General features: G+C 41.9%; 2 protein-coding genes across 3 annotated transcripts; both read right to left on the reverse strand.

The window, feature by feature from the left end:
- Positions 1 to 18769: 18769 nt before the first annotated feature.
- LOC131247297 (uncharacterized) lies at positions 18770 to 20128 on the reverse strand. The gene is made up of 2 exons (XM_058247675.1): positions 19870 to 20128; positions 18770 to 19656 (listed from the first exon to the last, which is right to left on the reverse strand). The coding sequence occupies exons 1-2, from the start codon at positions 20126 to 20128 to the stop codon at positions 18770 to 18772; spliced, it is 1146 nt and encodes a 381-aa protein (XP_058103658.1).
- A 5541-nt stretch (positions 20129 to 25669) lies between these two features.
- LOC131251245 (histone deacetylase 9) lies at positions 25670 to 107455 on the reverse strand. Of its 2 annotated transcripts, none has more exons than XM_058251861.1 (14): positions 107258 to 107452; positions 84737 to 84849; positions 84486 to 84603; positions 64372 to 64446; positions 64078 to 64297; positions 63917 to 63980; positions 55746 to 55838; positions 55530 to 55638; positions 55298 to 55347; positions 54740 to 54830; positions 41603 to 41673; positions 41253 to 41351; positions 26184 to 26250; positions 25670 to 26025 (listed from the first exon to the last, which is right to left on the reverse strand). In XM_058251861.1, exons 1-14 carry the CDS (start codon positions 107292 to 107294, stop codon positions 25937 to 25939), a joined length of 1296 nt encoding a protein of 431 aa, XP_058107844.1. In that variant the 5' UTR covers positions 107295 to 107452; the 3' UTR covers positions 25670 to 25936. The 2 variants fall into 2 exon arrangements, 1 of the variants encoding a protein (XP_058107844.1); XR_009173686.1 differs by having other exon boundaries at positions 25955 to 26025; positions 41190 to 41351; positions 107258 to 107455.
- Between the last annotated feature and the right edge of the window lie 36724 nt (positions 107456 to 144179).

Genomic DNA, 144179 nt, shown 5'->3' on the forward strand with positions numbered 1-144179 from the left:
ATTCCTGACTTGAGACGGGAGGTTCTCGAGTCAGCGCATAATTTCACGCTTGCGATGCATCCCGGTAGCACGAAGATGTATCAAGATATGAGAAGATCCTATTGGTGGGACAATATGAAGGTTCACATTGCTGAGTTTGTATCTCGTTGTCTCACGTGCCAGCAGGTCAAGGCAGAGCATCGCCGACCTCCTGGACTGCTTCAGTCCATGCCCATAGCAGAATGGAAATGGAACTTCATCTCTATGGATTTTATTTCAGGGCTACCGAGAACGAAGAGGGGACATGACTCCATTTGGGTGATCGTCGACCGATTGACGAAGTCGGCTCATTTCTTACCGATCAGAGTCATAAATTCTGCAGACGAGTTGGCTAGGTTGTACATCAAGGAGATTGTACATCTGCACGGAGTTCCCTTGGAGATTGTGTCTGACAGAGACACGCGATTCACATCTATCTTCTGGACTCGTATCCAAGAAGCGATGGGTGTGAAATTGAAATTCAGCACCGCGTTTCTTCCGCAGACAGACGGGCAGACGGAACGTGTGAATCAGATTCTGGAGGACATGTTGCGAGCTTGTGTTTTGGATTTCAAGGACAGTTAGGATGATTGTCTCCTTTATGCAGAGTTCGCGTATAACAACAGTTTCCAGGCGAGTATCGGTATGGCTCCCTATGAGGCATTGTATGGTCGCCCGTGTAGAGCACCGCATTGCTGGGCAGAAGTTGGCGAGCGTAGTTTGATTGGCCCAGAGTTGGTGCAGGTGACTTCAGAGAAAGTTGACATTATTCGACGTCGACTTCTGACAGCCCAGAGCAGGCAGAAGAGTTACGGTGATACAAGGCGGCGACCGCTTAAGTTTGAGGTTGGAGACCATGTATTTCTTAAGGTTCTCCTATGAAGGGAGTTCTGTGGTTCGGTAAGAAGGGAAAGCTCATGTCGAGATTTATTGGTCCATTTCAAATACTGGATCGAGTGGGAGCGATAGCATACCGCCTTGCTTTGCACACGCCACTTGCGGGCGTGCATAACGTATTTCATGTTTCTATGCTGAAGAAGTACGTTCCTGATCCTTCGCATATTATCAGTTGGGAGTAGGTGCAGTTGAGCGAGGATGCCACCTATGTACTGCGACCGACACGTATCCTAGACAGGAAGGAGCAGGTATTGCGTAACAAGGTCATCCCTCTTGTGAAAATATTGTGGACGCATCATAGTGAAGAAGAGGCTACTTGGGAGACTGAAGCTGAGGTCAGAAAGAGTTACCCTCAGATCCTTGAGGAGTATGAGAAGGTACGAATTTCGAGGATGAAATTTTTCTTTATGGGGGTAATTTGTAATGACCTGAAAATTTTTGTGCAAAGACCCGTGTACTACCTCAAATTCTTTAGAAGTTTAATGTGGGTTATTTAGCGTTAAACTCGATTGCTTGTGAAATTAGCGTCAATCACTTTAAATTTGATCTGCAGGACTCAAAACCTGTAGAATCGTTAGCGCTATGTTGCCCTGAAACCTAGGATTCAACGCTATATCCAATTGCTCTCGGGAGTACTTGGAAACTTTGTATCGGACCTGGACCGCGCATCAAAAGTCCGATAGCGATGATCTTAAACATTTATGATCTCTTAGTTGGGCTTGACCATCACCTTAAAAATCAAGTCCAGATGATGTCCTAAGTCGATTTGCTTGAGTCTGGAGTAAAGAGTGTAAGAAAGTTGAGAAATTAAATATAAATTTGTGAAATCTGAGTCGTATCGCTTGCGCACCGATTCTAAGCTTTCTGACCGTTGGATTCTAATCCAATTTCACCCTCGGATCAGGGAAGATGGCCTTGGCATGTCATACTGCCGGTGGACCTGATCGAGTTTCAGTGACTGTTGACTTGAGATTGGTCCGCCACGGCTGATCTGTAAATCTGATCGGTACGAAAACTCAGCCTGACCTAGATCCATGGTCAGTGAGCTTAAGTCCGATCGCACGTGGAAAAGGAACCACCGGAAGTGCTCCGTTGGATCAAAATAGACCCAATTTGGTTATAACCTAAGTATACCTTGGCCCTGGGGCTATTTTCATCAATGTTAGGAAAATATAAAGACCTTAAAACCCTCACTCTCTATTCCATACGAATTTTCTAACCCTAGCTAAGAAAGAGAGAGGAAAAGAGAGAGAAAGTGAGAGAGAAGTTGGCGAATCATCTTGAGATTCTTCCTTGTTACTCTGCATCCCTAAACCGTCACTTCTGAATCGTTATTCCGGCGATTCTAAGTTCATTCTTGGGTAAGTCAATCAAACCCTAGTCTGTTTTAGAGCTTAGAATAGTCTAAGTGTTGATGTAGTTCATTTCTATTCATGCCTTAGGTTATCTAGTCGCCGTTGACGAAGACTTATCGTCTGAATCAGATCTGTACGCTTTTTCTGGTTTAAGGTGCGGACTATATTCATATAGGTTATGGTTTTCAAGGCTTTCAATGTTGGTTAATGATTTATTATTATTGTGGATGAAATTTCACATGCCAAATGCGATGTTTATATTGCATTCCTGATATATATGAACTATATTGAGAATTGTGTATTCCTTGTATATGTAAAAAGTATCGTATACGTATGAAATACGAATATGTGTTTGCCATGATTAATTGTCGTGTATTTGTGCTAGTTGTATGTGCGTCAACTCCTTCGGAAAAAAAATTGTCCAAATGTGTGTTATCACCGACATACGTCATGTATGTTGGAATATGTAGTCTAAGTGTTTGTAGAAATGTCTGAATGATCTAGCATGTAATATATTATTCTGTTTACGGGCGTTGAGAAGAGATTCTCAACTCTCCTATTGGTGTGTATGATTTCCTACATGCAATTTACATTCTTTGTTGTTTAACTTCAAGTACTACTTATGTGTAAATCCATGTTAAGTTGATATTCATCAAATGCTTCCATATTGTATGATTAGAATTGTTGTTCCATTACGGTTCTAAATTGTTAATATGAATATCTGTTATAATTGAATATGTTTGGGACTATAAAATAGTCTAGGGAATCGGTAACAGACCTTGAGTTCGTGGCCGAGGTTGTTTTCACCACGTAGGACGTGTTTGACAAACCCGAGTCGTATTAGGGTTGTCGGCAGTGGTTTGGCCACACAGAGTGTTTGCGCACTCTATGTCGTTCAATTCAACGTGCGCTCGTGCTAGTCGAGTTCGTCAAGTAACCCGATTGTCCCAGTGGTTGTGCACCATGTATGGACGCTATTGTTTGAATCTAGGGTACCAAACTTACCGATGCAATTCCGTTAACCATTGTACCTTGATCCGCTAAGACTCATGAGCCGGGCATGGTGGTATGGGACACCGTGGTCGAGCTATCGGCCTACGCTGGGGTGACGAGCCTCCCCATAGTGACCAGTGAGCACACCAGACTCGTGAGCCGATTATGGTGGTATGGGACACTATATTCGTGCTGTCGGCCTACATTGATTGGTGACGAGCCCTTTGTAGTGACCTCAAGCATACCTTGATACTGCATTGAGGCGACGAGCCTTAGCGTAGTAACTAAGGTATGATAAACATGCATTGATTGGTGATGAGCCCTTTGCAGCGACCTAGAACCATATGATCGCATGAGACTGTCTAGGACTGACGACCCTAGAATGGATCACTATACGGGAGTTGATATGAGGAAGGTACCTTAGCTTCCCAATCCTGCTGTATGAAAAGGACTAATAACAACTTGGTAATCATGTTCATGCACCACATTGCATGTGCGTTGGCGTCGTTAGTACTGCGGGAGGTTGTCATGCGCACCGTAAGATGAAGACGCTGAGGGAGTGCAGGCGAGGGCATGCATCATTTCTATATACATCCTTGCATTAACAAGAGTAATTAGGATGTGTTTTGATTGTATTGCCTTATCATTACTTCTTGATTGATTTGATATCATGTTAACTTTTACTGTATAGTTCCACTGAGTTGATCACTCACTCCCACATTCTGGGATGGTGTTTCAACACCAACTAGACTCTGTCTTAGATGCAGATGATGACGCGACCCCTGAGGCAGAGCAGGAGTATGAGGATGATGAGGACGCGTTTTCTTTGATGCAGTTCTCAGGAAGGTTCATGTGAGCCGCGTCTTGACCTACGGGGATACAGGGTTTATTTTGTAATGGTTTATTTCATTTGATACTTGCATTTTGAGACACACATGAATGTAATTATGACCCGGCAAAGTATACATATTACAGGGACTTGCACATGTACACACATATTTCTATAAGTCTTCTGCTTGCGTCTTTCACTTATCCCTGGATTATGTTTATAGTTTGGCTTAATCTATTTCATGTTTTATGCACTCATACAGACAACATACATCCATCATTAAATATGTTACATAAGTGATGTTTTGAAACTCGGGAGCTGAGTTATGCTCGACCCCCGAATTTCAGGGCTTTACAATTCTCTACTACCTTAATGATGTGTATGATTTCCTCCATGTAACTTATATTCTTTGTCTGTTTTACTTAGGGATTGCATATGTGTGAATTCATGTTTAAGTTGAAATCCATCAAATGCTCACATGCTTATATGATTGGAATATGTGATCAATTATTGCTCTGATTATCTTATAAGATCATTTGTTATAATTGAATATGCTTGGGACTACGGTATAGTCCAGGCAATCGATAACAAGCACTGAATAGGTGGCTGAGGTTGTTTCGCCATAGAGGACATGTTCGATGAATCCGAGCCGTACTTGGATTGTTGGCAGTGGTTAGGCCACACGGAGTGCTTACGCACTTCATGTCGATCAACTCAACGTGCGCTCATACTAGTCGAGCTCGTTAAGTAACCCGATTGACCCGATGTATGTTCACCATGTATGGACGCTACTGCTTGAATCTAAGGTACCAAACTCACCAGTGAAAACCCCTTTAACCTTGGTACCTCGATCCGCTAAGACTCCTGAGCCGGGCATGGTGGTATGGGACACCGTGGTCGAGCTGTCGGCCTACGCTGGGGTGATGAGCCTCCCCATAATGTCCAGTGAGCAACACAGCCTCGTGAGCCGAATACGGTGGTATGGGACACTATATTTGAGCTGTCAACCTACACTAATAAGGTGACAAGCCCTTTATAGTGACCTCGAGTATATGCTAAGACTGCATAGAGGCGACGAGCCTTTTCGTAGCGACAAGAGTACAAACTAGGCCTACACTGATAAGGTGACGAGCCCTTTGTAACGACTTAGAACCGTAACATCGTATGAGATTTACTAGGACTGACGACCCTAGAATGGATCATCGTTTGCGAATTGATATAAGGGAGGTACCTTAACTTCCCAATCCTGCTGTATGAAAAGGATTAATAAGAACTTGGTAATCATACTCATGCACCGCATTGCAGTTTGGCGATGTGTAGAGAGCACGAGGAAGTGACTGACATTCACGACCGTTATATGAAGATCGCTGAGGGAGTGCAGGCGAGGGCATGCATCATGTATACATACCATTCCTGCATTAATTAGAGTACTTAGGGATGTTCGATTGTATTACTTATCTTTACTGCTTGACTGAATTGATAACATGTTAACCTTTACTTTATTATTCCACTAAGTTGATCACTCACTCCCATGTTACAGGATGATGTTTTAAACATCAACCAGACTCTGTCTTAGTTGCAGATGGAGACCCGACTGGCGAGGCAGAGCTAGATTTCGAAGACGAGAAAGATGCTTTCTCGTATATGCAGTATTCAGGCGGGTTCATATAAACCGTTCTGATCGACGGGGCTTCAGAGTTACACTTGTAGAGGACTCTCACATTTTTGACATTTTGTAACTTAAAACAGTATTTGTAATATTTCACCTGGGAGGTGTTTATACTCTGGAGATGTACCATGACTCATATGTTTTATATCCATCTATTACAGTCTTCCGCTTACGTAATTTAACTGTCTCTAGAGTATGATATGCTGTTTTGGTATGATCCCACTCATGTTTAATGCACTAATATGGACAACATTAATCATCATTTTCTATGTTGCATAAGTGATGCGTTGGAACTCGGGAGTTGGACTTCTACTCAACCCCTGATTTTCAGGGCGTTACAACCATGCATCGTGTGTGTCCCAACATTGCTATGGACCATCCATCATATGGAGCCACTTGGTGTGGATAGTCCATGTGGGGCCACATTTTGATGTGGGCAATCCATTAGGTCCCACCTTTGTTGTGGATTGTTCATAATGTGGGGACCAACCTTCAATATAGGTCGTTCATCGTATGGACCCCCAATTAATGAGCAACTTAGTCCTGCGCATATTTAAACTCTCTCATCAATCACTTTAAACAAGCCAAGTAGCATTGTAAACAAAATCTAGAGACTACTACTCAAATCTCTGTTTAAAACCTGTAAAATGATGTGTAACTATTCTTACTAAAGGAACTCATCAACAAAATAAAAGTATGTAAATGTGAAGACTGTGATGATGCACAAATTTCTTCTAAGTGGTGTTAGATTTTGTTGATGCAAAAATCTAGTTCACCCTTGCCGAGCTCTGAGTACTCGCACCGAGCCCTATAAGCCTGCACAGGAAAAGGACAAAGGAGACCCTGGCTAGAGCAGGGGACCCTCCGATGCCAAAGTCAAGCTAGGAATCTAGGTCTAAGTAGTGTAGCTTGGGCTTAGGGTGTGAGATATTACGTACTTGCTCCTCTGTATGAGTCCCATATTTATATCTTTTTGTTCGACTGATCTCTTCTGACAATCTCGGCATGATCTCCTCCCCTAGGCGAAGAACATGCGCCCACTGATATCGTCAGTTACCCTACAAACGTGGAGTAACGGCTAATCTTATTATGCATTATGGGGTTAAATCAAGATGAGCTCAGATGGTCCGAGCCCATGCATAACAGCCATGGGTCGGTGGTCTGAGCCCATGCATAGCAGCCACGGGTCGGTGGTCCATATTGTCGTCATTGCTCCTTTCGGAGTATTTGATACATCTACTCATTTGGTCGAGCAAATCGCTCAGATTAGCTGTCACGCCCCAAACTCAGAAACCGGGCTCACAAAATTTTCGATTGCCAAATCCGGTGCCTACAGCTTCTGTAATACCCCATTCTCGGCTCCCAAAGTCTATACACCAAATTCCGATCCTGGGATCCTATAAGGAGAATTTTCCAATGTACATTTATCTCGTAAGAAGCATAACCACAAGTATACCCAAATTACAAGAGCAACATCATCACCACATATCCATTAATATAATCATTTGAGTATAATGCTGAAATGGAAATACAATATAAAGATATCAAAGAAAACTCCAAAAGCTCCACAGCATGCTCCTGCCTCAGATCGGCTGCATCCTAACATCACCTGCACGCATCTATCGTGCATAAGCTTATAGAAAGCTTAAAGGGTAGTGAAAGTGTGTGCGCAAGTAAGTGCCAAGCACACAAATACAACGCCATAAATTATACAATATCAGAATAAGAATGAAATACTGACAAGATCATGAATCAAACGATATCAGAGTAATCGGAAATATACTGGTAAGTCCATGAATGCTATCATTCGTACCAAGGCTATGTAATGCAAGGCATGAATGCTAACGGCCATATCAAGGCTATGTAATGCAAAACATAATAAGACGATAATAGATGCCGAGGATATATGCAATATGCAAATCCTAACAAGTCCGTCTAAGCCATATAAGTGCAGAAACGTAGCAATCCAAAATGTCATATGCCGTGGATGACATGCAGCATGCGATGCGAATAAAATGACCAAGCTGGAGTGAAGTCGGGATGATAGTACGTAGTATCGCAAGCTATGGGGTCCATCACAAGGGAATTCTATCCAAACCAATCCCATACCTACATTTGGATAGTCAAACATAATATGGTAAACTCCTGATCTCAGGTTAGTCGCACGCCCCAACCGAAGGTACACGTAATAAATAGTTACGCACCACCAGCCCGAGTAGATAGTGAATGGATGAATGAATGAGTATGCAGCTCCTGCTCAATAACTTGCTAGCACATTAGCCTGCCAACCATTGGTAGCTCGTCCAGGCCTCAACCCCGCCCACATCACACCTGCCCACATTAACGTCTGCCCACATGCGCCCACCCACATGTGCAACAGTGATAGGGTGTCATAATATCATGTCAGTCCTCATATCAAGTCCACATACCGATATTGTTCCTCTTTGGGGAATCATCGGGGTCTATTACACTCTACACTGGCTGTCGCCTCCCTAGCCGCACAGCCCAGCGAGTGAAAGAGACCACACTATCCGCCTGACCAATAGTCTGCCAATACCTACCCAGCTCATCGATAGCGGACTCATTTGTGAACTGGTCAAACTCAGCCTAGCTTACAGCCCCCTCACTTGGGCGGATAAAGCCACACCCCCTCCCAACCAACCACGATACAGTGGGAGACACGGTCTACTGGTATTCGGCACTCAGGCACTCATGTTCCACTCGGTCTAGACGTTGGGGTATCTCCTAGCCTCGGAGGTTCCAGGACTTTCACCCAAGGACATCCTAAGTGCCCACAGTGCTAGAACCAAGTATTTTCGGTGTTCCATTTGGCCATCCACGATATGCCTGTGGAGGTCATGGCCCTGATGTCGCTAGGGCGTACAATGATCATGTCACACATATGAGATGCATGAGTCACACCGTCCAGTCATGCAGCAATCCTGCGTGTATCGCGCGCTCATCTGGGTAACTCCTATCAGTGAGTCCCATGAATAGTCTGCCTAATGGCATATGCTATGATCAGTCACTACTCATATCAAGCATACATATGATGCGTGTGGGCATGAATCATGGAGTTACACTAAGCATGTTATAAAGTGATGAACTATCCTCACAAGGAAGATAGGCCTAGATGGCCTACATATAACAAGTATGGGCCTATCAATGGGCCCTAGGGAGAGTTATAATGCGGACATTTAACCAACATTATTCTTACAATATGGACGTCAAACCATCATTGCTCCCAAGGCACGGCCTGCCATAAACATCATTACATAAACCATGGTGGAATTATACATCGCAATGGACCTTATATACATCCCATTGGGTCTTGACCCATGGGCCTCAAATACATCAAATGGGCCGCATCACATGGGCCTCATATATATCAAGGTGGGTCTCAACAACGGGCCTCATACATCACATCAGGCCTAATCAAATGGGCTGAAGCAATGGGCCGAATCAAATGGACCAAGTTGAATGGGCCAAATTGAATGGGCCGAGTTGAATGGGCCGAGTTGGATGGGTTGAATCACATTTCATCTATTTATAGAGATCAATATAAAGTATTATGTAAAAACATGAGTCATATCAAGAGATCATCTGGACCATACCATATCTAACCGTTGTGATAATGATTCCCACGGTTAAATTCTAGTGGGCCCCGCCATAGGGTTTATTTCCCATCCAACCTATTCATAAGGTCACAAAGACCTGGATTTAGAGGAAAAACAAATATCATATATGTCCAAACTTGGAAGCCCAAGGGATTTAATGGTGGACATTCAAACCCATTATTTTCTGAAATGTGGTCCACCTGATCCTAGATCTGTCTTATTTTTAGTCTCAGGCCTTAAAATTATCTTTCAAAATGGTTGGACGTTTGGATGTAACACATGCATCAACAGCCCCATATAGATGGACGGCATAAATAAAGCACATATCTCAAGGTGGGGGCCACATTGATGGAATGTGTGGAATACATACATCAATGGGTCCCACGTGGGGCCCACCATAACGTTTGTTTTCCATCCAATATGTTAATAAGGTCACACCATCCAAAAGAAATAATAAATAAATAAATGTTATATTTATCCAAAACATCTGGACTCCAAGGGAGTTCAATGGCAGACGTTCAATCCCTCACTGTCTGCAACATGGTCCACCTGACTCCACATGTGGCTGATCCTTAGGGTGGCCCACAGCCAGGAGGGGGGCCACCAAATGCACGACGTTGATGTCTGCACACATCACAGTGGGACCCACGGCTAGGACTCACTATCCCTGTCCACTTCCTTCCTCAGCACAGCAGCAGCGCCTACTACACCTCTTTTTTTGAAAAACTAATTTTTAAGGTTTTTCCTAGGTGGGGTCCGTATCAGTAAAATCCAACCCAACCATTTGTCTCTATGGCCCAAGACAGACTCATCAAGCCCAATATTTGACATATTTTGGTGTACAGAAACATCAGGGTGGATTTCAACGGTAAAAATACTGTTTTCTATGCTATGGCCCGCTAGAAAGTCAGATTAGCCTCATTTTTCAGCTCAACGCCTAAAATGAGCTGAGGAATGGGATAGACGGCGTGGATTAAATCCATACATCAAGGTGGGGCCTGTATGAGTGGCTCACCCAAAAGTTTGGAATCAAACTGATATATATATTTTATAATTATTTTTTTTCTCTATTGTTGTTAGTACACCCACTGCCTGTTCACGCCTCAAGGTGGGGCCTGTATGAGTGGCTCACCCAAAAGTTTGGAATCAAACTGATATATATATTTTATAATTATTTTTTTTCTCTATTGTTGTTAGTACACCCACTGCCTGTTCACGCCTACAGAACAAGTCTAGCATCCTTGGACGCTAAACGGATGGTGTGTATATACCATTCATCAAGGTGGGTCCCACGTGTGAGGACCACGGTTTGTGGGTCCCACGTGGACATGGTCCACTTGATTTGGATCAATTTGATACTTGTATTTTCCATCACCAAAGGGTAGGGCCCACATGGTTTGGACGGTCATGGGGTCCATTTGATGGATGGTCTAGATATCACATACACTCATCATGTGGACCACAAAATAAAGGGAGGAGAGAGACAGAGAGAGAGAGAGAGAGAAAGGGACACGTGATGATGGAGGGCTCCGCCACTATGAGCCCTCCCTTACAATCAATCATACATCAAGTGGGTCCCAATACATGTGGGCCCACCAAATCAAAAATCAATGGTGGAGATTCCTTCTCCACCAAAACGGAAGGTCTAGATGACCTCTATCCATGTAAGGAAAATAAACATCATGATGGGTTCCATGGAGAATGGCCCCATCATGGAATAATCATGAGAATCAAGGTGGGCCATCGGCCACACCTAGGGTCCAAAGTGAGATCCATACCATCAATGGGTAGGCCTCACTTGGCCTTTCATAAAAAAAAATAATCTAGGCCTATAGAAGCACCCACCATTCGATCTTCTTGGTCCAATGGAACGCCGAGCTCCTTGTGTCTCACTTTGATGGAAGGTGATGAGAGAAGAAGGGCTAGGATGAAAGATTTTGGGGTGGGAAGTGGGCCACACACAACCTCTTTTCTCTCTTTTGGAAGTGCTTGGATGTGCACTATTTTTGGCTCCTTTGTTGCTTGAAAAATGTGAAGAGAAAGAGAGAGAGAGAGAAGGGATGGTTGTAAGAGAGGTGATGGATGTGAGGTGATAGTGTACTTGACATGTATGGGTGTGTAAGAGAGAGGGTGAGAGAGAGTTGACTTTGGAGTTGCTCTTGTACTTGATGTGAGGTGATTGATTGATTATTGATTGATGGGGCATGTTGTAAAGATTCTCTTGGGATTACAAACGCGCGGTGTTTTTGTCAAATTGAACGCGGGTCCACATCTCCTTGCCAGGGTATCGGATCAGAATGCAAGACGCGACATTGGAACCACGATGACGGTGTGGTCGCAATGATACAAGTCTTGGATTGAACCGACTTAGATCTATGGGATACGACTTAGGGTCGCGCGTAAACATCGATTATAGGTCGCGGATTACCAGAATTTGACAGGAAGGATCGCGGGAGTCGATGGAACAGTACGGACTAGGATACGGGCCTTACATTAGCTAAGTACCGATGTGGTTATTCTGGGTCGGCCTCGTTCGTAGTCAATTCAGATTTTCCCATAACAAAAGCCCCCTACTCCTTTGAGTTCGAGCTCGCTTGGACTCAGGGAGTAAATCACTCAGGAGGTGGACCGCCACTCCCTCCATGATGACAGGTCGACAAGGCAAAAATGAACAACCATAATCACTGCTCTCCGCTATCAAGGTGTTGTACTACGGCGGCAGCCTTTTGGGAACGAGCTTATGATTGACAAGCACGTGGCGACGGTTGGGGATCGAATCATTTGGACGAGTAGGGCGCTGTCAGGTGGTCATTGAGAGGTGAAGGGTCGTCTGCGCTTTGAATGTCATTCAGTGCTGGCGGCGAATGGCTCGGAGGGTGTTAGTTCGGACAAATGATTCACTGTCATGTATGCAGCAGGGCTCGGCGTCACGCCGTTTCAGCTTCAGATATAGCTATCTGTAATGATTATAACCAACTGACTAATGCCATAAAGATCGCTCTCTGCTTCCCTTTGAATCCCCTCGCATTTCATTTCCTCAGAGAGTTTACGTTGCCAGCCATCCTCCGGAGAGCAACTTCCTGTGAGTCCCTCTCAAGCCTTTCTCAATTTCCTTCAGTCTAGCTATTTCGAACGATTCAGACGAAGTTCAAGTAGTCTGAGCAATCGGACATGAGTCTGAGCCGGAGAGTCCGAACTTCGAGTGCGGGGGCTCGGAAGGTCCCTTTGAGGTGATATCCCTCTGACCTCTTGCAAAGAAGACTACGGGTCTAAAAGCAAGGGGACGCGTCAAAGGATCAAAGAGAATACCTCGAGATCTAGCTAGAAGCGCCATGGACGGGCCTTTGGGAGGCTGGTCCGAGGTGGTCGTCCCCAGGGGCTCAGTCTTGGTTGAGTCCCAAATAGCTCAAATCCGTGTCGAGTACCAGATCCCCACCTCAATGCACATCAGAGCTCCTTCCCCCCTGGACGCTCTAGGAGATCCAGCCAATGGAGATGTAGTTATCTTCATCTGCGCCCTCCAGTGTAAGCTTCAGTTTTCAATTCATCCTTTCGTACGCGTGATGACCGCACATTTAAGGCTGGCACCGGGTCAGCTCGTCCCTAATGCCTGGCGAATCCTGCTCTCTTCGTACATCATCTGGCGTCATCTCAAGAACCAGGATTTGATGCTGGACAAATTTCTGTCTTTGTACCAAGCCAAGGATGACTCGTTTGAGTCGTGCTCGTACTTCTCAACAAGGAGCCAATGTACCCTAGGCCTCGTTGCTAGGCTCCCTTCTTCCAATAAGGATTGGAAGGGTAAATAGTTCTAGGCCTCAAGAGAGTGGGAAGCACCTACATTTGAGCTCGACAATCTGCAGGTCAGAGTGCCTACCAAGTTTTTCAACCCATGTTGAATCTTTTAAGATTCGTGCTACATTTTAGATTTCTGGTCTATTCTTTTGTTCTAATCTTTGTCTTTTATTTGTAGATTATCCAAAAGATCCTCCGAAACTATCTCCTTTCATCCAAGCCCAAGTTGTCAGGGCCCGGGTGCTTAAAGAAGAGTAGCGCGTTCGGCATAGCATCATCAGTTCGACAACCTTCTTCAATCTGGATTTTGCATATTCAAGCCCTTCTCCACTACCCTGGGTAAGTATCGCAGTTTTTTTTAAATACAACTTTAGTTTTCCCTGTAGACACACTTATGAGTCGAACCTCTTTAATCAGATATGGTCAAAGCCTTTGGTTTTAAGAGGAAGAGGGCACCGCACCCCCCTCTTAGTGTGATGATGACTTCGGAGCCTCGTGTGAAAGTCACAGCAAAGAAGAAGAAAACTACTCTTGCAGCTGAGCCTGCCGCAGTTCCCGCTCCAGCCCCCGAGGCTCCTCCAACTGCCCCACACCTCCCACCCGGGATTGAGAGGGAAGTGGTCGGAGAGAATGCTGCTGCGAGTCTCTCCTTTAATAGGGACATCTTAGACGAGCCCACAGGCATCAACCTCACAGCTACTAAGGCAAATTTTTTTGCCGACAGAATAGACATTTTGGTCGGAGGTGCTACCGTGCGCGAGGCCGAGCCTCCAGCTTGAGCTGCTAGTGGTGTCGGGGGAGCGGCTGATCCGGCTCCTCCCTCAGGATCGGAGGTCCTTCCGCTTGGCTATCATATGTCTCTCCTGGCCGACTGGGCAGCAAAGCACGTGCCTGAGACGTCGATCGCCAATACTCTCACCCGCCTTCCCGAGTCCTTTGTCAATGACTATGCCTCGGTCTGTTATATGGTAAGCTTTCAACTTTACTTTACTTGCTGGCTCTGATTGTCATTTTGTATTTTCTAACCCCTTTGTTTCTCAGGCATTGCCTATGTTTCTCTTGATTCGAGAGAGACTAAAGGCAATGACTAAGATCGAGGGGGAGAAGGCGAAATATGAGGGGCTCCTAATGACCTCGGCCGAGGAACAGGAGAAGTTGAAAGGCCTGGTAGGAGAAGGTCAATTAAGGGAGCTGATGCTCCAAGGGGAGGTCAACGGATTTCAATCTCACTTAGATTCGGCTAAGTCCAAACTGACAAGCACAAAAGCTTGTCTTGAACGGGTGGAGGAGGACAATGCGCAAGTGGTGGCTGCAGTGGGGCAATCCAGACGTGACGCTACCAAGGCCCTAGCTGTGCAACGTGTCGAGCTTGAAGCCTTGGCTGACTCACGAGCTGTTGCGGCCGTTGAGGAGTTCAAGTCTTCGGCGGAGAGGTCTGCCGAGATAGACAGAATATACTACTATGCCTATAATGCCTGTTTGGGCAATGTTAAGGACTCTATCCAGACCTCGACCTTGATGCTCTGGCTACCGAGGAGGCTGAAGATGCTCCCACTGCTGCTGAGGCCAATGAAGTTCCTAACATTTAACCTCCCAACTCTGCTACCAATCCTCCCCCTCGGATTGGCTGATTTCACTTCTTTTTATAACTACACACTATAGTGCGTTTGCACTTTATACCTGTTAACTTTACTTTTTGGTTAATGATGCCATTTGTTGATTATAGATTGCATTTGTGGGGGTTTATCGAATGACAAGATGACCTTTTCTATAAGGGTCAGCTCGTCAAAGGATCTCATTTCTGCATGTGAGAAATGGTCCCTCGTAGCATGCTTAGTTGACGAGGCGATCATCTTTTAGGTGATCGGCTCGCCATCGGGATGTTCTTCCTCGAGGGAAGTCCTATGTAGACTGACTTCATGTAGAAAACAACATCTTTTATTCAAAATGTTGTCATAACAAGCGGCCCGACCCTTACATCTTTACACTTATTAGATCTTCAAATGCTTGGTGTTATAGGGATGCGGCAATGGTCATCCTTCCAAATCCTCTAGGCAATAAGATCCTAGTTTGGCCGAGCCAGCTACTCAGTAGGGTCCCTCCCAGTTCAGGCCTAGGGACCCCATTCCAGGTTCCGTTGTATTCTGAAACACGCGGTGAAGGACAAGATCTCCTCATTGGAATCACCTCGTTTTAATGCTGGAATTGTAGAAACGAGTGACCTGCTAGTGCCGAGCCATTACTTGTAGTCTAGCAGTGTCCCGTAGTTCTTCGAAGAAGTCGAGGCTTGTCGCAATCTACTCGATATTCTGATCATCTTGATAGGTCCGTACCCAAGCAGTGGGGAGTCCTATCTCAACTGGGACAACGGCCTCGGAGCTGTATGAGAGAGAGAATGGGGTCTCTCCTGTAGTTGATCAAGCCGTGGTTTTGTATGCCCACAGAACGAACGGCAGTTCCTCGGCCCAATTGCCCATAGCCTTCTCCAGCTTTGTCTTGAGATGATTCTTAATGATTTTATTCATAACTTCCACTTAGCCATTGGACTGATGATGATGAGGTGACGAGTAGGCGTTGACGATGCCGAGCCTTTGGCACATACCCCTAAATCTGTCGTTATCGAACTGCTTCCCGTTGTCGGTCACAATGGTATGCGGGATGTTGAACTGACAAATGACGTTCTTCCACATGAAATCCGTTATCTTATTCTTGGTGAACTTTGTCATAAGCTCAGCCTCTACCCATTTGGTGAAATAATTCACCACTATAATCGCATATTTAGTTTGTCATTTGCCCTGAGGCAGGGGCCCAATGATGTCAATCCCCCATTGAGTAAACGGCCATGGTCCGCTCATAGGGTCAGCTCCTCCCCCGGTTGCCTCGGGATAGTAGCAAATCTCTAGCACTTATTGCATCTTTGGACGAAATCATTGGAATCCTCTTAAATCGTTGGCCAAAAGTATCCCTAACGGATAATCTTCTGAGCTAAGGCTTGGCTGTCGGAGTAATTCCCACAAATTCCTTTATGCGTCTCTCGGATTACATACTCTGCCTCATCGGGTCATAGACATATTAGGTACGGCTGAGAATATCCTTTTTTATACAAAGTATCTCCTATGATTATGTATCGCGCTGCTCTGACTCTCAGATGTTTAGCTTCCAGCTTATCTTGGGGAACCTCGTTGTTTGTGAGATATCTGACTATACGGTCTATCCAACTCGTAGTCGTTTGTACCGGGTTGATGGTCTCTTGGTCGGCTTGATCGATGCTCGGCTTATCCAGGAACTCCACAGAGACAATCCTCGGGATATTCCATTCAGTTGCCGAGGCCAGCTTTGTAAGGGCTTCGGCCTAGGAATTTTCAGCTCTCGGTATTTGACTCACAACGCATTCCTTGAATTTCCCCATGATCTTTCGTGCCTCGCCTAAGTATGCTATCATCCTAGCTTCCTTTGCCTCATACTCTGTTGACACCTGATTTACAACAAGTTGGGAATCGCACCGGACACCGATGAACTGGACTCCTAGGGTAAAGCTAACCTGAGCCCAGTTATCAGTGCCTCATATTCTGTTTCGTTGTTCAATGCTTTGAAGCCAAGCCTTATCGCGTACTGAATGATTGTCGCATCGGGCGCGACCAAAACGATCCCCGCTCCTCGTTTTGAGTTGGATAACCCGTCCACGAATAGGGTCCATCTATTAGTCCCTATCTCCACCCCGGCATTCTCAGGGGGTGAAGGAACTAGGGGACGGCAGGGTTGTCGCTGAGCCTGTAGGTGTCTCTAGATTGTCTCCTCTAAGTTCGCAATTCCGAGTGGTAAATTTTGCTATAAAATCAGCCACTGCTTAACCCTTGATTATAGTCTTCGATCGATACTGTATGTCAAATTCCCTGAGCTCAACAACCCACTTGTTCAGGCGTCTGGATACTTCAGGCTTCTGGAGTACCTGTCGAAGTGGTGAATCCGTGATGATGATGATGAAATGTGCTTAGAAGTATGGTCGTAGCCGTCGTGCAGAGATGACCAAGCTCAAACCTAGCTTCTCCATACTCAGGTACCTCGTCTCTGCTAGAACCAGTGCCTTGCTGGTATATATAATAAATAAGATGTTGTTTTCCCCCAACTTCTCTGATAAGAGCTGAGCTAACGGCTGACGCAAAGACTGCCAAATAAAGGAACAAGGGCTCTCCTTCCTTAGGCTTGGACAGTAATGGTGGCGACCCTAAATATTGCTTCAACTGCTAGAAGGCCTGTTCGTAGTTTGAAGTCCATTCTACTTTCTTGTGACCCTTTAATTGTTGGAAGAAGGGGAGGTAATTATCCATGGCTCTGGAGATGAAACAGCTGAGTGCAGCAACCCTTCTGGCGGGATCTCCTTCACTGTCTGAGGCGAGCTCATATCAAGGAGGGCCATGATCTTATCAGGGTTTGCTTCGATGTCTCTTTAACTAACTTGAAAACCAAGGAATTTACTTGATCCCATGCCAAAAACACACTTGGCTGGATTTAATTTCATACGATACCTCCGGAGAATGGAGAAGGTTTCTCCGAGGTCTGATATATGGTCGGATGCTCTGATGCTTTTAACGAGCATGTCATCGACATAGACCTCCATGGTTCGGCCAATCTGTCGGGCAAACATCTGGTTTACTAATCTCTGATATGTCGCACCAGCATTCTTTAGGCCGAAGGGCATGACTTGGTAACAGTAAAGCCCCTTATCTGTGACGAACGTCGTCTTTTGTCTATCCGGAGGATGCATCGCTATTTGATTGTAGCCAGAGTATGCATCCATGAAAGTGAGAAGCTCATGCCCAGCTATACTGTCGACCAGTTGGTCAATCCTGAGGAGAGAAAAATTGTCCTTGGGGCAAGCTTTGTTCAGGTCTGAGTAATCCATGCAGACCCGCCATTTCTCATAGCCTTCTTCACGAGCACCACGTTTGCGATCCAATCTGGGTAGTGAACTTCTTCGATGAAACCAGTGCCGAGGAGTTTAGAGACCTCGTCGGTGATTGCAACATACCTCTCAGGCTCGAAGGCTCTTCTCTCTGTTTGATTGGATTATACTCTAGTTCCATGTTCAGCTTGTAAACCATCACCTTAAGAGGGATACCTGGCATATCATGATGAGACCAGGCGAAGACATCTCTATGCTGCTTTAGAAAGTTGAGCATTAATGTCCGCTGACTGTCGGATAGCGACAATCCGAGATGAACTGTCTTGGAGGGATCCATGTCATCGAGTGGGAGTGCCACAAGGTCCTTTATGGAAGAACTTTCTGAGGCAACTTCTCTGGGGTCGAGCATGTTGACTATAAGGGCTTGTTTTTCTACGCCCTTCCTAACTGCCACAGAGTAGCAGCGTCGCACCTCCCGCTAATCTCCTCGATGGTATCTAATTCCTCCCACCACAAGGAATTTCATCATCAAGTGATATGTAGACACCACTACTCTCATGGAGTTGAGGGAAGGTCGTCCAAGGATGACATTGTATGCCAAGGACATGTTTACTACTAGGAAGTCGACCAACAGGGTGACCTGGTTCTGACCTTCTCCAGCTGTGATTGAGAGGGAGATAGCTCCCTCCGAGATCACCTTATCACCAGCAAAGCCGTGTAATGGGGTCCAAATGGGTCGGAGGCCTGACCTATTGATCCCCATCTTGTCAAATGCTTCAAAATACAAGATGTCGGCCGAGCTTCCTGTATCAACCAAAATTCGATACACTTTCGATTGGCTACGGTCATTGTGACTACTAGTGCATCATCATGGGGGTGCTGGATCCCTCGCGCGTCATCCTCTGTGAATGTCAGGCTGCATGGGCTCATCCGAGGTTCTTTGCTCAACCTGTCAACAAGATGGATATAATGCTTGAGGTTAGTGCTCCGAGCGTGGGCTTTTCGAGCCTGGTTCGAATCCCCACCTCCTGATGGCCCCCCATATATTGTCTGAATATTTACGGCATCATTCGCTGCTCGGCTCGACGATTCATTCTTCCGGGGTTGTTTCTCTTCCTTCACATACTGTCGCAGATGTCCTTTGTGAATAAGAGTTTCAATCTCTTCTTTTAGGTTGACACAATCGTTGGTGTTGTGCCCATGATCGCGGTGAAAGCAACAGTATCTGCGCTTGTCTAGTTGGCCTGCTTTCGTCTTCAGGCAGCTTGGCCAATAAAGCAGCCTCTTGTCCCAAATATCTAATAGGATCTGCTCTGAAGACGTGTTGAGGGGAGTATATGAGTTAAATTTTCTTTCTAGTCTCCTACTCGGCCTCCGATCACGGGAGATACTTTCTTCCGACTTCCTTTTGTTTGCTTGTGATGGGGCTTTATCTTTCCGCTTCTTTTCTTTGGATGAATATTCCGAGCCTTGGTTATTCTTTCGCGATCTGAAGAATTCTTCAGCGTTCGAATACTTTTGAGCCTGACTTATGAGTTCTCCAAGCGTGGTTGGCAAATTCTTTGTTGGCGGATTCTTCCCTATCGAGAAGAGGAACCTCCCATCTTAGAGTCCAATGATCATTGCGGTCAGAGCCATCTTGTCAAAATAATCATCGACCTGTAAAGCCTCCTCGTTGAAACGAGAAACGTAGTCTTTTAATGATTCTCCGCTCTTCTACTTGAGGGTGAGTAGGTGAATTGACGGCTTTTGAGTCTTCTTCCCGACAATGAACTGCATCAAGAAAGCTCTACTGAGCTCGACGAATGTGCTGATTGACTTTGGCTTGAGCTGTTGGTACCAGCTTCTCATATCCCCAGTGAGGGTTATGGAGAATGCTCTGCACATCATCGCCTCCAATGCCAACTGGAACCGCATCCAGGAGCGATAAGATTCCATGTGCTCTGTCAGGTCCCCAGAATTCCAATATTGAATGATGGGGGGCATCCTGAACCTCGGAGGCATTGCTACACCCATGATCTCACTATTGAACGGAGGCTCGGTCTCCTCCATCATTGCTTCTACTGCAGTTAGGGTTTGTGTCTGGTGATCTCACTGCAGGCTCTTAATTTGGTTTCAGAGTTCGTCAAGCTGAGCTTCCCAAGGGTCTCTATTCTCAGCGATAGTTTCACTAGGAACCTCGGCCTCAGGCGTTCTACCCCTTCTCCTCCTTTCAACTCATGGCGGAGGTCAGTTGGAGCTAACGCCAAGGTCTCAAACACGTACGTCAGTGCCCGAGTTACCGCATTTTATACGTGATTCGGAGCCCGAGTTAATATAATCTGGGATGCTCCTGCCTGTGAAATTACAAGAACGGATCACTCTGCCACCACTGGAGGGACCTCCCCTTGATCGGGTGGTGGCTGTTGTCTTGTCATTTACTGCTGCTTCATTTGGTTGATCTCGTTGACCAATGCCTACACTTGGTTCTGTAATGTGTTGTACTTGCCTCCTCGGCTCTGAGTTCGTTGAGACGGTCCTATTGGAGCCGATTCAGCATGAAGTATTGAAGATGAGCGTCGTTGTCCAGTGGGCTCGGGTTCCGCCACTGCTACTGAAAGTGCTTTCTTCTTTCCCTTAACCATTTCTAGTAAAGTTACTAAGACTCTTTGTTTCGTTTCCCATAGACGACGCCAAAATGTTGATACAAAATCTGGTTCACCCTTGCCAAGCTCCGAGTACTCGCGCCGAGCCCTGTAAGCCTGCACGGGAGAAGGATAAAGGAGAACCTAGCTAGAGCAGGGGACCCACCGATGCCAAAGTCAGGCTAGGAATCTGGGTCTAAGTAATGTAGCTTGGTCTTAAGGTGTGAGATATTGCGTACCTACTCCTCTATACGAGTTTCATATTTATACCTTTTAGTTTGACTGACCTCTTTCGGCAATCTCGGCACGATCTCCTCCCCTAATCGGAGAACATGCAGCCACTGATATCGTCAATTACCCTACTAACGTGGAGTAACGGCCGATCTTATCGTGCATTATAGGGTTAAATCGAGAGGAGCTCGGATGGTTCGAGCCCATGCATAACAGCTATGGGTCAGTGGTCTGAGCCCATGCATAGCAGTCATGGGTTAGTGGTCCATATTGTCGCCATTGCTCTTTTCGGAGTATTTGATACATCTACTCGTTTGGCCAAGCAAACCTCAGAAGATCACTCGGATTAGCTAAGTACCGATGTGGCTGTTCTGGGTCAGCCTCGCTCATAGTCAATCCAGATTTTCCCATAATAGTTATAATTCACACTATAAATCTAATGAAGCTCAGCGTGGATGGAGGATGCCCTCAGATCGAGAGTTCTTAATCCTTCAATCGATGTCCCTCAATTAAATAGTTGAGGGGAAGTTAGATGTTTAAGAAAAGAAAAAAGTGCCAGATGGAGGTGCAGGTAATGTTAGGTGTGAAAAAATAAAATAAAAATTTAGACACTTTCTTTAAGTTGATGGCAGTAGTAGAGAAGTATGGATGGCTATTGGGTATGTTTGTAGTTGTGTAGAAGACTAGAGGCTGGATGTTTGGGCTCACAAGGTTGGTGTCTACTATTTGTATGGATTTACGGGTGGTTTGTCTTATTACTATATGTTGTGTGATATAAGGTTGTTAGGAGGGTGGATTGTAAAAGTCAGGGGTGTACCAGGGAGGTATGTCTATAGAGTCGGGGTTCGGGCCCCCTTTTGTTTTATATCTTGGTGTGGCTTCACGTCCCTCTCTATTTGATCTCCGAATTATTGGGGGCCTTGCACAAAACCTTAGGATCTAGCCTCCCAAAACAAACCAGAATTATGGGATAATAAAACAATGAAATAAATCAAAGCATAAACCACACCACAGAAGAGATTTTTACGTGGAAAACCCTCAAAGAGGTAAAACCCACAGACCTCGTCCAGATCAACAATCCACTATGAAGTAGAACGTTACAACCTTCTTTACTCACGCGGAAGTGGATAAACAATAAGAGAATAAAAAAATGGAGAGATCTCACCGATTACGAGGACATAGAAGCGCTGAGATATAGCAGATCACCTCTACGAGTATAACTTCCCTTCCACAAGCTTCCTCTCTCTCTCTTTCTCTCTTTCACACCTTTGATAGCCCTAAACCCTTTAACAAACCCTTGTAAAGCTTTAGAAAACCCTCTTAAAAAACCCTAGGGACCCCTATTTATAGTTTAGGTAACTCTTTTTCGCACCTCTTACAAAACCGCCTCAGATTTCTGTAGTCCGCACAAGATCCGGACTCAAATCTGCATAAGCTGGACTAGTCGAGCAGAGTCCCCGACTAGTCGAGCATTGTTCACTCGACTGGTCGAGCCGGCCCTCAACTGGTCGAGCACTGTTCACTCGACTGGTCGAGCACTATTCACTGAGCTCGCTGGACTTTGAGTCAAGTGACCCTCGACTGGTCAAGCACTATTCACTCGACCGGTTGAGCAGTCCGCTCGACTGGTCGATCGGCATGGTGAAACACTCCAATTTTCAACCGCATGCACTATCTCTCCTCTGAACTGAGGAGGAAAACCCCATCACGAATGTGGTTGGTTTTTGGATTCAGAGCCGGAGGTTGGGCTGAGTGCAGTCCCATTTGAGATGATGAGTAGGGATGTCATTATGGTGTGAGAATAGCAAGTAGGGTTGGAGCATGGACCACCAAGGCCATTTGATTCTGGATACTGTTGTCAATTGTAGATCCTTGTTTATCTTACTTCCATGTCATTTGCAGCAGTTGTATATTTGTTGGTTTTTTTGGCATCTATTAGATTCACCCTATATATTTTCTTTTTTCTTTTGCGTTGTCAAATGATGTTAATGGACAAGTGAGGCATGTGGTTTTTTTGTAGTGCCCATTTGAAATATTGTACAGATTTTGCTATATCAACAAATTTTAGGTGGTGTGATCCCACCTTTTCTTAAAATTAATAAATAAATAGTTAAGGAAAATAAATATAGCAATAGCATGCCGAAAAGGCTAAAGATTGGATGGTTAGGAACTTTCCGTTGAGTCAGGTTCCAATAGAATGAGAACTTTTAAAAGTGTAGATATATTACAAATGAGAACGAATATTCGTCCTAGATAAGAAATCACTATTTTCATTCAATATTGGCTGGAAAGCATGAATGAACGGAACATAAATGTTATATGTGAATAACAAAAAATAAAATAAAATCAAAGTATGAACTTTATGTGGGCTCCACCATGATGTATTTCTTATATCCACATTGTCCGTCCATTTTTTTCATATCATTTTAAGATATAAGCCTGAAAATAAGGCAGATCTAAAGCTTAAGTGGACCACACGTTAAAAGTTGTGTTGTGTAGTACACAATCTATTCAAGAGAGTGAAAATTGAGATGTTTTGTGAACTGGTGTCATTGGCAATGAGGTGGACCAGTGAGAAGCAACCAGAAATGCCCTGTGCCTTAACATAGACAATCCGCTCTCAATTAAATTCAAGGGCACAAGAAACTCTTGGCCCTCAACACTGACGAAGATATGCAATTGTTTTAAAAACGGTGCGACTAATGGTGTTGCCTTATAGGAGATGGATGGGTCAACAGCATTAGGTCCTTACTCTTGCCTGGTTGGTAGACTCACAAGAATTTCAACACCAAGTCAAGGGTTCGAGTACCCATATGTTCGAGAACAGGTGAATGACCAACTTGTTCATAAGATCATGCAAACATGGATGATGTGAGAACACAAGTATCAGCTTGTTCTAGAACTTATGTGGCCTCAATAAGTTTTCAACAGTAGGCATTCTAAAGACAAAAATCACAGTGTGCCCCATAGAGTTTACTCAACATGTTTAAGCGTTAATCAGTAGGCAATCCATGTTTGCAGGAGCTTCGTGTGAAAAGGTGGGGCCAACATGATCTTTGTGAGAAATCCACCCGTCTATCAGTAGTGCTTACGGCTGAAATCTCCCTTGGTCTGCCATGATTATTATTATTATTTTATTTTATTTTTATGCCACCTATACCGTTCATAAGCTCAATCCTATTGGGATGAACCGGAAATACAAAATTTTAAGCCTGATCCAAAACTTCTATGACCCCACAATTGTTTCAACGGTCAAAGTTCAATCCTCACTGCTTTCTGTCGTGCAACCCACTTGAGTTTTGGATCTGCCCAAAAAACAGATGAACGGGGTGAATTTCTCACAAACATCATGGTAGACCCCACCCAACTTCTCCTAAATGGTTCCTGCAAAAGGCTTTGGCAGGCAACGCGCCCCAATTTCGTGCCCTCTCGTGCATCGATTATGAAGAAAATTGTGCGTGTGTAAAAAAATAATAATAATAATAAAATATTTTTTAAAAAAATAAAAAATTATGAAGAAAATTAGAAAGCCGGCTGGGTTTGAATTGTGCTAAGGCTACAAAAGAGCATCTCATTTGAGCTCTTAGCATGCTTCTCCTAGCCTGTCAAGAGCCCTCAGAGAGCTTAACAATAAATGTAGGAGCACCATAACTTACAGCGCTGTGAGAGCACTAGAGCACCCATCGTGTTTTAAAAACCACTTCGTTTCTTATATTTTGTCTCTCATGTTCTTTTTTTTTTCTTTTTTTTTTGAGAAAGGTAGGAGCCAACCACCTATAACTTTGCCTAGACCATTTAAAACCAGGATGGATTCACATGGCTTGGATATCACGCTTGCTTTCTAACTTGGAATTAAAATAGAATGAGAAATAAATATACACAACTGGGATGCCGAATTTCAAAGTGCATGTGCCAACCTGTTTCTTTAGTAAATACTGGAATCCGAGATCTGAATATTGTTTGTAGGAGTAGACCTTAAGGAAATTTACCAACATTTATCCACCACACCTGCATAGTTGTACACAATCCATCCGACCGTTCAAATCACTGACCAGTTGCAGATGTAGCATATTCAAAAGCTACATTGAGCAGATGATGATATGCACTTGATCTCTCACTTGCAATTTGAATAACTCACTATTTTTCTTTTAACCATCCATTTGGCAACCATTACTTGGATGACACCATTAGGTCCAACTCTTAAATCTCTAAACTTTGTGGCATGGGCATAAGCAGCCCTGTAGACGCATGTAGGCTTAGGAAAGCTCCTAAATCTAAATACCAAGGGCTTGTTTGGGAGTGCCACTTAAAAAATGAGTTCCTTGATTGACCAATCGTAATTGTATTAGTTATCATATTTAGTAATGCAACTTGGGTTCAGATCAACCTGAATCCGATTGATCCAGCCTGAGTTCAGGTCAGGTTGTCAAGTCCTTGGGATGGGTTCAGGTTGCTCAATTTGAATTCGGGTGGAGCAAATTCAGGTCAGGTTAGGTCGGGTTGGGAATGGTCACATGTATTTGGGTTGGGTTGGGTTGAGCATAGAGGACTAGTTGGATTCAAGTTGGGTACCTCAGGTTGGAATCTGGGTCGGGTAGGTCGGGTTGCAGGTTGGGTCTTCCTGTGGTTTGGGTTGCGCTCGGGTTGACCTCAACCCAACCCAACCTGCCTAAGTTGCATCCTCAATCATATTTCTTTTTGGTGATTGAAAATAAATCTTGATAACTAACAACAATGATATCTAAGATATAAATTACAATTAACTAAAATGAGATTAACTCTCTTTTAGACAGGCCTTAGTTAAATGTAGTTTTTACAGAATGCAGAAATTGTCGCCTCAACATTAAAAGATTTGCAAAAAGAAAAAGTAATGATCAGAAATATTTACAGCTGAATGTTTAATCTGAGAAATTATCACCTAGAAATTGAAAATCAAAAGCTAACATCAATGGCTGCAATCAGCTCTACACCCAAAAAAAAAAAACTGGTGTGTAAAGGTTTAGCTTTACACTGCATCATCCATATTGTGATCATTGTCATTGTCACCTTCATAATATTCATCGTCTCTCTGGACTTGCTTATCTTGTGTGTGCTCTGTAATAAACATGTTTTTACACAGGATGTAAGAAAGATAGTTCATGTTGGACAATCTATTACACAAACAGAATAAGAGTTCACTTGTACAGTTGTATGCAGTAAAAGAGAAAACGAAGAGGATCATCAAGGTGCATGGCTCTCGAAGTTTTACTTACGGTCCACTCGTTCATCAGGATTCTGCTCATCTTCGTCAAAATCAGGAATATAGAAGTCGGGAGGAACCTGCCACAAAAACCATAAAATATTTTGTTTTGAGAAATGTGAATTATTTATTTATTTATTTATTTTTATTTTATTTTATTTTTTAGTAACCTTGGAGGATCCTACACCCCAGGCATGGTAAGCAAAGTGGGCTCGAAACCCTGGATCATTCCCACGAATGAATGCCTCTACTGGTTCAGCTAACGACCTAGAGACTAATGATGTGGTTTATCGCATAGTTCTAAAACTCTGATTCATCATCATCATCATCTGAGCCTTATCCTAATTAACCGGGGTCAGCTACATGAATCCTGTTATGCCATTCCCTTCTATCAAGGGCCATACCTTCAGTTAGACCATAGGTCATCAAGTCTTCTCTTACTACTCCATCCAGGTCCTTTTGGGCCTTCCCCTGCCCTTTTGAGAGCCTTCAACTTGTACCCACTCCTGACCAGTGTAGTTTTTGGTCTCCATTGAACATGATCAAACCATCCAAGTCTACTTTCCCTCATCTTATTACCTATTGGTGCCACTCCTAAGTTCCCTAGAACACATTCATTTCTAATTCTATCCTTCCTCAGCTGGCCACTCATCCATCTCAACATCCTCATTTCAGCTAAACTCATCCCATGAACATGTTGTTCCTTAGCTGCCCAACATTTTGTCCCATGAACCATGGCTGGTCCTATGGCTATCCTACAAGATTTCCCTTTCAGTTTGAGTGGTACACAACAATATAAAACTACAAATTCACATTTCCATTTCTTCCACCCTGCTTGAATTCCATGGGCAACATCCTTCTCAATCTCTCCATTCTCATGAATTATCAGCCTCAGATAGCAAAAGTGGTCATTTTGCTAAACTTCTTAGTCAACTATCTTAACTAATTCCTTGTTCCCACTACTATTGTTACTAAAATTGCACTGCATATGATCTATTTCAGTCTGACTAATTTTAAATCCTTTGGATTCTAAAGCACCCCTCCGCAGATCCAGCTTTGTGTTTACACCCTCCGTTGGCTTGTCAATCAAAACTATGTCATCTGCAGACTGCAAACAACATACACCATGGGGTCTCTTCCTACAAATGCCTTGTTGACTCATCCATAACCAATGCAATAAGGAATGGACTCAATGCCAACCCCTGGCGCAAGCCTACGGTTATTGAGAACTCACTTATCCCTCTACTAGTGGCAAGAAATTCAAAAAACAGTTATATACCTAATGGTAACTGTGGGAACCATTACATGTTACGAAGTCGTAATGGCTGCCACCAAAAAAAAAAAAAAAAATTGGCCTGTAATGGCCGTTACAGGGGCGATACAAATTTTTTTCAAAACAAAAAAGGTCATAACGGCCGTCACAGCCCGTATCACAACGGCCCTCACATTTGTTGCAGCTCCCTCATACATATCCTTAATCATGTCAATATATCCTCTTGAAACTCAGTTTTTTGACAACACCCACCAGATTTAACTCGCCAGGGATTATCGTATGCTTTTTCAAGTCAATAAAGACCATATGGAGATCCTTCTCTCCCTATATTTCTCGATCAATTGTCTAAGCAGGAAAATAACTTCATGGTAGACTTCCTCGGCATGAAACCAAATTGATTTTCTAATATATTCAGCTCATGCCTTAGTCTTTGCTCTATCACTCTCCCAAAGTTCTATAGTATGGCCCATAAGTTTCATCCCACGATAATTAGTGCAACTCTGCATGTCTCCTTTATTCTTATAAATAGGCACCACTATACTATTCCTTCATTCTTCGCCATTTTCATTGAACTTTGTCAACCAACATGGAGTGGCAGAAAAAAAAAAAAAAAAAAAACGCATTGGGAGGCAGAATCTCAAAAGCAGCGGTCGACCTGAAGGCTAAAGCGTTAGTGGTCCAAGGGGGTGATGCCAGATCAAAGGAGATTCAGAGCTCTGGGTTTAGGGAGGAGATAGAGAAGGACAAAGGGGTTGGATGGTCCAAGGGAGGAAGCCTGAGTCGAAGAAGAAAGGTTCGTGGGTGGCGAATGAGTTAACAGAGCTTCCAACACTATTCGTGGTGGGCTTTCTAGACAATTCGCTTCCAATCAACTTTGAAAGAGTTTTTGGAAGGGCAAGGAAGGTTGATGGAAGTGGTCATCCCCAGAGAGAGACACGACCGATCACCGGGGTTTCGCGTTTGTCCGAATGTGATTGGAGGAAGAGCGTTGTGAAGCTCTTAGATGGTAAGAAGTTTGGAGGCCGAAAATTAGGTGTTCAAAAGGCTCGGTTTGGTCCAGAGAAGAAGAACAAAGCACGAGCCGGTTGGGTAAATATGTACCACTAACACGCTCTCCTTCACAGTCCAATCAACCGTCGACGTGTTGAAAGGCAGAGGTGGTAGATTATCAGGGAGAGGTAGAGGTAGTCGTGGTGGGAGAGGAGAGCATATGCGTACTCATTGTGGCCTAATAAATCATACGGTGGACTTCTGCTGGGATCTTCATGAAAAACCCTTGAGGACTAAAAGTTCTTATAGTTGAGGATGCTTCTTCATATGGTAGATCCACTACTCTTACTTTGTCTAGTCCCAATGGTGATCAGATCAGTGTTTCACTATCACGAGAGGAATATGCATGTTTTCCTTCTTCTAGTGGCTCTCCATCCAACAATGTTGCATCCACCTCTACAGCCTCTTTTGCTCAATCAGGTAAAGCATGCCTATTGTCATCTTCCTCCCCATCTTGGATCATCGAGGCATCCAACCATATCTCTGGTAATCACAGTTTCTTTTCTTCCTTTAATTATGCTTCATCAAATACGTCGGTTGCTTTAACTAATAGTACGTCGTTTAATGTCATTGGTGTTGGTACTAAATCTAATGCATCAGTGCTTCCGTAGTCAGTTCTGTATGCACCCAATTTTCATTTTAGTCATTTTATTTGTAAGTTAACAAGGTCTTTGAATTGTTGTCCCCTTCTTTCCTTCTTATTGCGTGTTTCATGCCCTCAAAACAGGTAGGACGATTGGTGGAAGTCATGAGGGGCATGGTTTGTACTTCTTGGAGAAGGAACCAGTAGGTGTAGCAGTACTTCTTGCAAATTCGGCAATTCAATGGCATCATCTCCTTAGACATCCTTCTCTTCAGAATCTACAGATTCTCATTCCATCCCTTCCCAAGGTGTCCAAGTTGGAGTGCGAAGCATGCAAGCTAACTAGCTAAGTAAACATCACAAAGTCCACTTCAATTCAAAATGTGATGTTTCTTTTAAATTAGTCCATAGTGATGTGTGGGGACCAGTTTGAGTTCTTAATTTGTTAGGTTTTAGGTACTTTGTTATCTTTATTAATGATTATTCTAGAATGACATGGTTATATCTAATAAAACATAGATCTGAAGTCTTTAATGGATTTTTGAATTTTCATAGTGTAATAAAGAATCAATTTGGTACGAAATTGTGCATGTTAAGGTCAGATAATGCCTTTGAATTTGTTTCTCGAGATTTTCAAACATACTTGCAAAGTCGGGGCATCATTCATCATACTTTTTTTGCTTACACACCGCAATAAAATGGGGTGGTTGAGCGCAAGAATAGACATCCGGTGAACGTTACTCGAGCCTTATTGTTAGAAATGAATGTTCCATAGTTTTATTGGTGGGGTGATGCAGTTCTAACTACATGTTATTTGATCAATAGGATGTCTTCATCAGTTTTAGATGGCAAAAGTCCGTTTTAGTTGTTATTTCCTAATCAACCAGTATTTTTTTTCCTCCCAAAGTGTTTGCTTGCACCTACTTTGTTCATATATTTGGGTCAGGTCGAGATAAACTTTAGCCTCATTTTTTTTTATTTTTTTTAGGGGGGGGGGGGGGGGGGTGGGGGTGTTAGCTTGTTAGTACACCCCACTGTCAGTAAACACTCCACTGTTAGCCACCCCCACTAGGGAATCGATACCAAGACCTCAATGTTGAAACGAGGTATCTTCACTCAATCTACCACTTGAGCTATGGACTAAGGTGTAACTTTCGCCTCATTCTATCAAGTGTATTTTCTGCGACATTACAAAAAAAGTGCACATAATAGGGGTTTCCTTTGTATGGGGTCCTAATATATGCGCTTTCCAACTGCACCGATGCAAGTATATTCAAAGTCCATTCATAAAATTTATAAACGTAAGAAGACATGTATGAAAACATAAGCAATACATTCAAAAGCAAAATAAGTATCACAAGATCAGGTTACATACATGTTTAATTTTGTGTTTGCATGTAAAGATTGCAACTAATTTGCGAGAAATTAAGAAATTTTGATTTTTCTTAATTTTCCGCAACTTGACCCATCTCTCCCAAATCTCGAAATCGAAGTTCCAAATCCACGATTTTTCATGGAAAACATGAATAATCATAAATTTGTAACCATTTGACATTGGTTTAACATGATTTACAAAAAAAAAAAAATCGAAAATGCTCATTGGATCGAATAGGTGGGATATATCGGCACTACTTGTGCGTTTTGTATCGTACAGGTGGGATAACAAGATATATCGTGGGATATATCGGCTGATATCGTCGATATTTAAAACACTGGTTGCACCAAAAGTTATTGCCCATTTTCCTCTCAATTGGCAAGAGTTGTAATTCTCTTTTTGTAAATCTTTTCGTTTGTATTTTGTATTCCTTGGTTGCGGCCTAAGTCGATTAAATGTCAATGCTCCAAAAAAAAAAAAAAAACTGTGTCAACCAAAATAACCCAATATCTCCCATACACTTCCTAACGTCTATTGTACCATCTCATCCAACAACCTTTCCTATTTTCATCTTTCTCAGAGTTCCTTTCGCTTCAGAAATTGTAATCCTACAAAAGTATCCACGGCCTTTGACATCATTTAAGCTTATAATTCCTTGTATCCATATGCTCTCAGAGTGGTTGTCATTTAAAAAGTTGTAAAAATAGCCTCATTGCCTTTCATTGATCTCATTGACCTTTACTAGTACCTTCTGGTCATCACCCTTGATGCATCTAACATTATCTAGGTCCCTACTCATCCTCTCTCATTCTAACAAATTTGAAGACATCTTTCTCGTCTCCACTCTATTGTTAAGATCCTCATAAGCCTTAAGTTTAGCGTCACTACTTTCTTAGCAATCTTTTTAGCATTTCTATGTTATTCAAGATTTTCATCGTTTCTATTCCCTTGCAAGGATTTAAAACATGAAAGATTCTCATTAATAGCTTTTTGTACATGACTCGTGACTGGCTTTTCCCTCTAGATACTCCTAAAAACATCTACGACTGAATAATTGTCATGAAATCGGTCAAGTCAATTAGACTAAAATGAGATTTTGAAGCTTGCTCATGAATATGATTGACCGGTTCACGAATTGACAAGACTCCAATCACTAGTTGACTTGGCCAATTCAACATGACTCATGATGACTTTGAACTAAGTGGCACGCATGGTCAACTAGTTTATTCAATAGAAGTGCAAACAAGTAGGTGAATTTATTTTTATTTTTTCTTTTATTTTGAAGATCAAGGGAAAAAAAAAAAAACTTCACTAAGAAAAACACAAAATAAACTAGTGAGTCCCCCCCTACGCACGTACGCACAGAGGAGGGCCCCACCGTTGATCTGGCTCGATGACGACATCCAGGGAGGGCCTCCTTGTTAGAAGACGGAGTTTTGGTTCAAAAGATTGGGCCCAATAGTTAAGTAAAGCCCATCATGAGATCTCATGATCGTGGCCCACTAGTCGGATTAAGTTCATAATTTAGGTTTTGCTTATTTATATTATTTAGAACATCATAAACGCTTTAGATTTCTTTGATTGGTTTTTATTTTAGTTTACTTCATCGCCAAGTAATAGGTTGCGCACATGGCGTGAGTTTTGGAGTATAGGGTTTTCTTATAAATAGGCACCTCTTGTAGTTCTTTGGATTCATTAAAGTTGAATAAAAATTCCTGCAAGTTTTTTTCAACTCTTTGAGTTTCTGAATTGTGAAAAAATTCAAGTGGGTGCGAAGCCATCCCTTCATCGAAAGGCTAACTACCATGGTGCGAAGCCACATCTATCCAATCCGCCCCTATCGCCTATCATCCATACTTCTACAATCATCCTCGCTTCGAATCCGCCAATTTTTGCAGCAATTCTTCTCCCTAGAGCTAGTTTTTAGAATCTGGCCCTGCAGGAAGGCAAAAACTTCAGCGGAGCACCACGCACGGACCGCATCTCGAATCGAGCTGAAAATCAAGGGTTTTGGAGTCCTCCCGTAGCCGACCAGACCATAAGAGTCGGTTCGGGGAATCGGGCCACACTTGTACGTGCGGACAGGCTCTTGCGCACGTGCGCCAAGCCCTGGCCCGCTACCCACACGCACGGACTATCCTAGGTTCATATTTCCTCCTTATTTTTCCCATTTTCATACCTATTTTCATTAAACCTTAACCCTAGATTGCATTACCCTTAATTTATTTGCCCTTTTTCTTCGTCATAGGGTTCCTTGAGTTGAAATTAGTGAATCCCTTAGATTATGGACTGATTACTGTGCATGTGTGGATGATTATTTCTTATCTTTGAGTATCGTTTGGTTCATAATTTTTATTGATCCAGCCCTAACGTGTGTAGGCCTAGACCCGCATGGATTCCCCCTAATTGAATGTTTGGACTTTCATGTGGGATATGGAATTTGTGTAATTGTTTCTAAACTAACGTGATCTTAAGCCTGAAATCTCGCACACCATATTTGAATTTCATGTCCTGTATCAAATTTGGTATCAGAACTTAGGATTCTTATAGGGGAATACATTACATGTTGGGGTTAGTTTGTTCGAGTCCTCCATGCATCCAGTTCATCACATATAGTTGTTAGAAGTCCGCAGTCCCTGATATTAGTTGCTGAAATTTCCATTAGCAGGAAGTTAGCAATTCACATTGCTGTAACTTTCTGTTATTCCCTTACTTCGACAACTATGTTGCTGGATTTTAGTAGCACTGCATAGTTTCCCTCATATAGAATCTCATAGGATCATTTAGTCCTATTTAGTTGAATATAGTCGTCATAGAAAGTCCTTAGGTAGAGTTAGCAAGTGTATGCCCACACGTATGGGTCACGGTTTTGATGTGCACCCTACACTAAACATGAAGCAACTACTAGAGTCATTAAACAAACTTGATGGGGACATAACATGCACACGCGCACGCACGCCGCCTCCTACGCACGTACACATGGAGGAGGGCCCCACCATCGATCTGGCTTGATGACGATGTCCAGGGAGGGCCTCCTAGTTAGAAGACGGAGTTTTGGTTCAAAAGAGAGAGTCCGATAGTTAAGTAAAGCCCATCATGGGATCTCATGATCGTGGCCCACTAATCGGATTAAGTTCATATTTTAGGTTTTGCTTATTTATATTATTTAGAACTTCAGGAACGTTTTAGATTTCTTTGATTGGTTTTTATTTTAGTTTACTCCATCGCCAAGTAATAAGTTGCACACATGGCGTGAGTTTTGGAGTATAGGGTTTTCTTATAAATAGGAACCCCTTGTAGTTCTTTAGATTCATTGAAGTTGAATAAAAATTCCTGCGTGTTTTTCTGCTCTCTGAGTTTCTAAATTATGGAAAAATTCAAGTGGGTGCGAAGCCCTCCCTTTTCAAAGGGCTAAATACCGTGGTGCGAAGCCACATCTATCCCTATCCACCCCTACCATCTTTCATCCACATATCTCACCTTCTACAGCCATCCTCGCTTCGATTCCATCAGTTTTGCAGCGGATCCTCTCCCTACAGCCAGCATCCAGAATCTGGCCCTACAGGAGGGCTAAAACTTCGGCAGAGCACCGTGCACAGCCCATAGCTCGGATCGCCCTGAAACTTTGGGGGTTTGGTGCCCACCCCTGGCCAACCAGGGCCAAGGAATCGATTTCCAGGCGGCCAAGCTAGTGCGCACGTGCGCCAGGCGCTGGCCCACCATCCGCTCGCGGGAATTGTCTCATTGTTCAGGTTTTCTCTTATTTTCCCATTTTCATATCTATTTTCATAAACCAAGGTATCCCGTATCGGTATCGGTTGGCGTAACGGTGCCCTCCAAAACCGATACGGATACGGGGGCGTAACGGCCCGTAACGGTGTAAATTTTTTTTGCCAAAAAAATATGAAAAAATATGGATTAAATCCAGAATATTCTAAGCATTCCAAATATGCATTCATTTATAAATTGGAACATGTTTATGGTGGTGTAACGGTCCACTCTTTAGTGAGAAGTTGTATCGGACTGTCTGATTAATTTTTGAACCAGGTAACCTGAATTTGACTACAAAATTCATATATTTAATTTTCTAAATATCTAATTTATATATACTTAACAATTTAATATCTTTCTCCCAATAGTTCTTTAAAAAAAATGAAATTAAATTCAGGTAGATGGCGTTGCCAATTTCGAGCTAACTTGGAGGACCAATCTATGCCCCAAATTAGCCTCAAATTCATGCAATTTATTGCTATTATCCCACTTATGTATTGGTGGACATTTATTGGATAGTGAATCATGAAAAAAAAAAAAACAAAACAAAACAAAAGGCCCTATTTTTAAAAATAAAAGTCCACAAAATAACAATTAAAACTATTCAAATAACTTGATTTTGGCATTGTGAGTTAGCAATTGCACTTCATAATTTAATTGGTAAATTTTAAGTTAATATATGTCTCGTGTACAATTTTTTAAGGGCCCGAATTAGGCGGGACTCGGATTGTGCTAGTTTTTTGGGCCCCACCCGTGATGAATGTGTTATATCTAAACCGTCCATTCATTTGATGAGATCGTCTCAAGGCTTGATACCAAAAATAATACAAATCTAATTATCAAGTGGACCACACTGCAAAAAGCAGTGGGGGATTGAACGTCTACCATTGAAACCTTTTTTGGGATCACAGAACTTTTGGATCAATACGAAATTTGTTTTTCCTCTTCATTCAGGTCTTTTTGACCTTATGAACAGATTTGATGGAAAATAAATGTTAAGGTGGGCCTACGAAATGTTTAACGGTGAAAATCATCATCTCCGCTGCTATTTTTGGTGTGTCCAGACGATCTTTGGATACGATTCATTTTTTGGGTAATGCTCTAAAATGATATTTAAAAATAGATGAACGGTGTAGACATAATAAATACATCACTATGGAGCCCATATAACTTTGATCTCCTTTGAACCGTTCGTACAACTCGGAGCTCGAGGAGTGTCAGCGCTCGTCTCAGCGTGACACGTACCTACACCAGCTTAGGTACACCTGCAACCAAAAAAAAAAGAGGACAGAGGGAAACCGAAAAGAAAAAAGAGGGAAAGAAGAGAAGAAAAGAAAAAAGAGGGAAAGAGGGAAAGAACAGAGAGAGAGAGAGAGAGAGAGAGAGAGAGAAGAAGAAGAAAACGGCGCAGCCGCAGCAGGGCCGCAGCTGTCCAAGAAGAGGAAGAAGAAGAAGAAGAAGAAGAAGAAAGAGAAGAAGAAAGGTAAGTTTTTTTCTTCTTTTTTTTCCTTTTTTTTTTCAAGGCCCGTAACAGCCGTTACGGGTCCGTAACGGCCGTTATGGCCCGTAACGGCCCCGTAACGGCCGTTACGGTTACAATATCGGCCCATCGCCCGTTACGCCCCCGTATCGCGTAACGGGCCCCACCGTTACCGTTACGTATCGGCCGTTACGGCCGATACATAACCTATTTGGGATACCTTGTCATAAACCCTAACCCTAGATTGCATTACCCTTAATTTATTTGCCATTTTTCTTCACCTTAGGGTTCCTTGAGTTGAAATTAGTAAATCCCTTGGATTAGGAACGGATTACTGTGCATGTGTGGATGATTATTTCTTATCTTTGAGTATTGTTTGGTTCATAATTTTTATTGATCCAGCCATAACATGTGTAGGCTTGGACCCGCATGAATTCCCCTTAATTGAATGTTTCGACTTTCATGTGGGATATGGAATTTGTGTAATTTTTTCTGAACTAACATGATCTTAAGCCTAAAATCTCGCACATCATATTTGAATTTCATGTCCTGCATCAAATTTGGTATCAGAGCCTAGGGTTCTTATAGGGGAATACATTACATGTTTAGGGTTAGTTTGTTTGAGTCCTTCATGCATCCAGTTCATCACATACAGTTGTTAGAAGACCGTAGTCCCTGATATTAGTTGCTGAAATTTCTGTTAGCAGTAAGTTAGCAATTCATATTGTTGTAACTTTTTGTTATTCCCTTATTTTGACAACTATGTTGCTGGATTTTAGTAGCACTGCGTAGTTTCCCTCATATAGAGTCTCATAGGATCATTTAGTCCTATTTAGTTGCATATAGTCGTCATAGAAAGTCCTTAGGTGGAGTTAGCAAGTGTATGCCCACACGTACAGGGCATGGTTTTGGCTTGCACCCTACACTAAACATGGAGCAACTATTGGAATCATTAAACAAACTGTCCCAGATCGAGTCTTTGGGTAAGCGCTGGGAACGACATATAGACCAACGCTTTGATCAATTTGATGTGCGCATTACCCAACTAAAGGCCTCCGCCGGGACAAATCCCACCATTGGGTGGATGTCCAATCTCAAGCAGGTGGCCAGGAGGATAGATCAGTGAATGGAGTTGACCAAAGAATCAGTTATGGGCGTGCACCCGTGCACCCACCCCATGAGGGACATCAAGACCACTCTTTTGAGGAGTACGACATGTGCGGCCTTGTGGCTGGAGAGAGTGCACCAGAGGCTAGTGTAGAGTTACCCACTGAGGCCATTCCGGTAGTGGATGAGTTTCATGATGTCTTTCCTGATAATATACCGGATGAGTCTCTCCCTAGGAGGGATATAGAGCACACCAGAACATGGGACACCGTAATACCAACAGCCGAGTTCGCGTTTATTAGTTCTGTCGATAGGTCCACAGGTCTCAGTCCTTATGAAGTCGTTACTGGTTCTGTGAGAAACCTATTGATCTTGTCCCTATGTCACTATCTCATAGGCCATCAGAGCCTGCAGAGTCTTTTACGCATCATATTCATTCATGGAATCAAGAAATCAGGCAAACAATCACTACTAGTAATGAACATTACAAATTTTCTGCAGACCAGCATTAATGTTTTAAGGAATTCAATGTAAGGGACTGTGATGATCCACATCAGGCCCGAGCGGTATCCTGCGGGGGCCATTCGTAAGTTACACACGCATAGCGCTGGACCTTTCAAAATTATAAAACGAAACGGTCTCAATGCATATGTGGCAAATCTTCCACCCTCCATGGGAATTAGTTCCACATTCAATGTGGAGGATCTAGTTGCATTTTAAGGAGCCATTGATGCATTGTCCAGCCTTTTGCCTAACCATCCTAATTCCCCAGACCTTTCCCTTGATCCATGGCCTCCTCCCAACCCTTCTTCCCAGCCTATACGTCCCATACCTACCCATCCCAACCCATTTTCCCAGCTTCTACCTCCTATACCTACTCTTCCCAACCTTTCTTCCCAGCCTCCACCTCTCATACCTAGCCTTCACATACCTAGAGAGGAGATAGAGGATACCCTGGACCATCAGATAGTTTCAACGTTGGACGGCGGATTTCAGACGTACCTGGTTAAAAGGAAGTCACACCTAGCTTCAAACAGCACGTGGCTCACCGAGGAGGAGCTTTAGAGACTTGATCCTGACATCCTGGAGCGGTTCAGGAGTTTTAATTTGCCAGTGACAAAATCTTGCAGCCGGGGAGAATTGATGGGGACAACACGCGCACCCACGCCGCCCCCTACGCACGTACGCACAGAGGAGGGCCTCACCGTCGATCTGGCTCAATGACGACGTCCAAGGAGGGCCTCCTGGTTAGAAGACGTAGTTCAAAAGAGTGGGCCCGATGGTCAAATAAAGCCCATTATGGAATCTCATGATCGTGGCCCACTAGTCGGATTAAGTTCATATTTTAGGTTTTGATTATTTATATTATTTAGAACATCATGAATGCTTTAGATTTCTTTGATTGGTTTTTATTTTAGTTTACTTCATCGCCAAATAATAGGTTGCGCACATGGCGCGAGTTTTGGGATATAGGGTTTTCTTATAAATAGGCACCTCTTGTAATTCTTTGGATATATTGAAGTTGAATAAAAATTCCTGCGTGTTTTTCTGCTCTCTGAGTTTCTGAGTTGTGGAAAAATTTAAGTGGGTGCGAAGCCCTCCCTTTTCGAAGGGCTAACTACCATGGTGCGAAGCCACATCTATCCCCATCCACCCCTACCCTCTTCCATCCATATATCTCAATTACAGCCATCCTTGCCTCGATTCCATCAGTTTTGCAACGGATCGTCTCCCTACAGCCAGCTTCCAGAATCTGGCCCCGCAAGAGGGCTGAAATTTCGGCAAAGCACCACGCACAGCCCGTAGCTCGAATCACTCTGAAACTTTGGGGGTTTAGAGCCCACCCCTGGCCGACCAGGGCCAAGCAATCGATTTCTGGGTTTGGGACCCGCTCGCACATGCGGCCAGGCTAGTGCGCACGTGCGTCAGGCCCTGGCTCACTATCCGCTCGCGGGAATTGTCTCCTGGTTCAGGTTTTCTCTTATTTTCCCCTTTTCATACCTATTTTCATAAACCTTAACCCTGGATTGCATTACCCTTAATTTATTTGCCTTTTTTTTCACCCTAGGGTTCCTTGAGTTGAAATTAGTGAATCCCTTGGATTAGGGACTAATTACTGTGCATGTGTGGATGATTATTTCTTATCTTTAAGTATCGTTTGGTTCATAATTTTTAGTGATCCAACCCTAACATGTGTAGGCCTGGACCCGCATGGAGTCCCCTCAATTAAATATTTGGACTTTCATGTGGGATATGGAATTTGTGTAATTGTTTCTGAACGAACGTGATCTTAAGCCTGAAATCTCGCACATCATATTTGAATTTCATGTCCTGCACAACCTTTCTTGGGGAAGCAAAGGTCTCCAACTAGCTTACAGGCTATGCCTTTTCAACTATTTTATATATTTTGCCTAAAGATGGCTATCTTAAATATTTATAACTATTTTTTTAAGTGATAAAATTTATTAAAAGCCAGAAGGCCAAAAACTATACAAAGACTAAAGCCGAAGCCCAAGGGAAAAGAAAACAAAAATTAACAATCCCACTCCAAAACAAGGAGAAAATCCCTTCTGAAAACTTCCGAAGGAGGCTTGATCTAATTTTGAAAAGATCGATTGTTCCTTTCTTCCCACAAGGCCCACAGACCAGCCAATAAGGCTAGCCAGCCTCCACCTTTTCCTTTTTTTCCTGAATTCACCTCCATGCCATGCAAGGAGGCATTTGACAGTTCTCGGCATCACCCAAGGAACTTTAAAGGCATAAAAAAAAAGACATTCCAACACAGATTTGGTGAAGGAGCAATGAATGAAGAAATGGTCTTCCAACTCTGCTCCTTAAATCGACAAAATGCAAATGTTGGGGAGGATCATTGATCTCTTCCAAAGATAGTCGATTGTAAGGACTCTATTCCTCCCCACCAACCAAGCAAAGGGCCCAACCTTTGAAGGTCGGGCACGAATCCAATGTGACGACAGCACTCGAATGACAAGGCTCGAGCAATCATATCATACAAAGAACAGACCCCTGACTTTGCCTTGTTCCACACCAACTCATCTTCCTCCTCTCCTGGCAACAGACGCACACCTTGCATCTGGGCCAAAAGCCGAGAAAATTCCTCCACTTCCTCATTGTTGAAGTTCCTCCTCCATGAGGGGGACCAAACAACATCCTCGCCCGATGCGGAGAAACAATGGGCAAACAAGATGTCTACATCCATGGAAAGTCTAACAAGCCTAGGAAACTCCACCCTAAGTTGGTTCTCGCCAAGCCACACATCATATCTTATCGAAAGCGAATCAAGTAACTGACTCGATCAAGTCTTTGAGTCAAACCAACCTAGCTGGACATAATAAAGTCTAAGTATTTGGGTTTTTGAACTATGAATCACCCACATCTCCCCTCAGTTATCTAACCATCACACCTGTTTGAATGCACTGAAGATTACAGGTGGTAGAAATTGTGCATCCGCAGTCAATATAGCGGGCCTTTTTACATTCCTGAAACTTGGATTGTGGATTGCACTAAATGCTTGCTGGAGAGGACGCCCCAAACTGTGATTCTCATTCCCAACAACAGGCCATCACATAAGCCTGTTCACATTTTCAGGTGCATCAAAACTGGCCCATACTTGACAATCATCTCAGCGTTTCCACTCTGCGGACCAATTTTCTCAGAGCTGAGCAAAATTTGTGTACAGAAAAGAGTTGCATTCACTGAAGACTGTGTATCCGATAGCATAATATTGTATATAACCTCTAGGGGCATCGATGGACTATGCCTGCATCAGCATGAGCCCAAACCACGCGAGCAGGGCAACTTTTCTAGGCCTGAGCCCATATCAAATAAAAGTTCAGCACGCCTGAGCTCAGCCATAGATGCAGTTTCAATATCCATAATAATGTTTTGCAACAAACATACATACCACTAACATGCACTATTATCATGGTGGCCTGGGCCAGGCCCAGCTCAACATTACCCAACAAACTAATGACTTAGATCCAAGCCCTGACACCTATTGAGGCAAGAACTTCTACACCTGACCCAACCAACAGAACCATGGTATCCCAAAACAATTATGTAACGGTAATGGTGGTAACCATTATGCATTACAGGGCTGGCCATTATGGAAAAATGGACCCTCACCGCCTTGTTACGGCTGTAGCGGCACAGCCGTTCTGGCCCGTATCATAACAGTAATGGCGATAGCCATTACGGCCACCATTACCTTCATGGAATAACTTGAACAGAACCCATCCCTTGATAAGCCAGGCCTGTATGGCCAGTGGGCCGGCTTGACATGAAGGGCATGGTTAAAATACAGTTGAAGGATGTTTCAGAGGTTTCACATAATGGCACAAACGAATACATATCAATGATTACCAATTATAACACTGGGACACTTGAAATCCTTCCTTTCCAATCAAAAGGCCTTAGCTAACTTACCTCCTGCATCTGTACACTAGGGGCATGTTGGATACACCGTAAGCTTTCCAGGACTTGCATTTTGATTGTGCCAAGGTATGACTTGCTATTCAGATTCTCCTGCACCATTAATGAAAATGCAGAGCTGAAGAGATTAGAAGAAAGTGAACGTACAAGCTCTATCGGATCAATGTTCAAAAACCCGATGATCGACTTTGGAACTCAGCCAACTAATCTCAATACAGCCAGGCCCCTCGTGCCTGGTTTAAATTGATGAACAAAATGCATTTTTCCAAGTTGAGCCCTAGTTTCTTGAACATTGATTAATAAATGATAGCAAAATGAGTTCAAAAAAACAAAAAACTGCCTACTATATTGCCATTCTGAATCTTCAAGGAAAATTCTGGGGCAAAATATTTAATATACTCATTATCTGGAATTTCTGCAAGAAAAGGATAAGGAAAAACATAAACTGAATGTGCAGATTTAATTAGCTGAAGCTTAACAGTATTCATTGCAGCAAAACGTACAGGCAACAAAAGCATTGAAGAAATGAATTGGAGCATGTCTTTCAGTGGTGAAAGGACATTATTCAATCTTCATGAGACAAATTGCAGATTAGTTGCATAAAAAGGGGACCGGATTTGGAGAGGCATGCAAGTGATGGTTTTCAACAAAGTCAGGAAGCAGGAGGGCTAACTACACTTATCAAATATTACTATTAGAGGAACAAGGAATCATTACTTACCACAGGTTGCATGCGAAATCAGTTCACATGCCATGACATGCGTGTATGATATCCATGGAGCCACATGTAAGTTGAACCCTAACAAGAAGATCAACTGAGCACAAAATCAGGCTTGTCCACTCATCATGCAGGCCACATGTGCACACTGAATCAGAATGCCAGGAGGTCAGATTCAAATCATCCACTGCTGTCAACATGGTGATGGGTGGACTCCTGATTTTTGAGCCAGGTGATCTTCATGTAGCTCTCTCTGACCTCAATGTTGAAACACACCCTGCTCATTCCTCATAATATAACTTGAAACATGCATATTTATATTAATATATTAATATAAATGTGAAACTTTAGGGCATGTTTGCTTTTGTGGTGAATTAACACCTTGCTTTTTATGCTTCCTGGGGAAGTTTAGAATTGGCCTAGTGTTTCTTGGGGAACGATTAAAGTTTATTTGTTTGGTCGTTACAGCTGGCATATTTGTTTATTCTTGGGAAAAGTCTAAAATTTTGTTTTATTTCCCCAAGTTTTCCTTCCCTAGTTAAAAGGCACGCAAGTTTTTTTGAGGATAAGCTAGGGAATGGAATTTCTAGTTAATGTATGACCAATCATTAAGTGCAAAACCAAACTTATCTTTTATAAAACCTAAGGAATTGCTAAGCCAAGAAATAATTTTTTTATAAATAAATTTAAAAAATGCTAAGCCAAGAAATAATTTTTTTATAAATAAATAAATTAAAAAAAAAAAAAAAAAAAAAAACAAACAAACAAACAAACAAACAAGAAACAAAGAACAAAAAATGATTTTTTTTTTTAAATCAAACTCCCAAATCCCAATTAGTGTTGTCAAGGAGATTCGCCTAGGTGTGCGATGGGCTTGGTCACCTGGGCAATTTCAAGTGTATTAACCACCACCTTGGCCAAAATAGAGCTTGCCAAACAAGCCTTTGATACAGATAATCTGAACCAATTTGGATGCTTTAATAGGCGGACAATGAAATAGATACCTAGTTGCATAGAGGGAAAAGTGACAATAGTCCCCTAGTTCCTTCTACACAGAGGCATCTACACTCCATTCAGACCTTTATACGAAAAGCACTGAGCTATAGGTATTTCCAGGTTCGGGACACAGAAGCTAGCCTTGGGAAATCGTTTAGCAATCTCCTACTTCCCAACCATACATCTACCCAAAATCTTACCATTCTTCCATCTCTCACTAAAAAGCCCTCCACTTCTTTAAATCTCCCTTCCATGCCCACAATCGCCTTCCACAACCCCATAGCCCTATACGAAGATCACTTTTTTGTCCACCAGCCCAATTCCTCAAACCCATATTTTCTACTATTACTTCCCTCTACAAGCTGTCCTCTTCCAAGCCAAACCTCCAAAGTCATTTTCTGATAAGCATCTAGTTCATAATTTCCAACTTCCATATACCCGTCGCCCCTTCCTTTGTCGAATTGCACACATCATTCCACTTCATGAGATGGAATTTACTCCTCTGCTCCTTGCCATAGGAAATTACTCCTCAATCTTTCCAGTTTCTTTAGAACTCCCAAAGGGAATTTACACAGAGATGAGAAATATAGTGGGCAATTCAGAAGAGCCGCTTTAATTAGAGTTATCCAATCCCCCAAGGACAAGTGTCGACGCTTCGAAGATGACACTTTTCTTTCAAACTTCTCAATTACTTGATTGCATAGATGCTTGGCGGGTTTCCCTATGTATGGCGGCAGCCCCAAATACGTGGATGAAAACAACCAAGAGTTGCATCCAAATACCCCTGCTAGATTCTTGACCTCCTTGGGTAAACCTATACCGATCCGGGTTGATCTGGGTCCACAACCCAAGGGTCGGCCCATTAAGCCCAAGCCCAATAATCGGCCCATCAATAAGGAGGCCCAAGCCTCCTATATAGGTAGCTAGCTTATTTAGATAATTAGCTAGCAAAATCAATCAACTAGCTATGAATAATCCATTAGTCAACATTTTTAATGCATTATTATCTCTTTTCCATATTTGCAACAAGTTATTGTGAAGGGGATATCTGAGCACCATTCAAAGGATACCAGAGGATAAGGAGAGCTTTAGCTCCAATTCCAGCATCTCTATGGTTGGATGATCATTATATGTAGGGGTGCACATTTAACCGGTAGAACCGTAGAACCGGACCGGAACCGACCAAACGGTCCGATTTGGTCCGGTTCTAGAGTGCACCGGTTCCGGTTCCGGTTCCAAAAATCAAAGAACCGGTGACAACGGTTCGGTTCTCGGTTTGGGGGTATGTAGAACCGAACCGAACCGTGAACCGATCCGTAGAACCAAACCGTGGATCCGATCTGTAGAACCGAACCGTGGAACCGAACCTTGAACCGAACCGATGTATTTTTGCATATCTTATAATTATTTTTTCTAGAATAATTATTTTCATAAATGTATTTTTGAACACCTTATACAACATCTAAACCATTCATCAAATGGACCACAACATGGATGGACATGGGCTTGCAATTGGGTTGGATTATAAAAAGCCAAGAACCGTGGAACCGATTCGGAACCGAACCGGTTTTAACGGTTCGGTTCCGGTTCGGTTCTAGGGTGCCAACGGTTCGGTTCCGGTTCCAAATTTCCTAGAACCGTTAGGAACGGTTCGGTTCCGGTTTCACCCCAAAACCGGACCAAACCGAACCGTGTGCACCCCTAATTATATGGGGCCTGGATAGAGTACGTAGCCATATTGAAAGACCCCACATGCATGTTCACATGCATGCACATGCATCTTCAAAGACCCCATACTGGGAAGAGGCATGTGGGGTGCATATAAGAGCTTACTGGATGCATCTAGACCGTTGGATTGAGTGGACGCTTTCATCGGACCGTTGGATTTTGAGAATTGGATCATCCGGACAGTTGATCATTGGGCCATATTGGCCATAGACATCATGAGACATTAGGTTGGTTATTTCCTTAGTTATTTTATTTATTTTGTGAGTTTTTTCTGTTTTAGTTGATTCAGGGAATAATTTGGATATTTTAGAATCATAAGGGTGTTTTTGTAAAAATACCCCAATTAGTTTATAAAGGGGTGTGCGTAACCTTGGAGCATTATTAAGCATTGAATGAAATTTCTCTCTCTCTTTTGCTTTTGAGCAACAAAAAACCTCCTGTGATTAGAGTTGGTGTGAAGCCATGGAGTGATTCCAATTCTCTCTCTTGTTCTCTTCTTTCAAGGTACTCTCTCTCTCTCTCTCTCTCTCTCTCTCTCTCTCTCTCTCTCTCTCTCTCTCTCTATATATATATATATATATATATATATATATATATTATATATATATATATATATATATATATATATTTCTCTCTTCTTTTATTTTCCTTTTGTCTTCCTCAAAACCACACCCCGATCAAGCCCTAATCCATCCAAACCTCAACCCAATCAAGCCCTAACCCATACAACCCCAACTAAACCTACCCAAGCCCATGTCCGTATAGACACGTGTACGGTTGTCTGTATGAACAACCCCCTTGTTCTGTGGCCCTCTTGCTACATCCCCGTCATTCCTCTCTATTCCTTATCCTTTACTGTCAATCCTAAACCTCAAAAACCTAATTCTCACAACCCTAGATCCTCAATTCCTAAACCTAAATCCCCAATTCCCAAAATCTAAAACCCTAAACCTAGTTTAGCCAAAGCCCTATAACCAAGTGAGTTCCTTTGAATTAGGAATAATCCCTATGCAAGATACAAGTTCTACCTTCCATAAGTCCTAATCGACTCATATTTTGTTAGATTGGCATTGCGGGATTATTAACGGCTTTGAATTGGAACATGTCTTGTTACTTGGATTCCTTAACTTTGTGATAGAGTAGTTTTAATGTGTTTTGATTGCTTTAATTAATCCGTTATTTAATTTCAGCACGTCATTCTAAGTTAGACCATCCATCCTACATCATATTTGTTGTCAATGACAGTATGTGTTTTCCTTATATGTATGTTTCAAAAGCTTATATACAGGCCTGGGATGAGTAGTAGGAAGGCACCATTGAATTGAATTAAATTTCTGGAATTGTTCTCTTCTATTTGTTTGAGTTCTCGTGCTTAGATTGGGCGGATCCTTCCCATCAATCGGTTGCGCCAGTTTGGTATCAGAGTAGGTTCCAACAACTAGGTTGAAGTCCTGGATCAACAACAATCTCGTTATTATTGTTTCCAAGTTTTTTAATCATAAAATTCTGCATCTTTTCTTTTATTTTCTTCATTACATCCATCCTCCTACCCCATTCACCTTTTTTTATTTTCTTTTGACAAAGCCCAAAAGTCCAATTGACAGGGAGTGTAAAAATTTTGGCAGCCCTCTACCTCTATATTCTAGCCCATTAAAACCCTTAAAATTAGCCCCATCCCAACCCATAAAACCCCAAAAAATCAGTCGCATCCCAACCCATTAAAACCCCCCAAAATCAGCCATTTTCCAACCTATTAAAACCTCAAAATCAGCCCTATTCCAGCCCATTTATGCTCTCAAAATCAGCCCCACTCCAGCCCATTAAAACCCCAAAAAATCAGCCACGTTCCAGCCCATTAAAATCCCCAAAAATTAGCCATGTACCAACCCATTAAACCTCAAAATCAGCCCTATTCCAGCCCATTAAACCCCCCAAAATTATCTCCCTTCCAAGTTCCAACCCATTCAAACATATTAAAACCCCAACATAATACATATTCCAGTCCATTAAAACCCCAACATCAACCCCATTCCAACCCATAAAACCCCCTAAAATTAGCCTCATTCCAGCCCATTAAAAGCCCAAAAAAATCAGCCATATTCTATTCTAAATCCAGCCTTATTTCAATCCATTAAAGCCTAGAATCTCAGTTCATTAACAATATTCTGTTCTTAAAATTATTTTTAAAAAAACAAAAAACAAAAACAAAACAAAAACAAAAACAAAAACAAAACAAAACAAAAAACAAAAAAAAAAAAAACTGCCGTATATTCTGTCCATTACTTTACCGGTGTCAACCCCTTATACGATGCCTACCCATAGTGGTCACAAACGAGGGAGGCTTTCCGATCAACAACGAGACAATTGCACTAGTCCTTGAGAGTCTGTTTATGACTTCATACAATGGCTCTTTGTAGAACGAGCACATGACGCCTCGATAGAGACACCCAAAAAAGACAATATCACCAAGAAAGTACAAGTTGAAGTTCTAGACTTCATGGGTCGTCTTGATGTGCAAGCTTTTGTCAACTGGATTATAAATTATAATGCTTGAAGATTATTTTGCATGGTATGACATGGACGATGTCTAGCGAGTGGCCTTTGTCAATCTGAAGGGCCCAGCAAGAATCTGGTGGCAAAGCATTGACGACAACAATCTCATCATGGGTCGTCCTGCTATCACCAGGTGGGCTGACATAAGGGAGAAGCTAGAAAGTAAATAATTGCCTTCCGATTACATGGATACTCTTCTCCAAGGGGTCCTTGCACTCAAGCAGGGAACTTTACCGGTGGATGACTACACCTAAAAGTTCGATGAGCTTTATGTCCATTGCAAGCTTGCAGAGAAAGACCGAATAACAGCTAATAGCTATCGGGCAGGGTTATGCCAAGAGATCCAACGTGAGATGGTCATGTATGATTTTGAGTCGGTTAATGATGTTTGTCGGAACGCTCGACGAGTTGAACAACAGCTGCAGTAGCTCTCCGACGCTTTGGTTCTCCAGTTGGGGAACCTTTTGTGAGAAAGGGTTCAAATACACATCTCAATTGAACTCCACCACAAGGCTACCGACCACCTCCCCACCCTTTTCAGCCACACCCACAGATGCAGACTTCTCTTATAAGGCAACCTCAACCTTTACAACACCTTCTGCCACATAATTCATACCAAAAGCAACCAACGGCGCAAGGACAACACTAGGGGCAAGGTCTTAATTTTAATCCTTCCCTCAGAAGAGAAGGGTGAGGTGTTGACTATGGCCGTTGTGGATAGATATGGCACTTTTTTAATGAGTGCCCGCGAGCCAGGAACCTCCATTGTAGGAAGACCCCTACTACCCGGACGGTCATGAGTATTACAATGAGCACATCGAGATAAAACAACCCTACGTAGAACTTGCATCGCAGCTAAAGGACCTTCATGCTGAAACTACGGTTGAAGCTGGGGATGAAGGCCCTACTCTTATCATACGCCGCCTGCTTACCACCACCGAGGAAGAGGAAGACTGGCAACAAACCATTGTTTTCCATACACAGGTAAAATCTTGGGGCGGGTTACGTAACATGGTCATCGATTGCGGCAGTGCAATGAACATCGTATCTCAAGAGATGATTGATAAGTTTAAGTTGCCGACTGAAAGGCATCCATAACCATATAAGGTTTGTGTGGGTCGACGACACTACCATCCCCGTGATTCAAAGGTGTTTGGTATCATTTAAAATCAAGATATATGAGAATGATATTTGATGTGACATAATTCCGATGAATGTCACCCACATCCTTCTTGGTTGACCTTGGCTCTTTGATCAAGAGGCACAAAGCGATGGTGAAGCTAACACGCATACTTTCCTCTAGCAAGGTCATTGTATCCTTCTTTGATCGTTGCAACCTACAGCTCTTCCTTCATTTATGCCCTCATTGTCGACATTGATTGCTCTTTCAAACTCCCATGTTCTCACCCTACGGAAGTTTGAATAAGAGAGCAAGGAGAAATGCGTAATATTCACTCTAATCACAAAATAGGTGCAGAAGCCTGTTATTGACCAAGATGGGCCTATTCATGATGAAGTCAAATTTATACTGCATGATTTCCAAGATTTGGTCCCCGATGATCTACCTAAGGAGTTGCCTCCGCTACGAGATATTCAGCACACTATAGATTTGGTTCCCAGAGCATCCTTGCCCAACTAACCAGCATACCGGATGAGTCCCGCCAACACGCCGACTTGAAGCGTCAAGTTGCCATTTTCTTAAAAAGGGCTACACCTAAGAGAGCCTAAGCCCATGTGCGGTGCCAGCCCTCCTTACTCCCAAGAAGTATGGAAGTTGGCGCATGTGTATAGACAGTCGAGCTATTAATAAAATCACAATGAACTATTGTTTCCCCATTCCTCAGCTCTATGATATGTTGGACTTGATGCCAAGTACTAACGTCTTCTCCAAGATTGATCTTCGTAGTGGATATAATGCAAGGGCATTTTCACACCAGGCTCGAGTGGGGTAGCTTGTGGGATGCCGGGACACTCTGGGTGGGCGGCCCGTGTGAGGCGGGTGGCTCATGAGAGGCGGGCCGGACCCGTGTGATTCGGATGGCTCGTGTGAGGCGGTACCCATGTGATTTGGGGCCCACGAGGGGGGTTCGGCCAAGGTCCTAACCCATGAGATGTGGGGCCTAGGCTATGAGATAAAAGGATTGATTCACCATGCTCTAACACTTCGAGCTTTTAGAGCAAGTGGTTAATTGTCCTGCATCAGGATACCAACAGATTCGCATCCAACCTGGTGACGAATGGAAGACGGCAATTAAAACGAAGGGCGACCTCTATGAGTGGCTAATTATGTCATTCGGTCTCACAAACATGGCTAGCACTTTCATGCGCGTCATGACCCAGTTGTTGCACCCTTTTATTGGCTATCTACATTAAGTTAAGAAGGAGCACCTTAATCACCCAAGTTGTATCTTTAGAGTCCTTCATGGCAAGCGCTTTTACATCAACTTTAAAAAGTGTACCTTCATGAATACATCAGTAGTCTTCTTAGGATACATTGTCTCATCACAAGGTGTAGAGGTGGACCCCGCCAAGGTGAAACCCTTGTTGATTAGCCGACACCTACCACTATCTTTGAAGTTTGCAATTTCCATGGCCTCACCACATTTTACAAACATTTTGTGTAAAACTTCAACAACATCATGGCTCCGATTATTGATTGCGTGAAACAAAAAGAGTTTCGATGGACAAGTGCAACAACAAAAGCGTTTGATAGGATCAAACGTAAGATGATCGAAGCTCTAGTTTTGCACCTTCCAAACTTTGAGACGGTATTTGAGGTGAGTTGTGATGCTTCTAACATCAGCATCGGTTTTTTCTCAGTTAGGAGGACCATCCAATAACTTTCTTCAGCGAAAAGTTCGTTGATGCGAAGCAGTGATACTCCACTTATGACTTGGAGTTTTATGTTGTTGTTCAAACTTTACAGCATTGGCGTCACTATTTGGTTGGCAAGGAGTCTGTCCTATATTCTGATCATGAAGCACTCAAGTACCTAAACTCTCAACGGAAGATAAGTGCTTGTTGTGTCAAGTGGAGCGCTTACATTCAGGAGTTTTCTTTTGTAATTCGTCACAAAGCTAGCAAGGACAATTAGGTTGTTGATGCATTAAGTCATCGCGCGCATCTATTGTCATCGATGGCAGCCATTGTTCCGAAATTCGAAGAGATACGAGTGAGTATGTTGATGACAAGAATTTCAAACGCATTTAGACAGGCATTCTTAGTGGAGAGCTTGCAAGACACCCACATTTCAACATTCATGATAGCTACTTGTTCCGAGAAACACAACTTTGTCTACCCAATACATCCATTGGCAAGTATGTTGTGAGGAAGTTACACAACGGTGGGTGTAGTGGTCACTTGGGCCACAATAAGAACCTATCCCTCGATGGAGATAGATACTTCTAGCCTCGTCAAAATCAGATGTCGCAAAGATCTACCAATTATGTGGGTTTTGCCAGTTGGCTAAGGGTCAAAAGAAAATTCGTGAATTGTATCAACCAGTGTCAATCCCACATGCTCCGTGGAAAGATCTCAGCATGGGCTTCATCCTAGGTTTGTCAAAGACTGCTCAGAAAGTTAATTTATTATTTATGGTGGTTGATCGATTTTCAAAGATTGTGCATTTCATACCATGCTCAAATACAGTAGACGCTCTCCAGATTTCTTAATCATTCTTTAGAGAGGTTCGTCTTCATGGGCTTCCAAAGGCAATTATGTCTAATAATGATACTAAGTTCATGAGTTATTTCTAGAAAACTCTCTGGGTGGCAACGAAAACCAAGCTTCATTTCTCTAATGCCTACAACCCTCAAACCGATGGTCAAACAGAAGTGGTCAACTGTAAATTGAGCAAGTTACTATGCTATGCGACCTAGTAATACACATGGTTGAATTTGCTTAAAATAACTCAGTCAATGGGTCCATAAGGATGTCACCTTTTGAAGCAGTAACTGGTATATGACCACATCTTCCAGTCAATTTGGTTTCTCTACCGTAAAGTCGAGACCAAGCAAAGAAGCTAATGACTTCATCCATTATATGCAGCAAGTGCATGACGAAGTTCGATGCAATATTACCGCAAATAATGAAAGTTATAAGCAACATGCAAATATACGTCGTTGCTTTGTTGAATTCGCAAAAGGCGACATGGTTATGGCCCATATTCGTCCTAAACGGTTACCTCCCGAAACCTCGAAGAAGCTCCATCCTCACAATGCGGGACCGTTCGTAATCATAAAGAAGATATCAATGCTTATGTTTTATATCTCCCACCAGATTTACCTATCAATCCTACTTTCAATGTAGAAGATCTTTCAATTTATCATGGGCACCATACTGACGATGGTATCGAAGAAGAAGCCATCACACTTCCGACCGTTTTGCCACTTACAAACATGATCATTGATGTTCTCGATGACCAAATCGTCTTCACACTCTGAGGTGGTTATCAGAAGTTTCTTGTTCGTTGGCAAGGACGACCTCTCTTTGATGCTACATGCATCACAGCCGCATACTTATAGCGTCTGAATCCTGACCTCTATGAGCAATATCAAGCCATTTACTTGCCGAAGTCGAGTTCTTTCGAGGGGGGGAGGACTGATGCCGGTTGATCTGGGCCCACGACCCATGGGCCAAGCCCATTAAACCCAGCCCATCAATAAGGTGGCTCAAGCCTCCTATTTAGGTAGCTAGCTTATTTAGGTGATTAGCTAGCAAAATCAATCAGCTAGCTATAAATAATCCATTAGTCAAACATTCTTAATGCATTCTTATCTCTTTTCCATATTTGTAATAAGTCATTGGTTACCAATGACATTATGTGTTTTCCTTGTATGTACAATTTCAAAAGCTAATATAAGGGCCTAGGAAGAGTAGGAAGGCACCTTTGAATTGAATCAAATTTCTGGAATTGTTCTCTTCTATTTGTTGAAGTTCTCATGCTTAGATTGAAGGTGCTTACACCTGGGCGGATCCTTCCCATTAGCCAGAAGCCGCCGTATACCCAGCATTTCACATTTATGAGCATTCACCTTTAAACCCAAAACTACTTCGAAGCAAGAAAGGATTTCCCGGAGATTGTCCACTTAGGACACCTCTAAGTCACAAAACAAGGTGTCATCCACAAACTGAAGATGAGATGCTTGTAAATCTCCCTTGTCCACCTTGAACCCACTTATTAGGCCCACTGTAACCACTCTCCAACATTCTTCTTAGAGCCTCTTCCACCATAACGAACAATAAAAGGCGATAACAAATCCTGTACCTAAGACTTGTGTTGTCAAATCCTACAATCTATGATCTACGATATATAATTTGAATCGAATCTTAAGCAAAACGATTTGAATCCCACCTTGCATTCCTTTTTTATGAATCCTGCGATTTTTACAATTCAAATCCCGATTTACAATTTAAATTATACTTGTTCTCTTCTATTTTAAGCTTCACTTGGATCTCATTTTATGTTTGCAAATTGGTGGGGGCTTTAAGAATCATTTGGTAAATTATTTTACTTGTTCTTTATAAGAGATTAAATGATATCTCTTTAATGTTAAATCATGGACTTTTTTTTATGATTTCTTCCTTCGTAACTGGTCAAAACACCAAATTGATGTCTAACTTATCTAGAATGTTTTTATGGATGGTTACAATCAAGTTGACTTATATGTATTGTGAAATGATGCTTAGAAATCAAAATATCTTTTTTCGTCGGTCTATAGTATTAAATGTTGCTTTTCCAACGTGATTCTACATTCAAGAAAGGTGACAATAACATAAATTATTAAAGGATCCTTGTGTGTTTTTTAGGGGAAATTTCTTAAAAGACAAAATAAAGGAAAGAAAAGAATCCTTTAACACTTCATGCCAAGGTATTGCTTGGTGCATATTGATTGCAAAAGGATGATTGATGAGTTTTAATTTTTTACTAATTTATTTATATTTTTCATATTTTTTAAATTTTTTAAGAAAAATATTTTTTTTCAAAATCTTAAGATTTACAATACGATTTGCTATTCAATACGATTCAAACCTATTATGATTTGCAATACAATAACGATTTTGACAGATTTTAACAAAATTGCCTGAGACCTCTAGTAGTTTAGTTGATTTGAAGAAACCTTTCTGTGACCCATTGACCAAGATCAAGAACTTTGTTGATCTAATGCAAACTTGAATCCATCTTCACCATCTATTCCCGCATCTAATTCATTCCAGCATGTAGTCTATAAATCCCCACTCGACGTAATCATACGCCTTTTCCAAATCTAGCTTGCACACGACTCCGCTTTTACCTTCCTTGTGCCTGGAATCAATACACTTGTGGGCAACCAATGCACCATCCAATATTTGTCTAACCTACAAAGGGAGGGGATTAGGTGAGACCTCAGATCCACCAAGGTGGTTGGGACCCCTAACTGTGGGGCTCACAATGATGTGTGTGCCTTAAATCCACACAGTCCAACTATTTTAAAAGCTCGTTTTAGGGCATGATCCCAAAAATGAAACCGACTCAAATCTTAGGTGGACCACACCACAAGAAACAATAGTGATTGAATCCCCACCATTAAAAACTTCATGGATTCCACCGGAATGTTTATTTTCCATCCAACTTGTTGATAAGGTCACAAACACCTAGATGAAGAGACCACACAAATATCATATTGATCCAAAGTTTTTATGGCCCACAAGAAGTATTTAATGGTCAATCACCATTGTTTCCTGTACTATGGTCCATCTGGGATTCGAAACTGCTTCATTTTTTGAATCATGCCCTAAAATGAGCTTCCAATACGGATCGGCAGCATGGATGTAGTCACATACATCACAGTGGACCCCACAATTAGGGGTCCCACCCACCTCGATGGATCTGGGGTTTCACCTAATCCGATCCCCCTACAAAGGCACCTTGAACCTTAGATATGACCTTTCTAAGAGCTGCTCTAAACGACGTGGGTAACACTGCGGCTAGCACTTAGTATGGTACCCCTATAAAACTTTTCGGTCTGAAATTCCTTAAACTGTCTGCGCCCTCCTTGTTGGGAATCAATGCGATGAACGATACTCCAAACTCCACCGAGTCTACTACTATCGAAAAACTCCTGAATAAAAGCCACAACATCGCCTTCACTAATCCGCAGAAAACTTAGAAGAATGCCAACGGAAAACCATCTGGTCCTGGAGCCTTTTCCCTCCCCAGTTTGTCCACTACTGCCTTAACTTTGCCTTCTAAGAGCGGCCTCTCCTTCTAAGACCAGCCTCTCAAGAGAAGCTGCTCATCTGAGATAGCACTACTTCAAATGTTTTGAACATATTTGCTAAAAGAGCTTTACATTAAACCCTTTGATGCGGGTAATCAGAACCAATCACAATGCTTCTACATACAAATTCAGTAGACTATCACTCTACACACATCAAGCTACTTTGGAGATTAATAAAGTAACAAACACAGCTTCAAAAAAAATGTCTTAAAGATTTGTTAACATACCATTTGGAAGCTCTGTATCTAAAAGAACTCCAGTTTCAACAGTCCAGCAACGAGCTACATTCTCTTTCGTGTATCCTCCACCTCCAGTAACCTGCAAGGCAGAGATATACTTAGTATGCTCGATGGTTGACATTGACAAATGAGGTGTTATCATACAATGATAGGGCTGAAAGTTTCCACAGTATTGCTAGTGTTTTTAGTTCGTAGAGGTGAGCGCCATAGTTCAGTAATCTGAACTGTCGAGGGCCCAGGGTTCATCAACCAAAACTGTTGAATATATGTATCCAAGCCCACGCACCAAAAATACCCTTAATAGGTGCCAAGACTGTTAAGAAAGAAAATACAGCAACAGCTCACATTCAACTCTATTAAAGCTCAAATATTTCATAGGTAGGACTTTAGAATCTTCCGATCTGGGAAATTTTTGGAGCATGGGCCATCCAAGGTGACCCACTTATACACACTGGAAACTCAAACAGTACGGTATTAAACTCTCAGCCCACGCATTATAAAATAAAACTTCATGAAAGGCACAGAAATATTTGTATCACAATTTACCAATAGGGGCAAATTAAATTTCTTCACAAATCTGACACATTCAGCATGACCTGTTCGAGATGTAAAAAGTGAAATGCTGAGTAAACATATCGATCAAAGTACAGATAATATTGACTAGTACAATACCAATTCAACACCTCCCAACACAATATTTAAGCATATTTCATGCTCTCAAGGCATCCTGAAAGAAACAATAACAATAAGAGAGATTCAATTACAAGGAGACCAGCACCATCAATGGAGAGGTTGAAGCAGCCCAAGCGATCCCCTGCAAGTGAATCAGCCCCACATTGAAGAACAATAGCACCTGGAAGATACGTTTCGACAACCTTGGCAATAATCTACACAGATGAAATACTGTAAGACAAGTCTACCATCAACACAATAGAGTATGGTACATCATGACAAGGTACAGACATCAAATTCAGATGTACAATTCACAACTCACTGTTTTAAAAAGCCGAGTAAAACTAGTGTCATCTATTCCATCCTTAAGTGGGACATTTATGGCATAATACTTCCCTTCTCTTTCTCCTGTTTCCTTCAAAAAAAAAAAAAAGTCTAGTTGAGGCTCTCTCTCAATTTCTAAATATTAGCATCACCCAAATAAAGGATTGAACTGCAACACAAGCATGAATGTTTGCAAACTAATAGGTCGAAGATCATAAAACAAATTTTAATCGAAAAGAAAAGAAGTAGAAAAGCAAAAAACCAAAAAACAGATTATGTTATATTCACTCGGCATTTAGAAAGAAACATCATTTTAAGGAGTCCAAATATTCCTAAACAGCTCTACATAGAACAGAAAGCGAAAAAAAATCTAACAACATGAGCATGCAACCTGAAGCAGGTAGCTTAGAGACCATCTTGAAGCATGAATTATCTGGTCAAGCTATCTCAGTAACTCTGACAAGGTTCCTCTGCCCTCATTGCCAGAGGCCCATGGCTCATTGAGTATGTGGTTAAACAAATTATACCATCCCTTTATATCTGAGTTGCACTAATAGTGCAACAAGAAAAACAACACGTCGCAAGATTTGTTTAACAAAAAGAAAGGCACAAAGAAACACTTTAGAACAAATTTTATGGAAATTGGATGGGTGTATGGACATGGAAAAAATGCATCCACTCCAAACGAAACAAGGTAAAATCACTGCATCCTTTCTCTATCTTCAACAGCTACATCGTAGAACAGCAAGTTACAGTTGCCCCAGAAGGCCTGAACTTCATAATAGAATACATCAAATGTGGAAGTACGAAAAATTCTCTCCCGTTGTTCATATAATAGACACACAGGAGACCCTACAGTCATCATGTTAGAACACGCACAATATCAATATAATCAGATTGATAAGGGTGTGGTAATAAATAAATAAATAACTATTTTCCACAGCAAACATGATTCCAGAAACAACATATGGATATGGTACTTTCAGTTCAAGGATATAAAGGAAGCTTTCAGACTTTTTTACGTTGAATGAATATAGCTGAATGAGCATTGGAAAAATAATCAGAGTATCAATTTTCTCATCATCATAGCCTTGTCTCATCGATTTCAGGAACAGCCTTATCAATCTTGGTTCACCAATCTCAAGATTCAAAATAGAACTCATATGATTTTCTTGGAAAAGGTTTAAAGACCGGCTGCCAAGCTGAAATCAGACCCCCTTTACCTGGGCTTCATACCAGCTGGCGTGTCGCCACCAGACAAAGTGCATACACTAACTAAAAATAAAGCAAAAGGTCCATCTTCATTACGTCTCCCGTTCTTTATAGATTATGGTGCCCATACAAATCGGTATGATCTTCATGAAGTACAAATAGATCACCATTCATCACATCATCACCACCACCATCATCATCTTCGCCTTTCTCCTAGTCAATGATTTTTGTATCGATATCACACCATGTATCGGACACACCCATAGGATACGAAATATCGTGGGAAACATCAGGAAATATCGCATAATGTATCAGTCTGAGGGAAAGATTGGGGAAATTTCAGAAAAATGGTGGAATTTTTCAGTGGAACTTTAGAAGATGTTAAAACACACATGATCACACACTTAGAAATCAAAACATTGAAACACTATAAACGACACTTTTCCATTGTTTAGGGAACAAAACTATGCGTTGCCATCCATAATTGATGCAATAATATCCGTAAAATGAGCTCATATCATTCAAATGTCATAAAATACAAGCAATAAAACAAATAATTCCCCAAAAACTAGAGAAAAATATATACAGACACCTCGGTCTCATATCCACATGGAGTTACCCTAATTGAGATTGTCTATTATGTTTGGCAAAATATTAGATTAAGCATCAAGGACAAACTTTCTGTTTGCCTGTGTCAAGAGGGTACATGTAATCACCAACACCCTTCTTAATCAATTGCATTTTCAGCATTGCAATGTAGCAAAGGGAGGGAAATTTGCGAGTGAGATAAATTGAGGGGAAAAAATATGCATCCCAATTATAGATTCACCACTCCTGCTTAATTGCCACAATTAGAGAAAAAAAATCCAATCATGAACTCTTGGTCCTGCATGGCATTGTCAGATATCGTGGGAAATATTGCAGATATAGCAGGAAATATCGCAGATATCATATATATCACGATATATCATCATGTATTGACAATGTTATAAACAACACGTGGGACTGCAATCATACACCCATCTTTTGTATCAGTAAAATGCAATATACAAAACCTCAGCCGATATCACCGATACCTTGAACCCTGTCCCTAGTATTTTGGAGTTGGCTTTTGAATGGTAGATTGGCAAAAGTTTTATGAAACTCCTACCAAAAATCAATCTTTTCTCTTTTACTCTGACCTTAAACCGGCCTTTTCAGAGGACCAGACGCTTACGTTGAGATTTAAGACCACTTACATGCCAACACTGCCAGTCCCACCCTTCACTGACTCCCAACGCAACTATAATGATGGGGACATCACTCGCACACGCGCGCGCACGCCACCCCCTACGCACGTATGCCAGAAGAAGGATGACCCCACCATCGATCTAGATCGATGACGATGTTCAGGGAGGGCCTCCCAGTTAGGAGACGAAGTTTTGACTCAAAAGAGTGGGCCCGACAATCAAGAAAAGCCCACCATGGGATCTCATGATCGTAGCCCACTAGTCGAATTGATCTCATATTTTAGGTTTTGCTTATTGTTATTATTTAGAACATCATGAACGCTTTAGATTTCTTTGTTTGGTTTTTATTTTAGTTTACTTCATCGCCGAGTAATAGGTTGCGCACATGGCGCGAGTTTTTGGGTATAGGGTTTTCCTATAAATAGGCACCCCTTGTAGTTCTTTTGATTCATTGAAGATTAATAAAAATTCTATGTTTTCCTACTCTCTGAGTTGTGAAGCCTAATTGGGTGCAAAGCCCTCCCTTCTTCGAAGGGTTAACTACCGTGGTGCGAAGCCACATCTATCCCGCCTCCATCCATCGTCATCTCTATTACTCGTCTTATACCATCCATCCTTTCTAAATCCCATAATCATCTGCACTACAAATTTGTCCCTTATTGCATCAAATTTCCTCTCTTCAATAGATTTGCAGAATCTGGCCCTACAGGAGGGCTGAAACTTCGACGGAGCACCATGCCCAGGCCGTAGCTCGGATCGACATGAAATTTGGAGGTTTTAAAGCCCAAGCCTAGCCGACCAACTCCATGGAGACAATTTTTGGGTACATGGGCCCCATACACGTGCGGCCGATCACCAGCACACATGCGTCAGGTCCCACTCGTGGTCCGCACATGACAGTTATCTTTTGGTTCAAGGTTCCCTCTCATTTACTCTCTCGTATTTGTTTTTTCATAAATCGTAACCCTAGATGGTCCTAAATCCCCAAATTCTATCCCTATTCTCACCCTAGGATTTCCTGAATTGAAATTGGTAAATCCCTTGGATTAGGGTTTGATTACTATGCATGTGTGGATGATTATTTCTTATCTTTGAGCATCGTTTGGTTCATAAATTTTATTGATCTAGGCCTACCATGTGTAGGCCTGGACCCACATAGATTCTCCTTAATTGAATGTTTGGACTTTTGTGTGGGATGTGGAATTTTTATGTTATTTGTTTCTGAATTAGTATGATCTAAGCCTGAAATCTTGCATATCATCTTTAAATTTCATGTCCTACATCAAATTTGGTATCAAAGCTTAGGGTTCTTATAGGGGAATGCATTACATGTTTAGGGTTTAGTTGTTTATGTCCATTACGCATCAATTCTCATCATATATGGCTGTTTAGAGGTCCATAAACCCTGACATAAGCTGCTGAAATTTTCTGTTATACCCTTATTTGAATTATTTTAGAAATTAACATAGCTTTCTATTTCTAGGTTTAGAAACTTTCCTTTTCTGTTTTTTAGAAACTAATTTTTTAGAAACTTTCTTAATCTGTTTTTAAAAACTAATTTCGTTTCCTTTTTTCTTTTTTAGAAACTAGTTTACTTTCCTTTTTCTTTTTAGAAACTAACTTACTTTCTATCCTTAGAAACTTTCCTTTTTCTTTTTTTAGAAACTAGGTTGTTTTTTCAAAAAAAACTTTCCTAATTTGTTTTTTTTTTTTTTTGAAACTTTCCTAATTTGTTTTTTTAGAAACTTTCCTAATTTGTTTTTAGAAACTTTCCTTTTTTTTCGTTTTTAGAAACTAGGTTGCTTTTTTAGAAACTTTCCTAATTTGTTTTTTTTAAGAAACTTTCCTAATTTGTTTTTAGAAACTTTCCTTTTTTCGTTTTTAGAAAATAGGTTGTTTTTTTAGAAACTTTCCTTTTTCGTTTTTAGAAACTAGGTTGTTTCTTAAAAAATAAAAATTTAAAAAATTTTAAAAAAAAATAAAAAAAAACTTTGTTATATTTTAACAACTATATTGCTGAATTTTGGTTTGCACCCTACACTAAACATGGAACTACAGCTAGAGTCACTAAATAAGTTGTCCCAGCAAATCGAGTCTTTGGATAAGCGCTTGGAAATGGACCAATGTTTTGAACAACTTGATGTGTGCATTACCCAACTAAAGACCATTGCTAGGACAAACCCCACCATTGGGGTAGATGTCCAATCTCAGGCAGGTGGCCTGAAGGATAGACCAATGAATGGAGTTGGTCAAGGAATCAATTATGGGCATGCACCCGTGCACCCACCCCATGAGGGACATCAAGACCACTATTTTGAGGGGCACAACATGTGTAGCCTTGTGGCTGGAGAGAGTGCACCAAAGGCTAGTGTAGAGTTACCCACTGAGGCCATTCCGGTAATGAATGAGTTACGTGATGTCTTTCCTGATGATCTACCGGAGTCTCCCTCTAGGAGGGATATAAAGCACACCAGAACATGGGACACCGTAATACCTACAACCGAGTTTGTGTTTAATAGTTCTGTCGATAGGTCCACAGGTCTCAGTCCTTATGAAGTCGTTACTATTTATAAACCTGGGAAACCTATTGATCTTGTCCTTATGTCATTGTCCCATAGGGCGTCAAAGCCTACAGAGTCTTTTGCGTATCACATTCATTCATGGCATCAAGAAATCAGGCATAAGATCACTACTAGTAATGAACATTACAAATTTTCTGCAAACTAACATAAACGTTTCAAAGAATTCAATATTGGAGACTGTGATAGTCCGCATCAGGACCGAGCGATACCCTCCGGGAGCCGTTCGTAAGTTACACGCGCGTAACGCTAGACCCTTTAAAATTATAAAACGAAAGTCTCAATGTGTATGAGGTAGATCTTCCACCTTCCATGGTAATTAGTTTCACATTCAATGTGGAGGATCTAGTTACTTTTCAGGGGACCACTGATACTTTGCCCGGCCCTTCGTCCACCCATCCTAATTCCCCATATTTATCCCTTGAACCATGGCCCCTTTCCGACCCATTTTCCCAGCATCTACCTCTCATACCTACTCTTCTTGACCTTTTTTCTCAGCCTCTACCTCCCATACCTACCCTTCCCGACCCATTTTTCCAGCCTCTACGTCTTATACCTACCCGTCCCGACCTTTCTTCCCAGCTTCTACCTCCCATACCTACTCGTTCCGACCCATTTTCCTAGCCTCTACCTCTCATACCTACTCTTCCTGACCTTTCTTCCCAGCCTCTGCCTCCCATACATATCCTTCACACACCCAGAGAGGAAACAGATGATATCCTGGACCATCAGATAGTTTCAACATCGGACAGCGGATTTCAGAAGTACCTGGTAAAATGGAAGTCACGCCCAGCTTCAGACAACACGTGACTCATTGAGGAGGAGCTTCAAAGACTTGATCCTGACATCCTGGAGCGGTTCAGGAGTTTTATTTCGCCAGTGGCGAAATCTTCACAGTCGGGGAGAATTGATGAGGACATCACGCGCACATGCGCACGCACATCGCCCCCTATGCACGTACACCAGGAGGACCCCACCATCGATCTAGATCAATAACGATGTCGAGGGAAGGCCTCCTAGTTAGAAGACGAAGTTTTGATTCAAAAGAGTAGGCCCGACAATCAAGAAAAGCTCACCATGGGATCTCATGATCATATCCCACTAGTCGGATTGATTTTATATTTCAGGTTTTGCTTATTGTTATTATTTAGAACATCGTGAACGCTTTAGATTTCTTTGTTTGGTTTTTATTTTAGTTTACTTCATCGTCAAGTAATAGATTGCGCACATGGCGCGAGTTTTTGGGTATAGGGTTTTCCTATAAACAGGCACCCCTTGTAGTTCTTTTGATTCATTGAAGATTAATAAAAATTCTGCGTTTTCCTACTCTCTGAGTTGTGAAGCCTAATTAGGTGCAAAGCCCTCCCTTCTTCGAAGGGTTAACTACCGTAGTGCGAAGCCACATCTATCCCGATTCACCTCCATCCATCACCATCTCTATTACCCGTCTTATATCATCCACCCTTCTCATCTCCCATAATCATCTGCGCTACAAATTTGTCCCTTATTGCATTAAATTCCCTCTCTTCAACAAATTTGCAGAATCTCGCCCTGCAGGAGGGCTAAAACTTCGCCGGAGCACCACGCCCAGGCCGTAGCTCGGATCGACGTAAAATTTGGGGGTTTTGAAGCCCAAGCCTGGCCGACCAACCCCAAGGAGACGATTTTTGGGTACGTGGGCCCCACATACATGCAGCCGATCACCAGCGCACGTGCGTCAGGTCCCACTCGTGGTCAGCACATGACAGCTATCTTTTGGTTCAAGGTTCCCTCTCATTTACTCTCTCGTATTTGTTTTTTCATAAACCTTAATCCTAGATGGTCCTAAATCCCCAAATTCTATCCCTATTCTCACCCTAGGATTTCCTGAATTGAAATTGGTAAATCCCTTGGATTAGGGGCTGATTACTATGCATGTGTGGATGATTATTTCTTATCTTTGAGCATCGTTTGGTTCATAAATTTTATTGATCCAACCCTATCATGTGTAGGCCTGGACCCGCATAGATTCCCCTTAATTGAATGCTTGGACTTTTGTGTGGGATGTGGAATTTTTATGTTATTGTTTCTAAATTAGTATAATCTAAGCCTGAATTCTTGCATATCATCTTTAAATTTCATGTCCTGCATCTTATAACATGCAGCCCCCAAAGGCCGAGCAAGCAAGGTAAGGCCGTCAAGGACAGTTGGGGAGCAAACCTCTATGCACGAAGGCAGGCGAATGTACCTCCGTTAGACCAAAGGTGGAAAGGAGATGATCAAGTAGATAGCAGCAGCAAATGGTAGGGAGCCACTGATACATGTTTTACCAAACACTACCCTCAAGCCCGACACAGCAGTTTAGCATAACTATTGTGCATTGTCCGGGAAACAGAAATAAATAAATAATGGGATTTCTTCTTCTTTATGTACCAGTACTGCCATGAGACCAAAAGTGGAACGGACACTCTCAAGCAGTTGCCTGCAGGGAATAGCATGGAGCCAATGATACCTCTTTACCAAACATCACTCACATGCCCAACCTGCACCATAGCACCATTCACATTCCCAACACTGAACTTTAGCCCTAAATACTATCATTATCTGGGAAATAGGTAAGTAAATAATTAAAACAACAAACGGGATTTCTTCTTCTGAATATACCACCATCAAACCAGTGGTTATGACGTACTCAAGTAGTTGGCTAACAAGATGGAGTTTTAACCATCAAAGCCACATCTTAATATGAGTACCATGGTTGTAATAGAACATGCAAGGTGTACTCTTGCATTAAAATATGAGAAAATCAAAACCCTACGTACCACATATCATACCACCTAAAAGAAACTAACTCAAATGCAATCTTTTCTTTTCTTTTCTTTTCTTTTCTTTTCTCTTTTTTTTTTCTTTTTTTTCCTTTTTAGAGAAGAAAGAACAGAATGGCATTGTGAAGTTCCCATCAAGGGCGCATTTTCTTCATGTGAGCACCATGGTTGTAACAGATCATGTGAGCAATGCAAGCAAATCTAACAAATATGTTTGGAACTCGGAGCCCTATTTACCAAATAAAGTAGCATCTAAAAGAAATTAACTAACATGCAATGAAAGATTCAACATTTCACCATCAGTTAAAAGCATGTAAATATGATCACAACAGAATGCAAAATTACCTTAACATCACCTGTGCCAGGAAAGAACATATCACCATACTTGTGAAAGCTAACAGTCATCACCCTGTCACATGGTAGGGTCATCTGAGTTCTAGAAAAGTTTGTGATTGATAATGTCAATAAATACATGTTTACACTTCAAAATAAACCACAATAAATACCTATCAGTGAAATAGAAGGCTTCTTCAACTCCATCACCGTGATGCACATCTATATCGATATATAAAACACGAGCATGATACTTGAGGAGCTCTAGAATTCCCAAGACTAAATCATTGATATAACAAAACCCAGATGCCTCACACTTCTTTGCATGATGTAAACCCCCAGCCCAATTTATGGCAATGTCACAGAGTTGATTGTTCAATCTGCGAGCAGCATCTGCACAAGTAATTAGGTTTGTTAAGAGAAACTCAATGTAACCAACATTACGTGCCAAGCTCAGCTGAAATTACCAATTGTGCCACCGGCATAAATTTGACAAAACTCAAACAAGTTCTCAAACACAGGGCAATCCTCGCCAAGGTTATCTGCAAAATAAGAAGTTTTATGGTAATCAATCTTCCAAAGTGAAAATAACAAAGAGCAAAACTGAGGATTGAGAAACTCAATCGAGTACTCAAAACTTCCAAGTTGACTCTGCACTATCAAGTTTAGGGGGTAACAAAGTTTCCAGAAAACTTTCTTAATGCTACTGAAAATTTTATTAGCAAGCAATGTGACAAATGTCGCCGAGATTATGAAATCTCATGAAATTATCCTGAAAAATCAAATAAACAATGTTATTGTAGGATTTTCGAAATATAGCATTTTTTTATTTTTCACAAGATTATCGTGAAATTAATGCAGAATTATTTAAAATTTAACAAATTCATTATATAATTATATATTCTAATTGTTAAAATTATTTATTAATTTATAATAAGTATTCTTTTATTTCTATATTTTTAGCGAGATTAATATCGTGAGAAAAACCATAAAATTTGAAGATATTCCAAGAAATTCCCCAACCGAGAAATTTCCGATAACAAGATTTGTCACTATGTTAGCAAGGGAAAAAAAAAAAAAAACCTACAACTCAGTCAAGGAGAAACAAGGTTCCGATTATAAGTAACCCTTTTGTCACTCCCTCTTTCAAGGGAAATAGACACCCTGTTCAGGTCCCTCAAGACAGGATACAATACAATTTAGGTTGGAAACAAGATCTCTAATTTCAGCTAGAACAAATGATAACTTCAACAAAACCCAAACTTGATCAAGTATTCAATCAGGCTCTGACAAAATCCAAGTCAGACTAAAATGTATAAGCCAGATTCATTGCTACCAAATGGTTCCACAAATATATACAGCACAAAAATCCCAGGATGTGCTTTTTCTCTCTTTTCCATATATTAGAAAACTGAACATAAAATAAATCAACATAAAGCAAAGTTTGGAGCTTCGACAGATAACATTCAAATGCTTGTTATTAAAACAGATGGAATTCAGCTCTTAACATTAGGATTCAGATCCTACAATGATGCAGATCCACGGCCCACTCAGGCCCACTATAGGGCCCAGCACACTTAGGCCCATTGTCTAGCCGAACAAGATGTAGGCTTGGAGCCCCCCATAGGCCCAACATGTGCTGATTTTTCAATTGTAATTGAGAATTATAATTTACTATTTTTGGGAGATATGAGAAGCTGATTTAAAGATGTGATAGAGTATGTAATTGATAAGATTGAAGATATGGGCTGGTTTTAGAAAATATAATTACTTTCCATGTTTGTTTTTTATTAGACTTTTACCATATTAAGGAAGATTAGATTGGTTTGTAATAAATTATGATTGATTTGAAACCAATCTCTTAGTTGGCGGGGGGGGGGGGATTTTCATTAAAGATTCATCTAGGATCTACAAAAGGGGTGGTGGTGGAGTTTGTCATTTAAATATTTTTCTAACTGTGAGTTTTCTTAAAGTTTTTGTAAGAGAGGATGGTTGATATCAATAAAGTTCTCACCCTCTCTACTCCATGTTTTTGTGGGGTTATAGTTTTTTTAAATTTTTTGCAATTTGGGTATCAAGATCTCATTGACTTGATGAACAGGTTGCACCATTTTGGTAACAAAACGGGTGATTGTTGGGGAACTGTCAACTCTACATTATCTCCTAATGGCTTCGAATGAGGTGACATAAGAAGCGAGTGTGCAATTAATCCAATTGATCCACATCCTCACAGAGCAAGTAGATCAACTCACGTATGCAGTAGGCAATCTCACTAATGAAGTGGGAGAGCTCTGACGTGGAGGGAATCTAGACACCGAAGTTGGAGCATGCAGACACGTGGGGGAAGGTCCACACTAAGGGCTTGTTTGGGCAGTGGGATTAGAAGGGATTAGGTGGGATGGGATTCATCTGGTCCTGTGCCAATTCCACTCCATGTTTGGGAAGAATGGAAAAGCTTGGAATTAGATTAGAATGATTTGCATGGGGTCCCGTGCCAATTTCATTCAATGTTAGCAAGTTGTGTAGGTCCCACCATGATGTGTGGGCTATATCGACATAGTCCACCCATTTTTCGAGATTATTTTAGAGCATGGGCCAAAAAATCAGGTAAATCTAAAGCTCAAGTGGACCCCACCATAGAAAGCAACGGGGATTGAATACTTACCGTTGAAAACTTCTTTGAGGCCACATAAGTTTTGGATCTACCTCATTTTTAGGCCCATGCCATAAAATGAGGTTACAAAACAAATGAACGGTTTAGATATAACACGTGTGTTATTCTCAATAATTTCAAATGATGGTGGGTATATCCATTCAATGTACCACGGTATTACTAACAAAGCATGGCATTAATCTTATCCCATGACTGCAGGGGACAATCCCTGCCATGGGTAATAATTATGTTTTTTGAATCCCATCCCACCTAATCCCTTCTAATCCCACCGCCCAAACCCGCCCTAAAGTCCTAGGCAACAGCGGGCAACCCTGGCTTATGAAGGCACCAATGATCGAATCCTTCGATTGTTAGAATGTGACAAAAAACCTGAAATTGAAGTAGAAATTCCAGAAACGACAAAGAGATTCATAAAGTCAAAGGAAAAAAAATTGACATTTGAAGGTGATCGATGCATTAACGTTGGAACTACACTTAAATGCACCGATGGATCAATTGATGGATCCAATGATAGTGACAGACACATTGATAGACATGCAAGTGGGTCTTAATACACAATTTGAAACACCTTTGCAAAAGATAACTATGGCATGAAAAACAAGACAAATGTTTCAGGATCCATGAAGAACTTTAAAGTTACAACAAACAAGTTGGCACCCACAAAAGCATAGGAGAAAAGGACATCATCTACAGTGGACCCCAACAAAGGTTGTGTGAAGCTGATGCTTAGGGTTACACCATCAACTTCCACCAAAGAAGAATATGATTCATCCGTAAAGGTATTACAAGTTTAAAGATTAACATTGGTTTCTAACTCGGGGTTGAGTTCTTTCGAAACTGGGGAGAATTGATGCAAGCCCACAACCCACTTGGGCCCGTCTAGGCCCACTATAGGGCCTAACCCACTTAGGACCATCTAGGCCCACTTTAGGGCCTAGCCCACTACTTGGTCCAACAAGACATAGGCTCATAGCCCACCGTAGGACCAACATGTGCTGATTTTTCGACTATTTATTTACAGATTAGGAGGCCTATAATTCGCTATTTATGGGAGATAATGAGGAGCTGATTTAAAGATCTACCTGAGGATGCAATTGATATGATTGAAGAAATGGGTTGGTTTTAGAGAAATAATTACTTTTCCATGTCTGCTTTTCATTAGGCTTTTACCATATTAAGGAAGATTAAATTGGTTTATAAAAAATTGTGATTGATTTGAAATCAGTCACTTAACTGGGGGGATCTTAATTTTTTAATTAAATAATCAATTAGAATCTATAAAAGGGCTGGTGGCGCAGGAGTTTGTCATTCGAATATTTTTCAAGTATGAGTTTCTTAAAGTTTTTGTAAGAGATAAAGGTTGATATCAATAAAGTTCTCTCCCTCTCTACTCTATTGTTCTTGTAGGTATACTTCTTTTCTTTTTTTTTGGCAATTTGAGCATATCTCATTGACTAGATAACTGGGTTGCACCATACAACTCATTTTAGAACCAAAATTAATAGCAATGCAAACCCCAATGTTAACCCTATTTGAGCGAGAGGAAAAAAAAAGATTGCACTAAAAATTATAGAAATTTAACATACATGATAATTTGGTGGTTCTAAACTGAAAGTAAAAGCAATTCAAGATCCAACTTTACCCTGTATGACTAAAAAGAAAATGCACTGAAATTTGGAATAATGCAACATATTGTGATAATTGACAACTCCAAAATTAACACTGACTTTTCCAATATATATGTCTATGCAGATCTTGGTATAGGTCATTGATACATATAAATGTTTTTAAGTGTCACAAACTCACAGAATGACTGGAGAATATTTATATGGTTCATAGGCACATGGAAATGTCAGTCCTTACCAGTGTTCAATGTATCGACGATATTGCCTGAAATATCAGTTGACATTATCAATATCATATGCTATTGATACAATCAAGGAGTCTATAACAAATATTTCCATTTTTTTTTGAAATATGAGTCTATAACAAATATTACCTTGTCTTGATGATCTTATTGTCAATACATACCACTGTACCGCGGTATATCAGCAAAGTTCCCTTTATAAAGTTACATTGTGCCAATTGATACTTGCAATATTTCACAAGCATTGACCATTAACAACATCATCGCTAGAATTTGAGAATATTTTTTTAAAGGCCATTTTGGGCTAGATTTTTTGGGAAATTGTTTGTACCTATGTTTTGACAACTCTAATAGAATTGATATCAAAAGACAATTTTGGTGGAGAAGTAGCTATCTAAGAGCAGAATTGGGCCGGTACACAATCGCTAAGAAAATTTTGATTTTAGCTATTTTCTTTTTTAAAGATAAAGGGACATTATTAAGAAGGTACCGAGATGGCATCAAAAGGCTTACAACCCTATCTAGCAAAAAGTACAAAATTACCTTTCAAAAGCACATTACAAGAAGCCCACTCGCTATAAAGGACTTCACCCTACGAATGACAAAATCAACATCCTTTTCAAAATCATTGAAACATCTCCAATTCCCCTTCCCAAAATAAACCAAAAGGCCGCTATGATCGCCATTTGCCATTCCACACCAGATAACTTCGGTAGACAAACCCCATGGCACTCCATTAATAGGTTATCCACCGAATCAGGCATGCATCACTGCAACTTGAACGCAAATAGGATAGAATTCCATACCTTCCACGAAAAAAAGTCAAATGGATGAATAGGTGATCGTCTCCTCACTGCCCTTGAATAAAGCACACATGTTCGAGATCATTCCTCACTTCCGCATATTGTCAATGGTGAGGACCCTCTTTCTACCAACGAGCCATCCAAATGCCACTACTTTCGATGGGGCACCATACCAACACAACATGGCCATCAGCGCTTGGTCCACACGTAGTGAAGAGCACAACAAAACATAGAAGGATGAAACCAAAAAGTGGCCAAACTTTCAATCCTACACACCAACCTATCTTGCTCCCCAGGGATTGGGCAAAACAACTAAATATGTTGAAGGAGAAGAAAAAGTCATCAAATTCTTCATCTAAAAGATTCTGACAACAAGGGGGCGAACACACTCCCGACGGGCCATTAACCAACAAATAATCCGCAACCGAGACATCAACATCCAACGCTAAAGAGGTCAAACCTGGAAGCTCAATTATAAATGAGAAATCCATCGCCCAAACATCCTTCTAGAATTTAATCTTTTCGTCATTCCCAACCATAAAACTAATCCCCTCCTTAATTTAGTTTTCACACTTGCAATACCCTTCCACAACCCAAACACTTGTGTACAAAGACACTTCTCTTGTCCACCATCCACCATCATCGCATCCATACTTAGAGACAATCACTCTTCTCCAAAGTGGATTTTCCACCGTCCCAAACCTCCTCCACCACTTCGCAAGAAGCGCAAAATTCAGAGCTTCCAAAACTCTTATGTTAGCACCCCCCACACTTCTCTTGTCCGCCATCCCCCATTCCCGCATCCATACTTGGAGACAATTGCTCCTCCAAAGAGAATTTACCTCCGTCCCAAAATTCCACCACCACTTCCCAAGAAGCGCAAAATTTTTTTATTTTTTTTTGTAAGGATGAAAAATATTATTAATAGGAGCAACTGCAACCCAAAAGAAAACAAAACAAATAGAAACTATACAACACGTTGGGCCCAAGAGGGACCCAAACATAGAACAAAACACGAGAACAACCCTGAAGAGCCGGAAAGAAAGGAAAGGAAAACACCTAAACAAGAGCTACCCCACCCGAAGAGATACAGAAGCCAAAAGGATGCAGAAGGGCGATCAACCCAATAGAAAAGTGAGATCAAAACCATCCATCTAAACAAGGGAAGAAGCCCATTCCTTCACCACTCTAATGATTTGAATAACCACTGAAGGAGTGAGGGAGGATGAGTTTCTGAAGCATCGGGCGTTTTGTTCTTTCCAGATTTCCCAAAGGGTAGCCAAGAGCACCATCCACCACATGGGTCTAAGAGTAATTTGAAAATGAGCATCATGCCATGTGTGGAGTAAGGAGTTGGAACTTAAGAAACAATGCAGGTCCATATGGCAGCTACATATGAGCAGTGAAGAAAGAGATGAGGAATGGATTTGACATCTCTACAACAGAGAGGGAAGATATTGTGCAGGATGCTAGGATCATTCCCCGAGGGCAAAGGTTATCGATCGTAAGAGTCCTTCATCTAGTTAGAATCCACATAAAAACTAACATCTTAGGAGGGACCTTGTAGGACCAAAAGGAGGGAAACTGAAGAAAATGTACTGGCCTCCGCAATCTGATAAGATTCCAGAAGGATTTACAAGAGAAGAGGCCCGAGATAGAGAGAGACCAACGAAGTTGATCTTACTCCCCAGAAAATTCATAGAGAAAGAAGCGCAAAATTCATAGCTTCCAAAAAAAAAAAAACTCCAGAAAACTTTCCACTTCCAACCAAGCTAATTCGAACCTAAAGGGTTGAGGCTCCCAATTGTCCACTTCAACTTCTAACAAGATAGGGCAATGATCAAAGACCAGCTTCGGCAATCCACATTGAGTCAGCAAAGGGACCTCATCCACCCATCCCGTAGAAACCAAAAATCTATTGATCTTCAACATAATAGGCCTTTCTTGCCCATTCTACCAAGTAAAATTAATCGCCCCCACTGAAAGATCAATCAACTCATGAGAATTCACACAATTAGAAAAATCGATCACACTATAAGTCAATCTGCCCCCATTGGACTTTTCTGCAGGAAATCTTGTAACAGAGAAGTCGCCGCCCATAACCCACAGGTCAACACAACGACTTCTCAAATCAAAAAGCTCCTCCCAAAACTCGGATCTTCGGCTAGCAACATTAGGCCCATAGACAGTCTTGAAGAGCCAACAAAAATCCCCCCCCAAACAGACGGGTTCCACATTAATAATGCCCCCAGAAGAACCATCTGCATTAACTGAAACCCAATCCTTACTACTATAGGCCCAAACAAAACCCAGCACCTAACTGTCACAGACAGCCAACTTGGATTCCTACACAGAAATAATTTGTGCCTTTGACCTTCTATAAATCTCTTTAACCTACCCCTTTTTTATGCAGATCACCCAGCCCTCTTACCTTCTAAGAGAGAATTATCATCAACACATTGATCTTGCCTTTCTACCCAACCAAACTCCACAAATCCCTTTCTCAGGACCATAATTAATAGAAGAAGAAAGGCTTACTAGTTCACACTAATCTCTGCTGATCTTCTAGCTTCTTACTGGAATCATCACCAAGTCCCTGGGACTACCACGTTGCAAGACAAACTTGAACAATTCATAGTAATCCTTCTCCCAATCTCCAAAGGAGACTCCAATCAAATTTACCCATGTGCGTCAAACCCTCCCTAATCCAATGCTTGCCGCAAGCAACTGAAACAAAACCCTCCACCCTTGGATCCCTTGCCTGAGTAAACGTGTCAATGCTTGCCACTCGCTAGAGGCCACCCTTGACACTCACAGACTCCACTTGAAGGGGCTTTACCTCCAGAATTTCTCACAACAACTCTTCATTGTTAGAAGAGATCACTAGAGCATTGATCTCCCGTTCAAGCGAGAAAAGTGTCATTGATCTGCCTTTATTAATTCCGAATTCCCCCCCTCGCCCCAATAGTCCCGCTTGAAGAACTTGGAGAAGTGAAAGTTTTCAGGATATAAAATTTCTTAATTTTGCACGTGTTATGAATAGAAGGGCTTGCACATGTGAGAAAAGGGGGTGAATCCTCACATATCACATGCTAGGAAATATGTTGCAATAACTCAACCACATCCCCCTCGCTCGATGACGCCTCTATCCTTGATGGAGGGTCCAACCAAGAGGAGTAGACAACAAGCCTCTAATCCAAAACACCGTCGCACTTGTCTCCTCCGTTCGATTGCTCTGATACTCCGCAAACGATTCCCAAGCCTCCAAGAATGGTTCCCGACCCTCAAATACATGGATTTGAATTCAACTTTGAAGGTAGACAAATGAAGAAATTGGGAAAATCCAAATTTATTCCGTTTTCAACCTCTTTTTCTTCTTCTTCTTTTTGAGGGGAGGGGAGGGGAGGGGAGGAGGGTTACTATTTGATCCCTAAATATGCAAATATGCATCTTTCTTTTATATTATTTTATTCTCAAATATGCAAATACGTATATTTTAACAACTCTAGAAGTATCATTGAAAAATTCCACCATTTTCCCCATGTTTCTCTAATGTTTCCCTGAATCAGCATTACATACTTTTAGACACCCATTAAAGATAAACTTATTATGTATGCATTTTTTTTTACAATTATTTAATTCCTAAATATGAAAATATTGTGTATATTAGCATTTCTCGAAGTTTTATTGAGAAATTCCACCATTTCCTTGTGTTTCCCACAGTATCAGCGATAATATCGACGATATCAATTCATGTTTCCGTATCCCCACCTAGCAACATGTAATGATACCAATACTATGAACATTGATTTCTATAACTAACTAAACATTTTTAGTTTAAAGCAATTAACACATTAACAATACATTTATGTGATGGGCCACTATTATACCTGCCCCCGTAGAGACTGGGGCAACGACTTTGAGCCCCCTTGTAACTTCATGTGGATCAACATCCAAGGTGTACATTTTATTCCATTTATTTGTCTGTGTGTATTCTTTGTGTTATGTTACTTGTATTCTATGAGATTTGAATTATATGAAATCTTTTTTATTTTGTGGATATAAGTGCGTTAATTATGGCCAATGGCCGAAATTTGTCCCCTAAAGGTGGAAAACTATCACGGATAGTTATTTTGTAATGTTTTGAGTTCCAACCGTGGCCAAGGAGTTTTCAGGCTGCCCCTGATTACTGAAGATAGAAGTCTAGGTGATGAAGGATGAAATTTCCTATCCTAGAGTGATGTTAAAAATCAGAATTTCAGATTAAATGAGCAATAAACCCTAAATTTCAGCAATCTCATGTCAATCCGAACAATAAACCTCGTGAACAATATGTAGGATCCTATGCTAATACATGCTCGGAATAGGGACAATTAACATACTAAAGCATTTGGTCCCAATGGGATTAAGAAACCCCCAAATTAACATAGGGGATAGGCTATCAATAAAGGGAAATCACTTGCATCCAAAGGGAATTGAGGGGAATTTTGGGTTTGAGAGGGATTAGGGTCTAGGTAAGAAAATGGGATTTAGGGTTATGAAGGAAAGGGGAAAGCCATGGATTAGGGTTAGGGTTTTGTGGAGAGGCTTTGATGGGATGAGGAAAACGGATAAGGGAGATCAAAACCACATGCATAGAAGGTCACACACAGGCAGTCGTACGACTGTCCGTACGACTATCCGTACAATCCGGCCATATGGTAGTATGGTCGTACGAATGAATGGATCAGCACACGTGCGGGTGGGGTTTGTGGTTTAGATGGCTTAGGTTGAGGGGTTTGTGATTTTGGATGTAGGGATTTGAGATTTGTTGTGGAAAATAATTATTATAAAAAAAAGATGAATAGAGAGATAAGAATGAGACAATACCTATGATAGGGAGAAGGAAGATAATATTGGCTTCGCACCAAGAGATGGATTCACACAATTAAGGACTGTAATCACAAGAGCCACAAGAGAGAAATCTCAAAATTGTATTCAAAACGCCATTAAAACCCTAAGGTTCACACGTCCAAGGCTTTATAGCATTTTGGGCTACAAATGACCAAATTGCCCTCTTAGATAAAATTGTTCCGAATATGTCCTAACTCCTAAGTACCCCAAACATAAAATAAGTGTATCGAAATCAATGAAACATGAAACTAATCATCTAATCTGAAATCAATGAAACATGAAACTAATCATCTAATCCACTAAGATAACAATAAAAAATTGTAATCCTAAATATATGATGTCCTTTAATGAAGATGGACCCGGCCTGATCATGTACTCCATGAGATCCAACGATCTGATTGTCTCGTCCATCGAATCTGACAGTCCAAATGACTCCCTTAAGCAACCCATATGCATCTTCTCAGTGTGGGGTCTTCCAGATGCTCGTACATGCAATATGGGGTCTTCAGCATGGGTACTCACCTAGCCACAGAGAGATTGGGGCCCGCCTCCTCTGATACGTGTGTAAATGCATGCGTGATGTGATGTCCCCATCAACTCTCATCGGCTAAGAAGGATTCGCCTCTAGCAAAATAAAACTCTAATACCACTCAAGTGAATCTAAATCGATAATCTGGAACTTTGTCTCTGTGATCCATGTACTGTCTGAAATCGGCATGCTCTTCCACTTCACTAGACATTTCTGAAACCCTTCTTGGCGTGTGGAAACTACTTGATGGTCCAAGATTTCCTCAATCTCCTCTCGTCTAGCAAGTATAGATAGCAAGGGAGGCGAAGGCTAGGAAGACAAGTCAGGTAATGCCCATGGGTCCTAAGAGGTGGAAGATTTGTAATATGCGCATTAGGACCAATTCATTTTAGTATCTTATAAGGACCCGCACTATGAGCTTGTATTTTCTTGACGGTTCGCTGAGGAAACTGCTAGTTGCCTACTTGATACTCTTTGGACCGACGATGATAATCGACGGAAAGTTTATAACGTTCATTGCTCATATTGACGCTTTCTCTGATTTCATTATGTAATGCATGAATGTGTTGTGCAAAAGACTCTGCAGACTTTAATGGCCTATATGATAATGGTATGGGAATGAGGTCGATATGTTTTCGAGGCTTATAACCGTATACAACTTAAAATGGACTCATGCCTATAGACCTATTAATCGAATTGTTATATGCTAACTTCGCAATAGGTAATATTGTATCCCAAGTCCTCGTGTGATCACCCACGAGACATCTCAACAAATTACCAAGGCTCCTGTTGACCACCTCTGTTTGGCCATCAATCTGAGGGCAGTAAGCCGATGAAAACTGGAGCCTTGTGCCCACCACGTGCTAAAGTGTCTTCCAAAAATAACTCATGAACCTAACGTCCCAGTCAGACGCAATGGTTTTGGGCAAACCGTGCAAACGGACTACCTCCCCAAAGAATAGCTTCACGATGTTGAAGGCATCCGATGTCTTAAAACAAGAAAGAAAGCAGGCCACTTTAGATAAACGATCCACTATGACAAAGATGGAATAGTGCTTCTTGATAGTCTTGGGAAGCCCAAGCACAAAGTCCATGCTAATGTCTTGCCACGGCGCATGCGGCACTAGCAAAGGTGCATTTAACTTTGTATTCTGCTTCTTTTGCTTTGCCAGCTGACAAGTACGCCTAGGGCTGAAAGTCGGGTGGGGTGGGTTGGGTTGGGTCGGGTTGGTGCTCAACCCTAGCCCAACCCAAGGTTCCTAGAACTCAACCCTAACCCAACCCAACCCAACATCGTGTTGGGAATTCTCAACCCAAGCCCAACCCAAGTGGGCTCAGTTGTGTTGGTTGAGTGGATACATGCTAATGTTTTCATTATTACATTAGTCCATTATATTTCAATACACATCTTATTTTTTGTACCTACGATTTTATTAATTATAGTTGTAGTTATTTATCATAAAGAACTTTAGTTTTTCTAAACAAACAAGCTAAAATATAGGACAACTACTCCTTTAAAAGTCGTGTTGTGTAGCACGCAATCTATTTGGGATAGAGAAATCTGGCGTATCTTATTTAGCTTGAGTCATCGGAAATGGAGTGGACCAATGAGACCCGACGGCAATGGAATTTCTCGTGCCTTCAACACGGACAATCAGCACTCAATTATAATTTATAAGTAACTTATTTATCGATCGGGTTCGGGTTAGGTCGGGCAACCCGAGCCCGACCCAAGTTTTATCGAGTTGATGTTTATATAGCCCAAGCTTAAGACCAAACCTGATACATCCTACCCAAGCTCAGCCCAATGCTGGGTCAGTCACGGGTCAGTCAAGTTGAACCCGCCCAACTTTCAACCCTAGGTACGACATTGCCAAATAATTTTAGATGTCTCGCTTGCGACTTGACCAATAAAATCGATCTTCCACAAGGGCAATGGTCTTGTCATGACCAAAGTGACATGCTACTCCTCCGGCATGAAGCTCCCAAACGAGGAAATGCTGGAGAGAGGTACGGGGAATACAGAATTTGTCACCTTTAAATAAAAATTTATCATTCAGGACAAATCCACTGTCATTCCTTGACAGGTCAACCAAGAGCAAGGCACATACTTTACCAAAATCTGGGCAAGCAAGGTATTCATCCCTAAGTTGCTCAAACCCAATAACCTCTATGCTCATGGACTGTAGAAGCATCACTCTATGACTAGGGCATCTGCAAGTTTGTTTTCGACCCCAACCTTATGTTTCAATATGAACGAATACTCCTGAAGAAATTCAACCTACTTAGCATGCCTTGGTTCAACTTCTTCTGGGAGTTAAGATAACGTAGGGCCTCGTGATCAGAAAACAAGATAAATTCTTGTGGTTACAAATAATGTCACCAATGTCTCAAGGACTGGACTATCGGATAGAACTCTTTGTCATGGGCAGAGTACCATTGCTTTGCCTCATTTAACTTTTCACTAAAGTAAGCAACGGGGTGCCCTTCTTGACTAAGCACTCTACCTATACCCAAATCAGATGCATCACATGCAGCTTCAAAGACTTTAGAAAAGTCTGGAAGGCGCATGACAGGAGCTTCGCTCATTTTGCCCTTTTTCTCCTTAAATGCTCTAGAGGTTGTTTTAGTCCATGTGAACTCCCCTTTCTTTATGCAATCAGTAATGGGAGCAATGATGGAACTAAACCCTCTAATGAACTGCCTATAGAAAGTTGTTAAGTAAAAGCTCCGCATCTCGTGGATATTCCGTAGTTCAGGCCACTCTAGTATGGCCCTGACCTTCTCGAGGTCCGCTCTCATGCCCTCAGATGATGCTATGAACCCTAAGAAAATAACACTTTCTGAAATGTACACTTCTTAAGGTTGGCATAAAGCTTTTCAATTCTAGGGATCCCGCAAACTTGCCTCAAATGGTGGAGATGTTGTTCCTTTGATGTACTATAGATAAGAATGGCATCAAAGTACACAACAAGGAACTTACCCATAAAGGGTTTCAACACTTGGGTCATCATTCTCATAAATGTGCTCGGGGCATTAGTTAAGCCAAAGGGCATGACTAGCCACTCATATAGCCCGTCCTTCGTCTTGAAGGCTATCTTCCACTCATCACCTGGGAGTATACGTATTTGGTGATACCCACTCTTAAGGTCTACCTCTGAGAAAATTATGGCATCGGCCAGCATGTCTAGCATATCATCAAGACACAGTATAGGAAACCAGCACTTGACCGTGATTTTATTGATGGTCCTACTGTCCATACACATGCGCCAAGTGTCATCTTTCTTATGCGTGAGAAGCGTTGGCACGGCATACAGACTCAAAACTCTCTTGAATGAAATCCTTCATAAGGAGTTCATCTACTTGCTTCTTCAATTCTGCATGCTCCGTAGGGTTGATCCGATAATGAGGAAGGTTTGGTAGAGTCACCCGAGAGGCAAGATCAATGGCATGTTGAATGTCCATCATGGGTGGAAACTCATCCAGTAAGTCATCAAGAAAGTCATCATTGAACTTCTCAACAACCGAACCCGCCTCAGATGGCAACTCTACTCTCACCTCGGGTGTCATCTCCCTAGCCACAAGGGCATACACCGTCGAATCCACCTCAGTCTCTTTTTCAAATTCTTTGGCAATTATGATGTGAAGAAACTTAGGTTGGGATTTACTCACTTCTTTGGGATCACCCTTTCTAACATCCTCTTCGTTACAAAACTCAGGGGTGCTCTTGGGCGGAAGAGGATTTAACTTCTTCTTGCCCTCGTGCATGAAGGAACAAACATTCGAGCGACCGAATATTGTTACATCATGATCAAAGAGCCAAGGCTTGCCCAAGATGATGTGGCCTACATCCGTAGGCAAAACATCACACCACTGCAAGTCTTTATAAGATGCAAACTGGATGGGGACAAGACAACGCTAGGAGATTGGAATAGAGGACTCATCAGCCCATGAGACTCTATAGGGCTGAGGGTGAGGACTAGGCTTTAGGCCCAAACGAGAAATGGTGCGTTCAGAGACCGCATTTTTACAATTGCCACTATCAATTATCACTTTGCAGTTTTTCTCACCACATTTGGCATAAGTATAGAAAATGGTACTCCTACATCAATCATCAACTTCCTTAGCCTGAGCTAAGGCACACCTGACAACTGCAAGTGGCATGATCTCCTCTTATTCTTCATCGCTAGCACCAATTACAGGGTGATATTCTTCTTCTTCTTCACAATCACCCTAGCCATCTTCATCTTCCTCCTACTCTCCAATCAAGAGGGCCTTAGTTCGCTCTTTTGTGGGATACTCATGGGCAAAATGGCCGAATCCTTGACAGTTATAACACCGCCTGGGTTCGCCTCCTCGCGAACTGGTACTAGAGACTCATTTCCCCTTAACACCCTTAAGGTTGGATTGAGAACCAGTAAGGGCCTTGGATTGACCCCCAAAGTTAGACTTAGCTCCCTGGGAAGTATTCTTAACATTTAAATCTCAAGAGTCAAAATCGTTGCCCAAATTGCGGTTTTAAATACTACTCAAGTTCTTGCACCAACCGATAGGCATGCTCAAGGGTGCCAACATCATGAGAGAGCAGCTCGCGCTGAATATCGGATCGGAGGCCCATCTTAAAATGCGAAAGAGTCACTTTTAGGTCCTCATTGACATGACATCTCATCATGTACTCTTCAAATCTAGCAATGTAATGCTTAACAGGCATTGATCCCTGGCAAAGGGAATGTCATTGATCCATTAATTTCTGGCGATATGAAAGAAGAAGATATTTTTCTTTCAGCGGTTCCTTCATCTCGACCCAATTTACAATCGGGTCTTTTCCAAACCTTTCTAACTTGTACTCAAGATTGGTCCAAAACAATTTAGCCTAGCCCACCAACTTCATATTGGTAAACCTCACACGATGGCGATCATACATCTCATACCACTCAAAGTAGTGGTCCATGTCTAAAAACCAGTCGAGGAAAGCCTTTGGTTCCAGATGACCATCAAAATTAGGGGCCTCAATCTTAACACTTTTCATCACATGATCATCAAGATCATAGTGGTCTAGATACTCTCCACAGGGTGGCTAGGCACGCACCACATTATGGCCAACACCTCGGCCACGGCCTCTTCCACGTCCACCAACGCAACCTCCCATGTGAACTTCCTCTGCACCTCCCACTTGGGATTGGCCTTCTTCCCCATCGTCAGGGTTTGCTTGAAGGGAAGTCTCCAACTGACCTATTCGATTATTGGTGGTCCTGCTTTGAGCTTCAAGGGCATCCAGTCGTCTAGTTATGGCATTAAGAGCTTCGAGAATCTATTCTTGGCTCATGGTGGTTGGATGAAGACCAAAAACCACGCCCATATCGCGTAGGCATGCACTAAAAACCTAAGGCGGAGACTTGACACAACCCTAGATCATCCTAAGACAACTCTAGATGACCCTATATAACTCTATATGGCCAAAGAGACACTTTTCCCCTAAAAAATCAGGCAAAGTAACCAATGAAACGTCCTGATACTAAAATTCATCGATGTAGCATGGAAATAATGGGTGCTAAGAAAATTCAGCAATGGTATAACTGAGAGAATAGCACTAGTATTTTCAGCAATATGCTAAAATAAATACTAGGATTAAAACTTCAGCAATACAATGACAAACTAGTACCCGAAAACTTCAGCAATGTAAATTGATAAACAACTAGTACTAAATTTTAGCAGTATACATATGGAAATAATTGACCCTGGCATGCCACAATATGATGATCTACACCATGTATGATGATGAACAACCCTATTCTAGATTTAAGATGAGTTTACACTGTATTAGCCTATGCTCTTATACCAAAATTTGATGCATGATGAAATTTTCTATCCTAAAGTGATGTTAAAAATCAAATTTTCAGATTAAATTAGCAATAAACCCTAAATTTCAGCAATCTCATATCAATCCAAACAGTAAATAAGTAAACAATATGTAGGATCCTAAGTTAATACATGCTCGGAATAGGGACAGTTAACATACTGAAGCATTTGGTCCCAATGGGATTAAGAAACCCCCAAATTAATATAGGGGTAGGCTATCAATCAAGGGAAATCACTTGTATCCAAAGGGAATTGAGAGGAATTTTGGATTTGAGAGGGATTAGGGTCTAGGTAAGAAAGGGGGAATTAGGGTTATGAAGGGGGAAAACTATGGATTAAGGTTAGGGTTTTGTGGGGAGGCTTTGATGGGATGAGGAAAACGGATAAGGGGGATCAAAACCACATGCATAGAAGGCCGCGCACATGCGGCTGTACGGCTGTCCATATGGTCCAGCCATATGGTAGTCCATACGGTCGTACAGATGAATGGATTGGCACGCGCAGGTGGGGCTTGTGGTTTAGATGGCTTATGTCGAGGTGTTTGTGATTTTGGATGTGGGGATTTGAGATTTGTTGGGGAAAATAATTATTTTTTTTTTAAGGTGAATAGAGAGATAAGGATGAGTCAATACCTATGATAAAGAAGAAAGAAGATAATCTTGGCTTCGCACCAAGGTAGTTGTCTCTTGGAGTCACACCAAGAGATGGATTCACACCATTAAGGACTCCAATCACAAGAGCCACAAAAGAGAAATCTCAAAATTGTATTCAAAACACCATTAAAACCCTAAGGTTCACACGTCCAAGGCTTTATAGCCTTTTGGGCAACAAATGACCAAATTGCCCTCTCAAATAAAAATTGTTCACAATGTCCCAAGTACCCCAAACATAAAATAAGTGTATTGAAATCAATGAAATGTGAAACTAATCATCTAATCCACTAAGATAATATAAAATATGTAATCCTAAATATATGATGTCCTCTGATGAAGATGGCCCATGATCAACAGCCCGTTCATGTACTCCATGTGATCCAACGATCCGATCGTTGCTTCCATCAAATATGACAGTCGAAATCACTTCGTCAAGCAACCCACATGCATCTTCCTAATGTGGGGTCTTCTAGATGCTCATACATGCAATATGGGGTCTTCAACACGGGTACTCACCTAGCCATAAAGAGATTGAGGCCCACCTCCTCCTCCGATACGTGCGTAAAGGCGTGCATGATGTGTACCCATCACTAGGTGCCTCTGGAAAGTTTTAGTCTCAGCCCTATTTTTTCTTTTCATGCGGCACGGTGGTGCCTTGCGCCTGTTCTTTTTCCTACTTTTTTTTTATTGTTTTTTTTTCTGTTAAGTTGTTTTCCCGGGCATCTGCTCTGTTAGCGTCTGTTAGCTAGCTTGTTGCCTTTTTAACACCTCCTAAGGTTTTATTGAACATTCACCACTTTACGAAAGTTTCCCAATGTTTCCCTCATACCACGGAACATTACGTTACATGCAATATTTCCCGACGTTTCCTACAATCTTTCCAAATCCCGAGGATCCAATAATGGTGCAATACGAGGGCATAAAACATTTCCTACCATGGCCGCAACATTGAGCGAAATATCATCTTGCAACCTGTGTAGACTATAATAGCAACCCTTTGCACACACTAAAAGCCCCAAGGGTCCAATAATGGTGCAATACGAGGGCATAAAACATTTCCTACCATGTCCCAAGCATTAAGCAAAATAATATCGTGCATCCTGCATAGACTATAATAGCAACCTTTTGCATACACTAAAAGCAGTAGTAGGCAACTGCAAGATGCATGGGCTCACAAGTGGAAAGACATCCAACACGTGCTCATATAGTATGTGCAAGATCCAGGTTGTACAATAGGTTGCTCCCTGTGTATGTCGGCTGCACCTGTATGAAAGAGGAATACTAATGATTTTCATTCATGTGAGATGAAGGCAATGTTTCATGCACACACCCCAATGTCCAACAGGTGTGCTGGATCTGGGATCATTCACAGCTGGAACCCATATCGCACATCCAAAAATCCTAAACATCTGGTTGTCCATTGAGTTCAAGCCACTGACAGACTTTAGAAATCTCTGGTAGGCACTAGTTGAATGGAAGTGCACCTGATCTATGTTATTTTTGGGCTTCCGTTCAATCCACAATGAGAGCTGCTACTTGGATAGTTAGGGTCCACCATCTGAATGACCCAGATCCCACATACATATGTCCATTGACACGTGGTGAGGATTCCAAAACTACTCTCCCCCGTAGCCAACACATGGGGAATAATTTTTTTTCCCTTTTTTTTTCTTTTTTTTAAAAATTTTGGAAGAGCAATTAATTTGATTTTATTAAAAGGCTGCAAGACAAAAGTCAAGGCAGCAAAGGATTACAACCTCAAAAGACATCCCTAGTAACAATCAAAACCATGACAGAACACAACCCCTATTGTATCCCGGATTACAATCCAAATTACAGCCCAAACATGGATGACATTTCAACAACATTTACATCTTTAACCCCATTTGCCCATTCGATGACAGGCCTCTTGAATTGCCCACTACTTGTTCCCGTGATCCTTGTTTGTTGAGGAAGCAGCGACTATTTCACTCCCACCAAGTACTCCACAAAACTGCTAACAAGAAAAGCGGATATATAATTCGCTTATCCCTAGGGAAGGGGCAGCCTTGCCAGGCCCAGAGCATATCACCAATCGACTGAGGCACAACCCATTTGATACCAAAAGGTGTTAAGAAGGAAATCCAGACTTGTCGAACGAAGGAGCAACGAACAAACAGGTGATACACTCATTCCGCATTGTTCATGCATAAGAAACAAGTGTTTGGGAGGATCATAGACCTTTTCTGAAGATTATTTGTCTTTAACATACACTTTCGCCCAACCAACCGAACAAAGAATGCCACCTTGGGTGGTGCCCCGTAGAACCAAAAAGCTTAAAAAATTCCAAATTCCTTACCACCTCAGAATCCCAACGCATTATGGGGAATGATGAATACACAATTTTTGTATGGTTACCTTTTTATAAGGGGTTCCTAAGATGTATGTTCCTCCCTCCAAATCCCAAGTGAGAACATGTATCATTTAAATTGCCAACTTCAAGAATCCTCCCTTGGCTATGTTGATTTGTGTGAAAGTTAGGATATGTTTGAATTGTCCTTCTCATTTAACAGTTAATTATATGAAAAGTTCCCAAGAGAGTTCTTACAATTTGTGATCCAATGCATGGTTGACATGGTTTAGGCACTATCTATTTGCAATCTGACTGGTTTTTGAGAAGATAAATCCGCACACACCAACAGCTTGTACCTCAAAAGATGATTCTTCATCCGTATATGGCATGTAAGATAAAACAAGTTCGTATCCAACCTCAAAATAAACATGCCAGTTTATCATGAGAGATCTATAGCAGCAATGAAAAAATTGAAAGAAACAAAAAATTAAATTGAATAAATTGCAGAAGAGCATTTTACAACAAAGATAATTAACAGTTTACATGTAGGATATATGACCTGTGCATCAGGTGTGCTCCACCATGAAGATGAATAACACAAAAATCAGGGCTGCCTTTTATCAAGCAGGCCCACAAATAATTCAATATAGACTATCCGCAAGTTTTTCTTAATAAGTCCACCGCTCTCGCATGAGTGACCCCCCTGACGAGTGGATTAGCCGAATTTTTGTGTAATTCATCTTCCTTCTGGAGCACACCTTATGCACTGGTCAGATGCCCTGAGCACGTATAGTGGCACATGTGTTGAATGCAAAAGTGCATGTGGGGCTAGCAAAACTCTGCAAAAAAATTATATTCATGAAAGGCTACATGTATTTCATTAGAAACAGAGAAAAGAAAACATATTCACAGAACTCCACATGGACATCCAAACTCCGAGAACTATAATGAACTCTTATTTCAACCCTTACATCTTGCTAATTCACTTGCAAACAGATGCTGTGTATCAGGAGTAATCCGGTGCAAGAACTCAACATAATCTGCTGAATGGAACTGAGCAAGCTCAACAGGATATGCCTTGTGCGGCCGCTGCATGGATTAATAAATATTTAAATAAAAAGTAAAAAATAAAAAGTTTCATCATAATACATTGAATGCATGAGACTGAAACTAAATTTCAAATTATATGATTAACATACAAGGAAACACTTTTATAACGCACATATATTTCCATCTTCTTGTGAAGGTCATACGAGAGTACAAGGTGGTGTGTCATGCAAAGACGATGTGGCTTCATAGGATGATTCGGACCAAAGTAAACATTGCCCACATCTCCTGCAAAATTTTACAAACATGGAAAAGTAATTAACAAACAGTTAAACAATTATTCAAATTAAATGATGCAAGGTTGAATCTATTTTTATTGTCCTCACGAAATCATTCCACTCACTTATGGTTCATGTTCCCAAGAAGCACATTTTTTTGCAGAATGCACTTGCTTCCTATTTGTTTTATAAATTCATATTACACTCACTTCCTATACGCTATACCATTTCACAATTACCAATATGAGTACTTCATGTCAATTTCTTTTGTTTCGGAAAGTATCAGACTAGCAGTTACCTGATTCTCTTACAAAAGATTGAGGAATTATTCAATAACAAACACCCATATCAGAAGATTGCTATGGGTCCGTTTGGCACATGTCATAGCACTATTTGCATAAGAATAAGGCTACTGACATAGCTTATCTCGCGTTTGGCACGCTAAAAGGTAATGTTCAAAGCACAGTTAACTAAACAATTCTATTTCACACATTTTTAGCCTTAGTTGTGGTATTATCCAAATAGCTGGATTCCAAAGCATAAGAATAAGGCTACTGGCATAGCTTAACTCACGCTTGGCATGCCCAAATCTAATGCTCATAGCACAGTTAACTAAATAATTCTATTTCACACATTTTTAGCCTTAATTGTGGTATTATCCAAATAGTTGGATTCCAAGAAAAATTGGAATCCAGCTATATTCATTATAGTAAAAGAAGAAAGGGGTTCCTTTGTTAGTTTTGCACCATTTAAAACATGTTTACATGGCGGTGACACTTACGATATACATGTACATTAATCCAAACCATCCAAATCGATGACTTAACTATGGATGGTGAACCCACTTGGGGCCCGTTTGTTTCACCAATTACAACGGTAATGTAAAGGAAATGTGCAATGATTACAAATTACTTCACCCGTCTCCTAAGTCCTAACAACATCTGCATTTAACTGTCGATTCCTGTGTTTGGTTTGTCAGCGGAAAAATCATAATGATGGCATTTTTACAGAATGTTACATCATCACCAAAATACCCTCATGTCGCTGTTGGGATTCAAGATTTTTCATGATAATGCCACGAAAAAGTGCAATGATTACAAATTCCTTTAGGGCCTATTTGGATTGCTAATTATATCAGTAATGCATTATTAAAGCGCCATCATTATGATTTTGCAACATTTTTCTAAACACAATACACGGTCAAATGCAAATGTAATAGGAGATGGGTAAAGGAATGTATATTCATTACAATTTTACATTATATTGCAATGGAAATCTCCTATCCAAACACGCACATCAATCGATTTCTATAGCCGACTGCTTCTCGCCTGATGGATCAGGTGTTTGGAATCCTTCCTGCAGACAAGCCCTCTCTAACGTTCATCTTTCCAATCCCTTGGATCTACTCAGGATGCTCCATCTCATTCGCCCCAACCCTGAGCCTGATACCATTCTTTGGACCTCTACTGCTTCTGGTTGCTTCACCTGCAAGTCCTTCATCCAGATGTCTCGATCTAGACTAGCTAAGCCTCCCACTTCCTTCTTTTGGTCTTATGGCAGCCTCCCCAAGGTTGCTGCTTTTACCTAGCTCTTAGCCAGAGGGCGAACTCTCACAATATACAATCTGCAACCAAGAGGCTTCATTTTATCTAATGCTTGTTGCCTCTGTTTGGGTAATGAGGAAACAATCAACCACTTGTTCCTTCACTGCCCTTTTGTCTTCGAAATTTGGTCTTCCATCTATGCCAAATTGCAAGTTCCTTAGGTCATGCCTAGCTCAATTGCCGACTTCCTTTTCTGCTAGCATGGAGTTAGAGGTGACAAAGCTTTTAAAGCTATTCAGAGATTGGTTGTTCTTGCTTCTCAGTGGGAAATCTGGAGAGAGGAACAACCGGACTTTCTCTAATCTTTCTACCTTGCAAGGGAGAATTCAAGGGTTAATATTTAGAGATATCAAAGACTACGTCTCGGCTTCCAATCTCGACCCCAATCTGGGTCTTCTCGTTTCCTGGACTAGCTCTCTTCTTTTTGCTCTCTCCAAGTTTGTAGCTGCTCTTGCGGCCATTGGTTTCGAGTTGTATAGTTTTAGCTTTCTTCTCTTTCGTTTCTTTCTTTCTTTTTTTTTTTTTTTAACTTTTCCTTTTTCTTTCTGTATAGTTCTTGTTTTTTTCTCTGATGTTTCTGTTTTTGTTTTTCTTTTCTGGTTTGCCCTTGGCCCTCCTTATTAATATTCAATCTTTTTATATAAAAAAAAAAAGGTATCATCATAGATCCATCCAAGTATTGTAATTTGTAATCATTACACTTCTACAGCAAATTACAGATGTAATGCGCAATACAAACAGGCCCTTTCCTGTCTCTTAAATCATCTACATTTGACTGACAATTCCCATGTTTAGTTTCACAGTGCAAAAATCGTAATGATGAAATATTTCCTTTACATTACCAGGTAATTAGCAAAACAAACAGGCCCTTAGTTTCAACCATACACATGACGCAATTGCATGGCAATCCAGACCATCCAAATCATTGACTTAATCGTGGATGGTGGACCACTTGCTTTCATCATAGACATGGCATAGTTGTACAGCAAGTTGTGGACAGTATGCCACTTGGTTTCAACCATACACATGGCTTAGTTGTCTCACAATCTAAACCGTTCAAACAACTAACTCAACTGTGGATGATGGGCCACTTGGTTTCAATCGTACACATGGCATGGCCCCATCCAAAATGTTAACTCAAAATGGATTGTGGGCCACTTGGTTTCAACTACACACATGGCACAGTTGTACATCAATCTAGACCGTCCAAATTGCTGACTCAATTGTGGATGATGGGCCACTTGGTTTCAATCGTACACATCGCATGGTTGTACAGCAATCCAGATGGTCCAAAATGTTGACTCAACTAGGGATGGTGGGCCACTTGGTTTCAACTGCACACATGGCATAATTGTACGGCAATCTAGACCATCCAAATCGCAGACTCAACTATTTATGGTGTGCCACTTGGTTTCAATTGTATGTGTGGCATAGTTATATGGCATTCTAGACCCACCAAAGTCCTTACTCAACCATGGATGGTAGGCCACTTAGTTTCAACTGTACAAAAGGCGTGGTTGTATAGCAATCCAGATTGTCTGAACACTTGGTTTCAACGGAACACGTGGAATAGTTGTACAGCAACCCAGAGCATCCATATTGCTTACTCAACCATAGATGGTGGGCCACTTGGTTTCAACCATACGCATGGCATAGTTGTATGGTAATCCATACCGTCCAAGTTGCTTACTCAACTATGGATGGTGGGCCACTTTGATGCAGGACATGAAATTAAATATGGAATACAAGAGATAAAGCTTGAGATTATTCCACTTTTAAACAGTAACAAAATTCCACATCCTACATACTATCAAACATTCAAAAAGGGGTATCAATGGGGGTCCAAGCCTACACAACTTTAGGGCTGGATCAAATAAAATTATAAGTCAAACAAGCCCAAAGGAGTGTAAGAATCATCCATTCTTGCAAAGGATTGTTCCCAACTCAAGAGATCCACTAAGTTTCAATTTGGGAGAAAATCTAGGGTTTGAAAATTGAGGATAATTGGGATGTGGGACTCTTTAGGGTTAGAGATTTGGATTAAGGGGTTTTTTTAGTCAAAAGAGAAGGAAATAAAGGAAAAAAGAGAACCTGGGATGAACCATGCGCGCTGGACAGCAAATGGGCCTGGACGCACGTGCGCGACAGGTCGTCCGCACGTGTGTGGGGCCGACAAAGTCGGAAACCGACTTCTAGGCCAGGATCAGCTAGGGATGGGTTGCCTCCATACCAAGTTTCACGTTGATCCGTCGCAAAGTCCGTGCGTAGTATTCCGCCGAAGTTTTTGCCCCTTCAACTAGGCCAGAATCTGAAAAATCTGTTTGTACACTGCTGTAGGAGAAAACGTGGATGCGAAAAAGGGTGAAACAAATGGTGAAAGGGGTGGAGGTGATGGAGGTAATGCGAAAGAAGATGGAGATGATTTGGAGTGGATGTGCCATCGCACCACGGTAATTAGCCCTTCGAGGAAAGGAGGGCTTCATATCCAATTCGATTCTTCAACCCAAAGAAAGAGAGAGAGAGAGAAACGCGAAAAATTTTTTCATAAAATATCATTGCCATGCCTACATGGGATTGTTATATTTATAAGAAAACCCTAAACCCAAAAAAGACAGAATTACCCTTGCACCATGTGCACGCACTAATACCAAAGCTAAAGCAAATAAATACTAATCTAAGCAATCAAAGTGTTCATGAAGTTTCTAATAACAAAAATAGTCAAAACTCAAAATCCTAGATCATCTAAAGTAGTGGGCCACGATCATGAGATCTGATGGTAGAATCTATGTGATGATCGGGTCCACTCCGATGCTCCATAACGCAGTCCCCCTAATTATGAGGTCTTCCAAAGATGTCGTCGTCGAACCAAATCGAAAGTGGGGCCCGCCTCCTCCTCGTATACGTGCGTAGAGGGGGCGCATGCATGATGTCCCCATCACACTTGGTTTCAACAATACACACGGCATAGTTGTACAGAAATTCAGCTAAATTGTTGACTCTCAACTATGGATGGTGGGCCACTAGGTTTCAACCATACAAATGGCATGGTTGTACGGCAATCCAGACCGTCCAATCATTGTATAAACTGGTGATGGTGGGCCACTTGGTTTCAATCATGTATATGGTATAGTTGTACTCCAGACCATCCCAATTATTAACTAAACTGTGGACAGTGGCCACTTGGTTTCAACCATACACATGGTATGTTATATAGAAATCTAAATTGACCCAATTGCTAACTCAACTATAGATGGTGGGCAACTTGGTTTTACCTATGCACATGAAATATTGTATGGCAACCCAAACACGCTAAATTGTTAACTCAACTATAGATGGTGGGTCACTTGATTTGAACCATATACATGGCATAGTTGTACGACAATCCAGACTGTCCAAATCGTGATTCAACCATGGATGGTGGGCCACTTGGTTTCAACCTTACATAAGGCATAGTTGCACAATAATCTAGCCGTCCAATTCACTAACTCAACTGTGAATGTTGAGGCACTTGGTTTCAACTATACACATGACATAGTTCTACTCGTATGGCAATCTAGAGTCTAGACCATCTAAACTGCTGACTCAACTGCGGATGGCTACACTTGATGCATATACCAGATCTCATACAAGTGTTCAATGGTGGAGCAACTAGTGTGATTAATGATCTATAACATGTTAAATTGTGTCTTCCACATAGAACATAGAACAACGCAAACCTTATACTAAAACACCAGATATCAATTGCAATCGCAAACTATAATCATCGTAAAATAACCAAATCTTGTCTTCGGTTCATTAGGTGAGCTGGAAGAGACACATCCTCAGATGGGAATGATTTAGGCTTCAAGTCCTACTTGCCTTGCTTCACCTTATCTTACAGCCCTAGAGGTTCCTAATTCCAAGGCTACCAAATACTAATAATAATCATATCTAGGCAACACCATCCACATGGTGATACAAAGCACACAAAGCAGATGCTGTGAGAGAAACATTTTGCAAGCTTAGTTCAAACTTCTGGAAGCAACTTTTTGTTTTTTAATTTATAACTGGAATGCAAAATTGAACTGTGTAGCTTTCTTCAAAGGTTTTGGTACTTCGTTTGCTAGTAAAAAAATTAAATAATACAATGAGCTGCAGCTATTATTTAAATCCACCTTATTTGCAGTCCCTTTGATTTGTAAGGTTAGTTCATACCCAAGACCTCATGTGAAACAAACAGTCAAACAACAAACTACAAGCTCGAACACAATTCCCCAAATAAAACACAAACCTAGTTGAGTATTTTGGTTTGACCAAACTGAGCATTTAATGTGAAGAAAGACCACATCTTCATAGGGCAAGTTGTTGGATTGTCATGAAATGTTTTCTGTCATTCCAACCTTGGTTTAGGTCTGTGTGGCATCAACGGAAGATCCTCCCACATCCAAAAGCTAGAGACTTGGAAGATGTTTTTACACATTTAAAGCTACACGTCAAGGAGAATAGCTCATCTATCATTGAGATCGAAGTGAAGTGTTTGCACTCCAACATCACTTTCAATTATCAGGTTTTGAAAGCTCTCCTTGTTCAGAAATGTTAGGTATTTGCACTCCAAAATCACTCAATTGATATTTATGCTCTAGCTCCTTATATCCTTGTTATTGATTCCAAATGTCTTCATCTATATCAAGGCATTTGATCACTATTTTTGCTTTCTTCTTGCTTCTTTTTTTTACTTGTTATTGGTTTTTGGACTGTGCAATTAGTGTATAGTATTTTGGATACAACTACCATTTTGTAGATTGGATACACCACATTGATATATGGGTAGCCCAGATTGAAGATTAGATAGTAGGGGTGCAACTTGGGTGGCTCGGGTCAGGTTGAGTGTCAACCCAAGCCCAACCCAACCTTTAGTGAACTCAACCAACCCGAATTCCAACACTAGGTGCCCAAACTGAACCCAAAGTCCACTATGCTTGACCCAACCTGACCTGACCCAAATACATGTGACTGTCACCGACCTGACCTCAAGATAACCCAACCTGCAACCCGACCCAACCAGATGTCCTCTATGCTCAAACCAACCCAACCCAACCCAAAATACATGCGAATATCCCCAACCCAACCTAACTCAACCCAAATTCAAGTTGGGTTGGCTGTTTCCGAACCAAACCCATACCAAGGATCATGACAACCCGAACTCAGGTTGGGTCAATTGGATTCGGGTTGACCCGAAACTTAAGTTGCAGCCCCATCAGATAGGTTGCCATGCAAATACATAGCTATGAATGGTTTACAGGCATACCTTTTCTTTAACGATGAGAAAAAAATTTAGCCTGAAAATAGTGACACTCTCGTCACTATCTTAGACATTAAACTAATCAAAGGACCACAAAAAACAATTACGGGAAAGTCACCTGACTACAAGCCCTGATTATCCTCTTCTAGTCACATTCCAATCACTCATAGTCTCCCCAACAGACTGCCCCTCTACACTCATGCCTGGTGAAGGCCCACCCAACTAACATACGAAATTTCACTTAATCAATGGGCCGACTTATGCAACCAAATTGAAATGGGAGAATCTCGATTTGGATAAGCAGTGCTGCATGGACTGAAATTGTGGAAAGAAATTTCTGGACAGCCTGCTGACTGCTCAGGTGCTGCATGGACTGAAATTTAAGTGCTGGACCTGCGCAGGATGCAGGCTAAAATGTGGGACAGATTTTAGGTCGATTTGTAGGCTTAAAGTCGTCGGCATATATGGAACTTAAATGGGTTTTGACTAGGATTTCAACTATACCTGCCTTGCGACTGAGTCAAGGACACTTAGAAGCAGAATTTGAGGCCAGGAATTGGATAAGTCAGGGGACCGTTGGGTGACAGGTCATGGGCTAGTTTAGGGTCAGTTTTTGTGGTTGGATTGAGGTTGTGAATGAGCTGAGCTATGTGACTGTTTGGGACTGCTTACAGGAGTCGTAGGGAGACAGATTTGATGCCTGGTTATGTGGGTAAATGATCAATTTGTATCCAGGTTTTAGGACAGCAGATATCGGTTTTGGCTTTGTGGGTAAGGTCTGAGGACAGTTTGCTAGTTAAATACTATATGGCTGTAGGTTCAGGTATGAAGGGTTAGGATTCAGGTCTTAACTGTAGCTACAAATGACTTCAGAGATTTCAATTTACGATTATATGAAGTTTAGGGCTACAGTTAGGACAGTTCCTCAGAAGGGCTAGTGGAAAGATTTGGGCACTTTACCAAAACTTCTAGCAGATTTGCTGAGAATTGAAACTATTTGCAGATTACATATTTAAAGTTAAGGCTCAAATTGTGTTTTGGATTGATATTGAAGTGAGGGTTTTAGATGAGAAAAGTGTTGAAGGATGGCTACAGACTTAAGGATATTGGAACATTGGAGATGTGATTCAGGGAATTTGGGGATTTTGAGAAATTAGGTGTTAGGGTAGAGGGAAAATTTGGGAACTTTGCAAATTTTGGTCTTTAGGGTTTTGGGAAAATTGGAGAAATCAAGATTATTAGGTGTATAGGGTTCAGGAAATTTTGAAATTTTACCTAACTGGGGTTCTAGGTTTTTTAGGGGATTTGGGGCTTTGTAAAGTTTTTTTTTTTTTTGAAAGATTGGGGCTTTGTAAAGTTAGGGCCTTTGGAATGGAGAAAATTCAGGAAAAGAGAGAGAAAAGAAGGAACTAAAAGAAACAAATGCCAAGGAATTGAACTTGCTCTGATACAGAAATTTATTTATTTTTAGAGGCAATGGAGAAATTTTATTAAAAAACAGAAAACAGCAAGAAAGAAAGAAACAGAGATCTGCTGAGATAGCAGACCAACATTAACACCCTAAAAAACAAAGGTCATAGCCTTTTAAACCCTTAACGTTAACCGCCCATTCAACCAGCAACCTCTTGGCTCTAGACCTAACAGCGGAAACTGAAGACGACGAATTGTTGAAGCATCTATCGTTCCTTTCTATCCAGACTGACCGCCAAATTGCCAAAATGGCCATTCTCCAAACGGAAGTTCTGGGTTTACCAAGCCTGAAACCGTACCAAGTAGATAGGAGATTGTGGGCCGAATCTGGAATACACCACAAAATGTTGAACCGCTGACAGAAGTCGTTCCAAATTTGTGAAATGAAGGGGCAATGTACCAAAAGATGGTCCACCGATTCCGCTTCTCGCATGCAACATAGACAGATATTGACAAGCAGCATTCCTCTCTTTCTGAGGTTATCTATAGTCAGGATTCTGTAACGGCCCACTAGCCACCCAAAACAAATAAATTTGGGGGGCACCGGGAATCTCCAGATGAAAGAGGAAGCTGAGACAGAAGTATTTGGAGAAGGGGAGAGATAAGAATAAAAAGATCTGACCGTAAAGGAGCTTGACTTATCTATCCTTCAGATCAGCTTGTCAGACTCGGATTTCTGCGGCATGGTGTTAGAGATGCAGTCCAGGAGGTCCAAGAACTCGGGGATCTCGCTGTCTCTGAGGTTTCTAGCACATCTCACGTCCCAAACTGTTCAAGCAGCTGTGATCGAGTAGCAGTCCGAAATGAATAAGTTCTTGTCTGGAGTCAGCCGGAAGATATTAGGGAACTGGGTCTTCAGCAGACTGTCCCCCACCCATAGATCTTCCCAAAACCGGATGGCTGACCCATGACCCACTCAAAGCTAATATTTTGGAGGACTGCCTGCTTAGACTTGAGGATTCCTTTCCATAAGTGAGAAGCCCTGTATGACGAGGAATCCTTAAGTCCACCATCCCCCCAGGGATGAGCCATACTTCCCTTTAATGATCAATGTCCATAAGGCATCAGGTTCAGCTCCTAGCCTCCTAGTCCATTTGCCGAGCAGAGCTACGTTCATTCTTCTCAGATTTTTGACATTGGCCCCGCCATCTCGATATAATTTGCAAACATCCTTCCAATCTAGAAGGTGAATGTTGCTCTGATTTTCCTTTCCGAACCACAGGAAATCTCTTCTAATATTGTCAATTGATTTCAACACGGACGCAGGGCACCTGAACAGTGACATGAAGTAGAGGAGAAGGTTAGATAGGGCAGCATTGATAAGGGTTAGACAAACCCCCAAGGACAGATAACGACACTTCCATTTCGCCAAATATTTCTGGAATTTACAGATAATTCTGTCCCACAATATTTTAGGAGGGGAGCCCAAAGAAAGGGGAAGGCCTACGAATGTAGTGGGAAAGGAATCTGCAGGACACCCTAGAAAAGCTGAGAAACTTTCAAGTTTCTCAGATTGTACATTAATTCCGAATAACTCCGACTTATAGACATATTGATACGTAGACCAGAAACCACCTCAAAGCAAAATAGAGCCGTCCGGAGATTGAAGATGGATGACGCAGAGGCTTCAGAAAAGACGAGGGTATCGTCAGCGAACTGGATATGAGTGATGGGGTTGGGCAGCCTTGGCATAGCTATTCCTCTCAAAATTCCTTCTTCTTGACCTTTATACAACATTTTGGATAAAGCTTCGCCGATAATGAGGAAATGAGAGGACAAATGGGATCCCCTTGACGCAACCCTCTCGAATTCTTGAAGAATCCCTTTGGGGAACCATTCAGCAACACAGAGAAGTGAGCCGAGCCAACACAAGCTTCTATTCATCTTCTCCATTTGGATCCAAAACCCATACGAGAAAGCATATATTGGAGGAAACCCCAGTCTACATGATCGTAGGCTTTGACTATGTCCAGCTTACAAAAATACCTTCCATGCCTGACTTCTAACAAGAATGCAGAACCTCATTGCCAATAAGAGCACAGTCCGTTATCTGTCTACCTTTTAAGAAAGCATTCTAGTTTGCCGAGATCAACTTCCCCATAACTTTCGCAAGATGCGTGGATAGGACTTTAGCAAGAATCTTATAGGGACCCCCGATCAGACTAATAGGTCTGAAATCAGAAAAAGTACTTGCACCTACCACCTTAGGAATAAGGGTGATGAATGACGCCCCGAGCCCTTTCGACAACCTGCCTCTTTTGTAAAATTCCTGAATGAAAAGCAGAACATCCTGGCCAACCACTTCCCAAAAGGATTGGAAGAAGATAACGGGGAATCCGTTAGGACCTGGAGATTTATCGCCTCCCAGGGAATCAACTGCCGCCTTGACCTCTTCTTCAGTGAATTCAGCTTCTAGGAGGTCCGCATCGGCTGTCTCCAATCTGTTAAAATGGACCTTGTCAAGGCACGGTCTGACCTGAACTTCCGAACAGATCTTTAAAATGTTTAATTGCAAGATCCGCAATAGCCTGTTTGTCCTCAATACAGACTCCATTATCCTTGATACTGACAATGGCCTTGGACCGGCCGCACATATTAGCTATGCCGTGGAAATACTTGGTATTTTTGTCCCCCTCAGCAATCCACCTGGCTCTCGATTTGATTTTCCAGGAAGCCTCGTCTTCTAGAGCTCTGGCCGATAGGGTCTGGATGATTTGTATGCGTCTACCCAGGACATGGAGTTCTGAAAAAAGGGACTCCGATTCAGATTATCTCTTACATAACTCCTCTTGATGCCACTCCTTGAGCTTCTGTTTGAGTAATCTGAGCTTACATATAAGCCTATGCCCTGCAAAACCTTCCACTTGAGAGCTCGCCCACCACTTTGCTATCTTCTGCCTGATGCCTTCAATTTTAAACCATGAGGAGTTGAATCTAAATGGTTTCGGCCCCCAACCGACTTCTTCCATAAGCAACAGCAGAGGACAGTGATCTAAAGTGGTCCTAGGGAGCGCGATTTGGAGAACAGAAGGAAAGGACTCGATCCACTCTGGAGAAACAATAAACCCGTCCAATCTCGATTGGATGGGGAACCTACGACCATTCGTCCTGGTGAATTTGCCCCTGAGAGCGGGAGGTCGATGAGCTCTTGGGATTGAATCCACTCTGAAAACCGATTCATAGCCAGAGAGACTCTTTTTCTTCGGGAATGCCCTTCTGCAAACCAAATGATGTTGAAATCCCCCACCACACAATACGGACCTGAGAAGGACATCCTAGCATGAGTTAGCTCATCCCAGACTTCAGACCTACCAACATCAACAGAAGGGTCGTAAACAGCAGTAAGGAGACATTGAAAATTAGAAGACTTATCTTTAAGAATAACAAACACCGAGAAGGATCCTATCAAAGGGGATTTGAGATCCCAATTAGAAGATTTCCACGCTACCAAGATTCCCCCGCAGGAACCAGAGGCATCGAGCACTACCCACTTCGCGCGCTCTCCAGAGAGTGGCGAGAAGGCTGTCATTGAAAGACGGAACTTTAGTCTCCTCAAAGCAAAGAATGTCTGGATTTTTTTCTACTCACAGAGGCTCTAATTAGACTTCTTTTCTGCTTAGAGCCCACTCCCCTAACATTCTAAGAGATGATCTTCATTGAGCAACCGACCTTCCCCGATTACCCTGCCTCCTCTGCTTGGATTTAGAAGCTGATTTGAGGCCTGGAATTGGATCCAATCTCTGGAGCTCGCGACTACTTCCTGATTTGGGAGTATGCTTCAAAGGAGTATGGGGTTCTGAAATGGGTCTTCCACTATCTTCAATACACTGGAATAAGGCGATGTAGTCTTCCATCCTATCCCCGAAAGACAACCCAAGCGATCTACCGACGTGCCCGATAGCTTCTCTAATCCATCGCTTATTGTAGATTTTGCCGAAAAGGTCTTCTCTGTCTTCGTCCACTGGATTAACATCAGTGGAAACCTAATTGTGTTGTTGAAGGTTCGCGCATATCTGGAGCGGTTCTGCAACAATCACTTCGCCCCGAGGATTATCTTGGAAGAGAGTGATGGGGCCCAGGTCAAGAGAATCTCCTGATGGATTAAATGGGGAAGTGGGGGATTGCGGACGGGAGTGATAATCTGAATAGCAAGAAGTCAACATCTCTCTTCCCAAGAAATCGTCTTCTGAATCACAACGCGAGCTCTGGTTCGCCATATGGAGCGAAGAGAGACAGAGACTTGGGGACCTCCAGATCACCGATGGGGATTCAAGACGGATCAGGCTATTTTTGGGGATGTCGGGATGAGGAGGAGGCGGAGGTAAAGACTTAATAATGTAGGACGGCCTAATCCAACCTTAAATGAGCAAGGTATTTGGAAGGGGCAGATTCATGCAATATAAAAAAAACAAATAAATATCAGCCTGCTTTATACATCATAAACACAAGAAAGAAATAAGGTTAATATAGCATTGATTAGAGCCATCCATCACAAACACGAAGTATTGAATCTTAAAATCTGAATTTAGTTGGATCCGGCGAAAGATAGAACTTTCGTCTTGCAATTGGTCCGTCTAACGATCCAAGTGGATTTTCTAATCCAGAAAAATAAGAATTTCCTGGATTGGGAAATCTGGAAAATTCAGAAAAGAATTGGTAGTTCTTCAAATTTAGATTTGGGTGATGGGTTTTATGTGGGGATGAAAATCTTTTGAGATCTAATGATTTAGATAAAAAGAAACAAGATTTGGCTTCTAGATCTAAAGATTCTAAGAGAAAAGGAAGGGAACGAGGTTAAAGAAAAGAATACCTTGAGAAAAGAGAGAAGGAGAAAGAAGTAGAGGATGAGAAATCATTTAGTTGGGCCTCACACCCTCTTCTAATCACTGGAAGTCAAAGACGGATCGTCAGAAGCAAAAAGCTCTCTTTTTTTTTTTATAAACATAACATATCATGCTATGGGTTTAGGGCAACCCTTATAAATTCGTAATTACATAAAATTACCAAAATACCCCTACTAAAAAAAGTTTCAAAAAAAAGAAATTCGCACAAAATTGTGCACAAATTGTCTCAAAACTTAAATAATTCAAATGTTCATAAACTAAATGCAAATTGAAAATGCCCGATGGGCCCCGATGATAGCGTCGTGAAGGTCGTGTAATGAAGGTGGGCCATGACGATCCAACGGTCCGATCACACCATCATCTCGATCCAATGGTCCAAATGTCTCCTTTAAGCAACTTACACATGTCATGAACACTTGTGTAAGGTCTTCAACCTCTAGAGACCCGACTCGTATCCGTCATCTAACCACATTGACACGTGTAACACACGCCTCCTGCGTTGATATACTTTGAATGATCTGATGTCCGCATCAACTCCCCTCGCTGAGAAGATCTTGACTCCGGCGAGATAAAACTCTTGTGCTTTTCTAACAAATCTGGATCTAGTCGCTGCAACTCCGCTTCCGGTAACCATGTACAGTCGGATGATGGTATGTTCTTCCACTTCACCAAGTACCTCTGAAATCCACCGTCTCGAGTGGAAACAATTTGCTTATCCACAATTCCTTCAATTTCTTCTCTTTTCTCAGGTATAGTAGGCATAGGTGGTGTGGGTTGAGAAAAAAATTCAGAAATTGGCCAATGGTTTGGAACAAAATTAGGGTCTATGGGATGGCTTGAACAAGGCATTAGATCCTCCACATTGAATGTTGAACTAATCTCCATGCGAGGTGGAAGATCTATCACATACGCATTGGACCCAATCTTTTGCAGAATCTTAAATGGTTCAGCACTGAGTGCTTGTAACTTCTTAACGGTACCTTGTGGAACCGTTTTGGCCTCATCCTAACCATTACATAATCACCCTCATTAAATTCTTGAATTTGACGACGTAAGTCAGTTGAAATTTTGTATTGTTCATTACTAGCATTTATCCGCCTCCTAATCTCTGCATGCAACTCATGAATGTGATGGGAAAATGCATCGGCTGATTTTGAGGTCCTCTGGGTGACTGACATAGGTAACAAATCTATGAGTAGTCTAGGTTTATAACCACTAACAATCTCGAATGGACTCATACCCGTAGACCTATTAACTGAACTGTTATATGCAAACTCGGCGACTGGCAGAACTAAGTCCCAAGTTTTAATGTGTTCACCCACCAAACATCGTAGTAGATTTTCGAGACTTCGATTCACAACCTCAGTTTGGCCATCAGTTTGAGGATGGTAGGCAGACGAGAACTGGAGTCTCGTACCCATCATATGTCATAATGTCTTTCAAAAATAACTAGTAAACCGGACATCCCTGTCAGACACTATGGTCTTAGGCAAACGATGTAATCGAACCACCCCCTTAAAGAAAATCTTAGCTATGTTGGACGCATCTGAGGTTTTAGAACAAGGGAGAAAGTGGGTCATTTTTGAGAAACGGTCCACAACCACAAAAATGGAATCGTGCTTTTTAATTGTCTTGGGAAGTCCAAGCACGAAATCCATACTAATGTCTTGCCACAGTGTATGTGGCACTGGCAATGGCGTGTACAATCCAGTATTCTGTTTCTTCTGTTTTGCCAGTTGACATGTTCGACATTGTCCTAAAATTTTGGCAACATCTCGCTTAAGACTTGGCCAATAAAATTAATCCTCCACTAGGGCGATGGTCTTATCTCGACCAAAATGGCCAACAATACCTCCAGCATAAAGCTCCCAAACAAGGAAATCCCGGAGGGAAGTGCAGGGAATACAAAGTTACTCTCCTTTGAAAAGGAAACCATCTTTCAGCACGAACTCACCCGAACTATGCTGGGCACCTAAGAGTGACACGTATGTTCCCCCAAAATCTGAACACATGGGATACTCGTCTTTCAATTGCTCAAACCCGACAACTTCTACACTTAAGGAGTTGAGCAATGTCACTCTCCTACTAAGGGCATCAGCTGGTTTATTCTCGATCCCGACTTTAGGTTTCAGGACAAATGAATATTCCTGAAGAAACACTGCCCACTTGGCATGCCTTGGGTTAAGCTTCTTTTGGGAATTCAAATACCTCAAAGCCTCATGATCAGAAAACAAGACAAATTCTTGCGGTAGAAGATAATGACACCAATGACGTAGTGATTGCACTACCGTATAAAATTCTTTATCATAAGTGGAATACTTTTGTTTTGCCTCATTCAGTTTCTCACTGAAATAGGCAACTGGATGACCCTCTTGGCTTAGTACTCCTCCTATACCTACGCCTGAAGCATCACACGCTACTTCAAAGACTTTAGAAAATATGGAAGACGCATGACGGGAGCCTGTATCATCTTGTCCTTGATATCTTTGAATGCCTAAGCTGCGGCCTTAGACTATATGAACTCTCCCTTTTTAATGCAATCAGTAATGGGAGCCAAGATAGTGTTAAAGCCTCGAATGAACCGACGATAAAATGTAGTTAAGCCATGAAAGCTTCTCACTTCATGTATGTTCCGCGGTTCAGGCCAGTCAACTATGGCCTTGACTTTTTCTGGATCTGCTCGCATCCCTACGGACGACACTATGAACCCTAAGAAGACAACCCTATCAGACAAGAATGAACATTTCTTAAGGTTCACACAACCTCTCTGCCCTCAGGACACTACAAACCTGCCTCAAGTGGTCAAGATGCAGTTCTTTAATGGTACTATATATGAGTATGTCATCAAAATAAACCACTAGGAACTTACCCATAAAGGGTCTCAAAACCTGAGTCATCACATGCATAAAAGTACTGGGTGCATTAGTCAAGCCAAAGGGCATGACCAACCACTCATACAACCCATCCTTCATCTTGAAGGCTGTCTTCCACTCATCTCTTGGACGTATGCGTATCTGATGATACCCGCTCTTGAGGTCTATCTTGGAAAAAATGGTGGATCTGGCCATCATATCTAACATATCATTAAGCCTCGGTATCGAAAACCGATACTTGATCGTGATCTTATTAATGGCCCTACTATTCACACACATCCACCACGTACCATCTTTCTTAGGCGTTAAGAGCGCTAGTACGGCACACGGACTCATGCTCTCACAGATGAAACCTTTTTGCAGGAGCTCATTTACCTATCTATACAACTCTGCGTGCTCTGCAGTAATGAGGAAGGTTCGGTAAAGTAGACCGTGGGACGAAATCAATGGCATGCTGGATGTCCCGCATAGGTGGAAGCTCATTTGGTAAATCCTCAGGGAATACATCACTGTACTCCTCAAGAACCGAAGTCACCTCAGGGGGTAACTCTACATAAACCTTGGGCGTAACTTCCCTAGCCATTAGGGCATACACCGTCGAATCATCCTGTCTCTTTCTCAAATTCTTTTGCATTTATGATATGTAGAGACTTTGGAATAGATTTCCTCACATCCTTCCTTGACTCACTCGTTTTCACATCCCTAGCCTTGTCCATGTGGCTCTTGGGTGGCAACGGATTAATCTTGATTTTCTTGCCCTCATGCGTGAATGTACACACGTTCGAGCGACCAAAAATCGTGACACCTCTATCGTATAACCATGGCCTCCCTAGAATGATGTGACCTACATCCATAGGTAAAACATCACACCACAACATGTCTTTATATGAACCGATTTGGATGGAGACTAAACACTGCTGGGACACAGGCATAGAAGACGTGTCAACCCAAGAAACCTTGTAGGGTTGAGGGTGAGGAATGGGTTTCAAACCCAAACAAGTGACTGTGATAACTAAGACCACGTCGGTGCAACTACCACTATCCACGATGACTTTGTAATTTTTGTCACCGCTCTTGATAAATGTGTAGAAAATTGTGCTTCTGCGCCAATCATCACTCTCTTTAGCCTGTGCTAAATCACATCTAACTACAGCTAGTGGTGCAGTCTCTGGTTCTTCTTCTTCATAATCACTAGCACCTATCTCTGGGTGATATTCCTCAACTTCATAATCACCCATGTCATCCGCATTTTCATTTGACTCATCTATGACTAAGGCTTTCCCTCGAGTCTTTGCCATGCACTGGTATGCGAAATGACCTGTACCTTCGCACTCATAACATCTCAAGTGACTACCACTGTCAGGATTGGCACCGAGGACACCTTTGCCCTTATCATCCTTAGGCTTAGGCGGTACACTAGCCTGCGCCCTAGGCTGACTTCTAATGTGAGGTTTGGTTCCCTGAAAACTAGATCTAACAGTAGAGTCTCAGGACTCAAAGCGCCTCGTGACAGGAGACTTTAGGTAAAGCTCTAACTCCTGTACAACTTGGTAAGCTTGATCCAAGTCACCCACTGCATGGGTCATAAGCTCACACTGTAGATCCATGCGAAAACCTACCTTGAAACACGCCAGCATCACTAAGGGATTCTCCTGAATATCACACCACATCATATACTCCTCAAATTTTACAATGTAATCTGCAACCGACATAGATCCTTGGCGTAATGCAATATAAAAAAAACAAATAAATATCAGCCTGTTTTATACATCATAAACATAAGAAAGAAATAAGGTTAATATAGCATTGATTAGAGCCATCCATCACAAACACAAAGTATTGAATCTTAAAATCTTAATTTAGTTGGATCCAACGAAAGATAGAACTTTCGTCTTGCAATTGGTCCGTCTAACGATTCAAGTGGATTTTCTAATCCAGAAAAATAAGAATTTCCTGGATTGGAAAATCTGGAAAATTTAGAAAAGAATTGATAGTTCTTCAAATTTAGATTTGGGTGATGGGTTTTATGTGGGGATGAAAATCTTTTGAGATCTAATGATTTAGATAAAAAAGAAACAAGATTCGGCTTCTAGATCTAAAGATTCTAAGAGAAAAGGAAAAGAATGGGGTTAGAGAAAAGAATACGTTGAGAAAAGAGAGAAGGAGAAAGAAATAGAAGATGAGAAATCGTTTACCTGGGCCTCACGCCCTCTTTCAATCACTGGAAGTCGAAGACGAGATCGTCAGAAGCAAAAAGCTCTCTTTTTTTTTTCATAAACATAACATATCATGCCATGGGTTTAGGGCAACCCTTATAAATTCATAATTACATAAAATTACCAAAATACCCCTACTAAAAAAAGTTTCAAAAGAAAGAAATTCGCACAAAATTGTACACAAATTGTCTCAAAACTTAAATAAGTCAAATGTTCATAAACTAAATACAAATTGAAAATGCCCGATGGGCCCCGATGATAGCACTGTGAAGGTGGTGTAATGAAGGTGAGCTGTGACGATCCAACGGTCCGATCACACCATCATCTCGATCCAATGGTCCAAATGTCTCCTTTAAGCAACTTACGCATGTCATGAAAACATGTGTAAGGTCTTCAACCTCTAGAGACCCGACTCGTATCCGTCATCTAACCACATTGACACGGGTAACACACGCCTCCTGCGTTGATATACTTTAAATGGTCTGATGTCTGCATCACTTAATAGCCAAAGGAAGATACTGAGTAGAAGAGGATGGATCATGGGATTCCACCGGCTGGAGATGATCCACATCCGAACCTGAATCCGAAATAGTAGGCCCGATCAAAATGGACGGAAGAGGCATGTGAGAAGAGTTAACAGGTGACCCGCGTTGATGAGGAGACACGTGCCACTGGGATGGGCTCAAGGTTCTGATGCTGAGGGACACGCGTCTAACCCCGCTGGAGAGATGGCCTTCAACTGACTAGCTACTTAATGTCCCTGACATCGGCTGCTGACGTGTCCGTCCTAGGACCCTGCGCGCGTCCCCGTCTTAAAGAAAATCTTCCAGCTGATCTAAAGTCCCGCACGCAACCGCTGCATGCATGCCACTTGTCGCTACCTCCTTCCGCCGCAATCGAGAGGGCGAGGCTCGAGGACCGTCGCCTGTTGAAGAGGATCGGAGCCGGTCACTGCTGCCGCGTGTCCTACGGATTGCATGGGCCACAGCTGAAAGTGGATGCTGAAGTGCTGTGAGCGGATGTTGAGAGTTGATCGCCCTCGTCGGTGGGGCGATTCCACCATCGACGACTCCAAGACTACGTTCGACAAGGGGTCGGGATCTAGCATCAAAGACGGAGGTTCTAAGAGTTCGGTTGTCTCACCCGCGTCAAAGGAGAAGGTAGCAGAAGGGGAGAAACTCACAAATCATGGCTGGAAGCTAGTATCTCACCGACGACTGCTTCCCTCATCTTCAGCTAGAAATAGGGAATCCTATCCTACTCTCTACGTTAGAGGATATCCAAAGGGGTGGTTCCCCATTAACATCTCCAGGATATTCGGCCGCACCGGGAGCAATCATGGACGTCGTGATGCCAAAGACCACTCTAGTGGGTCCTACAAGGGGTTTGCGTTGGTCAGAATGTCCTCCGAGTTAGAACTAGCTAGGCCGGTGGAAATGCTACACGGTGAAATTCGGAGGGCATCCCTTGCTAGTGCAACAGGCGATGTTTGGACCTAATCGCCTCGTTCAGTAGAAGAGAGGATCCAACCCCACTGTTACTAAGGAATATCGTCCTAAAACTACCCCTTCCCTCCCAGGGATCTCGGAAGGCCCCTCTTTCAGAGATGCCCTACTCCAGCATAACCCATCCCAACACAAGCAACCCACCATGAATATCCCTTCTCAGCCCAACCAACCCTCTGGGATTATCCCCCTACCTACTCCCAAGTCCGACCCCATCAGTAATGTTCCCACAATTCCAGAGGAGTGTACAATCCGCATCAACCAAACTTCTTTCAACAAAGCCAGAGAAGACATCAAAGATACCATTATCATCATCAGCAAAGGCGGGGCATCCATTTCCCAGGTGAAAGATTGGATTTCTAAAATTAAGGGGTTTCATCCCGGAAATTATAAAATCAAGCCCGTGGGTTACAATGAATTGTGGGGGTCAAAGTCTACCCAGGTCTCAATCCGGAAATGTTGTTAATGGTTGGTCATTTACATTCAAGGGGTCCGGTAGCTAGAGTATTGAAATGGGAGGATTTCTCCATGTTTGGGAAAGAAAATATTTGGATTCAGGTGTGGGGTGTCCCCATGGAACTCTGGTATGATGATTTTTTTCATCTCGGTAGTGGCATGCTTAGGGTCCTTTCTCGAGTTGGACAATAAGACGAAGCTGGGAGAGGAGCTAACTGTCATCAGAATGAGGGTGAGAAGGAAGAAGAGCTCCCCGATCCCCCCCTTCGTTAGGGTCAAGGTCGACGATCAATCGCTCGAATTGCCGATGGTCCGTGAAGCTCCTGAAGAAGTCTATCCTCGGTGGGGAGACCTCTGATACAGAAATTGAGACAAGGAAATTTATAAAAAAATAATAATAATAATTTTTTTTTTAAAAAAAAGGAAAATCTCTATTCGGATGCTTTTTTTTTCTTGAAGCTCAAACCACAATTTTCCACAAATGAAGTAAAAATAATAAATAAAGGATTTTAGATTGATATCCAAGAGCCTGCTACCAGCCACTATGCTAGTAATCGCAATATTTCGCCACTCTACTTCTACGTAAGCAACACATGCCAAAGTATATTACACTATAAGAGCAAGGAGGAAACTCAAAATAGCTAGCTTGGGCAAGTGCTTAATGCTTGAAACATAAGGACCATGTTTTCGGACTCCTCTTTTTTCCTACATATAAGATATGGACCATTCATCAGTGACCCCATAACGGATGGGCCATGCCCCAAATTCCAACTAATCAGGCAATCCTGACCATCCAATCCAAGGGCTTCTAAGTATCACAAATGGACAGTTTAAAAAGTGGCCCCGCAAAACAAGACATGTATTCCCCTTTTTCCATATCATGGGCAAGGGCAACTACATTGTTCATACCTCAACCAAGAAAATAAGTTCCACAGGGAAACACATCATGAGGTGGACTTTGCATCATCAAGATCTTCTGCTACATCTGCATAAAGCATCACTTCACTTCAAGCTTTCTAGTCATAAAACACAATTCATAACCCTCTGACTTTTTGAGTACCTATGTATTATTTTCTTATTTCATGTCACTGCTGCATGCTATAATCGCTTTAGTAGCTACTGACAATTTCCTTTACCTTAGCAGGCATCAAACAGCTTAGGGCTTGTTTGATTTTCCAGTACATTGGTAAATACCCTGTAAAGGGGGTAATAATTATTTCTTAAACAGTCAGATGGCCTTTGACAGTAAGGGCTACTGTTTCTTTTGGTGTGGGCCACTTGAGTATTGGATTTACATAATTTTTCGGCTTATATCTCAAAATGTTGTAGTAAAACGGATGGACTGAACAGATATGTCATATACATCACAACGAGGTCCAAAAAATTTAACTAGCACTTTTGAACCGGTTTTTGAGGTAGGAATTCCCAAAAATTTTCAAACGGTGAAAGTGTCATAATTAGCCATTTACCGGGTATTTACACTTGCATTGAAAAATCAAACAGGCCCTTACAGCTTGGGCATTTTCACAAACAGTCAATAAATACAAACAGTATCTTTTTCCTTTATTGTGCGTTTGGATGCCTATAAGTTTTTAAAGTTATAAGTTACAGGTAACTTACATGTGAAAGTGAGTTACAGGCAATCCTGTTTGGATGCAAACTGTAAGTTACTTACATGCAAGTTCGTTTTTGTGTCTGGATAACCTGTAAACTAGTTAAAGGAAAGAAGCTGTATATTCACGCCAATCAGAACTTGGATTAGAAAATTATTTAAAAATCAGACTGACGCACAAGAAAGCTTGGATAAAAGCATGTCATTTTGTTGAGCCCATATAGATGAATAGTTAAGCCGACTCTTAAGCTAAATTAATCAGCTAACCCTAAACACGGTGGTGCATAAGAAAAACCCAAAATCGAAATGGTGAGCTCCTGTGCAGTGGTAACAGCATCTAAAGTTAATTTTTCCCCCCTCCAGTGCACGTTAGTATTAAACCTAGTGATAATAATCAGGAGTCTATCTGGTGCTATGTTGAGAGGAGGAGGACGAAAGCATGACGATTCGAACACAAGCCCCTACGGCGTAGGTTAGAACAGCCGTAGTTATAGCTATTGTTTCCTTCTGAGAAATGAATAGAGTGAGGGAATGAGGGAAGGATGGAGAGACAGTACCGTCGTAGAAGTAGGCGATCCTGTCCTTTGAAGGCATTTTAATGGAGGAAGGATCCAGTCATTCAGGAGAATTTCGCCGTTGCTGCATGGAGTTTTCTAGCATCCGCTCTTCCTCTCTTTTCTTTTTCTGTGCTTGTAAACCGCGAAGAAAGTGGACGGCTCATCGACCAGTCCTAAAACGAGAGCTTTTACACGGACCACCCTCCCCTCTCGCCTATATTTCAAAAAACCTCCTCGCTTTCGGCTATTGTCGAATAAACCCTCTCCTTTTCCACTCATAAAACACCACCATGATTACTTTCCGTCGAGGACAGTTTGATTAGGAGTCATTTGGATGCCTGTATTGCTGTAATTTTAAATGGTATTTTAAAATATTTTCAGTATTTTCAAAATTCCTGTCGAAACTATACCCCCAAACAGGATTGGCAATCCCCAAATTTACATACATCTCATATGTGCCTTTCTTGTTATTTGGCAGCATGAAGTAATTGGAGGTTGCCAATCCTGGGGGTTCTGAATCCAGGGGTTCCAAATCCACTCTCCCAAACAGGCCCTAATATGACATCCACGATGCACTCGTTGTGCCCAGGCTTGAAGTACGTGCATCCTCAACCCGAAAGTTCTTACTCAACTCAAAAAACAAACTTAATAAAACGTAACTTCAAAAGTCAAAGAGTTTTTGAAGAGACAAATAAATGATTTGATGTGATGTACCGAAACAAAGAAGTTCATTCACCGACATCGAATAGATCATAAAAATGCCCTTTCGGCTTAGCACAACATGACTTAATTTATGGCGTGTCCTACAGGGCCTATTTGGATCGCTCGGACCCGACGTACTGCATTTTTTAAAGTTAAATAAATACAATATACCGTGTTTGAATTGGATTTGAAATCCGTAGCAGTACGTGGCATGCGAATACAACGTCGAACCAGAAGCGCGTGGACACGCGGTTTGGGCGTACATCAGAGGACATCGGGCAGTGCAGCGATGTCATTGCACTGCACCGCCTCTCACAGCAGAGAATTCTCTCAAACCTCTACGTGCTTCGGGCGTCCATCTCCTCTTCCTGCGCCATCCTGCTTCTCCGTCGTTTTCAACCCTCTTGTAAAAGGAATGGATGGGTTTACGGCCACTTCTTAGGCGTAGAAGCAGTTGCGCGCTTCGTCTTCTTCGCCTACGTTGAAGATGGGATGTCCTCATCTTATGATCATCATTTCATAAACATGGTTTCTCTTACGCCCAAAATTTCATATAGTAAGGGCAGAAGTGAAAGAAGGCATGGTTTTCTCTTCCCACTATACATTCTAGGACAACAGCTGATCCTTGTTCTAAATGGACCGTATCCCTCCTTTCATTCATGGATACCATTTCTCTCGTGTACCCTCTTTTACAGGAGGAGATGAGTACTTCCGTATACACCTCTCTCCTATACTTAAAATAGAGGGTCTATCCGGCGAAAGTTTTCTATCCGATTTTCTGTCATGTCCAGCTCTACATGAGGTGAAATCGTATCTAAACTGAATCCTGTTGATGGATTCACCTCATGACTTGTGGGACATGACCACTGCATGTCATACATTGTTCGAATATTTATGATATCCATTTGCCGATGCTTACTCTTTTTAAAGTCTCTGCCTATATCAGATGCTTCCCTCGCCTAATTCCTTTTACCCAAAAACCACTCTTCTCTTCTCTTTTCCAACGGTTTGTTTCGTGTAGTGCTGCGTTGAACGTAGAAGGTAATACTTCAACCTCAATATGTTACAATGTCTCAATACAGCAAATCGAAACTTGCTGTTTGTGGATATTGTTGTCTATAATGCTATGAATATTCATCATTCATGATACACCTGTCTGAAAGACTATACGATAAGATTTCTAGTGTTTTGTAAGAAATTGTTTTCATTATGGACGGAATATCGTTCCCATTCTACTTTCAAATTTCTTGTTGAATTCAGATTATTTTACAGAATTTTCTGACAACCATTGATGCAAAATCTACTATTTGCATACGTATAGATCGTCACACTAATCAGTTCATTAACAACGAATAGAGGTGCGTATCTATACTATGTCTGATTATGCCTACATTCAATACATGTGATGGGGCCATCATCTATTTCCTGTTGGCCGACTGTTAACATTTCCCTAATCACTGACTCATTTCTTTCCACTGTATCGTGCGATATCGCACTTCTATGCCCCTCCAATCCAAGGTGCTAAACGACCCCTTATAGTCGTATCCTATAAGTCAATTGTCCGGAGAATCCTATTACACTTGGGATGCGGTCCATAGAGTGTAAATTTAATTTCAAGCCAATTGATTAATATTACACCTAATTCAACAATTGGATAAGTTTTTTTTAACTTTCTTTTATTTTCTTCAATTTTTATTTTTTACACAGTCACAATTGCTTTCAACACTTAACTCTAAAAATCTTCAAATCAAATATTGTGTTGGAAATAAATTAGAATATGGCCACCATTATTGTAAATACTATAATCGAGTTGTCCAAAATCAAACTATTTTCTAAATAACACTTTAAGTGATGGGAACAAAAACTGAGTTTTGCACTGGACACCTTAAAAATGTTTTACATCTTGTTTGTATTATTTACGGTTGATCCAACAAATGAAACCGAAGTTAGAAATGCTAATGATTGTAAAAAATATATTACAAACACCATATACAATGAATTGTATGATGCCTACGCTTCTCATGAATTTATGAAGGGCACCTGGACTACTATACAAAAGAAGTATATTATGGAAGATACAAGGGCTAAGAAACATGCTATTGCTAATTTTCTTCATTATATAATGACGGATGATAAACTGGTTGCTAACCAAATTCATTATTATCAAATTTTGGAACATGAACTATTGCTTAAATGAATTAAATTGGATAAAGTATTTTCACGGGAGTAGCAATAGAAAAGTTACCATTCTTCTTGAAAGAATATGAGAACGATATGAAACACAAGGAAAATAATTTATTTTTTTAATGAAAAGTGCAATCGTACACATTAGGATTGAAAAGGCTAGTAGAAGTAGAGACAAAAAAAAAATGCAAATGAGACAGCCTCAAAGGTAAACCAAGTGAAATCTAGTCAAGAAAATAAGAAAAAGAAGAAGGGAACTTGCTGCAATTATAAAAAGCTTGAACATCATGGTAATGACTGTAGGCTGAAAAAAAAATTGAAAGAAATTAATTTTACAAAAAACTACTACAATTAGAGTTGTACATGAGTCGAACCGAGTAGAGCCTGGCACAGCTCTACTCCACTCGGCCACTAGCTGACCCTAGCTCGAACTTAGCTCGGCTCAGTCCTCGAGCTTGACTAGCTAGCTCGGCTCGGTTTGGTCAGTAGCTCAGGCCAGTTTAAGTCGAGTTCGGGCCAGTGCAGCATTTTCTCAAACACGTGGAGTGCACCTTCAATTTCTCACAGTATGCAAAACAACAGCAGGAGTTTACAGGTATTTCATCAAACACTCAGTAGGCAACATCAAAATCAAGATCCAAATGTAGTTTTATCATGTAATGTTTTTCTTTTGGTAGTGATTTGTTTCATATCCATACCTTCCTTGTCACCAGCCGGATCACACGAAGAATGTATGCACCCGAAACAACACTTCGTTGAGTCATTTCATCAAACACTTGGTGAGTATCATCAATATCAAAATAATCGAATCACCGAACTGGTTCAATTTAAGTTGAGGTTCGATTCGAGCTTGGCCAAGCTCGAACTTGGCTTCAAATTCTTTTGAGCTCCAAAAATCAGCTTGACTCGACTCGAACTCAGTTTTGAATTGAGTCGAATTAAGCTTTTTTGAGTCGAGTCGAGCGAGCTAACCGAGCTAACTCAGTTCGTGTACAGCTCTAGCTACAATTGTGGAAGCCAAAACATCATATTGGGGAATGATGGCTTAAGAAAAATATTACTGAGTCACAAGTCAATATCCCTATGACTGAAAATGAGTCTAACATAGTAGTGGTTGTTGTGTTTAAAGTCTTTTTCGTAAACAACACAAAGTGATTACTGTTCATACTCGTTTCAGCTGTAGTCTACCTCGGCCAATTATGTGATCCTAATTTTGGCATGCTCGCATACCCAGTGATGGGAAAAATAACAGCAAACAATTTTATTGCACGCTCGGTGGGACACCATCTATTAATTACCGGTCTGATTTTTGCCAAATATGTAGAGAAGAAGTGCTCGTATTGCAAGGCTCGAACCTTCAACATCAACCGCACCACCTCCAAGTGAGGATGTACAGGTCCATGTGCCATGATAGATGTCCAATTTGAAAACCAACCTGACCGAAAATCAGGCTGGACCGTCCACATCTCGAATTGTACTCCAGGACGAGGTATCCGTTGTACTTCGGGATGCTTAGATGAGCATCCAGGTGATGCAAGAATATAGAAGGGCCCAAGCTGAGCAATTCGTATCCAAGCTGAGAGCACCAATCACTACATGACTAGCCATACTGAAGCCATGCAACGATTGTTGTTTGTAGTGACGGAACAGACATCGTTAGCATCACAACATAACAACGATGGAATTTCGGTCGACAACACAATTCCATTGCCACCTATGTCATCGTTACAACGTAATCTACCACCCATTCCTCCTCCAAGGGTCAGGAATGTGCCACCTCATGTGGAAGTTAGGCAACCTGAGTAGGAGGTTAGGAATTATGTACCTTAAAGCAAGAATAAATGACCACCGGCCAATTTTAATCTATAGCATGGCCTTAGATTCCAAGATAATCTCAATTGCTTTGGTCTGAATCATCCACCAGCTGTGGTACCTCAGCAAGTTAACCATGACCAGATAATACAACTCGTTCAAGAGGTTGCTGGCCAAGTGCTCGGCCGCAACACAATTCCCATGTATCACAAACCATACCCTAAGTGCGTAGATCGGCAACATCAACTACCAAGGAATTATCGACCGGATTTCGCTTTATTTTCTGGTGAACCTGGTCATTCAACTATCGAGCACATCGGTTGATTTACCATGCAGTATGGTGAACTGGCTAACAATGATTATCACGAGTTACAATTATTTGGTCACTCTTTGACCGCTGCAGCCTTCACTTGGTACTCAAATTTGCTGCTAGATTCAATACACAATTGGCAAGAGTTAGAAGAGAAGTTTCATGCTCAATTATTCTCCAGGAACGGAGAGATAACTATGGCCGATCTCGCATGATTCCAACAGTTACTTGGGGAATCATGCGAGAGTTATATTATGTGGTTCAAATGGGTGAAGAGCCGCTGTAAAGTAGTCATGATTAAGGCCGAATTTGTGCAACTCACACAAGACAGACTGTAATATAATCTCCACAAAAAGTTTATAGGTATGGACTTTACCAATTTATGGCCTAACTAAGAAAGTTTCTCGCTATGACGAACTGCTACAGGAAGAGGCTAGACAAACAAATTCATCATTAGGGACGTACTACAACGACCCTAATTAAGAAGTTGCAATTGCTGAAGTGGTGGCTAAGAAGCCATTGGTATGTTTAGCATGGGTCAAAGCAGAGTCAACCGCCCTGACCACGCAAAACGCTCAGAAGGTGTACACCTTTCATATCACTTGAGCCAAAGGAATATTTGATATCATGTTGGCCGAGAAGTTCATTAAAGTTCTCATCAATTGTAAAGTACCTCCGGTTGATGAATTACAAAAGATCAAGTACTGCAAATGGCATGAAACTTGATCTCACTCAGCTAACAAGTATGTCATTTTCAGGAACGTTATTCGGGACCACATCGACCGTGAGCTACCGAAGTTCCCGGAAAAGGATGACGAGGCGATGTTGATCAATACCAATCCACTCCCAACTAATATGGAAGTGAACATGGTCACAACCAATCTGAGGGATCACCCAAAACCGAAAGTTGACCTCTGCTCGAGTGAACCGCCGAGAATGTCCGCCAACTTGTGCAAGGACTCCGCTAGGCTCCTCACCCCTAAGATGATTGGTCAATCGCCATTAGAAGAAGGAACCAAGGATCTCAAATTTGCAATCGGTGCACTCGAAAATTTATGTCTCAATTGGGAGGCTCTCCTAAAAGGGAAAAAGGGCATCGTAACAATGGTCGAGGTCGCTATTGTCCGATACAGTCAGCCTCCAATCGTCATTCACGATGGGGACCACCCTTGGCAAGGATGGTCATGCTTCCTACTACACAAGAGAGGGTATGGAAATGAGTCATTCATCGAAAGTTTTCAGCAATACCAGAAACTTTAATAAAGACCTAGAAGCGTCGGTGGCAAAGACTGAGGGCTGTTGCGAGAAGGGAAATGAAAGGGGAAGAAACTCTCCCTTAACCAAAGGCTAAAATGCCCCATCCTTTTTGGAAGGTTCCCATTCTTGATGAGAAATTCACAGCAAATATGGTCAAAGTTGTACTACCAGTTACAATGCAAGAGGACCGAGATGCCTTTAACAACTTGGCTCGGTTGGGAGACTTTGAAGAGGAGGACAATTGTAGCAACTTGCCAAACTACCTCAACGAAGAATATTTTCCAATAGAGAAGTGGCTAGCCAATGAACTCTCGTCAGCCGTAGACGCTTCAGAAAGTTTCGCGCCTGTCGACCTTTCGACCGAACCCATGACTTATGAACACCCAATTGATCAATTTGAAGAAATCGAATATGAAACACTAGAGGCCAAGGTTTGAGTGTGTGTTTGGTTCATTGCCACCAGTAGCATTCCATTGTAATATGGTTTTTATGTTGCCGTCCAACTTTTAGGCACATCTCACTTAGTCAAACGCAATGCCTGAGAATGTAGAAGAATATGCTCCCCCAGTATTCATACAACATGACTATTTCCCATTTGAAGAAGCAGATAAAAGTGAAGCCAAGGTTGACAAAGCATTACATGTCGACATGGTCACCGTTACAACCGGGGGTATATCTGAAAGGATAATTATCAATAAACCCACCAGTGGCATGACACAACACCTTAAGTCGTTGTACATATCAGTTCATCTAGATGGATGTCCCGTTACCAGAATTTGGTTGATAATGGGGCTACAGTGAATTTGTTATTAAAGAGATGATGGCCAAGTTAAGGAAGACTCTGGCCGATCTGATCCCGTTGGAAGTAACACTTAGCAATTTTTCCAACCATGTCATGAACATGTAAGTTATCTTACCGGTCATTCTGACCATAGGTACCAAGATAGTTCTGGCACCATTTTTCATAGTAGACACCTCGTCAAGTTATAATGCATTATTGGGAAGAGATTGGATCCATTCTTTTATGTGCATCCCATATTCTCTCCACCAGTTCGTGATTTTTTGGAACCAAGACAAGGTCGAGCTAGTCTTGGCTGATAATAAACCTTACTTGGTCATATTGAATGCTAATGAAGCTTATTACTATAGTGAAGAAGTGGGGCCTATCAGGTTTACCGGTAGAAATAAGCTTGGTAGTCCCATTGGGATCACGATAAAGAAGAACCCAGATAGCATTGCGTATTCCATCCCAGAAGTTACTCGAGCTAATGATGCTGGTCTGAAGGATATTATCCCCTATCGGCTGATTGCCCACTGTGTCAACGAAGAGGTCCCATGATCAAGATGCTAAGAACCAAGGTGGATGGGGTGGACTTCACGGCCATAATAAAAAGGCTCGAAGAAAGCCTGAAGGAAACCGATGAGGGTTGTTTTGTGAATTTGGCTGAATTAGAGGAATTGGTAGAGGAAGACAGTTTTGAGTTTGAAAAACTCTGAGAAGAAAAAGAAGATATTCAACAACAGGTCCAGGATTCGCTAATCGAAATCAACATAGGGACGGATCACGATCTGAAACCAACATTCATAAGCAACTTGTTGCGACCGCTCAAGAAGGAGAAGTTGAAAATTTAACTTTTGGAGTTCATTGACTGCTTCACGTGGGATTACCATGAAATGTCAGGGCTTGATATATCCCTGGTCGAAGATAGATTACCCACGAAAGAAGGCTATCATCCGTATAAGCAGCCGCCTAGGCGGATGACAGCCGAAGTGACCCTCAAGATCGAGGAGGAGATTGAGAGACTCCTAAAAGTCGGTTTCATCCAACCAATAAAATATGCATAATGGATGTCAAATGTGGGCACAAAATATACACGAGTCGATAGGAGTTTGGTTTGTTGCGCATCAAGGATCCAAGATAGGCAGCCCTACCCATTACGTGGCCCTCTCTCTATCATCCCTCTCTGAAAAATTTGTGGTGATGAATAGTGCTACGATGAATAGTTATGCTGGTGAATAGTTGCGTGGAATGGGGCCCGTGGCATGAAAATCGGTGCCCTACATGTGTAAAGGTCTATAAATACTCATTCATCCTCTCATTTGCATCATCAGAAGTTTTAGAGAGATGTCAGGAGTAAGAAGAGAGAGAGAAGGAATAGCGTTAGATGATGTGTCGAAAATGGCCTTCGGATGTCCAGGGCCTTCAAGAACATAGTGTTAGGCAGTGATGCCCTTTGAATTAAAGAATGCATAGGCCACATACCAAAAAGCAATAAATGCTATCTTACATGACATGATCGGCTGCTTTATGGAGGTCTACATGGATGATGTGGTAGTCAAGTTGACCGATGCAGATGAGCATCTAGCCCACTTACTCAAGTCCTTTGAATGGATGAGGCTCTATAAATTAAAGATGAACCCTTTGAAATGAGCTTTTGGGGTTTTTGTCAATTATTTCTTAGGATTCTCAATACATCAAAGAGGGGTTGAAGTCGATCATAACAAGGCTCAGGCCGTGATTAATGCATCGCTGCTAAGAAACAAGGTTGAACTACGAAAGTTCCTAGGACATGTCAATTTCTTGAGATGATTTATATATAACTGTGCAAGTAAAACTATCATCTTTTCTCCACTATCGAAATTGAAACGGGGAACTAAATTTGTGTGGGCAACGGAACACCGGCTGGCTTTTGATAGAATTAAGGAACATCTAATGAAGCCACATGTGTTGATGCCTCTATCAAAGATTGATCACTCAAGCTATATGTCGCAACCTTAATAGAGTCGATCAGAGCTCTCCTAACTTAAGATGACATCATGCAAAAGGAAAGGGCAGTCTACTATTTAAGTCGGATGTTATTTGATGCTAAGAGACGTTACTAGGCCATAGAGAATTTGTGTTTGTTATTGTACTTCGTGACCAGTAAGTTGATACTTTATTGGGCGAGAGAGTAAATGTAATAGTTATTATCGATTTAGTGAAATGCATGCTAAAATGGCTAATTTTAAGTGGCTGAATTGGTAAATGGGTATTGGCTTTGTCTGAGTTTGATTCGCATTACGTATCACAAAAGGCAATGAATGGTCGAGCCATAGCGGACTTTTTGCCGACCATCCTTTGGACCTCGAGGAGCAAATTCTCTTGAGTATCGTAGATCTATATTATGTGCAACTCATGTCGTAGAAATTAATTTTCGACCAGTCAAGGACACATGAGATGTCTTGAGCTGGAATCATCTTGGTTTATCTTGATGGGAATCAGCAGGAATTCACATTCCAATTAGAGTTTGAATGTACTAATAATCAAGCTAAGTACAAAGCCATGGTAACCAGCTTAGAACTATTACTAGAATTACAAGTGAAAAGCATGACCGTTATTGGAGATTCATAGTTGGTGATAAATCAGATGGCAGGATTGTTTAAGTGCAACTGCCCATCTTTATTACCATATTATACCCTAGCGGACCAATTTCTCAACCAATTCGAAGAGGTTGAATTGATGCATGCTACCAGGGAACATAACACATATGCTAATGAAATGGCACAGTTGGTTGCAGGACTTGAAGTCTGGAGTGGATCAGTCGGTCGGACGATCGTTGTCCATAGGAATCTTTGACTTATGTACTTCAGAGGGAAAATATGATGGAAGTTTGCCAAATAGAAGTAGAGGAGGATGATTGGAGGGCTCCTCTCATAAGTTATCTGTAGAGGCCACGTACCAAGACTGATAGAAGTATACGAAGATTGGCCGCAACTTATGTGATGGTCGATAGTGAACTGTATCGAAAAGGGGTTATTAGGGTTTTACTTCGGTGTTTATCAAAGATACAAGCAATGTTAGTCATGAAGGGGGTTTATGAAGGGGTTTGTGGGGCTCATCAAGTAGGGAGAAAGATGAAGCTGACACTCAGGTGTTATGGATACTTCTAACAAAAAATGATGGCAGATTGCATCTAGTATGCGAAAGGTTGTGAAGCTTGCCAAAATAATGGTCCGATTCAGCATGTGCCAACAATCGAGATACATCTCATAATAAAGCCCTGTCCGTTTTGAGGATGGGCGATTGATTTGATTGGACAGATTCATTGTGAACCGCATATCAGGCTCAATTAACTTCTCCAGAATTCACACAACCAATATTGGCTGAGCTCGAGGAGTTGGACGAGGTTCGTATTAGAGCTCTGAACTTAATTGTGTGGAAAGTCTTTTGGGATAGGCGATGTTGCCTGGAAAATGGTACTACCCATCGGCCAAAAAAGACCAAACGTTCAGTAAGAAATGGTCACCAACGTGGGAAGGGCCATATGCTATCGAGCAAATCCTCAAGGGAGGAGCTTATGTACTTAAAGATATGGACGTGAATATTATGGGATCTCCTATAAATGACCATTTCTTAAAATAGCGCTTCTCTTCATTATGGAAAATTATCATGAATCAGGCCAGGTTAAGTTAGTAAAATAGATAGTTTATTCGAATAAAGCCCTTGGATAAGGGTCTATTAGTTATAACATATGGAATAAGGGTCTATTAGTTACAAGGTAGTTTTTTAAAAAAGAAGAAGAAGAAGAAGAAGAAGAAGAAGAGGTGTAGGAGAAGTTTTGACAAAGCTACAAGTGGGCCGACTTAAGCTCTTCGAATCTTTTGGGGGCATCAACTTTCGCCTCCCTCGCCAACTTTCACCTCTCAGTCCATGAGGCGTGCTGGCTCACAAGCTCTACAGAGGTGCACTTGATATATGCGAGATGATGGACGATGGCTGCACGCTCAAATTCCGCTAATTTCTTTCCGGCTTCATTGGATTCAGCTCGGTCTCGATAGAGTGCTATCTGGGACTTGATGAACGTGACCAACTCCTCATTCTTTGGCCGATTGCGATTCAAGGGAAGTTGACGGGTCTTGACCAAGTTGGCAGACAGATTGTTCCGCATGGTTTCTAGCGACCGTAACATTTCTTCATTGAAGTTATGCTCACGGGTCAAGTGTAACCTATTCTTCCAAGCAGCTTCTTGGCGGGCTGGCAGAGTCTTGCATTCAGCACTAAGGGCTAACAGCTGCAACAATGCGGCGATGCAGTGCTCAATTTCTCCATGTGCCTAAGAATATTCATCTCCAAGTTGTGGGAGTTTGAAAGAATGTTCAAGATTTCCTGGGGAGGCCGACGCTCCTCATGAAGATCAGCAACATCCCTTAGGAAGGGAAAAGGATCATGCAGGAAGGAGGAACGCGAAAAGGAGTTTATCCCTTCCGCAAATATTTCTTCCATGATTTGAATTGACAAAGAAAAGAAGTCCATGAGGGCTGAAGTAGTGGTGACAGATATTCTGGTTCGAAATGGTTCGTGGTACATTGCGAAATCTAAAGTTTGCTTTTATAGATGAAGATGCAATAATTAATGTGAGTAGGGTGCGGTGTGACGGTTGGTTACTCAATGTTGAATGAACTGTTCCCGGTATCGTGGAAATGCAGTGGAATAAATGGGATTTTCCTAAAAAAAGGAGACGATTTGAACGTGGCCAAGGTATATCATGCACGTTTAAGGAATGGCTAAGTACTGCAGAAGTGCTATCTAAGTCAAATAGCAGGGCTGAAACAAAAGTATGTCCAACACCTTAAGTTTTTATTTAATGCTTGAATTTTTTCATTGCCGCATTGTTCATCGACCGCATTGCTACATAGGGAAAACATAAATAGAAAGCATAAAAGCGGTTAAGTGACTTAAAATTTCATCCCCTCGAACTCTTCAAGGAGGGTTTGCATCTCCGCTTCATCCTTTTCCTTGAGGCCTGAGGATAGCCCAGGTCACTCCTTTTGCAATAGTGAGTGGCAAGAGATGGAGTAACTAGTCAACACGAAGCCCGGTTGAAGAGACTTCACCCTCGGCCACTTTTCTAGTACCGGAACTTGCTTTCGACCATGTCTGATACAGGGTGATTTGCTCGTCCAGGAACGATAAGTCCACTAGAATGGTCATCTCTTTAGCATATAAGGTGTTATCTTGGTTGTCTAATTCTTCTATCAGTCCAGCTCGGTAGGATTGCAATATCCTTAGCATGGTCCGGTCGAATTGGTGAGCTTGGGCACATCGTAGTCGTTTGTACTAAGCTAATTCATGCTTGCCACTCATCTCAGCAAAGTCTTCCTTGGCCGTATCTTGCTGTCACAGATAAGCTGAATTTACCTAATGAGCAAAAGTCAAGTCATAGTAGTGAGTTCCCATGACATTTAAATGTTTCGATTTTTAAATAAGTTCTCCGAGTGTGGCGTCTGATTCAACCACGGAAGAAGCATCTAATGCAAGCCATGAGCATCAAATACAAGGGTAAAAAGGGAATAATCCTTTAGACCCCACTTGAGGATCTCTTTCAGACAGGACTCAGTGCCTGCAATAAGAGAAGATGAGTTGGAAGACATGGTGACGAAGCAAGATCGTAAGAAGTGTTGATATGGGAATGAGATTGAGATCAGATGTTGTTTAACTAATAAACGCTCGATACCCACGATCTATAAAGATCTTAGTGATAAAACTGTCACATGTTCCTGTTTATTAAGGACGCCGGGGCAGTTAGAGTTTCGAATTCGGGAACAACCACGATCCACCAATTTCTTATGAATGGGTCAACAATTAGTTACACACAACAAGAGTAAGGAACATAAGATGGAACAAGTTATGAAAAGCAGCTTGATGGTCGTTCATCTACAGTAAGAGTTATTACAATTAAAACTCCTTTGACAAAAGTTGCTATAGTGAATCCCTGGCCATCCTCAATTGGCCCCTTGCCATTTGAAGTAAAGTTTCCTTCTTAGCCACTGACCAAGAAAGTCGGCCAGTGTTCGCTGTTTTGGAATCACAACAGTAGCCAGTTGCAGAACTTCATTCTTTTGCTGAAGGTGCTTCGCATGTTTTCCTATAAATTCTTGCCTTAACACAATTAGCTCCACCTCTAGAGCTTTAATTATGACCTTCAGGTTCTCCAGCTCGACCTTATAAGTCTTCATTGCAGCATTCTTGGCTTCGAGCTTCTGGGCAGTGGTGTGTGCAAAGGTCCTCCTAGACTCGACCACAACTCGTTCTACTTCAAGTCGATTGACAGCGATACCAACATGAAAGCAGATCTTGAGTAGCGCTTGAAGTTCCTGGACAATAGGCACATTGTTGACATGGGCCGGGTCTGACCAAGAGTAGATGCAGTAAGCTTCAACCAATTAGTTGAGTTTATCAACCGATTCAGTGTTAATGGACCCATCCAGACCCTTCTATAACAGGACTTGGAGCTCAGCCTTTACGTCCAACAGGTTGTTGGAAGGTGAAGGAGATTCGGCCATTGTGGTTTCCCTAACAAAAGATTTTTGGAAAGAAGAGATGATATCATCCACCGAAGGAAGGCCTTCAATGATGGAGGCAGGAGCAGTCTCGGTCGCAGCAACCTCAGTCAAAACTTTCTTAATGGCTTTGACCGCAACAGGCCTTGCAACTTCAATCGAAACTGTCTTAACGACTTCGACCAAGGTAGTAGCAAGTTCCTCAATTGTAATTGGCTCGTTGACCTCAGTCGAAGCAGCTCAACGGCCTCAACTAAAGTGCTTGTGACTCCCTCCTCCTTAGTCACAGTCCTCTCAGTCTCGATCATTTCTGCGACCACCTTTTAGCGACTGCAATCTCAGGTTTGATCGAAGTAGAGATCTTCTCGACCATTGCGGGTGGGGGGAGGAACAACAATGGAGGGGCAAAATTCACAATGAAGGGTTGAGAGGAAGGCACTGCGACCACACTCGGAGCAATTGGTGGAGGGCTGGGGGAATTTATGTCATGCACTCCAAGTTGTCAGGAAGATTACTGACTTTAGTTGGGTTGTTGGAATGGATACCCTCTGCACTGACTGTCATTTTCAAATCAACAGTCATAACCTCAGTAATCACAAGGTCGGGAACTTCTGTAACCACCGAGGTTGTTGCAGCTCCGGAGCCTGTTGTTACTACTACTGCTGCTGATATTACTGAAACTACTGCTGAAGGAATTACTGATATTAGGACTATTGTTGGTTGTTGATGTTGCGGTTGAGCCACAACCATCTGTTTCTTAGTCGATGTCAATTCCTAAGTAACTACAAGAAAAAAAAAAGGGGGTTAATAGGTGTAGGAATGGTGGCGGATTAGGACGATAGGGCAGATAATACTTTTCATCCAAAGGAAAATCATGGTTATTCAATTTATCTCTTTCCTACCACCATTTATTCCAACATTTATTAATATGGGCTTCTTTGTGTCGTTTCATGCCTTCGTCGATCTCTTTTGAAAAATCTACAATGGTAAGACCAGGCCAATACTTTGTTTTGAAATATGTTTTGAAGGCAGATATAGCCTCAGCTGATGATGTACCTGACAGTTGAAGGGGCTTAGTAGATGTCAGCTGCGGTTGAGCCTCTATTTGTTGAGGTGGTTTAAGAGGGTTGACACGCTGGATTAAAAGAACAAGGGCTTTGGGGGGTTTAATGGAGAGATCTCCTAGGTTTGAGATCTTCTTTGGGGCCATTGTTTGTTGCGGAGTAGGTGCTGGAGCAATCGGATCCTCCTTTGCAACTTCCTGGCTAGCTGAGACAGCATCCTCGGTCGAGGGGGTTGAAACAAGGGGCTACCGACCGATCTTATCTTAGGTCGGCTTGCCATCCTCTTAGCAATAGGAACAAGCAGAGGAGCAACACTTCTTTTCTTTCTCTTCACCTCTAAATGGGAGGTGAATTGCTTGATACCCTCTTATGTGCTCTTGGAACCCAACAACTTGTCATAGTGAAGGTCCCACCATGGAAGAAAGTTGTCCATTACAATCAGGGAGTTAGGATAATTAGGGATCACCAGGGCAAGTGCTTCTTTGCGGTATGTGTTGCTGAGAGACACAGAGCTCCGCATCGATCACTACGATGTGATTGTAAGGAGGTTGTTTATAAGTTTTATGGGTGAGAGGGCATGCAAGGCATTGAACGAGACCGAATTGCCGAGCAAGTAATGATGGATAGTATTGCTCGATCCCAGCCTTGAAATTTTTTCCCATCTCAATCATCCATCCGTAGGCAAGGTCTCGACTAATACTATAATTGTCTAGGCTTGGTGTGATCGACGAGCCAAATATGCATCTATTGGCTCAAACTGTCCAATCAGCCATGTTGGTCCACCTAAGTAAGTCAATAAAAATATATATATGAGAAAGTGATCTCCACCTAAGTCAGACTGAATGAAGTAGATGACGGGCCAATCTCTAACGGCCTAATGATTTTTTATTACGGTCACTAGCAATCGAGTGGAAGTAGGGAATGATGGCGGATTAGGACGATAGGACGGATGATACTTCTCCTCAAAAGGAAGATCATGGTTATTCAATTTCTCTATATCCCACCACAATTTATTCAAGCATTTATTAAAATGGTCTTCTTTGTGCCGTTTCAGGCCTTCGTTGATTTCTTTTAAATAATTTGCAATGGTAAGACTAGGCCAACACTTGGTTTTGAAATATGTTTCGAAGGCAGATATGGCCTCAACCAAAGATGCACCTGACAGTCGAAGAGGCATAACAGATGCCAACAACAGTCGAGCCTTTGTTTGTTGAGGTGGTTTAAGAGGGCTGACACGCTAGATTGAAAGAACATGGGTTTGAGGGGTTGATTGGAGAGATCCCCTAGGTCTGAGATCTTCTTCGGAGCCATTTTTTTGCTTCGGAGTAGGTGCTGGAGCAACTGGATTCTCCTCTGCAGCTTCCTAGCCAACTAAGACAGTAGCCTCAGTCGAGGGGACTGAAACAAGAGGGGTGGCGGCCGATCTTGTCTTAAGTCAGCTTGCCATCCTCCTAGTAGTAGGAACGAGCAGAGGAGCAACACTTCTTTTCTTGCTCTTTACCTCTAAATGAGAGGTGAATTGCTTGATAAGCTCAAATGCGCTCTTGAAACCCAACAACTTGTCATAGTGAATATCTTACCATGCTTACCATCAGGGAGTAAGTATAGCTGGGGATCACCAGGGCAAGTGCTTCTTTGTAGTATGTGTTGCTGAGAGAAACATGGAGCTCCACATTGGTCACTATAAGCCGATCATAAGGAGGTTGGTTACAAGCTTTCTGGGTGAGAGGGCATGCAAGGTGTTGGGTGAAAAATCAGATAAGTTTGATAGGTCAACTTATGGAATGGACCAACTCTATTAAACCGCATGGACCCAAAGGGATTCGAGCCTTAAGGGGCATCTACTTCTAAAGACAGGCCAACCTTAAAGGAGGTCGATGCAACTATAAGGACACTCAAAGAGGATGTAACTGTGTAACGCCCTGAAAATCAGGGGTCGAGCATAAACTCAATCCACGAGTTCCAACGCATCACTTATGCAACATAAATAATGATGATTAAATGTTGTCTGTGTTAGTGCATTAATCATGAGTGGGATTATACCAAAATAGTAATTCATACTCCAGATCAATTCATATAACGCAAGCGGAAGACTGGAAAATGTATATAAACGTGTATGAGTCAAAAGGATCACGATCGGTCTCCAGAGTATGAATACATCACTAAGTCACCATATACATGTAATAGTTCAAAATAGTTCAACTATAATAATAAACCCTGTAGCCCCGACGATCCGGATGGTGTAATCGAAACCATCGGAGAATTACATATATGAGAACTCGTCCTGATCGTCATAGTAATCGGGCTCCGCCTCCTGAGTCGCATCGTCATCTGCAACTAAGACAGAGTCTGGTGGGTGTTCAGAACACCGTCCCAGAACGCGGGAGTGAGTGATCAACTCAGTGGAACAATAGAGCAAAGGTTAACATGTTCTCAATTCAGTCAAGCAGTAATGATAAAGCAATACAATCAAACATCCCTAAGTACTCTGATTAATGCAAGGATGGAATGTAAGCATGATGCATGCCCTCGCCTATACTCCCTCGTGCGACACCATCTTACGGTCGCGGCATGCTTTCTTCCTTCTGTGCTCTTCAACTCGGGGCACATGCAGTGCGATGTAATGAGCGTGATTACCGAGTTATTATTAGTCCTTTTTATACAGCAGGATTGGGAAGCTAAGGTACCTCTCTTATATCAAGTCTCAAACAATGATCCATTCTAGGGTCGTCAATCCTAGTAAATCTCATACGATGCTACGGTTCTAAGTTGCTGCAAAAGACTCGTCACCTTATCAGTGCAGGCCTAGTGTACTCTTGTTGCTACGTAAGGGCTCGTCGCCTCTACGCAGTCTTAGTGTACGCTCGAGGTCACTACAAAGGGCTCGTCACCTTATCAGTGTAGGCCGACGGCTCGAATATAGTGTCCCATACCACCGTATTCGGCTCACGAGTTTGGGTTGCTCATTGATCACTACGGGGAGGCTCGTCACTCCAGCGTAAGCCGACAGCTCGACTACATGTCCCATACCACCATGTCCAGCTCATGAGTCTTAGCGGATCGAGGTACCAAGGTTTAAAAGGATTTCAGTGGTGAGTTTGGTACCTTAGATTCAAGCAGTAGCGTCCATATATGGTGAACATACATCGGGTCAATCGGGTTACTTGACGAGCTCGACTAGTACGAGCACACGTTGAGTTAATCGACATGAAGTGCGTAAGCACTCCGTGTGGCCTAACCACTGTCGACATCCCAAGTACGGCTTGGATTCATTGATCACGTTGTATATGATGAGACAACCTCAGCCACTTATTTGGTGCCTGTTACCAATTGCCTGGACTATTCCGTAGTCCCAAACACATTCAATTATAACAAATAATCATACAAGCTAATCAGAACAGTAATGGATCAACAATTCCAATCATATAAGCATGTGAGTATTCGATGGATTTCAACTTAAACATGAATTCACACATAAGCAGTGTCTAAGTAAAATAGACAGAACGTAAGTTACATGGAGAAAATCATACGCATTGTTAAAGTAGTTGAGAATTTCTTCTCAATACCTAAATAAAGTACAATTTATTACACACTTGTTCATTCAGACATTTCTACAAACACTTAGACTACATATTCCAACATACATGACGTATGTTGGTGATAGCAGTATTAGGGCAAATCCTTTCACCAAGGAGTTGTTACACATACAACTAGCACAAACACATGATAATTAATCATGGCAAGCATACGTTCAAATTTTATACGCATATGATACTTTCTACATATACATGGAATACACCAAACTCTATATAGTTCATATATATCAGAAACGCGACACAAACACGCATTTGGCATGTGAAGTTGCACCCACATCAATAATAAACCATTAACCGACATTGAAAGCCTTGAAAACCATAACCTATACATTTATAGTCCGCACCTTTCGCCGGTAGACTTGTAACGAACTCAGTTTTAAAGCCAAGTCTTTGTCTACGGCAGATTGACAACTATAGCATAAATTAGGTTAGCTATTTCATAACTTACACTATTTGAAATCCTAAAACAGATTAGGGTTAGGTTTTCTTACCTAAGAACGGGATTGATATTGCCTGTATAGCGACACAGAAGTGGTGGCTAAGTGCGTGGAGTAGCGGGATCGAATCCCAAGAAGAATCTCCAACTCTCACTCTCACTTTCTCTCTTTTCCATTCTCTTTTCTCTTCTCTCTCTCCTAGGGTTTTATCAAATTCATATGGGGTGAGAGGAAGAGGGTTTAAGGTCCTTATATAGGCCAAAGTTTGATGGAAATGGCCCCAGGGCCAAGGTATACTTAGGTTATATCCAAATACGGACTGTTCCAGTCCAATGGAGCACTTCTGGTAGCCCCTTTTCCATGTGCGGTCGGACTTAAACTCCCTCACCATGGATCTAGGTCAGGCTGAGTTTTCGTTCGGATCGGATTTACAGATCAGCCGTGGCGGACCAGTTTCAGTTCAACGGTCACGGTCACACGATTAGGGCCACAAGTACATCGACATGTGTGGGACATTTCTCCTGATCCGAGGGTGTATTTGGGTCAGATTCTGACAATTTGAATCTTTATATTTGGCCCATAAGTGACACGACTCAGATTACTTAAATTTGGATTTTATTTGTAAATATTTTCACGTTTCTCACACACTTCGCTCCAGGCTCAAGTTGTGCATTTCTAGACACAATTAGGACTTGATTTTCGAAGGGGTTGTCAAGTCCAGTAATGTGGTCATATCCATATAGTTTCAAGGTAATCGAACTTTCGACGTGCAGTCCAGGTCCGATACAGAGTTTCGGTGTGCTCCCGAGAGCAACTGAGTTTTGAGATGGATTCTAGATTTCAGGGTAATGTAGCGTCAATGATTCTGCACGTTTTTGGTCTAGCAGATCATATTTAAAGCGATTAATGCTAATTTCATAAGCACTCTAGTTTAGCACTTGCTAACATTAACCTAATTTCTAAAGGTTTTAGTCCTGGGTGATTTCTGCCTGAGGTGGTACTTGGGTCCTTGTACGGATTTTTCCGAGACGTTACAATCTACCCCCCTTAAAAAAAATTTCATCCTCGAAATTAATACCTTTTCGTACTCCTCGAGAATCTGAGGGTAGTTCTTTCGAACCCCGGCTTCTGTCTCCCAAGTAGCCTCTTCTTCCGTGTGATGCGTCCACAACACTTTCACAAGTGGAATAACTTTGCTGCGCAGCACCTGTTCTTTCCTGTCTAGGATACGCGTCGGTCGCAGTATATATGTAGCGTCCTCGCTCAACTGTACTTGCTCCCATTTGATAATGTGGGAAGGATCGGGAACGTATTTCTTTAGCATAGATACATGAAATACGTTATGCACACCCGCAAGTGGTGTGGGCAAAGCAAGGCGGTACGCTGCCGCTCTCACTCGATTAATTATCTGGAATAGGCCAATGAATTGAGGTGTAAGCTTCCCCTTCTTGCCAAACCGAAGGACTCCCCTCATAGGAAAAATTCTGAGGAACACATGGTCTCCCACCTCGAACTCTAGCGGTCTCCGTCTTTTATCCGCGTAGCTCTTCTGTCTGCTCTGCGCTGTCAGAAGTCGGCGCCTGATAATGTCGATCTTTTCTGAGGTCGCCTGTACTAACTCTGGGCCAACAAGCTTTTCTCGCCAATCTCTGCCTAGCAATGCGATGCTCTGCACGGGCGCCCATACAGTGCCTCGTAAGGAGCCATGCCAATACTCACCTGGAAGCTGTTATTATAGGCGAACTCTGCATAGGGAAGACAATTGTCCCAACTGTTCTTGAAATCTAGCACATAGGCCCGCAACATATCTTAAAATCTGATTCACCAGTTCCGTCTGCCCGTCAGTCTCTGGGTGGAACGCGGTACTGAACTTCAACTTTACACCCATCGCTTCCTGGATGCGAGTCTAGAAAATGGATATAAATCGCGTGTCTCGGTCCGACATGATCTCCAATGGAACTCCATGCAGACGTACAATCTCTTTGATGTACAACCTAGCCAACTCATCTGCAGAGTTCGAAACTCTGATAAGGAGGAAATGAGCTGATTTCGTCAACCGGTCCACGATCACCCAAATGGAATCATAACCCTTCCTCGTCTTCGGAAGACCTGATATGAAATCCATAGAGATGAAGTCCCACTTCTATTCTGATAGGGGCATGGGCTGAAGTAGTCCAGGAGGTCGACGATGCTCTGCCTTGACCTGCTGGCACGTGAGACAACAGGATACATAATCTGCTATGTGAGTCTTCATATTATCCCACCAGTATGACCTCTTCATGTCATGATACGTCTTCGTATTACCTGGATGCATAGCCATCCTAGAATCATGAGCGGCTTCAAGAACTTTCTTCCTTAAGTCAGGGAGGTTCGGGATGCATAGGCGGCCACGATAACGTAAGCCTCCATCCGTTCCAACTCTCCATTCAACATCCTCATCGCTGCTAGCCTGTTCTCTCAACTTCACCAATAACTCATCGTCTGTCTGAGCCGCGATGATCCTATCATCAATGAGAGATCGTACTCGAATATGTGCGATGCCCTCATACGGCTCCTCCACCGTGAGTTTCTGCTCAAAGTCTCGCACGAACTCTACCATGTCCCACTCTGCTACCATCAATGGAGCTGCAAATGTCAATGCCTTCTTGCGGCTCAGTGCGTCTGCCACAAGGTTGGCCTTGTCAGGATGGTAAGAGACTTCGAACTTGAAGTCCTTTAGGGTTTCCATCCATCGGCGCTGCCTCATATTCAAATCTCGCTGAGTGAATATATACTTAAGGCTCTTGTGGTCGTAAAAGAGCTCAAATTCCTCTCCTTCGAGGTAATGTCTCTAGAGCTTTAATGCAAATATGACCGCTACTAACTCGAGGTCATGCGTAAGGTAATTCTCCTCGTATTTCCTCAACTGTCTCGAGGCATATGCAATCACCCTGTCCTTTTACATAAGGACACAACCCAAACCAACACGAGACACGTCAGTATACATGACATACTTAACCCTTTGCTCTGGCAATACTAGCACAGGGGCGGATGTCAACCTGTCCTTCAGCTCCTGAAAAGTTGCTTCTACCTTTTCATTCCAGGCGAACTTCAAATCTTTCCGTGTCAACTGAGACAAAGGTCTGGCTATCTTCGAGAAGTCTCGAATGAATCGTCGATAGTAACCTGCCAGACCGAGAAAACTCCTCACCTCGGTAACCGAACCGGGCTGCTCTTGGTCCTGAACTGCGGCTACCTTAGCAAGGTCCACAACTATCCCTTCCTTGGACACCACATGTCCCAGGAGCTTGACTTCTTCTTTCCAGAAGTCGCATTTCTTGTACTGGGCGAACAACTGGTTCTTCCTCAAAGTATCCAAGACTGCTCGCAGTTGTTCCTCATGTTCTTCCTGACTCTTAGAGGATATCAGAATATCGTCAATAAACACAATGATGAATCGGTAAAGGAATGGGCGAAATACTCTGTTCATCAAGTCCATGAACATAGCTGGAGCATTCGTAAGACCGAACGACATCACAAGAAATTCATAGTGTCCAAAATAAGTCCTGAAAGTCGTCTTCTGCACGTATTCATCCCTAACGCGCAACTAATGATACCCTGACTGCAAGTTGATCTTCGTGAAATACTGCGCTCCTCTCAACTGATCAAACAAATTGTCTATCCTAGGCAGAGGATACTTATTTTTCACCATCACTTGGTTCAATTTGCGGTAATCAATACACAACCGCAGTGAACCGTCCTTCTTCTTCACAAATAACACGGGTGCTCCCTAAGGAGACACACTCGACCGTATAAAGCCAGCATTTACCAGATCGTTGATCTGTTTCCTCAGTTCCTCCATCTCACATGAAGCCATGCGATAAGTCGGAAGAGATATGGGCATCGCACTAGGCGCTAGATCAATGGTGAAATCAATCTCACGACGAGGAGGTAGCCCCGATATCTTATTGAACACTTCCCTAAAATCCCGAACTACAGGCATATTTTCAAGTGCCGGGCCATCAATATTCTTCAGTAAGGAAGCATAACAAAGAACTCGAAAAGGGCAACTAACATACACAGGAAATGTAAAGGGCTTGCCCTCAGGTTCGTACGCTGTCGCTAGACGGGTCTTGCAGTCAATCTCGGCCCTCGCTTTAGTTAACCAATCCATACCAAGGATGACTCGAAATGGTATAGTGTGGTGACAATCAAGTCAATGCATATTGTCCTGCTCCCTAGATCTATCAAACAACCTGCACACATTTTGGTGGCATTTTTAAAAGTCCCTGCTGCTGCGATAACTCGCACCCCAACCATTGGAGTCGTATTCAGCCCTAAGCGCTGGACTGCAGAACATGATATTACGGATATAGAGGATCCTGTATCCACCAACAGAAATATAGGGGTACCTTTAATGTGGACGGTGAGCTCGAAGGCCAAAGGTGCGGTAGCTGAAGTGTCAGGTGCTTCCGTTGTAAGTGCGTGAATGCGTGCCTGCTGAGATCTGTTGGGCTGAGGCACCATAGGTCACTGAGGTGGCCTAAATCGAGGTGTAGGGGGCCTGAAGGAAGGATGTGCAGGTGCTGTCTATAGGGGTGGAGCTGATAGAGCCTGAGGGTGAGGGCGGTCGATTCTCTGTGGCGGCGAGAACCCACTATCTCTCATGCGTGCAAAACAGCTTTTCACAGCATGACCTGGTCTCCCACAATACATACATGTCACACCAGGTCGCCTCATCGGAACTAGTGGCGCCACGATCTTGGGAGGAGAGTCGGTACAGGATCTCTTGCCGAGGAATGGCCTGCTCGGCATATCTGGTCGTGGCCTAGGGATCATAGGCCCACGAGAACGTGACAATCGATCTCCATCCTGCTCCGCCCATATAGACATGTGTACTAGCTTAGCATAGGAGGGTATGCTAGCATAACACATCTTCGAGCGAATATCAGGTCGCAGGCCCTTGGAAAAATGCCGCATCTGCATCTGCGCGTAAGCAAGTACTGTAGGGACGTACCTGCCCAACTCCGTAAACCGGTGCTCGTACTCTGTCACTGACATGCCTCCCTGTCTGAGGCGCAAGAACTCATTCTCCTTCTCGTGCCGGTACGTCTGGGTGATAGTATTTCTCATGGAAGCGGAACTCAAAAGCTGCCCACGTCCATACATAGTCAACTGCAACGGTCCGCAGGACACTATTCCACCACAAGCTAGCCTCCTTTTCAAACATAAAGGTGGCCAACTCGACCTGCTCCGGCTCTGTACAGTGTAGCATCCTCAGCATCTTAGAGATGCAGTCTAGCCAATATTTGGCCTCCTCGGGTCTGTGAAAATCGGCAAAGGTAGGAGGCCGCAAGCGCTGGAATCGCTCGAAGAGGCCACTCATACCCGAATTTTCAGTAGGGTATATAGTAGGTGCAGGTGAAGGCACACCCTTATCCTGAGCGGCAGACCCTACAGTCCCAATAGGGCGTACAGGTTGTGAAGGTGGAATCGCACTTCCACCCTGAGCTAGGGCCCCTGCAATAGTAGTCAAGAGCTGCTGGTGCTGCTGGTGCATCATCATCATCAACTACTCTAACCTATCAGTAGGTGGGGCCGACTGAGGCTCATACTGCGTTGAAGAAGACGCACAATTTTGATCACGAATCGGTAGGGTGTAGGGTGACAGCCCAACCGTAGGACCAGTAAAAGGCTGAGGCTCAGGCATAGTCTCACGAACTGGGCCCAAACCAGGGTCCGTACGACCATCACTCTAGGGAGGTGCCTGGTCCATCGAATCAAGAAGTGTGAGGCGTGCCGTGCTTCGCGTGACCTTAGGTGGCATTCCCTATATAAAATAGGGTGCAACTTACGTAAGATGTAGCATAGTAATACACAATCCTTTAAGCATTCCACACAACTTGATAGCAAAAGAGACCGCATGCATTTCATTTACCAAAATTTGTTACAATTACATGAGATACGTCATAACATGAATCATGATAGGAAACGCATATGAGCTATTACAAGTAAAGCTGCAAACGTTAAAACAAGCCAACATTAAAACACATACTGTCAAAGACAACAACAAAATAAACTAGGGCGACGACATGGATGACTAGACATCCGAGTCTGGCAACGGAGGAGGGGCACCCTTATCCTGTAGGCAGTACAGGATGGACTTCAAAGTGCGAGTCACTTTCTTAAACTTGTGTTTCACGAGGCCCCGAAGGTCCATTATATCCTGTCGTAGGACAGCCTGACCTTCCTCAAGTCGAGCTAAGCGAGCTTGAACAGTGCTATGCTCCGGTGCCGTAGGAGGGGAGTTCTCATCCATATCCTAGGCCTCCTCTTCTTCCTCGCTCTGCTCTTCTTCTATTTCAGCTCCCCCTTCTCCCTCGCTCTGTTCGTCTTCTATTTTAGTTCCCCCTTCTTCCTCACTCTCTTCCTCTTTGCTCTCTGTCTCATCCCCACTCTCATCATGTCGTGCTTGTCGTTGACGTGGCCCGATTCCCATCTAATTGAGAGTCGCTTCATTGATGTAATGGATCGGCACCGGCTTTTTCGCCCCAAGTCTGTAGCCAAACTTATGTGCAATCTTGCATATGAGTCGGCCGAATGGGAGCGAATCTGACTTCCTATTAGAGCGTGCGGTGAGAACTATCTGTCGCAGAACATTAGTAGGCACACACAGCTTCTCTCCCTTCCCCACTTGATACAGGAAATCTACCATCAGGCGTGTGCACTCGCTGCGGTTTCTCCACCTGGGGTAGACGTTGAACGTGAAGATGCGGTGAAGTAGACGAAAGTCGCCAGTCATATTGGATGCTAGAAGGCTATTGTTGGGTTGCCACTGAACCAGTTGGCTACAAAGGGTCCGTGTGTTGCGATCTCTTTCACATGCACTTCTCAGATTCTTCTCACTTGCATGTACCTCACCAAGAGGCACATTCATAAGCCGAGATACTAAACCAACGTTAATTGTGGCTTCTTGATCTCTTCCATAAGGGATCTTGAACTGCAAGGGCTCCAGCATAAGCTCTTGAATGTGGGCATTGAAAGCTCAGACAGTGCCCAAATTTGTGCTATACTCGCCCTCAAATAGCGGACCCCACTCGGCCTCCTCCAGGCGCTCGAGCAAGAGGTATTTCCCAAATAGCCATGCATCCACATGAGCTTTAAAAAGGACCCTACGGCCCTCATAAACTCCATGCGATAGCTCCGCTAACAGAATCCTTCCAACGGGAGCCTAGGGATCAAGATCTCGTTTAGTCTGAAACTCCCGAGTGACGCTCATACTCGCGACGACACCTCTCGGTCTCCTCGAACGAGTAGGGCGACTAGGCCCAGCTTCTTCCACAGGAGCTCTTTTCTTTCCCATGAGAGAAAGAAGGGCGGAAAGAGAGAAAATAGTTGTCACAAGCTCAAAAAGAGCCATTGAAATGGAAGGAAAAGTGGGGAATAAGATTGGTTATGGGCTCACAAGATCGTTGAAGCACACAATGGTATTTGTGTGCTCCGAAAAGAGAAGGAATGAAGAAAGTTGAAGGAATGAGGAAGATTAGAAGAGGGATTGTTGGGTTTTGGAGTCTTGAGCTATAAAAAAGGGATGTGTAGGCTCAAATGAAAGGGGATAAAGAGGAAAAATGATGGAATAGGATAGGTTAGTGAGTTTACACGAATTTGAGACTCAAATGGAGGGTTTAAGAGCTCAAATGAGAGAATGAAAAGGGGTTGGCAGCAGTGGTAGAGGGTTTTTGAAGGGGTGGTGCAAGGGCACGAAAATGAGAAAAAGAGTGTTTGGAGGAGGGGTTTGAGTGGAAAATCTAGAAATTTTGGAGAAAAGGAAAGCTTGGGGTGGTGGTTTGTGAAGGGGAGGTAGCATAGGAGGAGTTTTAACTGACCCCACATGCGTGCGTGGGCCCCACAACACCCAGGACCCGTCGGCCCGAGCCGGCCGCCCGGCCAGGCCCGTTTGGCGGCGAGGCCTCGCCGGTCGCTGGACTATCTGGTGAGGGCTCGCCCTTTGGATGAGGTCCTCCTGCCCCCTGGGTCCCAAAAAGGTATGGGTCCCACCCTGGGTCCCCCTAGAAGTGCTTCGTTTGGCCCCCGACTCCGTTTTGAGTCGTTTCGGGTCCTTTCGAGCACTTTCTGATGTAACCTCGTCTTTTCTCGATTGTTGAAGGCTGGGATTGGGTAAATCATGGTCTAAACTCATCGATTGATAGTCTAGGGATGATTCGAGGTTGACTCAAGCGATCATAGATGTGTACAGACCCGATCTCGGCGATCGTTTTTCGGTAACTTTTGCCAATCGGCGAAACTGGAAACCCTAAGTGGATGATAATTGTTCTCCTTCATATGATCATATATGGACTTCTTAACTGGTGGAATATTAAATCCCAGTTGGTTCTTGTAATGCCCTGAAAATCGGGGGTCGAGCATAAACTCAATCCACGAGTTCCAACGCATCACTTATGCAACATAAATAATGATGATTAAATGTTGTCTGTGTTAGTGCATTAATCATGAGTGAGATTATACCAAAATAGTAATTCATACTCCAGATCAATTCATATAACGCAAGCGGAAGACTGGAAAATGTATATAAACGTGTATGAGTCAAAAGGATCACGATCGGTCTCCAGAGTATGAATACATCACTGAGTCACCATATACATGTAATAGTTCAAAATAGTTCAACTACAATAATAAACCCTATAGCCCCGATGATCCAGATGGCATAATCGAAACCACCGGAGAATTGCATATATGAGAACTCGTCCTGATCGTCATAGTAATCGGGCTCCGCCTCCTGAGTCACACCGTCACCTGCAATTAAGACAGAGTCTGGTGGGTGTTCAGAACACCGTCCCAGAACGCGGGAGTGAGTGATCAACTCAGTGGAATAATAAAGCAAAGGTTAACATGTTCTCAATTCAATCAAGCAGTAATGATAAAGCAATACAATCAAACATCCCTAAGTACTCTGATTAATGTAAGGATGAAATGTAAGCATGATGCATGCCCTCACCTACACTCCCTCGTACGACACCATCTTACGGTTGCGGCATGCTTTCTTCCCTCTGTGCTCTTCAACCCGGGGCACATGCAGTGCGATGTAATGAGCGTGATTATCAAGTTATTATTAGTCCTTTTCATACAGCAGGATTGGGAAGCTGAGGTACCTCCCTTATATCAATTCTCAAACAATGATTCATTCTAGGGTCGTCAATCTTAGTAAATCTCATACGATGCTACGGTTCTAGGTCGCTGCAAAGGGTTCGTCACCTTATCAGTGCAGGCCTAGTGTACTCTTATTGCTACATAATGCTCACTGGTCACTACGGGGAGGCTCGTCACCCCAGCGTAGGCCGACAGCTCAACCACGTGTCTCATACCACCATGTCCGGCTCATGAGTCTTAGCGGATCGAGGTACCAAAGTTTAAAAGGATTTCAGTGGTGAGTTTGGTACCTTAGATTCAAGCAGTAGCGTCCATACATGGTGAACATACGTCGGGTCAATCGGGTTACTTGACGAGCTCGACTAGTACGAGCGCACGTTGAGTTAATCGACATGAAGTGCGTAAGCACTCCGTGTGGCCTAACCACTGTCGACATCCCAAGTACGGCTCGGATTCATCGATCACGTCGTATATGGCGAGACAACCTCAGCCACCTATTCAGTGCCTGTTACCAATTGCCTAGACTATTTCATAGTCCCAAACACATTCAATTATAACAAATAATCATACAAGTTAATCAGAACAGTAATGGATCAACAATTCCAATCATATAAGCATGTGAGCATTTGATGGATTTCAACTTAAACATGAATTCACACATAAGTAGTGTCTAAGTAAAATAGACAAAGAACGTAAGTTACATGGAGGAAATCATACGCATTGTTAAGGTAGTTGAGAATTTCTTCTCAATACCCAAATAAAGTACAATTTATTATACACTTGTTCATTCAGACATTTCTACTAACACTTAGACTACATATTCCAACATACATGACGTATGTTGGTGATAGCACGTATTAGGGCAAATCCTTTCACCAAGGAGTTGTTACGCATACAACTAACACAAACACATGACAATTAATCATGGCAAGCACACGTTCAAATTTCATATGCATACGATACTTTCTACATATACATGGAATACACCAAACTCCATATAGTTCATATATATCAGAAACGTGACACAAACACGCATTTGGCATGTGAAATTGCGCCCACATCAATAATAAACCATTAACCGACATTGAAAGCCTTGAAAACCATAACATATACGTTTATAGTCCGCACCTTTCGCCGGTAGACTTGTAACGAACTCAGTTTTTCCTTGATAGTGGGGGCTCATTGGACCAAAGCTAAAGAGGAAGGTGTTGGTCGACATGCTCTAAATTAACAAGAGAGAGAGAGAGAGAGAGAGAGAGAGAGAGAGAGAGAGAGAAGAATGGCTGGTCCAGCTGCATACTCTTGAACAGAGAGTTTTGTGCATTCATAAATGTCAGTGTCCCTCCATGATGCTTCATGTTGGGAGGACACTCGAGTGAACCATCTTTCCCAATCGTGAAGAGGCTTAGGCCATGTCCAGGGAGGCTTTAGAGCATTTGCAGCGTCAGACATAGATCCAGATTGGATCAAAATCTCCTCTTGGGTAGATCGAAAAGAAGGGATTTAAAGGTTGAACCTCATCAGCTGTAACCTCTATGGAAAATGTTGGACCTAGGCAGAGGATCTCATTAACTAGAGGAGATTTGAATATTATATCTTCGGTACATTTCTTCGCAATAAGATCCACTACAATCATTATGCCGCGTTGATTGAATGTAAGAGCAAAGGAAGAAAAAGCAGCCATTGCAGAAGGAAAAGTGAGAAACGAAGGTTTTGGGAATAAGATTGTAAGAAGGAAGGAAATTTGAAAAGCGTAAGTGAAAAACATTTGAAGTAATGCTTATATTGGCCTGAGAGAGAGAGAGCATTTATTAGAGCATCATTATTGTTTCGATACGATAGCTATAGTGGAAATGTGTAAGCACTTGGTTCATCCAACGCCTTAATTCAACGTGATCGATATTGACAAAAACAATCGAAAGAGGTTCACATTCGGGTGGCACGTGTGCACATTTATTACAGTATTAATGAGGATTTAAACGTCGCTGTCACTTTCGCCAAAAGGATAGAGATGAGGGAGGCAATGTTCATACCCGTTTCGGCCGTAGTTTGCCTTGGCCAATCAGAGTCAGTTACGTGTGATCTGTACAGATACACATGGTATAACAAGAGATTTTCCTGTGGATATGTACGGTGACTCCTCGAAAAGTGGAGTCATGATGTATCAATTGTCACCGAACATTACTAAAGTGGTTGAGATGATAAACGATCGAGCTCAGATAATTGCGTGACATAAGGAGGGCAACCAAGATCGCGCGATCACATGACAGATGGCTCGATGATAGTGGAACAAGCAGAACATGGGAAGCATCTAGAATCCAAGTGGTGGAGAGTGGTTGTGGTAACCGTCGAAATGTGGGATGGATCCAAAACAATTGGATTAGAGTTATAAATAGAAGGAGATTGGAGCAGAGCAGATGGTCTCATACCAAATAAAACAAACCAAACACTATCTTTCAATTTATTATCTTGACAATTTACATTTCCTAGTGTAATTTCTTACTTTATCAAGCGAATTTACATTTTCAGTATGACCTTTACTTTTTGAGTTTGTTGATTTACATTTCGTAGCATAATCTATAGTTGTAATATAATCTCTAGTTGTAATCGGAGTTTACGCTCGCACGCTGGACTTCGTTCAATCATCATAGAGGTGTCCTTTAATAGTTCACAACGGCCGACTGTAATGATTTCTTTCTCATTTCATTAAATCTGTATTGAAAAGTCCTTTTTTATGGAAGGCAAAGGAGTAACCCATTATCAGAGGACAAACCCCAGCCTCTGAATATTGCTTGATCTAATTTACACATTGAGCGAGTGGTTAAATAAGTCACAAATCTCCTCAGATATCAGTCATATACTACGTGTCCGCCTACTTTGGCGCTTGGGGTCATCACTGTTCGATTTGAATATGAGTCGCAATCCCAATTCTGGCATGCCCGCATACCTAGTGCTAGGGAAAATAGCAGTGAACAATTACTAGGCAACGAGACAACTTATCACATGCAATGATCAAAACATGTTTACTTCTTATCAAGAACATGAGATTATGAACAAATTTTCATGAAAAATGCTCGAATTTCTCCAATTGTCATAAATGGAATAATACTTTTGAAGCTCACATCTTAGAAAGACTCTAATGCCTAATCATGTCTTGCACATGCCTGACATAAGAAGAAACTTTGTTTATAGGTCGCTCATCGACAAAGCTAAGGTTAAATTAGTGCTTGATTCAAGCAAGCTTGTGATGATAAAGAACATGACTTTTGTAGGAAAATGATGCTATAGTGATAGGTTGTTCGTTATAAATGTATCCTATGATAATAGTAAGATATCATCACATTTTGTTTATATTATTGAGGTTCTTTCTCTATGGCATAATAGATCAAGGCATGTTAATATAGCTTCACTTAAAATAATAGAAAGATTAAGTTTATTTCCCAATTTTTAAAGTGACGAGTTCAATAAATATAAAACATGCATAAAATCTAAGTCTACTAAAAAATTATTTCAACTAATAAATAAAACTTCTAAATTGTTATAGTTAATACATAGAGATTTAGGTAATTTTAGAAATCATATGTCTATAAGTGATAAAATGTACAATATAATGTATGTAAATGATTACTCTACACATACTAGATTATAACTATTGAGGAATAAAGATGAAGTTTTATAAGCCTTCGTTAAGTATAGAACCGAAGTTGAAAACCAACACAATAAGAAAATTAGAAGAATCGTAATCGATAAAGGAGGACGGTATGAATCTTTCTAGTGTAAAGAGCCATGTGAAAAGAATAGGATTATTCATGAATCTATTGCTCCTCACAGACTCTAATAAAATGAAATAGTTGAACGCAATAATAGAACAATAAAAGAAATTATGAATGCCGTGTTAAATAGTTCGAGCTTGCTCTCTTATACGTGGGGAGAAGCATTTTTATCTGCCTATTAATTCAAAATAGGATACCTTATAAGGTAACTAGAAAGACACTGCATAAACTCTAAAGAAAAAAAAGTACACTCCTAATTATAAATATCTTAAAGTGAAAGTGCCTTGGTTTGTCAAATTACGTGAGTGTTGAGTCAGTCTTCAAGTGAGCCTTAAGATGAAAATTACAACATTAAGACATAAACCAAGAAGAAGATCGAGTGCTACAAACAAGTAAATGAAACCTCATGTCCCTAACCAAACTGCCAAGGTAAATGACCCCCATTTAAGTTAGTCTTACCTTCAATTCTTTAAAAATTATCTTTGGTGAGCTTAAGTGTTGAACACTTAGAATGTTAGTGGAGTAAAACATGAACTACATAGGTAAAATCGATTGCATTTATTTGCAATCGAAGTCATTTTTGATTCCATCGAACATGGTTCGATTACATCAAAGATTAGGCCCATTTTGTCCAGCAACAAAATGACCAAATGCTGAGAATTGATTATATTGAAATTCAAACTTCGATAGAATCGAACCCTATTCGATGACATCAACTTAGGGCACTCTCTCTACACAAAAAAATATATTTTAAAAGTGTTCATCGATATAATCGAGTCACCTTCGATTACATCGAGAGTAAGTTCTCGATTATATTGAAGCCCGTTCGATTACATAAAAAAAGGGAACATTTTGTCCAGCGAACCACTCAAGAAAATGCATCTCTTTAAACCCATCGAATACCATTAGATAACATCGAAATTCAAAAATCGATAGCATCGAATGATGATCGAGAGCATCAAATATCATGACAAAATCTTCCAGCAATCAAAGGTAATTTTTCTAAAAGAAACCCGATTAAATCGAAATACCTCTTAATGATATCGAAGTGCACATCGATAGAATCGAAAGGTACTCGATAAAATCGAATAGAATCGGTTCTACACAAAAATGAATATATGCGTGTAGGATATCGATGCAATCGATGTAGGCTTGATAACAACGAAATTCAAATTTTGATGGAATCGAAGTTTGCTCGATAACATCAGCAATGACAGATTTTTGTCCCTTTTTTACCATTGAGATTCCTTCTTTATAAATACCATAGGTTGCCTCTTAACAAATTGAGCTAAAAATCAAGAGAGTGTAAGAGAGATGCTTCATAGAGATTATACCCTCTTCCTCATTCCCTCTTTCCCATTAGAGTTCATCGTTCAATCTTGGCATAAGCATTAACTCATCATCTTATGTGCTTAGATTGAATTATGAACTTTAGCATTCATTGAGTTTCCAACATAAGAGGTAACTTGTAGTATTGGAACTCTTGAATGCATAGCTCATGGGAACCTTCTCTATGTATGTTTAAGATCATATCATATAAATAGAGAAACCTCACAACCTTGGAGCATTCATCGAAGCATCAGAAGCAGTTGCGATTCAAGGGAGCTAAAGACTCTTCGTCATCATCGAAGATCTTCACATCATGCGAGAAATGGGCTCACTCACTTATTTGTAAGTCTAAAGAGTCCATCGAGTCCGAAGCCCTTTCCCTATGTAGGATTGAGATTCAGAGTTTGGGTGATAAACTCGCCAAGACCTCTTTGTTGGCCTCTGACAGGAAAATACGTGGTCCTTGTGAAGGACGAGTTGCCTTATGTAAGCATTGGCTTGTGTAGGCTTGAGTTGCCTTGTGTAGGCTTGGGTTGCCTTAGGTAGGCTTCCAGTTTTGTCCTTGGGTAGGACTTGTCACCTTATATAGGCATTTTAAGGGAACCTTGTATAGCTCCCTTAGTTAACCTTAGGTAGGTTGTGAAGGTTCATGGTTAACCTGATTTAAAACCATTGGATCGTGAAATCCGGTACACTCTAGGAGAGAGTGCATCTGCCAGGAGTGGAGTAGGCAAGTAGTCAAACCACTATATATGATTTTCTTTGGAATTGCTTATTGTGCATCATTCTAATTATGCTTATGATTATCAAATGTCTTTTATGTTGCATGATTTGGTTAATGTATAAGTACTGATAGGGATCACATCCCTGAAACTAAGAAAATGAAATTATGTAAAAAAAAAAAAAAACTATTGATTACTTGTTTATAAAATATGCAAAAATAGTCTAACTTATAAATTCTTGGTTTTAAAATTTAAAAATAAGATTCTAGATCTAAATACTATTATAAAATTTAGAGATGCAAGGTTCTTAAAAAATATTTTTTCTATGAAATAATAGGTTTTTAGAAATAAAGAAAGTCAATGCAATGGGACTTGCATCAACTAATACAGGTATAGATGAGATAAATGAAGAAAGGCCATAAGAAGATGATCCTCTTTCTTATTCAGAAGCGCCCCCTAATGCAACCTTTCGGAATGAAATCATTAATGATGAGTTAAATCTTATTATATCAAATAATGCAATGAAACTCATAGACCTTTTAATTGAAAATAAAATGACAGGATGCAAATGCGTGTCCAATGAGAAACTAAAACCATATGGAATCATTGATAAGTTTAAGGCCAAGTTAGTCACTAAAGGCTTTAAACAAAAAGAGAGAATTGACTGCTTTGGCACATATTCTTCTGTATCCAGAATTACAATTATTAGGGTATTAATTGCAATAACATCTATATACAAGCTAGTGATACACTAAATGGATATTAAAATGGTGTTTCTAAATAAAGAGTTGGAAGAAGAAATATCTATATATGAAACAACCCGAAGGTGATCAAATCTTAGGAAATGATAATAGAGTATGTAAATTAGTTAAGTCATTGTACGGTTTGAAGCATGCACCTAAACAATGGCATGAAAAGTTCTGTCACACCCCAAACCCAGAAATCAGATTCACAGGAATCCCGATTGCCGAATCCGGTGCCGACAGCCTCCGTAGTGCCCCATTCTCGGCTCCCAGCACCCATATGCCAGGTTCCGATCCTGAGATCCTACAATGAGGATTTTTCAACGTGCATTTATCTCGTAAGAGGCATAACCACAAGTTTACCCAAATCACAAAGGCAACATCATCATCATATATCCACTAATATAAACATTTGAATACAATGCTGAAAGGGAAATACGTATGTTAAAATAAAACTCCAGAAGTCAGCTACATGCTCTAACCTCCACGCTGCTACAACCTATCATCTCCTGCATGCATTTATTGTGCATAAGCTTATAGAAAGCTTAGAGGGTGATGAAAGTGTGTACATAAGATAAGTACCAAGCACATAAATACAACGTCATAATTATACAATGTCGGAAATACATGTAAGATCATGAATCATTCGATATCAGAGTACGCAATACAGATCTGCTATGCAAATGAGGAGTCATAAAGAACCAAATATCAGATGTCGTATCTAGACCATATAAATGCAGAAACACAGTAACCCAAAATACCATATGCCGCGAATGTAATGCAATATACAGTGCGAATGGAGTGATGATGCTGGAGTATGAAGTTGAGATGATAGTACGTAGTATCGCAGGCTATGGGGTCCATCACAAGGGACTTATATCCAAACCAGTCTCATACCTAATTTGGATAGTCAGACTTAACGTAGTAAACTCCGGATCTCAGGTTAATCGCGCGCCCCAACCGAAATCCTGGCCATTGTGAAGGCACACGTAACAAATAATTGCGCAACACCCGCCCAAGTAGATAGTGAATGAATGAATATGCAACTCCTATCTAATAAGTCCACATATCAATATTGGTCATCTCTGGGATCATCACCGGGGTCTAGTACACTCTACACCAGCTTGCCACCCCATTAATCGCACAACTGGGTAAGTACAAAAGACCTCACTATTCGCCTAGTCAGTAGTTGGCCAATATACACTTGGCACGTCGATAGCAGACCCATTCACGAGCTAGTCAAACTCAACCTAGCTATGCCTACTCCCTCAGGCGGGGAAGGCCACACCCCTCTCAACCGACCACGATACAGTGGGAGATGCAGCCTACTGGTATACGGCCCTCATGGACTCATATATATATATATATATCCACTCGGTCTCGACGTTGGGGCGTCCTCTGGTACCAAGAGGGTTTAGAAATTTTCACCCAGGGCCATCTATGGTAGCCCGATGCTATTAAAATATTTTCGGTGTCCCATCTAGCTATTCAAGATATGCCTGTGGAGGCTTTGGCCCTGATGTCGTTAGGGCATACAGTAATCACAACACACAATGCCAGATGCATGAGTCATACAATTCAGCCATGCATCAATCCTGCGCATACCATGTGCTCATGTGAGACAATCTCCGCTTATCAGGGAGTCTCATAACAACCTGCCCAATGATATATGCAATGGTCAACCACATCTCATAACAAACATGCAGATGATGCGCATGAGCATGTATGATGATGCTACGCTGTCACATACTCATAATCGGTATCAATAACTAACATCGACAATCGGCCTCGATAATGTGGACATTTAACCAACATTACCTCCAAGGAATGACCCGCATAGAGCTTAACATATAGTGGACCCATGGCCTCACACAAGGGCCTAATATACAACACCATGGGCCTCACTCAAGAGTTTAATATATATCACGATGTGCCTTTTACATGGCCCTAATATACAACACAACGGGCTCCATCGCCTGATCCTCAAATATACCACAATGGGCCTCATCACATAGGCCTCACATGCATCAAGCTGAGGATGAATGCTCATCAGAATAAGCCTCAAATATGGGCTGCATATACATCAAAATGGGCCGCGGCAATCGGTCTCGATATCCGGCCTCGACAATCGGAGTTGGCCTCGATAATCAGAATCGGCCTCAACAATCGGATCGGCCTTAACAATTGGATCGGCCTAAACAATCGGCCTCGATAATCGATACCAATAATCAACATCGATAATTGGCACCGATAATCGGCCTATAAGTAAGGCGGGGTCCATATATGAACAGTCGATCGAACCATAATATAAAGATCATCCCTCAGCCGTGGTTATTCAAACCTAATAGCGCGAAACAATCCGTCTATGGCGAATAGGGCCTACTAATTAGGTTAACCCACAATAGAATGATGAGGAAGGGCCTAACAAGGCCTAAGGGAAGGTCACAATGTGGGCGTCCAACCATCATTGCCCATTAATATGGACCTTTAACCAACATTGCTCCCAAGGAATAACGCTCATAAGGT

The sequence above is a fragment of the Magnolia sinica genome, chromosome 1 (assembly GCF_029962835.1).
Source record: "Magnolia sinica isolate HGM2019 chromosome 1, MsV1, whole genome shotgun sequence".
NCBI lineage: Eukaryota > Viridiplantae > Streptophyta > Magnoliopsida > Magnoliales > Magnoliaceae > Magnolia > Magnolia sinica.

What these genes read in the sequence shown, in the direction of transcription:
- LOC131247297 (XM_058247675.1), bottom strand. Translation starts at nt 20,128, where the DNA reads ATGGAGGAGACCGAGCCTCCGTTCAATAGTGAGATCATGGGTGTAGCA. An exon ending in CAGCACATTCGTCGAGCTCA is followed by an intron (nt 19,657 to 19,869) that starts GTAGAGCTTTCT and finishes TCTTCTCGATAG; the next exon opens with GGAAGAATCCGCCAACAAAG.
- LOC131251245 (XM_058251861.1), bottom strand. Translation starts at nt 107,294, where the DNA reads ATGCCTTCAAAGGACAGGATCGCCTACTTCTACGACG. An exon ending in GATCGCCTACTTCTACGACG is followed by an intron (nt 84,850 to 107,257) that starts GTACTGTCTCTC and finishes AAAATTTTGCAG; the next exon opens with GAGATGTGGGCAATGTTTAC. An exon ending in AGATTCAGAATGGCAATATA is followed by an intron (nt 41,352 to 41,602) that starts GTAGGCAGTTTT and finishes TTAATGGTGCAG; the next exon opens with GAGAATCTGAATAGCAAGTC.